Source organism: Notolepis coatsorum (genome assembly GCF_963971535.1).
Source record: "Notolepis coatsorum genome assembly, chromosome: 8".
NCBI classification, from domain to species: Eukaryota; Metazoa; Chordata; class Actinopteri; order Aulopiformes; family Paralepididae; genus Notolepis; species Notolepis coatsorum.
Genome location: NC_140172.1, coordinates 52,865,056 through 53,009,234, shown reverse-complemented (window position 1 = coordinate 53,009,234; position 144,179 = coordinate 52,865,056). Strand labels below are relative to the sequence as shown.

The 144,179-nt window shown below is 45.2% G+C and overlaps 2 protein-coding genes across 2 annotated transcripts; one reads left to right on the top strand and one right to left on the bottom strand.

Annotated features, from left to right (window-relative positions):
* Positions 1-38,006: 38,006 nt before the first annotated feature.
* Positions 38,007-41,969, top strand: LOC311233450 (putative transcription factor Ovo-like 1; the record flags this gene model as incomplete). The annotated part of the gene is made up of 4 exons (XM_084320417.1): positions 38,007-38,106; positions 38,564-38,853; positions 40,611-40,800; positions 41,647-41,969. 4 exons carry the CDS (start codon positions 38,007-38,009, stop codon positions 41,967-41,969), a joined length of 903 nt encoding a protein of 300 aa, XP_084176543.1.
* Positions 41,970-54,321: 12,352 nt separating this feature from the next.
* dmpk (DM1 protein kinase) lies at positions 54,322-118,742 on the bottom strand. The gene is made up of 16 exons (XM_084320820.1): positions 118,399-118,742; positions 86,395-86,486; positions 85,358-85,441; positions 84,807-84,902; positions 83,978-84,126; positions 80,021-80,114; positions 78,542-78,739; positions 78,127-78,375; positions 77,528-77,604; positions 76,878-76,974; positions 75,524-75,684; positions 62,432-62,529; positions 60,807-60,868; positions 58,949-59,020; positions 58,521-58,592; positions 54,322-57,445 (listed from the first exon to the last, which is right to left on the bottom strand). The coding sequence occupies exons 1-16, from the start codon at positions 118,568-118,570 to the stop codon at positions 57,344-57,346; spliced, it is 1,875 nt and encodes a 624-aa protein (XP_084176946.1). The 5' UTR covers positions 118,571-118,742; the 3' UTR covers positions 54,322-57,343.
* Positions 118,743-144,179: the final 25,437 nt, after the last annotated feature.

Here is a 144,179-nt window from a genome sequence, read left to right as displayed (position 1 = left end):
CTTGGATAACTTTTGTATTTGGGTCCAAGTCACCTCTCCTGTTCTCCTGCTCGTTCTACCTGCACCCTTGTTGACTCGCTCCCTCTCTCTCTCTCTCGGTCCCGCAACACCTCGGAGATTCTGCCGAGAGAAGTCTGCAGAGCGGCTCAGACGTCAGCATCTGCTACCCCCTACTACCACCACGGGAGAAGCTGCAGAGCAGCAGAACATTTGCCCCCCCTTGCTTGTGTACCTGTCTTGTTAGACTTGCCTATTTCTGTGCTCATTATTGCTTTTTCCAAGACCTGACCCCCTTTACTCTTTCCCAGTATGCAGCTCCTGCCCTCGCCCTGTTCCAAGGCCTTACCCTGTTTTTCCCTAGTCCTCCCAGTCCTCCCTGTCCCCAGCCCGCCTCCGCGGGCCTCTGTCCCTTTCTCCCCTATCTAGTCCTCCCAGTCCTCCCACTCCCCAGCCCGCCTCCGCGGGCCTTTGTCCCTGTTCTCCCCTCTCTAGTCCTCCTAGTCCTCCCCCTCCGGTCCTCCTAGTTCCGCCCTGTTTCCTTTAGCCTTCCCTTGCCTTCCCCTTAGCCAGCTCGCCTCTTAAAGGCACTGTACCTTCCCTTCTTGTTATTCCAGTATTTTGTGTTTCTCCCTTAAAGGGACAGTGCCGTTTTTTCCTTCTGTTCAATAAATGCCCTGTTCTTGGCTTACTCTCATACCTGTCTTGTGTTGTGCGATTGGGGTCGGTTACAAACCATAACACAAACTGGGCTAAACAAATATGTATGTCGCAGTGATGTCACATGGATGTATACATAGTTATATGATGATAAATACTAAATAAATGTAATACAAATTTTAATCGAATCTCTCAGAATTATATTGAAATCACCCATAGAACAATAATGCACTTTTGGCTTTTGAAATCTGTTCTTCTAGGTCAGTGGGGAAAAATATGTACATCGGCATAACACACATCATGAACTATTTACGATTTTTCAAGAAAAGTCCATATGCATTTCTTGTCCAAAAAGTTCGTTTTGCCATAGTTGTTATACTGTAGTTTTGCCAAAATCAGTGGCCCTCAAGGTCATGGTCAAGGTCAGTCGCCTTCCTGCTTGTCTTGGGTTGATTGTCAAATGGAAAGAAGGATCACAGAATGTTGCACCTTTATTGTCATGGTTTCTGTATGTGCCACCCAACCCCACCCAACCTTCTCCAATGTACAGTTTCTACGTCAAATGTATATGCTCTCTTTTCTGGAATTTTTTTGTATCACAAACAGTACTGTATTTGCAAATCTGGTATGTCATAAATGTATAGATGTAGCAGTACTGTCTATCTGTATGTCATGTATGTCATATATGTCATATATGTCCTGATGAATTGAAAATGGGGGACCCTGATGTAAACAAGACGAAAGTCTTTCTCTGGTCTGCATCCCCTTAACAATTGTGTGTATTGAGCTGTACTGTATTGTACCCATTCTGCAATCTGTTAATAAAGTTTTCAATCAATCAATCAATCAAACCAATAAAATGATATACAATATGTATATATATATATATATATACAGGTAGGATATGTAGTAATAATAATAGAACATAGAACAAAGTGCAAGTAGTAGTAGAGAACTGTAGTGAGTGGCAATATTCATTATTAATAATTATTAATAGGTCTGATTGACTGACTGATTGTAATATAATAACATTCAGACCTATTAATGATTAATAATTCATAATAGTTACCATCAAACTCAATGAAGAGTGGTATTGTTCATCTAGGGCCAAACTCAAGTGCTTTACTTAGAGTGCATAACAATTAATATGAGGAGTGCATAGATTTATACGCATAGATTTATTTGTCATTGTTTATTTGTCTCTATTGTGAACAGTGGGGAGAGTGAAATCTATGGTCAGAATTTGCACAATCCCTTGGCGCTTGACCTGAAAAGGCTAAAGCTTTACTCCTGGTGGTAAAAATGCAGTCCTTGGACACAGAGCTCGTCCTATTGTACTATGAGTAGGAGTAGTTACAGTCTTTCAATCCAGTAATTTTCAATGAGTCACAAGAAATCATGTGTGTGCAGTGAAGAGGGAGTTCCCAGTGTTTTCCATGCTGTAGCCCAGGCTGCTGTTTAGCATACAGTTAGATCTCCGGAGGGCAGCACCACACAGTACAGTCACGCTCTTGCTGGTCTGGATGAGGCGGCCATCATGAGCCTGCACCGGCACAATTGGAATGCTAACAGTATTGGGAGAATTTAGTAAAAACAAGCTTACGACCTGCAGTGTTTAAAATTGACTGCACTTACATAAGAGATTCACACAAAATATTATAGCCCCCACTGCCCACGACTCTCTCTCTCACACACACACACACGCACGCACGCACGCACGCACGCACGCACGCACGCACGCACGCACGCACGCACGCACGCACACACACACACACACACACACACACACACACACACACACACACACACACACACACACACACACACACACACACACACACACACACACACACACACACACACACACACACACACACACACACACACACATACAACGTCAGGAGAGCAGTAATAGAGGCAAAACGGCGTTACAGGGATAAAGTTGAACTTCAGTTTGAACAGGCTGACTCTAGAGGCATGTGGCAGGGCCTCAGAACAATGACAGACTACAAAGGCACCCCCCTCAAACTGAACAGTGACATCTCCTTAGCAAATGATCTCAATTCCTTCTATGCGAGGTTTGAGGCTGTGAATAACAACACCAGCCTACAAACCACGGCAATGGGGGGGGGGGGGGGGTCTGCTGATGGAGACTCAGTGTTCAGGGTAACAGAGCATGAGGTGAGACGGATCTTTAAAAAAGTGAATATCAGGAAGGCAGCAGGACCGGACGGCATCCCCGGCCGCGTCCTAAAAGTCTGTGCCGACCAACTGGCCCCGGTATTCACTGACATCTTCAACCTGTCCTTGGAACAGGCTGTCATCCCCACCTGTCTGAAGAAGTCCACCATCATCCCTGTACCCAAAAAATCGACGCCCGCTTGCCTCAACGACTACCGCCCTGTAGCCCTCACCTCCATAGCCATGAAGTGCTTTGAGAAGCTAGTGAAGGGCTACATCTGTTCCTCCCTCCCCATCAACCTGGACCCTCTGCAATTTGCATATCGCCCCAACAGGTCCACGGAGGACGCCATAGCCCATGTGCTGCACACAGCAGCATCACACCTGGACAAGAGGCAGGGGAACTATGTGAGAATGCTGTTCATCGACTACAGCTCAGCATTCAACACCATAGTCCCCTCCAAACTCATAGCCAAGCTCAGGGACCTGGGCTTGAACTATGACCTGTGCCAGTGGGTCTTGGACTTCCTGACGGGCAGACCCCAGGTGGTAAGAGCCGGCAACTGCACCTCCTCATCCATCACGCTCAACATAGGGGCCCCCCAGGGCTGTGTTCTGAGCCCCCTCCTCTACTCCCTGTACACACATGACTGCGTAGCACAGCGGAACAACAACACCATCATAAAATTTGCTGATGACACAGTAGTGGTGGGCCTGATCTCTGCCAACGACGAAAGGGCCTACCTGGAAGAGGTAGAGAACCTGTCACAGTGGTGTCAGGAGAACTGCCTCTCCCTGAACGTCAGCAAAACAAAAGAGATGATTGTGGGTGGACTTCAGGAGGTCGGGGGTCAAGGACTACAGCCCCCTCAGCATCGACGGGGCACCGGTTGAGAGAGTGAACAGTTTCAAGTACCTCGGAGCCCACATATCCGAGGACTTGACATGGACCACACACATTGACAGTGTTGTGAAGAAGGCACGACAACGCCTCTACTTCCTCAGGCGCCTAAGGAAGTTCCAAGTCAGTCAGAAGATCCTTAGGAACTTCTACTCATGTACAATAGAGAGCATCCTGACCGGCAACATCACCTCCTGGTTTGGGAATAGCACTGCACAAGACCGTAGCAGACTACAAAGAGTGACACGTTCAGCCGAACGCACAATTGGAGGGGGGCTTCCCACCCTCCAGAACATTTACAACAAGCGGTGCAAGGGGAAGGCTAAGATAATTATTAAGGACTCGAGCCACCCGAACAACTGCCTCTTTGAACTGCTGCGGTCAGGCAAGCGATACCGGAGTCTTAAGGCGAGCACAGAAAGACTCAGAAGAAGCTTCTATCCCCAGGCCATCAGGCTGCTAAACGAACAATAATCGCTAAACGAACAATAATCACTATGCAACAACCATCAAATGCACACAGCACACACACCCACACGCACACACTCACTCAAACAAACAACACACTGCAGCACCCACTCTCCACACTTTAGATCACACAAACACACTTACACTTTATATTTATTGATAAAGGATTTGCACTACAACTCGTACACCTACTGTGAATTGTACCTAAATTGCACCTCGTCCCATTTCTCCATTTCTGCCTTGCACTATATAGTATTGTATATTAGTACACTGCACAGTATTGTATATTGTATGGTAACTACGTCTATTCTGCATCGAACATTGTACATATGTCTAAACTGAACACTGTGACCTCATTTTTTTACTTCTAATTTTACTATGTTATTTTATTTCATACTTATCTTGTCTTGCACAGTCTCTGGAGCGCAACAGTAAGAAGCATTTTGTACAAAAGTATTCTGTACTTCTGTATGACAACTATTAAAGAAACTTGAACACACACACACACACACACACACACACAGCTAGGGATAAACATTTAAAAAACATTCTGCTTAACTATTTCCATATTTTCCACATTAAACATGTTACTGCTTAGTAATTTTAGTTTAGTAAACAAAAAAAAAAAAAAAAAAAAAAAAGACTTGGTGACATGATAGATAGATAGATAGATAGATAGATAGATAGATAGATAGATAGATAGATAGATAGATAGATAGATAGATAGATAGATAGATAGATAGATAGATAGATAGATAGATAGATAGATAGATAGATAGATAGATAGATAGATAGATAGATAGATAGATAGATAGATAGATAACAAGCAAATACAGTATAACAGTTGAAACTGAAACAGGAGGAAAACATACCTGTGCATGATTCTCTCTGTTGAGCTGAGGAGTTCTTGGAATGACCTCTATCAGTATTTGCATAGCAGGGTTTGGTCTCCGGCTGCAGCTGTAGTTGCCATGCAGAGTCCAGTGAAATAAGACTGTGTCAGCTCCTCTCACACACACGCTCTCTCTCTCTCACTAGTTCTGCAGGTCATTAGACATTTGACATTGATGACAGTCTGAACATGACTATTTTCACTCAAGTATAGGACAATGGTGCATAATTGCTGGAGAGCCTTCATAGTCCAGTTCAGTTCAGTTCAACTTTATTATCCAGCCAGATGGGAAACTTGACTTACAGTCAGGGGCACAAGATAAGATAAAAAAAAAAAGAAACACAAGTACATAACATTTATCTTGGACATACAGTATATATAGAACACAACAACACACAAAGCAATGTCTAAAGTGCAAATTGAGCAGGGTTATTGCACAGGGAATCACATTTAAAGTGCTAGATTAAATTGAGCAGGGTCATTACACAGAAAACGATATAAGTGCTAGATTATGTGTACAAATTGAGTAGGGTTATTGCACAGGGAACTGTCACACCCTATTCTTGCCTGTCTACTCTCTCTCTCTCTCTCTCTCTCTCTCTCTCTCTCTCTCTCTCTCTCTCTCTCTCTCTCTCTCTCTCTCTCTCTCTCTCTCTCTCTCTCTGATTATTACAGGCGTGGAGTCAGGTGTGTGAGATCCCAGGGAGCAGCTGATTGACATAATGTGTGCTGATTGCTTCACCTACATAGACCTCAAGATTCAAGAGTTTATTCATCACATACATACCAGGGCATACAGTGAAATGCGGTTGGCCATGCCCGCTATACGATTGTGCAATAAAACAATAGTAATTGTTGTAGCCAATTTAATGATTTTCTGCCGTTATATTATTGTATGAAGGCACCGTGTCATCATGAAAGTGTTGACCAATTAGCATGCAGTGGGCACAGGAGGCGGGGCTCATGTGCGCTTAGGTGCAGTCTATATGTATGTGTTCACAGGTGTGCAGCGGCAGGGAATTTGGGTAATTATCACAGGGAAGCCACACTATCTTTTTACCGTGCTCGTTTGTTTTGTTTTCAGTTATATTGAGTAACTTTTTGGGTTTACTTTGTAGCAACTATCCTGTGTTTAAAAGTCCAGTTTAAACACAGAGTTTACAGTACGCTTATATTTGTCCACACTGCAATTAAGAATAAAAACTCTCAACAGTACTCAAGGAGAAGACATCTTTTTATTATCAACAAGCATCACGCGTTGGAAAGAGCTTCAACCAGTATTCCCTCACTGGCATCTTTTCTTGTTAGGTTGCCCTTACACAAGTAAAAAGATAAGCTTCTAAACAAGATTGTTTTCGAAGACAGACAGATACGGAAGGAATCAAGGAACAGCGCCCCTTTCATTGACGTTTCTGCCGATTCAACCACGATATCAACATGCACGCAGCACAGCGCGGAACAACACATCAAAGAAGTTACGGTGAGACGGATTCATGAATGAATGGAATAAAGTTGTGGAAGGAGTGGCCTCGCGCAACTGGATAAAGGCAAATCCTACCAAGAATTCTAAATAAAACCTCCGCCTATGGCTTGACATTGTAGACATGAGTAGCGTGGGGAATCAGGAAATTAACGTTGAAATGGAGGCAGCTGTCAATCAAGATGAAACAGAAAATTAACTTGGCAAAAGGCTTTCTAGGCCCACATTTAAAGCTTTGGAAACAAAGATCATGTTGTTGCATAAAGAAAGGAACGTTGGACTGAAACAATTGTGTAAAATGGCTAAAGAATTGGATCAAATGATGTGCTCAAATGAAAATATTTCCGTCATGCAAATTAAGCACGACACATTGTGGAAGTTGTTTGGTGAAATTACACGGGTGCATGAATCACTAAAACCTCTATTGCCCGACGACGAAATGTCTAAACAAACAGAATGGTTTCAAGGTCACATGCACAATGTTAATCAAATCACTTGACAAAATGGAGAAATGGGTGCGTGCTAACAGGGAGCAGTGCATGCCCACACAAGTTGATGACAATGGTTACGAATTCAGTGGTGTGCCCAATGCAACTGAGGTTGTGGTTGACCCAAAGAACAATGCTGTGTCGAGTACAAATAAGGTTCTGAATAACAACGGTTCAAATAACAATGCTGTGTCATACACAAACGAGGGTCTTGATAATGATGGTTCAAATTTCAACTTTGTGTCAAATGGAAACGAGGAGGTGAATAGTATTGGGCCAGATGACAGTGTTTCCAATACGGTTAAATCAAGGGTGTCACGTGGTAGTTCTACCCGACACTCAATGTCATCAAACATTTCTGCATCCATCTTGGCACAGGCCGAGGTGGCGGCACTCGTGGTATTGGAAATGGTGTTAAAAGAAAGTCATGAAATGGAAGCTCAGGAGGTACAATTAAAGGCACAAATGGAAGCCCAGGAGGCACAAATAAGGAAAAAAAGACAATTGCTTCAAATACAAAGTCAAATTGCTGCTCAGACAGCTAAGGTGAATGTTCTCAGGAACAGAGGGTCTGACATTGAAAGCAGAGTTACAGATGGAATGAACTCTTATGCGTCAAAAGAAAAGGCTGCTCTCAACCCCTCTGCTGTACAATTCATTCCATCAATGTCAGATTGTCATGTCAGCTATCCACCAACAGGAGGGAGTGGACCTGCAATGGCAATTGATGCACAGCCAATGGATTCAACACAGCAATACAGGTTTCTACCAACAGGAGGCAGCAAACCTGCAAGACCAACTCAATCACACCAAAAGCCATACAAGCAGCTCAGTACTGTAGCCACCTGGCACAAGGAAATCATTTCTCAAGGAACCAAAACAAAACCAAGTGCTCTCACTGCAAGCATGCCACAACAATCTCAACACCTACGTCATGCTGTATATTCACCGCAGCAACCCATTCAAAGCAGTGAGGATCAAGGCAATATCTTCACGATCATGCAGAAGCAAAATGACATTACAGCATTACTTGTGCAACAGCAAGTTTCCTTATCACTACCCCCCAGGGATATACCAATCTTTGATGGAAACCCTTTTGAGTACAACACATTCATTAGAGCCTTTGAACATGGAGTGGAAGGAAAGGCTGCTAACAGTGTGGACTGCTTGTACTACCTGGAGCAGTACACTAGAGGGCAACCTAAAGAGCTGGTAAAGAGCTGTCAACATATGCCATCCGACAGGGGGTATCAAAAGGCTAGAACACTTCCGCATGAACGTTTTGGAAATGAGCAGAAAATAGCCACTGCATATATGGAGAGAGCGTTTGGATGGGTACCTGTAAAATCAGAAGATATCAAGGCCTTACAAGCATTTTCGTTATTTCTACGCATCTGCTGTAATGCCATGGAAGACATCAGCTACATGTCTGAAATGAACATGCCATCAAACCTACGGGCAATAATCAGGAAGCTACCTTACAAACTCAGAGACAGATGGAGAAACATTGCTTTTGAATACCAGGAGAGACACCATCATCAAGCAGGTTTCAGTGAAGTTGTCACCTTCATTGAAAGACAAGTGTCTATTGCATCTGACCCACTGTACGGGGACATTCTAGACACTGTTGTCTCAATGTCAAAGTTAAAGATTGGAAACAAAACTTCACAAGGATGCCTGCAGGAGAGAGGAAGCAGTTTTGCTACATTTGTGGCACCTGTTGAGTTTGACAATCAAGAGGAGAGAGACAAACCAATAAGAGAATCCTGCCTGCTATGTGAAGAGGACCACAGTTTGGAAACATGTTCTAAGATGGAGAAAAAGCGGCATGGTGAAAAAATAGACTTTCTAAAAAGAAAGGGCGCTTGTTTTGGATGTCTATGTCGGGCACATAAGTTCACAGTGCCATAATAGGCTGTTTTGTAAAATATGTAACCTAAGACATCCTACCATTCTACATATTTATGAAAGGGAATGGAAAGAACTAAGATCACGACAAGATGACACACAAGATGAAAACAGAATGAGTCAAGTCACCACTCCCAAAACTTGTGGTCACATAGGGGCCGGAGCACAGAATTGCGTCTTGTCTATTGTGCCTGTCAAGATCAAGGCAAAGAAAGGCAACACAGTCTTAGAAACGTATGCATTCTTAGATCCCGACAGTTCATCCACTTTCTGCTCTGAGCAACTCATGAGGAAGCTCAACGTGACAGGAAGGAGCACTAGATTCTTAATGAAAACATTAACCAAGAAAACTTCGTCAACAGTCACGTCATCTCGGGACTAGAGGTTGCGGCACTAAACAGTGACACCTACATTGAGTTGCCTGATGTGTACACTCAACACAAGATGCCTGTGACTCGCGATAACATCCCGCGACAAAAGGACTTGTATGCTTGGCCATATTTAAACACTGTGGAAATTCCTGCTATTGACGCTGACGTGGAGTTGTTAATTGGAACTAACACTCCAGACGCAATGGAGCCATGGGAGGTGATAAACAGCAGGGGTAAAGGACCTTACGCTGTTAAAACCCTGTTGGGATGGGTTGTTATCGGACCGTTGAAAGAAGGCGGTGACAGTGGGATCGGCTGCCCCACAGTCACAGCCAATCGCATTTCCATTGCTCAGATAGAGGAATTGTTGGTTGAACAATACAACCATGACTTTAATGAGAAATCAACAGCAGACCATCAGGCTGCTAAACGAACAATGAACACTACACAACAACAACCATCAAACGCACATAGCACACACATCCACACGCACACACTCACTTTAAACAAACACACTGTAGCACCCACTCCACACACTTTATAGCACACACTCACTTTAAACAAACACACTGTAGCACCCACTCCCCACACTTTATATTTATTGATGAAGGATTGCACTGCAACTCGTACACCTTACTGTAAATTGTACCTAAATTGTACCTCATCCCATTTCTGCTTTGCACTATATAGTATTGTACATTAGTACACTGCATAGTATTGTATATTATATGGTAACTCAGTTACGTCTATTCTGCATCGAACATTGTACATATGTCTATACTGAACACTGTGACCTCATTTTCTACTTCTAAATTACATGCTATACTATGTTATTTGATACTATCTTGTCTAGCACAGTCTCTGGAGCGTAACAGTAAGAAGCATTTTGTATGAAAGTATTCTGTACTTCTGTATGACAACTATTAAAGAAACTTGAAAACTTGAACTTGAAACTTGACAAGCCAGAAATGTCCATAGAAGACCTCAAGTTCATGCAGATTGTCAATACTTCAGCCGAACTAAAGAATGGACATTACTGCTTGCCATTGCCTTTTAGAGAGGACAACGTTGTCATGCCCAACAACCACCACCTTGCTGAGCAAAGAGTCCTCTGCCTAAAAAAGAAATTAAACAAAAACCCTATCTTCAAAGAAGAATACACTAACTTTCTCAATAACGTCATAAGCAACGGCTATGCAGAGAGAGTGCCAGAGCACCAGTTGGAAGGAAAAGAGGGAAAGGTGTGGTATATCCCTCACCACGGGGTACACCATCCTAAAAAGAAAGACTTGAGAGTGGTTTTCGACTGTACAGCAAGCTACAAGGGAGTGTCACTCAACACCAAGCTACTCCAGGGACCCGACTTGACAAATTCCCTGCTTGGAGTTCTCACAAGGTTTTGCCTAAACTCTATAGCAGTTATGGCTGATGTAAAGGCTATGTACCATCAAGTCCACGTGGCAAAACGGGACGTGGACTTCCTTCGCTTCCTCTGGTGGCCAGGAGGTGATCTAACACAGCCGCTCACTGAGTACAGAATGACTGTCCATCTGTTTGGTGCAGTATCATCACCCAGCTGTGCTAGCTTTGCCCTTAGGAAAACGGCTGAAGACAACAAAGCAGACTTCCCAGTCCACATAACAGACACCATCCAGCACAACTTCTACGTGGATGACTGCCTGAAATCTGTGTCCTCAGAGGCAGAAGCCATATCTCTGGTTACAGACCTTACAGCTGTATGCCAGTTGGGAGGTTTCCAATTGTTGAAGTGGATGAGCAACAGCAGATCTGTGTTGGAAACCATTGATGTAGAAAAAAGAGCCAAGAACGTAAAGGAACTGGACTTCGACAGGGACAGCCTTCCCGTCGAGAGAACCCTAGGACTGCAATGGTGTGCAGAAACTGACACCTTTAGGTTCAAAATGTCAGTTCAAGACAGACCATTCACAAGGCGAGGTCTTTTGTCTGTTGTCAGCTCAGTCTACGACCCTATTGGGTTTCTAGCACCCTTCACCTTACCTGCCAAGATGCTGCTGCAAACCCTATGTAAAATGGACTACAGTTGGGATGAGCGTATTCCTCAAAAGTATCAGTTGCAATGGGTGGGGTGGCTAGAGGACTTGAAAAGACTCAGCACCTTTAGTGTGCCAAGATGCTTTCAACCCAAAGATTTTGGACAACTCACAGGTGCCAGACTACACCACTTCTCTGACGCCAGCGAGAACGGCTACGGCACAGTTTCATACTTGAGGCTGCAAAACAATAATGAGAAGGTCCATCTGTCTTTTGTTCTAGGAAAAGCACGGGTTGCTCCTCTAAAGAGTGTGACAATTCCAAGGATGGAACTGACAGCTGGTGTACTGGCAGCAAGAGTTGACAAGCTCCTGATATCAGAGTTACTGTACAACTGGAGCTGGAAAACTCGACCTTCTGGACAGACAGCACAACGGTGTTAAAATACATCAGGAATGAAACAAAGCGCTTTCACACCTTTGTTGCTAATCGGATTGCTGCTATCAGAGAAGCTACAGATATATCACAATGGAGGTACGTTGACACAAAGCGGAACCCAGCAGACGAGGCCTCCCGCTGGGTGAAAGTTGAACACATTCTCACCTGCAGTAGATGGATCCACGGCCCGGAGTTCCTTTCCAAAAGTGAGGAAGAATGGCCTCTTACCATTATGGATTCAAGTTCCATCAACAGCGATGACCCAGAGGTCAGAGGAGAGGCCTCAGTTAATGCTGTCATCATCAACGACGCACCAGAAGCAACAAATCAGCTGATAACTTACTTCTCCTCATGGAACAGACTTAAGATCTCAGTTGCGTGGTTTCTCCAGCTGAGAAAGACGCTGCAGGTGCTGCATCAAAGGAGAAAATAACTACAAGCTGCTCTGTCCAGCACCGAGTTTGACATAACTCACAAGAACAAAGTGGAAGAGGACATGAAGAGTTTCAGAGCCACAATGGGTGGTCACACCTTGTGTCCTGAAGACATCGACACTGCGGAAAGAGCCATCATTCAATACTGTCAAATGGACAAGTTTAGTGACGAAATCACTGCTTTAAAAGAAGGAACATCTGGAGTAAAGAAAGGCAGCCACATTTGCAAACTTGATCCAGTACTGGATCACAGGCTTTTGAGAGTGGGAGGAAGACTTAGCAAAGGAGCAATGCCCGATGATATAAAACATCCAGTCATTCTTGCTAAAGGTCAACACATCACCACTCTCATCTTACGCCACGTGCATGAACAGCTGGGACATTGTGGAAGGAACCACCTGCTTTCAGGACTTCGCAGACGGTACTGGATCACCAAAGCAAATGCGGCTGCCAGAAAAGTACTCAACTCCTGCGTTGTCTGTCGACGAAACAGAGGAAAGCTGGGTGAGCAAAAGATGGCAGACTTACCAAAGGAAAGGTTGCAAGCTGACCTTCCACCGTTCACAAATGTCGGCATAGACTACTTTGGACCATTTGAGGTGAAGAGAGGCCGTAGCCTCATCAAACGATATGGAGTTATTTTTACATGCATGGCCAGCCGGGCAGTCCATTTGGAAATGGCCTACTCATTGGACACCAGTTCTTGCATTAACGCCATACGCAGATTCATTTCTAGAAGAGGCCAAGTGTCACACATTAAGTCCGACAACGGAACCAACTTTGTTGGGGCAGAACGTGAGCTGAGAGAAGCTCTAACTCACCTAAACCAGGAGAAAATATCAAACTCACTACTTCATCTTGGAGTAAAGTGGAGTTTCAACACTCCAGCTGCATCTCATCATGGAGGAGTGTGGGAAAGGGTCATTTGCATGGTCAGGAAGGTGCTGACTTCCGTTCTTCATCAACAACATCTAGACGACGAAGGATTGCAAACATTCCTGTGTGAAGTGGAGGCCATATTGAACGACCGTCCCATTACAAAAGCCTCTGAGGATCCAAATGACCTTGAACCTTTGACCCCGAATCACATTCTCCTGTTAAAGGGCAAACCTTCCCTACCACCAGGGCTCTTCAGCCAAATTGACTCTTATTCTAAACGTCGATGGAGGCAAGTTCAATTACTCTCCAACCTCTTTTGGCACAGGTGGATTCGAGAATATGTACCACTGTTGCAGGAGAGACAACGGTGGACAAAGGACAAGAGGAACTTTGCCACAGGGGACATCATCATGATTGCGGACTCTAATGCCCCTCGTGGATCCTGGCTGTTAGGCAAGGTACTGCAGACCTTTCCTGACAGACATGGACTTGTGCGATCTGTGAAAATTCAGACCAAGTATAACATTCTGGAGCGACCGATCACCAAGATCTGTCTTCTTTTGGAAGCTAATTAGACTAGTACCTGTTTTCCTTCGGACTACATGAACTTTGGACATTACGAATTAAATATCAACGCGGACTACGCACTTGGCTACAATCACTTGCATGCATTGAATTGTTACGTGTTTATATAGTATCAATTGGGGGCCGGGGTGTTGTAGCCAATTTAATGATTTTCTGCCGTTATATTATTGTATGAAGGCACCGTGTCATCATGAAAGTGTTGACCAATTAGCAGGCAGTGGGCACAGGAGGCGGGGCTCATGTGCGCTTAGGTGCAGTCTATATGTATGTGTTCACAGGTGTGCAGCGGCAGGGAATTTGGGTAATTATCACAGGGAAGCCACACTATCTTTTTACCATGCTCGTTTGTTTTGTTTTCAGTTATATTGAGTCACTTTTTGGGTTTACTTTGTAGCAACTATCCTGTGTTTAAAAGTCCAGTTTAAACACAGAGTTTACAGTACGCTTATATTTGTCCACACTGCAATTAAGAATAAAAACTCTCAACAGTACTCAAGGAGAAGACATATTTTTATTATCAACAAGCATCACGCGTTGGAAAGAGCTTCAACCAGTATTCCCTCACTGGCATCTTTTCTTGTTAGGTTGCCCTTACAGTAATAGTAGTAATAATAATAAGATAACATAAGGTTATGTATATAACCAAGTTCTGTGAGTTATGGTGCGCTCAGCACCAGTAGCACTGTACTTCACTTCGTGTACATACACCGAATAAAAAAATTCCACCATGTACCTTTACATCCCCATATTCGTCTGACCACACCCCCTTCCGCTTACCTTCATAAGCAGGTGTGTGGTCACCTACTCGCCTCCTTCCCAAACTTTCACCACAAGGCGAGATCAAGGGCAGCAGCGGCGTCCTGGTGCTGAGCGCACCATAACTCACAGAACTTGGTTATATACATAACCTTACGTTCTGTTTCGTTAAGGCTTCGCTCAGCACCAGTAGCACAACGGGGGCTGAGCGGGAGCCTTAGCCCGACAAATACACCCCGCTGAGGCCCCCCACAACCATCAGACCGGGGAGGACCGAGCCCCCCCGACCCTCCCTAATGGAGGATACCCTCCCTATTGGAGGCTTACGGGAGGGCGACGGATCCGACCAGGCGAAGAGGAACTCAAGCAACTCAACGCGCAGGGTGAGCAGACCGTGGCTTGACCCCATGACTACACACACGCACAACCTGCATGCCACCATGGAACGAACGGAAGGAACAACCTCGTTACTGCCCCCAAAATCACGGGGTCTAGAGCAACCCTAACCCCGTGGCAAGGCCGTAGCAGCGGAGCGCGAAGGAAGACCCAGTCCCACTGAAGGGACTGGATCCCCTGGAAAAAGGGGGCCTGGAGAGGTCAATGACGCCAGGCATCAAGACCCCACCAGGTGGTCACTTAGTGACACCGCCCCCCACATCACCAGCGTATTCGGATAGGGCCCCTCCAAGAGCGGGCCCTTTCCCCCCAATAGCACACTGCCTGGCACACTGACCCTGAAACACAGGCAGTCAGCATGGCCGTAAGCACTCAAAGGTTAACCAACGGAAGCAGGCAGCGCACCGGGGAAACCAGGCAGCAGGCTGTAACCTGAGCCTGGAGCACTGCGGACGAGACAGGCGCCAAAGGAGTCAGCTGAAAACAGCCCCCCCGGCGGAAGGGGCGTATACTGGCGTTGTTGATCACCATGACAAAGCCTCCATTAAAAAAAACCCACCCAGAGGGGTTGAGGCAGAGAAGGCTGACATGATTGGCAGACGTCATGAACGTGCAGGGGCACACTCAACCGGGTAACCCGGGAGTTGACTCTGCTCCAACACACCAGGGAATCAACCACCCCCTTGGTACCAATGCAGTGGTTGTTCCTATAACCCCTCAAGAAAAAGGGTTATCCCAGGTCTACGGTATCAACGAAACTTTACTTCGGACCGGGCCCGGCGGCTCGGGAAGCAAACAGGGTTACCAGAGGAGGTCCAGAAGACCACCCCAACAGCCCACTCTCCGCCATGCGTGAGAGAGGAGCGAAGAAAAGAGAACCAGCCCCTTAAGATAGTGCCAGGTACAAAAGAGTACCCAACAAGGGTCTCCATAACGCCTAACCTTGTGACACCCCGGGCCGACCCGGCATTTTTCCCCCGAAAAAAGCCTAAGTCCCTCAGGGTACCAGAACAGCAGATCTGCATCCCCGCCGGACAACGGGTTAACTGACCTGGACCAGCGTGACCAGAACCAGTCCCGTGCCCTAACCACGCCGACCTGCCTACTCCGTGAGAAGGGACAGATATGCGTGTCGATCAAAAAACATGAAAAGAGGGCGCCACCCAGACGGGCCGGTGTGAACCGTGCTCGGTGGCCCACCCCAAGGGCGTGAGACCCCTCTACCTATGTTCAGATCTTATTCCGTTAACATCCCCCAGACATGAACGAGAACCCGTCAAGAACCAGTAACAGGTTCTCGGAAGAGGACAAACCCTCCATCCCAGTTGCTTTATAAAAACGCTGTTTTAACCACAAGCAACCAAGGCGTACTAGCTACCCGCATGATTCCCATCAGAAACACCCCGAACTAGCACCATGCATGCGTCGGGACACAAACACATCAATGAATAGGCTAATGTAGACCCTTCATTGAATCCTCAAGGCGCCTGGGAGAAACGACAAGAAGGGTGTGGTGCTTCCTATACTCCACACTCTTTTATTAAAAAAGAAAAGAAGCACCCCGAAAAAAGAAAAGAAGCAACCCGATTTGACACAGCTGAGGATAAAACTGTTTACATTTTTATATCCAGTCACCCCCACCACAGAGGATTAGACGGAGCTCCTCAGGGAGACTTCCCACGTGAGTCATAGAGTGAAAAAGCCATGGCAATCTTGAGTCATGTGACCAACCGACTCAAGTTACACATATATCGAGCATAGTGGAACCCACGCTCTATCCCGACACTTTGACAACAACAGACCGTCACATACGGGTCTAACTCACGGAAGCCATCGTCAAATAGCAACGTGCGTAGTGACGTGTGCTATGACGGGGGGAAACCCAATACTCAACGCCTGTGTAATAGGAGCAGAGTTAGGGAACCCTTTACCCCCCCCCCTCCCTGCCAAGTCACCTAACGACTTGGCCCTAACTGGACCAACAAGAGATGAATAAACCCCCAGACCAATCAGAAGAGGGAAGGAGGGGTTTATCCGGTACCCCCTCACAAGCCCTTTCCTTGCACACAGCAACAACTTTAGCACACGATACCTTTAATAGCAATGCTAATGAATAGCGCAAGCTAATACAATGCATGCTAACCACAGTCAACTGTGAACAGGGTTTACAACAAAACCAAGTCGCGTGTGTGTGTGAATCCTACACCCGCATCCATGTTGAACATAGAAAAACACTGATAGAGAGAGCGAGAACGGCTGAGCCGTGGCACGTGTTCATATGAGCATTACTGCAACCAACACAACAGTGTTGTAGCTCAACATTACTCGTGCAAGCAACAGAACATACAAGAAACCTCTACCTTATGTGGAGACTCAGGCCGAGGTAGAAAAAACCCTTTTTCAACCGAGTGTAGGCTGCAGACCTTGCTTAAAGCTCTTAACATGAACGTAACCCTCCTATCAACCCATACTAGTGAAGATTCACACTTTGCAACCCCATCATATGTTTGGTGAAGAAACACACAGTTTGTTAACAAAAAATACAGTCCACCTTTAGAGGGAACTTTTTATTTTTCAAACAAATCATACGGCAAGGCCGGGAAGGGAAAAACAGAGGGGACCGCAGGGGAAAAAGTCACTGTGTCTAGCGGCACCTGCCGCCATGAGCCGCTCGGGATTTGCCACCCCGTTGAGCCCCGGAGGGACGGTAAGCAATCGGCGGCTGGTCTCGACGGTCCCTACCGTCACCTCCGGGCGTAGATGGGTCGGCTGTAGCGGTGGCGCTCTCTCTCCTCCTGGCCTTCTTCCTCGAAGGACCAGCAGTGGCGGTGGTGGCAGCAGCAGCCACGGCGGAAGACGCTCGACGACGTGGCAGCCGTCTGACCCCACCGGCAACATCGGGAGGGGGAAAATGAGGTTGAAGCACGGAGCGCTCCTCCTGCATCTCTCTACAGGTCGAGGTCATCAACTGTAGGGCCTTCCCGAACAGTCCAGCATCGGAGATGGGTGCCGTCAGAAGTGGAAGCCTCTTCTTCTCCGGCACACGCGCCTGCTCCAGCCAAAGGTGGCGCTGGTTCAGAGTCGCCAGGGCGCGCACTTTCCCAGCGGCTATGGCCTGCAGCTGAGTCAGATGCAGGACAGCTCCTGCCGCCTGGGAGAGCTGGTCATGTTGTACATCACTCTGCTCCATGCCGCCCGTCAATATCCCGGACATGAATCTTGCCAGCTGCGCGATGTTAGACGCGGCAGCTAGAGATTGGGTTCCGGCGATAAATGACTGGTCGCTCCAGTAAGCCAACCGCCTAGCCGATTTCCCTTGAGGAACCGGCTTCCGTAACGGCTCCCACACCACCTCCGGACAGAGTAGCGCGGCCATCGGCCTATCAAGCCGTGGCACGCCCTCTCTCATACCGTCGACCAAACCCGCCACCCGCGTAACTTGTACGTAGGCGGGGGTGAGGCCTATGATGTGGGACACCACCTGGCCCTGACGAACATAGGCCCCCATTGAGGGGAAGAATGGGTAGACAACGTCCACCCCTCTCACCGGGCGACGCTGCCATAAATGACCTATGAGATCATCAGGGACAGGAACAGGCAGTGGCTGCGGCAGCGGCACGCCGTTTGCGACTGCCGCCACCGCCATGAGCTCGGGAAACAAAGCCCGCAGCTCCCCCTGCAGACTTTCCTCCACCGAGCCCGCATCCCTCACATACAGCAGGCTGCTACTGGTCAAGGAGCCACACTCCGATGTGGCTGATAGCAGGGCATCCCGCAGACGAGTCAGAGGTTCTTCTCCAACGTCTTCAAACGAGGCGCCCCAAGGAGACATCTCACCCCCCTCCAGTGTTACCTGGATGGGCGGGATACCTGTCTCCACCGGGCCTTCAAATAAGAACCCGTCCGCCTCTACCATGTAATCCTCTGTTTCCATCGGGCATGTAGAGACCGACGCATCCTCACTGGGCTCCAGCAACTCACCAAACCCTGGCCGTTCGCGTCTGCAAGCCACCATCTTGCGACGGGAGCGAGCCGACGCAAAAAGTTTGCGTCTCAAATCCCCTGGAACCAAAGGAACCGGCCGCCCAACAGCGGACGATTCCTCGGAAACAGAGGAACCAGAGCCAGAACCAGGCCATCGCATAGGCGACGGCACCGGTGCACCAGCTCCTTGGAGAGGCGAACTACCCATCGGATGCCTACCGGGCGTGGCTGTCAACCACGAGAGAGGCAACAGCCCCGCTTCAGGACGTACGACGGAGGCGGAAATGGAGAATCGCTGGTGAAGAGTGGCGCTGCGAACACGACCCTCCGGAGTAGACATTATGACTTAGGTTTTTCTATCGAATATATATGAGAGAAGAAAAAAATAAGCACAATGTAAACACGTTTCAACTTTCTTCAGCTAACAACCTCGTCAAGTGGGGATCTACCGAGGCACTTCCTTGTGGTGAAAGTGAAGAAGGAGGCGAGTAGGTGACCACCAGTGATGCCACAGATTACTTGTAAAAGTAATCTGATTACTGATTACTGATTACTCATTCAAAAAGTAATCTAAGTTACTTTACTGATTACTTGATTATCAGAGTAACTTAGTTACTTTGAAAGTAACTAGGTTACGAAGTCGTCGTCGTTCCCCCAACAGTTTTTTTTAAACGCTTTATTGAAAGTGCATAAATTGTTTTTAACTTGTTTCTCTGCACATAACGTAAATTGTTAAACTAGTGCTTCAGCTTCTGTACCATCAAGTATGGTAAAGCAACAGTCTATGATGCTCACAGCATTAGAGCAGCCAGCCAGTGGTTTTACAAAACCAGTGTATCACATCTAACAAATGCAGGCTGAACTATTCAATTATATCAACTGTAACTATTAAATTGTTTTTATAAATGTCTCTCTATAAACATACAATCAGTCTCTCTTTAACATGTAAATTAACTGTAAATCTGGCAAATAAGAGCTTTTGCTCTGCCACCATCAAATATACATTAATCAAAAGGGAAAGAAACAATCTCTCTCTTTTGCTGTTTGGCTGGTGGTCCTCCTGTACCTAGTCGAAGCGTCGGCTAGTGTTGTGATTCCAGATGCTTTCAATGCAATTGGATGTGCTGTTTTTAGCGGTAGACAGTATTTTGTTTCCTCCGCATATTGAATGTTTTTTTCACCCGGCTTAGCTGACACAAACGTGAAGTAGTGACTGAGGCTACGTTTAGACGAGCGTTTTGGGATGGAAGTCTGAACAGAAACCGCAAAAGTCGTCTTGCGGTTTCACTTTTAATTTTGCGTTTAGACAAGCGTTTTGGGGTGGAATTCTCCTTGCAGACGAGGCTGTAACGACGGAGCCCTGCTGTCACACGATTGGCGCATATGTCACATGACGTGCTGTGAAGACCCGCCCTACTCTGCCTCTGATTCGCAGACTGTGGATGGGGAATGTGATTGGACCAAAGCAGAGTCACTCACAGACAGAGGGTCCAGTCACGCCGCGGGACACATTCTTGTGTTAACCCTTTCACTGCCACACGACGTCACTCCCAAATAAGAAAAACAGCTCAAAATGTATTTTTGACTGTCGAAAACGAAATAAAATACTGCATTCCGCCTGCATTAGGAATTTATGATGAGATAGTAACGAAATAGTAACGCACAGCCACTTGGACAAGTAACTGCAATCAGATTACTGGCTTTTAAAGATTAACGCGTTAGATTACTATTTTCGGGGAAAAGTAATCAGATTACAATAACGCGTTACTTAGTAACGCGTTACTGGCATCACTGGTGACCACACACCTGCTTATGAAGGTAAGGGGAAGGGGGTGTGGTCAGACGAATATGGGGATGTAAAGGTACATGGTGGAATTTTTTTATTCAGTGTATGTACACGAAGTGAAGTACAGTGCTACTGGTGCAGAGCGAAGCCTTAACGAAACAGAACTAGAATAGACATGATAAATAGACATGTTAATAAATCACTTAAAGGCACTGGATCATATGTACACTCCTATACAATGTGAAGTTTTACTTCTATGTCCCTATGCTATACTTAAGCATTACATCACGCGCATGAGTGTGTTATAGGAATTAGATCATGCCTAGGGGTGGTTGTTAGGCCCGACGCGCACACGACTACAAGTGGTGTAATGTCTTTTATACAATGGCCGAATTCACCCAACCTTAATGCTATAGAATAAACACACAGTAATTGAAGCATAATGGAGATGTATTCACAAAACCATCCGCAGAAAAAGTAGGTAAAAAAAATAATAAAAAAAGTTGCCTCCGTGTCTAGACGCAGAGGGAGGTGCGTGCGGTGCTTCAAAGCATGCCATCTAACAACATATTTCATATAAATCCTGCGATGTATTATTGTTTTGACAATGGGTTTACTTTACAGACATACATGACACATGTTATACGAAATACCCCCCACCTACCAATCTCCTACCTACCAACCTCCTCCAATGTACAGTTCTATTTCGTAATGGATCTCGCTCAGCATCACACTTGCACTGTACTTCACTTCGTGCACGTGCACTGAATAAAAAATTCCACCATGTACCTTTACATCCCAACATTCGTCTGACCACACCCCCATCCGCTTACCTTCATAAGCAGGTGTGTGGTCACCTACTCGCCTCCTTCTTCACTTTCACCACAAGGAAGTGCCTTCGGTAGATCCCCACTTGACGAGGTTGTTAGTAGAAGAAAGTTGGAAAACAAGAGATATACGTTGACATCATATCTTTATTTTCTCTCTCACTATTTTCGAGAAAATACGGCGATATTGTCTTCGTTACTGGAGTGTCTGGAAGATGATGATCATTCTAAAACTCCACCGGTTTTTTCGTATTAGGAGCTCACGCCGCTGACATGCTTCCCAACTACAATCCTCCTTGCTGCGGCTGGATGGGGTAATAAAGACCCTCCAGCAACACAGCTGGACTGTAGGACGCACCGACTGTTGTGAGAAGCGGTGGTTTCCAGGTTGGGTATGTACTGTTGGCTTGCGAGCTCTGGTTGTTGTTGATGCTATGGGGGTTAGCTAACAATTTACGAAACGCCGACCCCAGGCTAGGGTCCTCTGCTCGGCTTAAAACGGCGATCGGAGGATCTTGGCCTGACACCCATGATGGCTAATCTAGTGGCCCGCGCTAGGTTCTGGTGATCCCAGGATTCTAGAGCGGATGCTTCTCTGTCACCGTGTAGGCCCCATCTTTCATATACAAATGAGAGTATACCCTAACGAGGAAATGTGGGCATGGATGTTCGTTATCGGAAGATCCATGTTCAAGTCGGCTGCAGCCCAGATGGGACTTGTGCTGGCTCCGCCGGATGTCTGGTAAAATCACCGTTGTAAACTGTGTTGACATCTCTTTTTCTCTTCTCTCTTAAAGGATGAAGAGGGTTTCAGACGGCGGCCTGTCTGAAGTGTGGCTTGTTATGTCATTGTATACAGTTCAGGTGATAGCTGCTTAAGGCGAGACACTGCAGGTGAATAGTCAAATATACTTTTTTTGTTGATTTTGAGATTTTGTTATATTTTGCTTCCTAAACATGTCTTCTATGAAACTAGTGACAATAAAACGTCAATAACATACATTTAGTTGTTTATTTTACATCATTTTTCCTTATTGCATCCATAATTGTGCACATATTTAATGGGGAAGTGCCTCATTTGCATATATAAACATACATTTCAGAAAACTTGCAATATATTTTTTCTTAGTTTATATGTACATAACAAATTGGGAAAGTTTCATAGTGATATCTATTCAAATATTTTTTGCCTATTAGGGGGTACTACACTGTACTACACTGTTTGTAGCCTGTGTGTAGTTCTGTTCAGTTCAATAACATCATTATTATTATTATTCAGTTATCAGGCATGTGTTTAGGTTGTCTATTACTAATGGTTTGATTAGGTATTGTGTTTGTAAATATCTGTTTAAAAAAAAATATGAGTTTTAAGAGTTTTTCCTCATACTCTGAGCCAGAAATCTCCACTTCAGTAGCACTCACATACACCAACCCTTCCAGTTCTATTCATATCTATGTTCTGAAGGTATTTACAGAAGGGTTTGTTGATATCGCATTCATACCCTGATTTATATCACATTTTATTCCTAAAAACATGGCGAAATATGGAATTTTACCATAAAAATGGACTGAATGGAGTATTTTCTGATTTATGGAGTGATAAAAAGAGATATCCAAAATCCCCTCTGTAATAACCTTTGGCTCTAATATGTCAACAAAATGAAACTATAATTTTGAAAATTGCTTTATCCAATGTTCAGATTTCTGTCCTGGAATTATATGCAAATTAGTGCATATTTAAGTAGATCATGCCTCATTTGCATATTTAAACATACAATTTCAGAAAACGTGTAATACAAAAAAGTCTTGTCTTAATATAAGTAATCAACTGGGGAAGTTTCATTGTGATATCTATTAGTTAATTTTTTTACCCTATTCACCTGCAGTGTCTCCCCTTAAAGGGGAACTCCAACATTTTGGGAAATTAGCTTATTTAACATCTTCCCTGGAGTTAGACAAGAAGATACATACCTTTTTTGTCTCTGTGCGTGCATTTTAGCTTTGGGAATAGACGCTCCGTTAGCATAGCTTAGCTTCATCACTGGAAGTGAGGCAGGACAGTAGCCTTACAGTGCCTTACAGTGTATTGCAAGGTCTGACATTGACCAAACTTGATATGCATGACCTTGGTGGGCTCTAGGTCAACTCCTGAAAAGGGGGTCAATGTCAGACTTTGCAATCAAAAGTTAGGGGGCTAATAACCCTTGCCATAATTTCTGTGCGCCCCCTAACTTTTGATTGCAAGGTCTGACATTGACCCCCTTTTCAGGAGTTGACCTAGAGCCCACCAAGGTCATGCATATCAAATTTGGTCAATGTCAGACCTTGCAATACACTGTAAGGCACTGTAAGGCTACTGTCCTGCCTCACTTCCAGTGATGAAGCTAAGATATGCTAACGGAGCGTCTATTCCCAAAGCTAAAATGCATGCACAGAGACAAAAAAGGTATGTATCTTCTTGTCTAACTCCAGGGAAGATGTTAAATAAGCTAATTTCCCAAAATGTTGGAGTTCCCCTTTAAGCTTGCGTGCTAGTTGTGGACTACTGTTTTTAGCCAGTCAGCTGTTAGCTGCGCAGCTGTTAGCTGCGGCGTTAGCTCGCTGTGTTTACCAGGCTGGTATACGTTAGCTTGTTGCTATCAGCCGATCGGCTGTTAGCTTAATGCTACACTGTTGAACGTTCTGTGACTATAACAGGCCTTAAACACTCTGACTACGACGTCATCTTTGACAGAGGATGTTAGTCGAACCTACCGGGAGCCCGGCCGGCGAGGACTGCGTCAACATGGGGAACCGTAGTGGCCGGGTGGCGCAGCGACGCTGCACTTGTCGTCAACACAGGAACGCTGTGTTTACCGTCGGTGCCCCGTTAGCCAGACTGCAGTTCGCTTGGCCTGCGCTCACGGTAGGAAGGTCCCGACCAGACCTTAAACACGTCTTCTTCCTTCCCTTCTAAATGTTTTGTAATAACGATGTTTTCCAAAACGGGTGTTGCTGCAATAGATTGAGGATACGACGTGTGTTGTGTGTGAATTGTCTTGTCACTGGTATAGCTTCTCCATACAAATCGGGTTGTTGTTACATGTGTAAAAATGATCTGGTTAGTTGTGTTGAGAAACATCATGTGTGTTCATGTACCGTGTACTCACAACTAAGGGGGTTAATTAACCTATAAAGCTATGCTTAGTGACATATGAGCAGTGGCGGCTCGCCACCGGGGGCGCTAGGGCGCCGACCCACCTGTTAAATGAGAGAAGAAGAAAAAAAAACTTTTTTGTTTTTTGTTTTATAGCCCTATAAATAATATAAACATGTTTAAAATGAATAATATTTACTCCTTTTAAGTATGTTTGTGTTTCCAATGCACAATATAACTTAATTTTACAAAGATTAATAATAGTTTTCCTGAACAGGAAGTGACGATTCTGTCTGATATAGACCTTTTCATTACCGTAGCCGCAGGCATTTCTCCTCGCCGTATTTCTCCTCGCCGTATTTCTCTCTGGGCTAGGCGCAATTGCGCCTGGAGTGCGCGTGCCCGCCGTGCACTGGTTCATCGCTGTATCCGTCGCAGCCACGCACTTTGCGTTGAATATGATGTATTATGATGGAACTCGGGCGCTGGTTTGAAACGACCTAGCAAGCAGCTGAGCGTCTAAAAGCTCTCTGATTGGCCGACGCGGTACTTTCCGTAACCGCAGTTTGCAACATGAGTTTATGCTGTTGTTGTGTTGTGTGATGCAGATATTTGTCTTGGAGCGTGATGGCAAGTTCTTTCAACGGTTAGGCTTAGGCACTCTTTCAAAGTTGGTTAAGGTTAGAGTTTGTCTTAGAGCATGGCGATAGAACACCAAGTAGTTTGCAGGCTGTTCGAGGCGGACATGGACAAAGGCACTCACAGTACTTGTTGGCTATTAACAAGCTATATTATGGATGCAGTGTGGAGGGACATGCATGGACAATGGATGGACATCAACACAGGCTGGATGGACAATGCCATGGAGTGGATATACTTTATCAACAAGCCCTTCTTTCTGCCAACAACAAGGTAGATCAGCGATCTTCTCTCTCTCTCTCTCTCTCTCTCTCTCTCTCTCTCTCTCTCTCTCTCTCTCTCTCTCTCTCTCTCTCTCAGCCACTCAGATAACGCTTCTCTCTCTCTCTCTCTCTCTCTCTCTCTCTCTCTCTCTCTCTCTCTCTCTCTCTCTCTCTCTCTCTCTCTCTCTCTCTTTCTTTTGGATTGAAAATACGTGGATTATGGCTTGTTCAATATCGTCTATGTTTGAATGAATGAATGAATGAAAACTTTATTAACAGATTGCAGAATGGGTACAATACAGTACGGCTCAATACACACAATTGTTAAGGGGATGCAGACCAGAGAAAGACGTTTGTCTTGTTTACATCAGGGTCCCAGATTTTCGATTCATATCGATAGTTTAATAGCTAGCCTTGGCTCGTTTAACAATATGCAAAATATGTGTACAGCCCTGTACTCATACTGAAGTTATTCTTGGTATATAATACTACATATACTAGGTCTGATTGTGTAACGAATCGATTCCACGTCGCGCTGTGTGTGAGAGAGAGAAGGAGAGAGAGGGAGAGATCTGCGTGTGTTTGGAGACGGAGCGAGTTTTGTTTCTAACTTTTCTATTTATATATTGTGTTTCAAGTTGTGAATTAGACTATACTTTATTTGACTGGTTGTGTGTTGTTGTAGTAACAGCTGAGCGACTCGTTCATAAGAGCCGATTCATTGCCGTGAGCGTGAGTCGAATCGCTCACGTCGGTTGCGTGGTACTGTACATGTTTGCAAAATGTTTTGGTATAGCGCCCCTAGTGGAGAGAGAACCAGCAGCCGCTACTGCATATGAGTGAAGAGTGAATTCTTTTCTCAGCCTGTAATGACAATGAACAGTGTGTTCACATATTAACAGGTTTACCTGTTCAACTGGGCCGTATAAAGGGACTGTCTTCCGGCTTCAACATGGACGGTCGCATTTTACGCAGCTCCCGTAACCAACGCAACAGATCAACAACAAAAAAGTATTTTGCGCATTTTCTACTTTCCCTCCTGTGGATTATGGATTTGTACCTGAATTCACAACTCAAGCAGCAACTCCAGACAGAAGTGGAGGGTAGCGAAAACGCAAATCAGCAGTCCCATTGCGACTTCTACTTGTTAACGGGCATGGAGAGGAAACATCCAGCCTTCGGAGCCACGACCATCCACACAGTACTTACTGCAAATCCGGAACGAAAGAAATTACCCCCGACAGGCAAGTGTAATAAGAGATCAATGTTTTTATTATATCTGCTCATGTCGGGTGACATACATCAGAACCCTGGTCCCGTAATGACACGGAACCAGAGACTACAGTTAAATCTGCTGACCCAAGAAGCAGCAGCCAGCTTCGCCAGCACAACAGATCAAATGCTACCCACACAGACGGCCGCAACTGACGATTCAGCCAGCAGTTGCACCAGCCGACCAGCAAGCGGCGACACACCCTCACCGAAGCCCCAGCAAACTTGGCGAGAGGCTAGAGGGAGAGGCGGCGCGGGACATCAAGATCACCAAGAACCCGACGGTTAGCTTGGCTGGCCCCGCCATGCCAGCTAGTCTACCCGGGCCGGGGCCAGGACAAAAGGCACCCCCCCTCCCCCACAATGGAGTACGAACAGACACATCTGTAAACAACCAGCCCCCCCCCCCCCCCCCACATCGCGGGCTTTCACACAGAGGAATACAAACTCCAGCAAAGGACAAAGGATCACCCCCTCCCCCCCTCCCCACGCACGGCACAAACAACAACAACGCCCCCCCTCCCCCCACCACAGGACAGGACACAAATGAACAGAGTTACCTCCAGTGTGACAACATCGATCAGATTACCAGCAAAAATGGACTTCACATATTCCACATTAATACAAATAGCCTGAGACCTAAACTGGCTGAAATCAAACAGTTGTTTTTAAACGGTAAGGCTAACATATTGTGTTTCACAGAAACAAAATTAGACTCATCTGTACAAGATCCAGAGATTGAAATTGAAAACTACTCAATAGTCAGGAGGGATAGAAACCAGTATGGAGGTGGCGTCTGCGTGTATATACACAAGGATACCAAATACATCAACCGTACTGACCTTAACCATGATGAAATTGAAACTGTTTGGATTGAAATTTTATTAGACAGGGCGAAACCAGTACTAGTAGGCACAATATATAGACCGCCAGAACAGAGTGGCTTTTATGACACACTTGATGGGTGTTTAGCTGGGGTGGAGGGGGTAGAAAAAATTCTTATTGGGGACTGGAACATGGATATGCTGCGTAAAGCAGCACCCGTCTTCAAGGCCTTCAGTAGATTTTCTGATCTGCACGGTTTCAGCCAGCTAATCACCCAACCCACAAGGGTATGTGATTCGACACAAACCACCATTGACCTCATTTTGACCTCTGACAAGTCCATGATCTCCAATAAAGGGGTGATAGCATGCGGGTTAAGTGATCATTATATGATTTTCTGTACCCGCAAAAAGCTAAAACAGAAGGCCGGCTGTCACAAAACAGTCACATCTATAGACCTCAAAACTTACTCTAGAGAGGCCTTTAACCTAGAACTGGGGAGCTTGGACTGGTCAGATGAACTCAGTGGTACACAGGTTGAAGAAACATGGCTTGGATTCAAAACCAAATTCACAGCAATACTCAACAACATGGCACCCATAAGAACCACCAGGGTTAAAAATCGCGCTGAGCCATGGATGCACACTGAAATACTGGCCGCTATGAAAACCAGAGACAAAAAATGCTCTGAACTTCATAAAAGTCAGACAAAGCTTTCCAAAAGCTCAAACAGTGAACTCCAAGCCCACGTGCTTGAACTAAAAATTCAAAGAAACAGACTAAGAAATGATGTAAACACCATGATCAGAACCGCAAAAAGAAATTTCATCAACGACAAAACTGAGGAAAACAAAAACAAACCACGCAAACTTTGGAAATTACTTAATAATCAACTAGGCTGCAGTAAAAAACTTAAAACCAGATTCTCAAACATAAACATAAAGACGGACAACACGCTCATCACAGACAAGCTGGATGTAGCCAATTACTTAAACATCTTCTTCACAAACATAGCCACAACACTGGTAAACAAACTACCCTCCCACTCAGGGCATTATGGGGTAGAACACATAGTAGAATACTACAAAAACCTAGGGGTCCACAAAGATGACTTCAAACTTGAAATGGTAACAACTGATGAGGTACTCAAAAAATTGAGCGCCCTCCAACCTAACAAGGCCACTGGCCATGACAACATCCCCTCCAAATTCCTCAGAGACGCAGCAGCCGCCATCACCCCAGTCATCACACACATAATAAACCTCTCTATAAAACAGGGACACGTCCCCAAGGACTTCAAAATTGCGAGAGTGACCCCTCTGCACAAAAAGGGCAGCAAATTAGACCCAGGCAACTACCGCCCTGTTTCTATTCTTACCTCCATCTCGAAAGTCATGGAGAAAATAGTCTACGAACAGGTCGAAAAGTACCTGGCGGAAAAAAATCTAATCTACGAATTCCAATCTGGCTTCAGAACGTCCCACTCCACTGACACATGCCTCCTCTATTTGAACGACCACATCAAACAAGAGGTGGACGCGGGCAAATACTGCGGCATGGTCATGCTGGACCTACAAAAGGCCTTCGACACTGTCAATCACTCCATTCTGATGGACAAGCTAAAAGCAATTGGTTTTGATAGCTTATCAGTGAGCTGGATGCAATCCTACCTGGAGGGGAGAGAACAGATGGTAGAGGTAAACGGTACTCTATCCCCCCCCCCTCACAGTGAGCTGTGGTGTTCCACAAGGAAGCATACTAGGACCGCTACTCTTCCTAATTTATGCAAATGACATGTCGTCAGCCTGTGACTGCAACTTGTTCCTGTTTGCGGACAACTCAGCCCTGCTGGTCTCTGACAAGAACAAGTTGCAGGTTGAAAAAACCCTCAGCACGGAACTAGGCAAAATCTGAGAAGCCGACGGCTTCTCAGTTACAGTGGGTGACAATATTGTCACAAGGAAAGACGAAATTACCTACCTGGGTTCCATCCTAGAGGCAAATCTTTCCTGTGACAAAATGGCATCCAATGTAATAAAAAAAAGTCAACCAACGAACTAGATTCTTGTACCGGATCTCCTCTCTGGTAAACAAGAATACCCTGAGGACTCTGGCAGGAGCACTCATTCAAGGGTACTACGACTATGCGTGCACCTCATGGTACCAAAGCACCTCAAAGGCGCTTAAAACAAAATTACAAACATCACAAAACAAACTGGTCAGACTACTACTTGACCTGAACCCCAGAACCCACCTCACCCCTGCCCACTTTGACAACCTAGGATGGCTTAGAGTAGACGACAGAGTACAGCAACTTGCAATGGGCCTGGTCTACAAGATACACTATACGACCGGGGTACCCATGTACATATCAAAATACTTCCCAAAGGTCAGTGAATACCACAACCACTACACCAGAGGAAGCTCAACATATCATGTAAAACCCAGATTCGGCTCAAACAAGGGACTAAACACGTTTAGCAATTATGCCACAACAATGTGGAACGCCCTACCCAAAGCTGTAAAGGAATGTGAATCACTACCCACATTCAAAGCCGCTCTTAAAGAGCACCTACGGGAGGCTGCAATTCGAAACTGGCCACCGTAAATGCCCAAAACCCCCACCACCTCCTAATAGACAGTCTCCTCCCCACTGCATGTATATATTCCCTCCCCGCCGTATGTATATATCTCTCCCACCCACCCACCCCCTCCTAATGTACAGTCCCCTCCCCATCATATATACTCTGTCAGGATCTAGGGGTAACAGTACTGTATATTTGAATACCGTTTATGTCACAAATGTATCAGTACTAAATACCTATATGTCCCTATGCCATAAATGTCATGTATGTTGTGTATGTCATAAATGTCTATATGAATTGAAAATAGGGGACCCTGATGGAAACAAGACAAACGTCTTTCTCAGGTCTGCATCCCCTTAACAATTGTATGTATTGAGCCGTACTGTATTGTACCCATTCTGCAATCTGTTAAATAAAGTTTTCATTCATTCATTCATTCATTCAAGGTAGGAGGGGTGTTCCCCCCGGTTCCCTGGGGCTTCCCCACCCTCCTCTCAGACATGTTGTTTACAATATATTGTGTCACTGTGTTGTGGGGATACGATGTAGCCCTTAGCTTAGTTGCTGGGGTTGTGCTAAACCGCTTGAGAAACTATATTTTCCCAAAGAAAAGATTGTTTGGTCACTTTTCGTGTGTGCTTAGCAAGGCCTGTGGCCGATACTAATCGAGAATTATGTATTCTCTCATTATGAAAAACGGCGTTCCTCTGTAGCTGTAGAGTGTACTTGCCATTTTTTGTGGTGATAAAGGGTTGTGTGTGTCTTGTGATCTATAACTGGGTTAGGTTGGCCACAGAAGTCTGGTACCGGGGCTCTTAAGGGGGCCCTCTCTATTCTGTGTTTTTTTCCTTAGTAAAAATCAGATAGCAGGTTAGCACATGAGCTGTGTGAAGCTGTTAGACACTTCATGTAGCTGACTTTGACTGTGTCATGCTCTTTTTTGTCATTACATCGTATCATGGGTGTGGGGTCGTAAAGGGGTGAACTGGTAATCCTTTCCTCCCCTTTTGATGGGCAGGGGTTAAAACCTCCTGTCCTTCAAGGTTCCTGTCACGTTGCTGTTCGGCACGTTACAGGGTAAGAGGGGGGGGGGGGGGGGGGGGAGTTTCCTGGTCCCTCGCCCTGGAAGATTGGGCGTGTGCACCGCAGAAATTCCCCCACCATAGAGTACGTCAATGTGCGCGTCTCTGTTGGTAAGACTTCCGTGAGTTGTTCAGGTCCATATGATGGATCTGTTTCAGGGAGTGGTCAGGGCTCCTCCTCACGAAGCTCCATTTCTGGCCTTCTGTGAGTTAGGACTCTCCTTCCCTGTGAGGGAGCCTCCTCAGAGTTCAGAGCCTCCTCCTCAGATTGTCAAGGTGAGTAGAACTTCAAAAAGGAGTCCTGCTCTATTGTGTGTGTATTCGATTCAATTCGATTATTGAGTGTGTATTGGTCCAGTGCCTCCTCCTCGGAGAGCCCTAACCCAAATTTTACATGGCTCAATGTTGCAATATATTCTTTTCAATCTATACAGCTCGCGTGGGAAGTCTCTCTCGGGATTTCCGTCTCCTCCCTATGGGAGGGTGGTGGGATGTAAAAATGTAAAAAAAAATTACCCTCAGCGGCGTCACAAGGGATTCATGTCAGTCTGTGTTCTTTCTTTTTTGAATAAAAAGAGGAAGGTACATGAAGCACGACGGCTCCGTGTCGTTCTCCCAGGCGACTTGGAGGAACAATGTTTGGTGTCTTGCTAGACTATCCATTGATGTGTTTGGGTCTCGACGCATACATAGTGCTGGCTCAGGTGTGTTTCTGTGACAGAATCACACAGGGGCTAAGTGCGCCTTGGTTGCTTGTTAAAACAGCGTTTTTATAGGGCAACTGGGATGGAGTTTTGTCTCTTCCGAGCGCCAGTTTACTAGGTTGTCTCGATGAATTCTCGTTCATATCTGGGGGATGTTAACGGAATAGATCAGAACATAGGTAGAGGGGTCTCACGCCCTTGGGGTGGGCCACTGAGCACGGTCGAAATGGGACCGTCTGGGTGGCGCCCTCTTTTCATGTTTTAGATCGACACGCATACCTACCCCCTCTCCTGGAGTGGGCATGTCGGCGTGGTTAGGACACGGGACTGGTCTGGTCACGCTGGTCCAGGTCAGTTAACCCGTTGTCCGCCGGGGATGCAGATCTGCTGTTCTGGTAACCTGAGGGACTTGTGCTTTTTTCGGGGGGAAAAATGCCGGGTCGGTCCGGGTCTCACAGGGTTAGGCGTTATGGAGACCCTATGTTGGGTACATGTTGTACTCTGCACTATCGTAATGGCTTACGGCCATACCAACCTGTCCACGCCCGATCTCGTCCGATCTCGGTAGCTAGAGCAGGTTCGGTCCTGGTTAGTACTTGGTTGGGAGACCACCTGGGAATACCAAGTGCGTGTGCTTAGGACTGGTTCTCCATTATTTTCGCACCTCTCTCACGCGTGGCGAAGAGAGGGCTGTTGGGGTGGTCTTGGACCTCCTCTGGTAATCCTGTGCTTCCCGTGCCGCCGGGCCCGGTCCGAAGTAAAGTTTCGTTGATACCGGAGGCCTGGGATAACCCTTTTTTGAAAACTGAAACACTTGTACTGCGGTGTAGCCAGTGTATACCCGCAGGTGTGTTTTGGAGTTTTTTCTTGAGGGGTTATAGGAACAACCACCGCATCTGGTAACGACAGGGTGGTTGGTTCCCTGGTGTGTTGGAGCAGAGTCAACTCCCGGGTTACCCGGTTGAGTGTGCCCCTGCACGTTCATGACGTCTGCCAATCATGTCAGCCTTCTCTGCCTCAACCCCTCTGGGTGTTTTTTTTTTTATGGAAGCTTTGTCATGGTGATCAACAATGCCAGCATACGGCCCTTCCGCCGGGGCGGCTGTTTTCAGCTGACTCCTTTGGCGCCTGTCTCGTCCGCAGTGCTCCAGGCTCAGGTTACAGCCTGTTGCCTGGTTTCCCCGGTGCGCTGCCTGCTTCCGTTGGTGCTTTTGGGTCTGGGTTTTCCTTCGCGCTCCGCTGCTACGGCCTTGCCACGGGGTTGGGTTTGCTCTTGACCCCGTGATTCTGGGGGCAGTAACGAGGTTGTTCCTTCCGTTCGTTCCCGGGTGGCATGCGGGTTGTGCTTGTGTGTAGTCGTGGGGTCAATCCACGGTCTGGTCACCCTGTGCGTTGAGTTGCTTGAGTGCCTCTTCGCACGGTCGGATCCGTCTCCCTCCCGTAAGCCTCCAATAGGGAGGGTATCCTCCATTAGGGAGGGTCGTGGGGGCTCGGTCCTCCCCGATCTGATGGTTGTGGGGGGCCTCAGCGGGGTACATTTGTCGGGCTATGGCTCTCGCTCAGCCTCCCTTGTGCAAGTGTGATGCTAAGCGAGATCCATTACGAAATAGAACGTTAGGTTATGGCTATAACCAAGTTCTATGAGTAATGGTGACGCTCAGCATCAGACGCCGCTGCGGCCCTTGATCTCGCCTTGTGGTGAAAGCTTGGGAAGGAGGCGAGTAGGTGACCACACACCTGCTTATGAAGGTAAGCGGATGGGGGTGTGGTCAGACGAATGTTGGGATGTAAAGGTACATGGTGGAATTTTTTATTCAGTGCACGTGCACGAAGTGAAGTACAGTGCAAGTGTGATGCTGAGCGTCACCATTACTCATAGAACTTGGTTATAGCCATAACCTAACGTTTCTTCGTCAAATGTATATACTCTCTTTTTTAGACTCTTCTTGTATCACAAACAGTACTGTATTTGTAAATCTGGTAAGTTTCTCAAGTTCAAGTTTCTTTATTAGTTGACATGCAAAGATACAGAATACCTTCACATGGAATGCTTTTTTCTGTTATGCTCCTATGAGGATCATAGGACGCTTGTATCATACACATACAGCTCATTACAGTAATATTCCACAATTATTACATTTTAGATAGTAATAATGGTACAGAGCCTTGAGACAAACATATGCATATTCACCACCGCAAACAGACTGGCAGCCGTCATAGGCAGCGCCATTTACGGAAGGAGGGGGGAGTGGGTTGGGGTTGTTACAGGGCTGTAGGGGGGGGGGGAGTGATCCCTCACACGAGGCAGCCGACAGTGCAGCGCCAATGCAGAGGAAGGGGGGGGGGGGGACTGGAGGAGGGGGGGAGGTGGGGGGGAGTGCACAAGCCAAGTCCTGGGTGGGGGAGGTAGGGATTGTGGGTGTGGGAAGCCGCTCGCCACTCTTATCTCCCAGAGGGCCTTCGACTCCACAGCTCTCTGGTTCGACCTTGGTCCAGGAATTTGTTTTGGCTGACTGGCACAATTTATCCCAGCCACGTCACTTTAAATTTGATTTGAATAGAGTGGAATATAACTCTATTGATTTGAGTGGAGTGAGTTTTAACAACTCCGTCCAAATGACTGAATGCATTATTAGTCCAAGTGTCCAAGTGTCTTATCAGTTCATTTTGGTAGATCCTGTGCGCGGTAAACAGATCCAAAATCTTCTTATTGCAGTCCAAAAGCTTCGATAATCCAAAAATGACCACGTCTTCAAGTTGGTAGCCCGATTATGATGTCCCAATAGGCAGAGAGGGTTAGCCTTATTCTGCTTCTTGAAGAAAATATGCAATCCACTGATTAGATCCATTTAGAGTTGATTTGAGTATAGTCCGGCCACCGGCACGAAGCAGAGCATAGCAGCGTCGGGCTCCATGGAGCAGTAGAGGCGGCGGTAGGAACGGCCTTGAAGGCCTAGGGAGAGAGGAAAGAAATGCGACTTGTCTCTGCAAGAGGTGGGAAGGAAGTCATGTCATAAATGTATAGATGTAGCAGTACTGTCTATCTGTATGTCATGTATGTCATAGATGTTATGATGATGCATTGAAAATGGGGGACCCTGATGTAAACAAGACGAAAGTCTTTCTCTGGTCTGCATCCCCTTAATAATTGTGTGTATTGAGCTATACTGTATTGTACCCATTCTGCAATCTATTAATAAAATTGTCAATCAATCACTCAAATCTGAAAAAATATATATAAGAAAAACATCTGCCATTTTTATTTAATTTTTATCTCCGCTATTTTTCTTTTGTTTCACAATGAGTCATGACAAATTAATGACATAATCCATGTGTATGTAACTAACTAACATTCCAGTTGACTGTATCTTTTTTGGAGGATTCGTTCAAAAGCTATTCATAGGCCTACTTCCATTTTTCTATCTATGGCGGATTGATTCAGACAGAAAAAAACAAGTAATTCGAACTTGTGGGAGGGATCTGGGGTCACGTGGAGTGTGTTATACTAAATAACAACCGGCAACTTCACTGTTTCAGAATCAAGAAATGTGCATGCCATTGTATAATTGCTGTTACTAACTATACTATGCAACAATCACAACAAGTTATTTTCTTAAAGTGTCCTTTTACCCTTCCTTTAAAGTGTCCTTTTTCTTGTGTGTTTATGTTTGTGTGTGAGCGAGTGCAGAATGTTGTGTTGTGTGTGTGTATGTGTGTGTTCATGTGTGCTTGTGTGTGGAGAGATCAGTGTTCATTGTTCTGATGGCCTGAGGGAAGAAGCTGAGCCTTTTTAGTCTCTCTGTTCTTGCTGCGTATATACGGAGGCGCTTGCCTGACCGCAGCAGCTTGAACAGGCTGTTGTTGGGGTGGTGAGGGTCCTTCATTATTTTGCAGGCTCTGGATTTGCACCTCCTATTGTATAAGTCCTGCAGGGGTGGTAGTGCAATACCCGTAGTCCATTCTGCTGAGCGCACCACTCTCTGGAGTGCCTTCCTGTCCTGTGCCGTGCTGTTTCCAACCAGGAAGTGATGTTCCCAGTCAGAATGCTCTATACAGCCCCGGAATAGAAGGATCGGAGTATCTTCCCTGATACTCTGAACTTCCTTAATTGTCTCAGGTGGTAGAGGCACTTTTTCGCCTTTTTTACCACAGTGTCTATGTGAGTTGTCCATGTCAGGTCCTCTATGATGTGGACTCCCAGGTACTTAAACTGCTCACCCTGTCTACGATATCCACAGTGGTTTGTGTGTCCCCTGCTGTATTCTTCTAAAATCCAGGATCAGCTCCTTGGTTTTACCAATGTTCAGGAGTAGGCTGTTATCCCGGCACCAACGTGCCAGTACATCAACCTCTAGATTGAGACCTGGCTCAGATGTCATCATGCTGCCAGATCGTAGCAGTATTCTTCGGTCGTAGTCTTTTGCACCTTATAGTATTCCGTACCCGTGTCTCGTGTCTAACCCTGTCTGTCTTTCTTTTCCTGCAGTCCATCATCTGGCGTCACGTCCTGTTCTCTACTCCTGGATCCCGTGTATGACATCCGCCTGCCTGACCATTCTCCTTGCCCACGCCCCGGACCGTCTGAGTATCTGATTCCGTGTATGACCCCTCGCCTGTGTGACTACCCTGCTCCTTGCTTACTCCTCGGACCGCCTGAGTATCTGATCCCTCGTTTACGACCCCACGCCAATCTACTACCCTGTTACACATATGCCCCTGGACTGTACGAATATCTCCTCTGTTTATGACCTACCTCTGCCTGGACTACCGATCATTCTTATAATAAAATACCCGTATTTTGGGTTATACCAAGACCTGTCTGCATTGTCTCTGTGTCTGCATATTGGGTTCAACAGGTTCAGCCGTGACAGGAACGGTATAAATGCTAGATTATATGTACAAATTGAGCAGGGTTATTGTTTGCACAGGGAATGATAAATGCTAGATTATATATGTACAAATTGAGCAGGGTTATTGCACAGGGAATGATATATGTGCTAGATTACATGTGCAAATTGAGCAGGGTTATTGCACAGGGAGTGCAATAGAGTTTTTAGTCCTATTGCACTTAAACCAGGGTGCTCTAAAAGAGTCTCAAACTCAGTCAAAAAGAGTGGAGAAGGTGGTCTAAACTGTTGTAGACTTGGCCTTGTGGAGAAATTGCTGGTTTGAGGGACACCTATCACCTTACCAGCCACCTTTACAAATGGTGCACAGGTGTTTTTATTTTTATTTTCAGGTTACCATACCAAGCAATCATAGAGAGATCATATGCAGTTATTTTTTTGGAAAATAGACTTACACTGTTAAAACAGGATGTCACCATCAATATTGTCTAAGGACAATTATTCAACATTGTTTGTAAAAGTGGAGAGAGGACACCAGGACATTAGGATGGTTAGAGTGTCATCACTTCTACACACAGTCAACGGACAGCAAACAGTGAAGGCTAAAAACCTTTTCATGACATTTAAACAGCCTTTGTCTGTACATACAGACACTCCGTAATCCCACCAGACAATTGAAAGTGAAAGAGGTCGGAAAAAAGAGAAGGGGCTGATTTACCTAGCAGTTAAGGTTGTGGCTCCTCTGTGCATGCTCCTGTTACTCAGACCGTGCCCTTCGTCTGGGGCCAGGGCTTGGCCCAGGGCCCGTATTTGCATGCTGTAGGCCTCTTGAAAGCGAAGGGCCCCGGATTCTCACTGCCTGCCATGCAAAACCAGTGGGGGGCCAGTTAAAAGAGGCGCAAGCGCACAGTCAACACAGGTGTGCGCCAGTCAAAACCCCCCCCAGTGCTCAAAATGCTCTCCTCTCATCATGGAAATGACAGCAGTGATTTGCTCGGGCTACCTGAGGGGCAGGTGAATTGCACACTCAGTGAGTACGGGATGTTGAGGGTGAGGTAGGGTGATATGTAGGTTTGCTGGCCCTTTAGCCAAACAAAAAAAGTTGTACGCCGCTTCAGTAGGTTGAGAGTCGCTGCACACAGTGGGCAGATCGGACAAAGTAAACGAGGAGCTGGAGGTGACCAGGGGAGGAAGTAAATAAGGAGAATCATGCCGAGGTCTTTTCTTATCAAGAAGAAACAGGTGGCGTGCAGAGGATGGCGATGGATAGAGCCGGAGCAGACCGAATGGAACAAAGATGACACAATAGGTCAGATTTACAGGATGAGGATGTTTTTTGTTTGTTTTTTGTATTCATTCACTCATTCACTGTTTTGACAATGTCTAGCCATAACAAATACCAAACAAAGTCAAGGTGCATAAGTGCTTAGGACTGACCTCTCTTAGTTGATTTGTTGAGTAATAATAATAAACATTATATATTATGTCGATTTTAAAGGAATTTCTTAATGCTAGTAAACATAAGACGATCTTTCAGCACAGTAATACTGTATGTAGAGAAACTCAGTTTTACAGATTTTGTTGATCAAATTGTAAAGATATTTACGACAGCCCTACATGCTATTTGCTTTAAACATTTGCGTTGACATTGATGACCGATTGTCTATGATAGTTCCATATGAACAAATCAATTCAGATGTTACATTGTACTGCTTAATTTAGTTTTTTGAGAGGCAATTCAAATAATTTAATGTGCTCATTTTCAGAGATGGAGAGGGCTGTGGGACAGATTCCCATTTGCTCTGATGACCCTACGCCTGCGATTGACCCCCAGCAGACCGCGACCCACTCAGGCCCTGGGGCAGTAGTTGGAGCGGGAGCGGGAGTCGGAGCGGGAGTCGGAGCGGGAGCAGGAGCGGGAGTCGGAGCGGGAGTGCCAGTGCCGTTGGCAGGATCAGGGGGTTCAGGGCCAGGAACAGGCCAGGACTGGCCCAGTCTTCTGTCCCAAGGCGCCTTCTACCACACCGATGCACTGGCACTGGCCACCCGGGCTAAGGTAAAGTCCTGTTTGCAGGCCCGTTTCTTGCCATATGCGGACTATGCGGTTGCATAGGGCCCCCGAAGCCACCAAATATATATTTTTTATTCACTCAATACACTCTATACTGTATATATAACTACATACATATCTATATACTATAGATCTTAACCGACTGTTGCACCTGCTGACTGCCTCCCAATCGCACGTGTAACCCTCAGACTATTCTCTCCTCCCCCTAAGCCCCCTCACCTACCTCCCTCCCTCTCCCCCTTTCTTCTCTCTCTCTCCCTCTGGTTATATTATCATACTGGCCAATCGCGTCTCGCTCTTCGCCATTATGAGATAAGAGATATCTCATAATGGCGAAGAGCGAGACGCTCAGCCAGTATTCATATAACTAGGTTATAGGATAACCTTTCGTTCTCACTCTCCCTCTCTCTCCCCCTGGTTCTCACTCTTCCTTTCTCTTTTTCCCTTTCTCTTTTTCCCTTTCTCTTTTTCTCTTTCTCTTTTTCCCTCTCTTCCTTTCCTTCTCTCTCCCTTATTTATTGTTGTCCTTGTATACTATTGCTACTGTCATTTTGTATTTTATTTACTTGTATGCATGTACATAACCTTGTTTTTGTTACAGCCTCCCACCCCCCCTTCCCACAAAAGGCCTTTGCTTTTTGGACAGGCTGCTTTTGTATATAAGAATTTGTTCTTAATTGCTTGCCTGGATAAATAAAGGTTAAATAAATCAATTTACAAAAATATATATATATCCTGTAGGGATGTAACAAATCATGAGCTTACAAAATGTAACCGATGGCTACTGCTTATGACCGCAAGTGGGCGTTTCTTTAAAAAAGAAATGTTTATACATATTAGCTTACTGACAAAAATGTAGTTGCATTTTCAAACTTTATTAACTTTTACTTTATCTTAAAGTTCTATTTAATTTTCAATATTGTAAGTTAGAAATGTAAGGAAAATGCAGAATCTGTCTCATTTATGTGCATTTGGGAGATGTTATAATGCAGATTCGGTAAATCTGGTAAAATGTTTTCAGGAGTTTCTTGATGTAGGGGAGCTCCAGTGTTTCCTATTTATTATCATTTTCTGTCATTGCTGGGGTCAACTTGAGATGTTTGATTTGAATTTGTGAGAAAAAAGATATATGTTTTTTTCACGGATCTAGCCTCTTTTCCTCTTAAAGTGCACCAGATTGATGCATTTAAATGTTAAATGCATGCCCACCTTAAAGGGTTTGTTTAGTTTCACAAAATAGGGGCCCCCAAACAACATTTTGCATAGGGCCCTCAAAATGCTAGAACCGGCCCTGCCTGTTTGTGAATCATATTATCTCCTCTTTAGAAGGCTTTTAGACCAAACACAGTCAAGACCAATTACTTGCTCATGTTGAATTACTAATTATTATTAGTAATGTAATGTCATTCATGATTGATTAATAAATTATTTTACAAACTGAAAAGGCAAATGAAAACAGAATTTGATTGATTGATTGAAAAGTTTATTAACAGATTGCAGAATGGGTACAGTACAGTACAGCTCAATACATACAATTGTTAAGGGGATGCAGACCAGAGAAAGGCTTTCGTCTTGTTTACATCAGGGTAAATGTAACTCTTCCAGGTAAAAAAAAGAAGCTCAACCTTTCTCCTGGAATAGTGGCTACGGTACTTTTTCTTTTCTGGACTCTCCTGAACAGTAAAATGTAATTATTTGCATGTCAGCATTGTTGTGACGGCCGCTACCTCTCCCTCCACTAGCCCCGCCCCCGCATGTCCCCCAGCTCAGGGGACTTCCTGTGTACGGTGTGCAACAAGCTGTTCCCTCTGCAGCGCATGTTGACGCGCCACCTCAAGTGTCACAGCCTTGTGAAGAGACACCCCTGTAGGTACTGTGGCAAGGGCTTCAACGATACGTTCGACCTCAAGAGGCACATGCGCACACATACAGGTGAGGGACAACACACATACTGCGTGAAGACGTTTTTATATTTCACAGTTCAGTTTCACAATGACAGCCACAGACAATGCTGGCAACCTGGAATTACAGCATATGATTGCCTTTAAAGGGTTTTAAGCACCACAGTTAAACCTGCGTAGTATCTCTCCTCTCCCAGACACCCAGACACAGAAGCAATATAAGTCTGGCTTTTGAGTTCTAGGTCAGTAGTCATGGGGAGAGGGATGGACACAGACAGACAGACAGACAGACAGACAGACAGACAGACAGACAGACAGACAGACCGAGCGACCGACCGACAGACAGACAGACAGACAGACAGACAGACAGACAGACAGACAGACAGACAGACAGACAGACAGACAGACAGACAGACAGACAGACCGAGCGCAGACAGACAGACAGACAGACAGACAGACAGACAGACAGACAGACAGACAGACAGACAGACGGACAGACTGTCAGAATTACAGAAGTACTGTCATTCCAGGATTAGCCACGTATTAAGAGGGTGAAAATGTAGGCAGTTTAGTGCACACACGCACACGCACCCTTGGGGAAATTCAGGTGTTGTAGCAGCATGGGGGGGGGGGGGGGGGGGGGGGGGGGGGGGGTAATAATAAAATAGTAATATAACATAGTAATAATAGTGGAATGGCAGAATTCAATCAATAATAATAATAATAATAATATCACACTCACTCACTCACTCACTCACTCACTCACTCACTCACTCACTCACTCACTCACTCACTCACTCACTCACTCACTCACTCACTCACTCACTCACTCACTCACTCACTCAACACAAACCCACTCCTTCCCCCCTTGTGGCAGGTATCCGACCTTACAGGTGTAAGCTATGTGAGAAGGCCTTCACGCAGCGCTGTTCTTTAGAGTCTCACATGAGGAAGATCCACAGCGTCCATCAGCAGTACGCCTACCGCCAGCGACGCTCCAAGATCTTCGTCTGCGAGGACTGTGGCTACACTAACAATCGACCCGACGAGTACTTCCTCCACGTGCGGCAGTGCCACCCAGGCAGCCCCACCTTGCGCCGCTACTACCGACGCCAGGCCCAGGAGAATGCCAGCTTTGTGCCAGCTGAATGTAAGCTCAGTCCATATCTAGTGTACCCGACGCCTGGATATTTTATGTGAAACTGATTCTAACGCTGTGCCAGAGCCGCCCCAATTTTCTTTTATTTAAAATAAAAGTGTATTTAATACACATGTGTGTAATGTAAGTCAATTAAATGGATAATCAAGAATTCTTTATTTGTCTTAATTTATTTATTTGTTTATTTAGACGGGACAGAGCATATTACTGGACACTACAAATAAATGCAGTGTAAATACACCGGATTTAGCAAGGATGCTAATTTTCATCCGCAGTCCCCACACAAATCATAAAAACGAAACATGCAGGCAGTGAAACATAACATGCTACGAGACAAGGCATAAAAACAAGTACAAGGTATAAAGGGTGCACTACAATACTATTTGACTATACATGGTCACAGGTTTGGTTGTCGAGTAACAATTTTTTTTAGATTGAATTTAAAAGATGGAAATTATGTACAATCTCGTATGGTCAGTGGTAGATCATTCCAGATTAAACAGCCCTGGACTGAGAGGGTGTTTTTAGCAAAGGCGGTTTGCCGGACGGGCACTTCGCAATCCCCTCTAGTGGTTGCTCTAGTGCTGATTCCTCTATCAGGCTTCCTTTCTATGAATTCCCTCAGAGGGGGTGGGCACAGACCATGTAGGGTCTTGTAAATAACAATAGCCTGTTTAAAAAAAAAATTATTCGCAATTTTTTTTAGTTTATTTTACCTCTGAAGAATGTGACAGTGGTGATATGAGTGAGGTTCCTTATTGAATACTTTAAGTGCACTCTTGTATAGCTGTTCTATGGGTTTGAGGATCGTCACGCCTGTGCAAGACCAGTTTGTGAAGCAGTACTCAATGTGTGATAGAATCATGCATTGCAGATAGGATCTAACCGCACTGACTCTCAGGAAGGGTCTAATATGTTTGAAGTTTTGAAGGTTGAATTTGATTGTGTTTGTAACTTTCTTCACATGTTTTTTGAGGTTAAGGTTGAGTCTAGCATGACCCCGAGGTACTTGAACTCTGACACAAGTTCAAGTTCCTCCCCGCCCAGAAACACAAACATTTTGAGGACTCTAACACAACAGATTTTTTTTGAAAAAGCCATGCAGACTGTCTTTTTTGCGTTCAGGAGCAGACAAAAGTCTATGAGCCAGTCCTGAACACTGGTCAAGACAGAGGTTAAGACCGTTGATACCTCTGCATAGCTTTTGCCATGGGTAAATATAACAGCATCATCTGCATACATCTGGACATGTACATTGTTACACACATCAGGTAGATAATTTATAAACAGTGAGAACAGAATTGGTCCTATTATTGATCCCTGGGGGACACCAACCGAGCACGTGTAGTAAGGAGACTTGATACCGTTAACACTTACACACTGTTCCCTGTTGGATAAATATGAGCGAAACCACTGGATAGCCTCTGGGGGAAAATTGAAATGTGATAATTTGGATAGGAGGACCTGGTGACTGACGGAGTCAAAGGCTTTTTTGAAGTCCAGAAACACCGCCATTGCGCAGGGGGCTTTGTCCAAAGCACACTTCACCCTTTCAGTGAAAAGGCAGTTTGCCGACTCAGTGGAGTGGAAGGCCCAGAACCCAAACTGCATAGGATGTATAGTGGGGTGTGACCTTTGTCTAGATGTTTAATAATGGACTTAACAATCCACTTTTCAGCCACTTTTGAGATCATTGGTAAGATGCTTATTGGTCTATAATTTGATATGTCCGTTTTGGTGCCAGATTTGAAGATTGGTGTTATTACTGCAACCTTCCACTGAGATGGGACAGTTCATTGTCTAATGGACAAATTAACCAGGTGTGTAATAGGTGTCACCAGGGAGTCAACATTTGTTTTTAGAAAGTTTGTATCAAGCCCATGAGCATCCTTGGCCTTGGATGCTTTCAGTGATATAATAGTATTTGCCACCTCGGTTTCAGTGATTTCCTCCAAATTAAAGATGGGGAGGTCATTTTGGACAGGGCATTGTACAAACTTGGAGAATTTAAACAGCTGTGTGATTTCATTAACAGAGTCTAGAAAGAACGTACTTAGGTTACTAGCAAGAGTGCAGGGATCTTTCACCAGGACATTGTCTATATTTAGTTCTAAATTGTTGTTATTCTGCTTATGGTATTTTCCTGTTATTTTGTTTATGTACTCCCAGACTTTTTTTGCCGTTTCCTTTAGCACTCTCTATGATGTAGACGTAATATTTGGCTTCAGCCTTCCTTAAGAAGTGGGTGACTAGGTTTCGTGCATGGGAGAACTTTTGCCTGTCTTCTGTTAGGCCAGACTTTAATGCTTGTTTAAGCAATATATCTATTTTTTTCATTAGACCTCTGCATTCGTTATCTATCCAGGGAAGAGTGATTTTTTGCCCTTTCCCCTGGCTCCTATTTCTGGTGAAAGATTCCATCGGTGTTATGCTATTGTCCATTGTCTCTGGAGGTGTGGTGTTAGCAGCTGTATTATCCATTTTTTGGTGAGATGTGGTAAAACGGAGACCAGGGATGTTTTTGACACTATTATTAGGTGATCTTAATAACTGGACTAGGCCTGGTGGTGGAGCTGCTGCTGCTGAATTTGTTGATAGCCTACTGTAAGGGTTGGGTTAAAAATCACAGGATTGAACATTCGGTATAAGAGAGAGAGGCAGAAAGAAAGAGAGAGAGAGAATGTTGCACATCCGTGTCAGTAGGCCGTTATGTAGATGGTCATGTTTGTGGAATGTTTTCTGTTTGTCTATAGCACATGTGTCAAACTCATGGCTCAGGGGCCAAACACGGCCTGCCTTTCATTTTCATCCGGCCCGCAGACTGAATTCTTTTATCAATTAATATTAGCTTGCTGCCTCGCGTATGTGCAATTAAACTGTACACTGGCAATACAACTTAATTTAGCTTTTAAAAGCTTGTCAGTCATTTGTTTTCACTTGACTCAAGCCGTAGTATTATTTAATAGCATCCAAATTGACTTTTTCTAGTGAATTATTGCTAATTCAGCAAACCTACTAAAATCTGTGGAATTGATTGGTTTTGCACAAGATGAGTGAAAGCTACGGTAAGAGATGCTGAGATGTGGTTTATGACCTAGAGTAAGGGCATGATGCAGAAAGCCTATCTCCTCTGTCTGTGTACCGAAGATCATAATTTCAAATCAAATCAAATCAAATGTATGTGTAGAGCCCGAGATCACATGGAATTGCCCCCATGGGCTGTACAAGTCAAGAAGAAACATCACAATAGATCAAGAACAAAAACCACACGGACATATGGAGCCCATTCATTGACTATCTGAAAGACAAATAACTGCATTCTGCAGAGACTCACCCCTGTATATCATGTTTGACCTGCACCTTGTAACACCTGGCTAAACAACACACTTTAATGCTTTGAGTTAAGTCACACTGTTTTGATTGATTGATTGATTGATTGATTGAAAACTTTATTAACAGATTGCAGAATGGGTACAGTACAGTACAGCTCAATACATACAATTGTTAAGGGGATGCAGACCAGAGAAAGACTTTCGTCTTGTTTACATCAGGGTCCCCCGTTTTCAATTAATCGTAACATATATGACATACATGATATACAGATAGACAGTACTGCTACATCTATACATTTATGACATACCAGATTTGAAAATACAGTACTGTTTGTGATACAAAAAGAGTCCAGAAAAAAGAGTATATACATTTGACGTAGAAACTGTACATTGGATTGGGTAGGTGGGGGGGGACTGTACATTGGAGGTGGTTGGGTGGGTGGGGGGGGTTGGGTAGGAGTGGGGGGGGGGGGGTTGGGTAGGAGGGGTGGGTGGGGGACACTGTACAACTGTACAAACAAAACTGTACATTGGAATATTGACAAGACCATACTTGGTAATTTACTGTACATTGGAGGGGGTTGTGTTAGGACATTTACAGTGACCAGTTTCGAATTGCAGTCTCCCGTAGGTGTTTTTTGAGAGTGTTTTTGAAAGTGGGTAGTGATTCACATTCCTTTACAGCTTTGGGTAGGGCGTTCCACATTGATGTGGCATAATTGCGAAACGTGTTTAGTCCCTTGTTTGAGCCGAATCTGGGTTTAACATGATTTGTGGAGCTCCCTCTGGTGTTGTGATCATGGTATTCACTGACCTTTGGGAAGTATTTTGACATGTACATGGGTACCTTGGTCGTGTAGTGTATCTTGTAGACCAGGCCCATTGCAAGTTGCTGTACTCTGTCGTCTACTCTAAGCCATCCTAGGTTGTCAAAGTGGGCAGGGGTGAGGTGGGTTTTAGGAGTAAGGTCAAGCAGTAGTCTGACCAGTTTGTTTTGAGATGTTTGTAATTTTGTTTTTAGCGCCTTTGAGGTGCTTTGGTACCATGAGGTGCAAGCATAGTCGTAGTACCCTTGAATGAGTGCTCCTGCCAGAGTCTTCAGGGTATTCTTGTTTACCAGTGAGGAGATCCGGTACAAGAATCGAGTTCGTTGGTTGACTTTTTTTATTACATTGGATGCCATTTTGTCACAGGAAAGATTTGCCTCTAGGATGGAACCCAGGTAGATAATATCTTCTTTCCTTGTTACAATATTGTCACCCACTGTAACTGAGAAGCCGTCGGTCTTGCTGAGTTTGTTATTTGAACCGAAGAGAATGGACTCTGTTTTGCCCATGTGTAATGATAGTTTGTTATCAGCGAGCCATATGCAGATTTTGCCTAGTTCTGAGCTGAGGGTTTTTTCAACCTGTAACTTGTTCTTGTCAGAGACCAGCAGGGCTGAGTCGTCCGCAAACAGGAACAAGTTGCAGTCACAAGCTGACGACATGTCATTTGCATAAATTAGGAACAGTAGCGGACCTAGTATGCTTCCTTGTGGAACACCACAGCTTACTGTGAGGGGGGGGGGATAGGGTACCGTTTACCTCCACCATCTGCTCTCTCCCCTCCAGGTAGGATTGCATCCAGCTCACTGATAAGACTATCAAAACACTGTTATTTTATTTTCCTGTCTGGCAGTCTTTTTAGTTTTTCTTTTTTGTTTTGTTATGTCTGTTTATTTTTGTTCTGTCTCCTCCTTTTTGTTTGTCTGTTCTTGTCTAGTAAACTGAGAAATAAAGTATTTAAAAAAAAAAAAGAACAAAAACCACCATTAAATCCAAATATGCAACACTCCCAGACTTTCCCCAATGAAGATAAGGAACGACTCACTAAAAACCTAGCAATAGGGGGAAAAAGCACCACAGGCGACGTGGATGAGAGAAACCTCAGATGGGCTGTTCAAAGAGGATCCCCCAACTGGATGTCGGTGATAATATAGTGTTGCTATGGATGATAGAACAGGTGAATAATTTATATGTATGTATATGTAATGAAACACATATATACATACATGGTAGCAATAGTATCTAAGGTACATAAGAATTTTTCTTTAAATTACAATGAATAGAGCTAAGAACAACAACAAAAAAAGCATAGGAAAATTAGCGCTGGTATGAAAATAAGATAAAGGCTAAAAGTCAAGGCTCGGAGCCCAAAGTATCAGAGTCATATTCCCCAGGGGGTAGGAGAACCGCTCTGATCCAGTTGAAGTAGAGCGGGCATGGTTAGATGCCGCTCAACTGAGGGCGACGTAGGGTGGATCCATCACACCTGTGGTAGTCGGAATCGGTTTGAGGAAGAATAGCCGCTGCAGTCGATGCTGTTAAGGAAGAAGGCGCAGGGAAGATCACACCACCTTGACCATCACCTCGAGACATCCACTCACAGAGAGACAGGGAGACAGGGACAGGGGTTCCAGTGTTCGCAGTGGGCAGACAGAGAAGCAATAAATACATGTAATAAGAATATATATATCATATATATATTGTTATCTTGGGCCATCCCTGTCTGTGTGTGATGTCGTCTCCCTGTCTGGTTGCTATGTGTGATTATGTCTTCTGTGTTTAGGTTGGGTTATGCATAGTGTGTGTTGATTTTGTATTCTGGGTTTGCCTGGGTTCTACCAGGTGTTGCTCGTCACAATTAGTCAGTGTATTTAAGTGTGGATTTGTCATCACCTCCTCGTGGCGTCATTGTCTCCTCTACCCTCACTCTTGCTTGTACAGTACCTTGCCCGTCGTGCCTTCTTGTTCCTTGTGTCTTGTGAGTAGCTTATGTATTCCGTTTTCGTTCATCTTTGTTTTCCCGTGTCCTTCAGTGTTTTGTATTGTTTCGTCGTCCCAGTAAAGTCTGTATATATTTCCACGTATCCTGCTGTCTCTGCCTCCTCTCTTCCCTGTCTGCAAATTGCGTTCTCACCCTCACAGCACCCAAATCGTAACATAAAAGCCATTACACCATGTGCAGTCGTGGGTTGTGAGAATTAGACCATGCCTAGGAGGGTCTAACGACCACCTGGTCTAATTCTCACAACCCACTCTTGCGTGTGATGTAATGCTTTAATACATCCAACAAACTAACACATCCAACTGTCTCTCAACTAATACATCCAACAAACTAACACATCCAACTTTTCTTTGTTTTTGAACCTACTTTCTATAGAACTTCATTCTTAGATGCTTCTATAGAAAGTAGGTTAAAAAAAGTTTTCTTTGCCCTATAGGAGGGAATTTCTTTTTTAACCTACTTTCTATAGAAGCAGCTGGGAGGTGCACTGTTTTAAGTGAGCGTGGATTATTGAATTGATTGATTGATTGCAATTTTTATTACTGTCCGCCTTGTTTCCAACTGGTTAAGCTTGGCGACTCTTTCGGAGTCGCCATCTTTCGAAGTTAGTTATGCTTAGAGTTTGGAATCAGGGCTGTTGGTGGTCTAACGCCCTGCTCTAAAGACAAACTCTAAGCATAACCAACTTCGAAAGAGGGCGACTTCGAAAGAGTCGCCAAGCTTAACCAGTTGGAAACAAGGCAGACACTGACAGTAATAAAATTTGCAATCAATCAATCAATCAATTCAATAATCCACGCTCACTTAAAACAGCGCACCTCCCAGCTGCTTATAGAAAGTAGGTTAAAAAAAAAGAAAGAAAATGTGCAATTAATCAATCAATCAATCAATTTGCACGGTTTTTATTTTGTTCCACAATGACCCACTAATTACATAATCCAACATTGTGTAAGAAACGAACACATTCGCCGTGACAGAATCGTTTTTCATTTAGTCGTTATGACACTGTCAACATATACATTCGTAACGTTTATTGCCCGCCATCTTGCTTTCACTTCTAAAAACTCGCACGGCAGAGTGAGCGGAATTCGGTTGTGGGCGGGTCCTGGGACCAAGAGCGTGGGGTTATGACAAATACCCATGTGTAACTTGACTGTTTCAGCCAATCAGAATCGAGAAATTTGCATGCCATTGTATAAAAATGGAGAATAGCAAAGGGCCGAGGACAGAGCCTTGTGGGACACCGCATTGCACTGTGAAGGTCTCAGATGTTAAATCATTATAGGTGTGTTCTATCGGTTAAATAAGATTTAAACCAAGTGTAGCAACCTGAACATATGCCGATTATTCAGATGTGCTGACTTGCCTTTTATCTCCCCTTTGTGCACCAAGACATTCTAATTAGTTTCCACTGATATTCTCACGAATAATGACGCAAGCTCCTCCTCCTTCTATCGCTGGAATATGGGTAAAACTGGATCATATTCGATCCACCCAGTTCTCTTTATGTGGGGCTAGGTGGTGGGGCCAGCAGGGTGCGGCAGGTGGCAGGCGGAGCGTGGAGAGAAGCAAGCAACAAGGAAGAGGGAATCTCCTGGAGGTGAGGGGAGCAGGAAGGCCCTCTTCGGTGTGGGATGTAGCCATGAACAGTCGCAGCTACAACGGGAGGTGCTTTGGAATAGCCCCGTGAGAGAAGTGAGCCAGAGAGCCCCGCCGGAGCGAGTGACGGGTGACGAGACATACTTGCTAGTGACGGGTTATTCTAGAAGCATCCGTGATAGTGCGTGAGTAAGAGAAACTGACCCAAGGACTAACGTCCATAGATAGCGTGGTATAGTAGCAGTGTGGCCGGTATAGTTAGCATGCTGCTAACGGCTATATGGACTCCAGTATACCCCGGGCGCGAGGCGCTGAAGAGACCGGTGGTGTAGTCAGCCACATTGCGTGGCAGTATAACCGTATAGCAGAAGGGTGGGCAAGAGTATTGCTGCGCGCCAACCCAGCACCGGCTGTCAGCAGCCGTCTTCACCGGCGTTCTGCATCTGCTCTGCACCGGCTGTGTTCAGCCAGCACGGGAGTCGTCCCATCCAGCAGAGGTCGCCATCACACAGCACGCGCTCTCAGGCCACCACTGCCCCTGCTCCAGCCCCGCTTGCGGGCGCCCATGACGAGAGCGTTCGACGCCATCTTACTACCTGGACGGTGGTGACGCGGCGAGGCCGCCATTATGGTTGAGTACAAGAGGGCTTCGATGCTCTGGATCTATTACACAGTGTGCTGCGGCCTACGGGTGAAGCTAATGGTTGCTAACCATAGTCCACAGGGGTACCCCATACACATTACATGCCGGCATTAGCATAGGACTTTTGTTCGGGTACAGTGGGCCCACATTTTTTAGTTCTTTTGAGTGTGATAAAGTGTATGGTTTGATTGACTGTCATGCCTCTTAACTTCCCGTCTTGTTCCAACTGTTTCTCCCTGGGGTCGAAGGTATTATTGTATAAGTGCTATATATGTTATTATTCTAATTATTAGTAATTAGGAATAATGATAGTGTATGCCATTTGACTCATTGCAGTAATACTTGTCACGGCCCAGTATAATTAATACTAAACAACTAAGACAGGAATTGTTGTGTGTGCGTGTCCATTCCTGTGCCCAGTATTAACTCTTTTGGTGTGGGTAACGTATATATGATTGACCCCTTCCTACCCAACTCTCCCCTTTTCATTGTAAGGTTTCTAGTGGTCATCAAGGGAGGGTACTGCTTGCGGGAGGGACGAATCCATTTAGGCATATCAGTCACTAGGTGTGGGAGGGCCCACTGAGGTAATCAGGGAGGTGAGAGCGAGTTGGGGAGTACTGCTGACCGCCCCGGAGAGGCGAGGAGGACCAGAGTACCAAACCAGGTTGGTAAATCCCGGGCCCCATTCACTCCCACTACCGGGTCCCGGTTTGACGCTCCAGGCCCAAAGACGAGGGTGCAGTCAGACGGAGCTCTACTGTGTCCAGCTACCTTGTGACTGCCAGCAACCGTTCCCACGAAGCAGGGATAATCCACCCTGCTACACAAGCAAGTGCGTGACCCTGAATAATTTTTAATATTTAAATTTAAATTTAAATAGCATGTAACTCGAGTCTAGGACCATTTTAACCTATAATTGCTAATCTTACAAACTCTTGTGGCTGAATAATTAATTGAAACCTAATAGGTATTATTAGTTTGCAAATTGATCATAATTTTAATTAATTTCACGTTGTGGAAATAATATATATTTGCGCTAGAACACTGAAAGCGCAGGAGAGAGATGTTTTGTGTGCATGTGTTCTACTTCATTCTCCAATAGTCCAGGACCAGTGTAGCCTACAATTGCTAATCACAAACACTTGTGGGTGAATAATTAATTCAATCCTAATATATATGTGATTTAAATAAATCTATAATAAGCCAATTATTCATAAATGATTCCTCCTTACCCACCTTTTTAACAGCCCTCCTGTCATGATCCCAGACAGACTCCTGTTTGGGACAGTTGGAACAATGTGAACAGTGGCCTTCTGCTGCCCTCTGGCGGGCACCGTCAGATAGTGCACTCTATTATATATTTATGGCTAAATATGATTAATGTTATGTCCTTGTTCATGTTGTCTTGGCTCTCCCTTCCCTTGTTTGATGTCGGCGCGCTCTGAAGTCGGACTCTCTGTGTCTGGCCAGGCGCGCGATCCCGCTAGGAACCCGTGCGTGAAATTCGTGCGCGTTCTATGTGCCCGAGCCGTTAGCCTCTGCAGCTAACCAGGACCCTATTGCCAGCGTAGCTCCAGCAGTTATTACCCTAGCTTCCCCTACTGCTGGTTCAGGTCCTATAGCCAGCGTAGCACTTGCGGCTAGCAAGTCACAGAAGGCTAGCAAGTCTAAGAAGACTGGCACAACCCAGACAGCTAGCGTAGCTCCTACTGCTAGTTTGGTCCCTGCCACTAGTGTAGCCCCGGTAGCTACTCCCTTAGCCCCGGCTAGCATAGCCCCTGCAGCTAGCAGAAACTCAACTAACATGGGCCCCGCAGCTAGCACAACCCAGACAGCTAGAATCGCCCCTACAGCTAGTTTGGCCCCTGCCACTAGTGTAGCCCCGGTAGCTACTCCCTTAGTCCCGGCTAGCATAGCCACTGCAGCTAGCAGAAACTCAACTAACATGGGCCCCGCAGCTAGCACAACTCAGACAGCTAGCGTCGCCCCTACAGCTAGTTTGGCCCCTGCCACTAGTGTAGTTCCGGTAGCTACTCCCTTAGCCCCGGCTAGCGTATCTCTTGCAGTTAGCACAGTTCCGGCACCTAGCACTGCACAGGCAGCTAACCTAGCCTTCACCGTCAGCCTGGTTCCTGCTAGTGTAGCCCAGGCTGTCACTGTTCCTTCTCCGGCTCTTACGCCACGCCTCGCCACTAAGTCCGGCCCGGTCTCCATGTCCAGCCCAGCCTCTACGCCTGGTCCGGCTGCAACACCCGGTTCCGGCTCCTCGACTGGTCCTGGCTTCTCGACTGGTCCTGGCTCCTCGTCTGGTCCAGCCCTACGCTGTGGGTTGCGCCGTGGTCTACGACGTGGTCTGCGCCGTGGTATAAGTCGGGGTCCGCATCGAGGTCTACGCCGGAAGAAACCCCCGTCCGGGGTCCTGCACCCGGTTCCGAGGTCTGCACCTGGAGTGGTCCCCATCCGGGATCCTACTCCGGGGTCGTCGCCTTCGCACCTCCGTTCTGGTTCCCCTGGTCCGGTCCCGAGTCCTGCGCCTGGAGGGTCCCCCGTCCGGGGTCCGGCTCCGGATCTGTTACCCTCACCCCTTTGCTCCAGGTCCCCTGACCGGCCCTCTGTCCCCGTCCCCACCCCCCCTCACCGGGCCTCTGTCCCCGTCCCCACCCCCCCTCATCGGGCCTCTGTCCCTGTGTCCAGCCCCCCTCACCGGGCCTCTGTCCCCATCTTCGGGCCCCCTGGCCCTGTGCCCCGTTCACCTTTCTCCGGGCCACCCTTTGGTCCAGTTCCCCGGTCTCCCTGCTGCTATGCCCCTCCTGGGTTATTTTCTCGGGCTCCCGGACCCAGTTCTCCGGGTCCTCACCCTCAGTTCATTCCGGGCTCTCGGCCTCCCGCCTCGCCCGTTCCCGGACGATATTATCGGGCGTCTCGAAGCCGCCCATTCGGGGGGGGGGGGGGGGATATTGTCATGATCCCAGACAGTCCTGGGATCTGGGACAGTCCTGGGACAGTTGGAACAATGTGAACAGTGGCCTTCTGCTGCCATCTGGCAGGCACCGTCAGATAGTGCACTCTATTATATATTTATGGCTAAATATGATTAATGTTATGTCCTCGTTCATGTTGTCTTTGGCTCTCCCTTCCCTTGTTTGATGTCATCCTCCTGTCTGGTTGTTGTATTATGGTTATGCCTTTTGTGTCTAGTTTGGTGTATTCCTAGTGTGTTTCAGATTTAGCCTTTTTTTGTATTATTGCCTGGCCTCGCCAGATGTTAGTCATTTCAATCAGGGTTAGTATTTATACCTGCTTGTTTCTGACTTCCTTGTGGCGTGATTGTCTCCGTTCTACCCCGGTATCCTGTCGTGTCTCTGTTTATCATTTGTGAAGCTCCCTGTCTGCCGTTTACCCTGTATTTCCCTGTGAGTTTGTTCCTGTCTATTCTAGTCCTGTTTTCCAGCTCTGCTGGGGTTTGTTTACCCTTCACTATATCCTACTCCTTCGTCTCTGCCTCCTTTCTCTCGTTATCATTGTTCCGCATATTGGGTTCTCCTCACCTTCCCTCGCCACCCTTCGTAACACCTCCTTGTATTCATTGAAATGCCGAATGAACAGTACATAACATATTGCACAACATAGTGCATAACATATGAACATATTGCATAACATATGATTATATATTTAATAATAATAATCATTATACATATAGAGATATTTATGTTCAGTCACATCTGTGCAGTCCCACAGGGTTCTGTTTTGACCACTGCCGTACCAAATTAATTTGCACATCATATGAAATGATTCCAATGTGTTGCATGTGGAGATATAGCTGCATACACCACAGAGATCTCACAGGACAGAGTCACACATTGTGCTGCAGTAAATCTCCACCTACTGCAAAATGCACTCTACATTATTCCAAGATCTTCATGAGAACAAAATGAGTGCAGTCTACATTTCTGATATCTTTAATCAACATGAAATGCCATGTCCATATAGTAATATAAAATTAATCAAAATAACATGTGAAAAAGGCACTCAACCCCCCCAAAAACATTAAAACATTACAAACATTTGCAAACTAATTATAATCACTGTTTGCTTTGTAATTGCAAGATATAAGTTATTATTATACAAATTGTACACATTTATAAAATGATCTTATTATAAATAAAACAAACTTGAAATGCAGTCTAGACAAATCAGAACTGTTCAAATTGAGGTCCCCAAAAATCATCTCAAACAAGTCTATTGTTTTTCTTCCCCTTGATTTCTGGAGGAAAGGTTTGTGAGAATGTGAGTGACATCAACATCTTGGTTCTATACAGTAATGCTCTTTGAGACCAAGAGTACACATGATGTAGCAGTAGTGTACTGTGTTCAGTCTCCCTCAGTTCACTTCCCACTTTCTCACTTGCCTTGTTCACTGATTTGTTTAACAGTAATGTGAATTGCAGACAATAATCAGTATGTTTGCTATAAATTGTGTTTCTATTTTAGTGGACAAATTTAGGCCACATTTCTTGAGGCAATTCCTGCAGGCCAATTATTACTTCTGGTCCTATGGATGATACTACTGTGTTCTTGATATTTCAAGAAGCACCCAAGTTGGAATTCCGAGTAGGCGATTTCTCTGATTATGTCAAGTAAATTTCCCACATACAAATACCTGTGTGGTAATTCAACTTCATATATTTTGAGTGCTCAGAAACCAGACACACAAATGCCTCTTGCGTTTGTCTTGCTGGTCAGTAATGCCAGGTACATATATGCTAGCTATACATATCACAGACGGTCAAATTAACGTTCATTGAGATGAAATTGGGTCTTCCTTGGTAACATTATACCATAATTTCCTTTTACTCCTTTACAAAGTTTCAACAGTCTGCTGTATGGACACTGACATGTTGAATCTTAACATTCATATAATTATTTTATGATTTTATATTAAATTTAACATTACTTTGAATGAAATAAGATTTGAGCATCCAGAGAGCAGACAAGACTCTCCATTGACAAATTGTTTAAGAGCTATAGAATGCATCTGAGTAAGAAACATTTGATTATATAGCTAAGTGAACACCCCTCTAAAACCGACAATGTCACATGCTGTAACTCACTCACATAGTAACTCGCGGTTTGGCGCTGTGCCCCCTTGTGGTGGTCCACACAAGCATCCGCCTCACGTCACGTGCCGTCAAGACAACAGCAACACACAGCCAGCGGCGAGGCCAACACAACAAGTACCAATAGATGGAAATAAATCGGATCAAAATGTGTCAATAATTTTGTATGCCAAGCCACCAAGCTGAATGAACCAGCAACACACAGAAGCCTTGTGGAAAACGGCAATAGATATACATTAGCGCATGGCACAAATAACTTTTAACTATATCTATATAGATGTTATTATATATTTATGTTTACATTTAGTCAGATACCTGTAGTTGTCCAATAAAAAATAAAATAAAATACATAAAATTAAATTAAATGTTAAAGCATCTTTGTAACAGTCTTGAGTAATTGTATACAAGTGTTCTCAGTTGTACTAAATGTGCCAATATACTGTTTGTGAGGGCAATACTGTTGTTGTAACACTGTGGGGCACTCAAGCGCAAGGTGGAGGCACACGTTTGTGTCGTCACGGTAAACTGATAAAAAGGGTGTGTCCACCTGTTCAGTTCTCTACCTCTCTTATAGTAGCAGGTGCACGCTTCAGGTGTCTATGTCTAACTGAAAATAAACCAAGCCAAGAGGCTAAAGAGTTCATCGTCTCTCATCGACTCCTTTCCTGCGAATGCAACGTAGGAGAAGCTGCTATCCTTATCCTAACAAGTCTAATTGAATACATATTGAATTAAGTTAAAATATGTTGTCTCTTAGACGGCCTCCCTATGATAGTGTCCATGATATTGAGTAAAGCATGCTTCACCTCATGCACAATATAATTAGGTTGTTATAGTGCAAAATCTCTCTTGTACATTCTCTCCAAATCCAGCATATCACACCTACACATGTCTTTCACCCAACTGGTCTGACTACATGGTTACACAACAAAGTGATCCAGCATTCTGACATCAAAATCTTTAATTTGAAAATGAATGTTTTCACCACACTGCAGTTAAGTAAGCTATTAGAAACAATAACCCAATAACAAAAAGACGAAAGTCTTTCTCTGGTCTGCATCCCCTTAACAATTGTATGTATTGAGCTGTACTGTACTGTACCCATTCTGCAATCTGTTAATAAACTTTTCAATCAATCAATCAATTGTTGTCACTCTTTATCTACGACTATTCAGTTATAACCGTGACTTCCTGTAATACTGCCAAACACCTTTAACCAATAGCCCATATAAGGGTGCCCTAAGTACTTATGTATACTTAAAAATACTCCCAAAAGCTGAATAGATGTGATTGATCTCTTGTATACAGGCACAACAAAAACATGCCTATATAATGCAACACAACAAGTACAAACCAATCCTAGGTGCAAACACAGGATACAAAAGAGAAACCATATTCATTGTAACAGCTAAAATGCACCTCACTGAGGGTTCTCATTGGCCCCTCCCTGTGTCACTCCAATCTGCATCTTAATCGTTGTCAAATATCACTTTTAAGTAGGCCGTCATTCACTCAGTTTACTTCATTGCAAACTCTCCGATGACAGGTAAACTTGGTAATCCGTGAAACGTCCTTCACAAATGTTCCCGTCTTTATAGTCCTATAGGTTTGAACATTCCACAACTCTTAAGTGCATCAGATCTGCCTTTCCCACTCTACCTGCTGGAAAACATATTACTGTATTTAGAGGTTGAATGATGAACAGTCACCAATACGCATCGCCCACTGGTCCCATTATAATTTGGGAGAAAATTCCCACTTCCTTGAGGCTTGTTTTTCTCCCCCTTCACCTGTGTGGCCCTGTTGTGTTGTTATCTAGCACACAGGGAGCGACAAAAGAGTCCTTCACCCCGTTCTCATGAGGGAGGTAGCCAAGTGAGTTCTAGAGGACATCAGGAGAGCTCAGTATTACAGTATCTCTCCCAAGCTGGGAGCTCTCCCCCCTCTGCGCACACCAGCAGGTATGACTCATTCCTCACCTGGGGCAGTCGCACCTGGGCAGGGAAATTGAGAGAGAGAGATGAGATGAGAAGGAGAGGAAGTGATAGGCAATGAAGGTGCTCACACTAAAACGTAGCCTCTATAGGCAGCTCATTCTTCAACAGTGGTGGAAGAAGTACACAGTTCCTTTACTTAAGTCTTCCATTCAAAATTATACTAAGTAAAAGTAGAGAAGTATTTGATATTGAATGTACTAAGTATCAAAAGTAAAAGCACTCATTCTACATGATGTTTGTGTATTCCAGTGCTTGGTAGCGTTCAAGCCTTGATCCATTGAACTCTAAAGGTTATGTTAAGCGGTAACATAACATAACTGTCCAGATATGCTGCTCTGATTAAAGGTTATATTAAAGTGGTATGTGGTCCAGTTATGCTGCTCTGTTACTTTCCACCACTGTTCTTTAATGTATGGCTGTGTTGTGTATAAATATATACTGATCTTGATAAAAAAGAATACATTTAAAAGATATAACAGAAATGGCGGCTGATTGGCGCAGTGGGCAAGGCGCTCGCCTCTAACGCAGGATACGCTGGGTTCGAGCCCAGCTATCGGCGTTGCTACCGGCTGGCCGGTTGTTCATACTAACACAATTGGCAAGTGTTAGAGGGTGGGAAAGCCGGTGGGTGTGGATTGGACGTTGTGGACAGCGACTCCTACAGGTCGGTTTGGTGACGCCGGTGCGACGGAAGCAGGAAGTGACGGGGGCAGCGTGAGCCTCCCATGCGTTACTCCTCGCCACTGAGAGTTCGAGCTGCTGCGGTGAAAAGATGCGACATGCTGCCTCCTCGTGTACCGGAGGGGACACGTGATGCAAGGCTTCTGTCCTCACTACAGCCGACCAGTGGGAGGCATAGTCTAGCAACGATCAAGACAGGGGAGGGAAGAATTGGATATACGAAATTGGGATGGGAGAAAAATAGAAAATGGGGAGAAAAGGTGGATAAAAAAAATAAAGATATAACAGAATTTTACAGTGTGCTCCATGTTTGTTTATGGTAAGTAGAGGAAGTGAACATTAAGGATTGAGACAGTCAAGAAGAAGACAACACAATGAAGATACTCCATACCCGGTGAAACAGGAGCAGGTGGCGGTGTCGAGGGATCACTAGCGGGTAATGACAGGCAGGGGGAGCTCTTTCCTGTAAGAGAGTTCAGTCGGGCTGGTGAACATCCTGAGGCTGGTACCTCATCACCTCTCAGAAGCCTAATCCATTTAGCCATAGAGGTCCTTTTCAGTATAAAAGTATTTTGCACTTATATTTAAGTATGCATTCTACATGATGTTTGCATATTCCAGTGCTTGGGAGTGTTCAACCCTTGATCCATTGACCTATAAAGGTTATGTTAAAGTGGTATGTGGTCCAGTTATGCTACAGTTAGCATAAGTCAAGACGTCAAGAAGAAGACAATAACAGAGCACAATGAAGATACTTCTCTGGATCCAACAAATACATATAATAGTGAATACTGTATATGAGTAAATATTCCTCCATACCTGGTGAAACAGGAGCAGGTGGCGTTGTTGAGGGATCACTAGCGGGTACTGACAGGCAGGGGGAGCTCTTTCCTGTAAGACATTTCAGTCGGGCGGTCAACATTCATAGTGAAGTGGACACCACCCCATCCTGATGCTGGTAGTGGTACCATAGATATATATCACTAGATGACTCACCCGTGCTGCTGGCCAACGGAGACCGACATTGCCACATGGCGGCCATCTTGCGTGGGTGGAGCACGCCCACTCATAATATGCATGTACTATTGAAATAACCATAGCTTGCAAAATTTTCAATCGTTTGGTTTGTTAAAAACGTCAGAGATGGGGCGGTCAGGTGGCGTAGCAGAGATTGTGTTCGTCACCAAACGCCGGAGACGCTGGATTCGCCTGTTCGAATCCAGCTCACAGCTCCGGCGTTGTAACGAGCTTGGCTGGCCGTTCACACTAATACAATTGGCAGTATTAGAGGGTGGGAAAGCTGGAGGGGTGGGTCCGGGTCGTTGTAAACAGCGACTCCTACAGTTCGGTCGGGGCGCCTGCTCAGCGCGGATAGGATCTAAGGGGGGTAGTGTGATCCTTCCACACGTTACACCCTCTCAGTGAGAGTCCGCGCTGCCAGGTGAAAAGAAGCGGTTGATTGGCTAGACGTGTGTCGGAGGAAGCACGTGGTAGCCTCCACTCTCCCAGACCGACTGTGGGGGGTAAGTGCGCAGCGACCAGGAAGGGGATTGGGAATTGGCATAACGACTAACATTGGGATGGGAGAAAATCGGAGGAAAAAGGAGGGGGAAAAAGATAATAAAAATAAAAAAAAAAACGTCAGAGATGTAGTTATCATACTGCATACTTATAATGGACTTTGATATAAAAAATGCTTCCAAGCAAGAATCATAGCCACCCTAATAACATTTGTAATAAACCAAACCGTCAAGATTTCAGCGAGTTAAGAGTATTTTTGTTTGTGCAGATCATCACATTAAAGCAGTCGTCCACTCAAGCAAGATGACCACCGGTTAACTACGCGCGAGACTCTGCCTTGAGCCATCTAGTGTATATATCTATGGCTGGTACCACATCACCTCTCAGAAGCCTAATCCATTTAGCCATAGAGGACTGTTCAGTATAAAAGTATTCTGCACTAATATTTTCACAAATATGTCACATGAGGGCCAAAATACCTTTTTTGTCTGTTAAAAATAAAACATAAAGCACAATTATGGAAATGATTATTTTATTATTATTATTTGTATTATTATTATTATTATTATTATTATTATTATTTTCTATTACATAACTACTCATGAGGTCTCATCTGGGACATAATACATCACACTGAGGCTTTACTTTTATATGCGGCTGTAATTTAGGTTCGATTAGTGTCAATGTTGATGGTAAACAACGTCATTTCTGGTAGTTTTGTACCTCACACATTCAATTGGCGCAGCTACAAGAATACTGAAAAAAGGATATGATCAACTAAAAATGGTATATTTCAACTGTAAATATTAACTCAACTCTGTCTGATCACCCCCCCCCCCCCCCCCCCCCCCCACCAAAAAGGAAAGAAGAAAAGTGGCACCAGTATGAACAAGGCAGGCAGGACTTCACCTCTATTTACAGTAGGTTGGCAATGGGCGTCATAAGACATATTATATTTGCCCCTCTGTTTTCATAACATACACATCCATCCTCCGTAAGGCTTAGCAAGCCTGACACTAATGCTACTAACACATGACAAGAAAATTTATTTCCACAAATGAATTCAGTCAGTCATCATGTTACATGCGCTCTTAAGTGCCTTTTCTCATCTCAAGCAGACAGGGAGAGTATGAAAGTGGAGTAAAGATAGGCTTACATTCCCTGGAGAGTCCACACAGTGGGCAGGCAGAGAAAGAGACGATGGGCAGATACTCAGCTCTGTGATTGGAGGAGAAAGAGGTACATCAGAGCCAGCGACATTGCGGTGGCACTGCTGCTGTTGCAGGCATTCAGCCTGGTGGTGCACAGCTGACCGGCCAAGTTTGTAAATACACAAGGAAAAGGACAGAACCAAAACAACACACATTTTCAGTGATGAAAGGAGCGTTTTTGCGTGAGTGAATAGGAATGAGAGGAGAGTGAGAGACAGAGAGCGAGAGAGAAAGGGTGATGATGAAGATTAGGCGATTGAAGTAAGCCATAGACTTTTGTGTTGAGGAGCAACATCTTTGCGTTTCCACATGCTGTTGCACTAATAATAGGAGTTGTGTTCCTCAAATAATATACTGCGGTGATCCATCCGGCAACGTGCCTCCCGAGCAACAGGGAACACCTCTTAACACTGTATATTTTAACAGCTCATGACACCGTATTGATTTATGGAAATGGACGTTCAGTGCTCCTGCATACCACAGCTATTCTTAGCGTGGATATTTATCACCAGGTTCTGGCCGAGGCCTCCAACATAAACAGATGCTGCTGTGGACTGTGCCGCTGCTCTGTTTACTCAGAGGGGCTAATATTGTCTGGAACTCCTTCCATCTCACATTTATGTTGTTTTTATGAAGCAGAGCTGTAAAGTAGTCCTGGGCTTGTAGGCGATGGGACGGATGCCTACGTGATTAGGTAATATTGTGCAAATACCTGGCATTCTGAAAACAGCCCAAGCATGTTAAAGGTATCTGACCAAGTGGGCCAATTTGGTAATAGCAACATGTTTCAAAGAAGCCACATGCTGTACCTATGGCCCTGACTTCAGATGAACATGGTTTCCTGTGTAGTCAACACTTTTCCCCATCAATTCAGACGTTTGGCAATTGCCTCTGTGGTAGACTACAAAACACTTCTCTAATTGTTTTTTGTCATGTCATAGCAGTATTTATGGATGATACAATGATCTAACGATGTACTGTTTTATGCTATAGTCCATGCTCTAGAAGCCCAACTGTTATTGCACAGAGAACTTTGACATCGAGAGTGTTTTATAGCGTTATTGTTGTACTGTGTTACGATACTTAGTCATCTCTCTGACTTGCAAGGACTGTACATGCAACATGAAAGGCAAGTCTATTCAACTTGATGTCTGAAGCTGTTGGATTATGGTCACTGCCAATGCATGTTAGTGCAATTGACCTGCCCCAACCCCGGTTTGAGATAAATTCTTGATAGGTTTGATCAATCAACTAATCAATCAATCACATTCACTGCTCCTCAGCCCAAATCGTCTCAGGTGCTCCTACATTGGACGGGCGCAGGTATGTGTCGAGCGATTTTGCAGGTCAAAGTTGAACAAATTTGAACTCTTGACTAAGCAAGTGAGGCAGCATTTCTTTGGAATGGAAGGTGAACGGTGTTCCACACTTTTGTGTGGTTTTGAATGGTGGTGAATGAGAGAAAAAACATTTGTTCATATTTGACCACAGCCTTAGGCTGGTGGAGTGGATGATTATGAGAGGGTTGGTGATAATGGGATGGAGGAAGCACAATTGTTGCATCTCTTGCCTGTCTCCTTGGGGACTTTCAAGTCCTGAAGTTCTGTCCTTAGTCTCTCCATCTCCTTTTCCAGATCACAGTATCTCCTCTCTGATTCCTCTAACCGTCTGGTGATTAGAGAAGATAATGTAATTTATACAACAGTTAGTTACAACCAAGTAATTTGATTGGACAAGAGGCATTCCATGATATTCAGTGTAAGAGAGTGGGACTTTTATCTATATGTATCCGCCACACAGGTGTTCTATTAATAGCCATTAATTAGTCATCAGAATCACACATGACACCCAAGCGACAGTCAGTGTCACCAAACTCTTATTTCACTGGTTGCACAACAAATGGAAGTATCCAGATGAATGTACGTGATTAAACAGCTAGCCAGTGGTAATTGTGTAAACCTAGCGCTAACTATACAAAGTAGCTAGCCGGTGGTAAAGTGTGTAGACCTATTGTTAACTATACAAAGTAGCTAGCCAGTGGTAACGTGTGTAAACCTAACGTTAACTATACATAGTAGCTACTAGCTAGCCAGTGGTAACATGTGTAGACCTAACGTTAACTATACAAAGTAGCTAGCCAGTTAACTGTGGGAACATGTGTAAACCTAACGTTAACTATACAAAGTAGCTAGCCAGTGGTAACGTGTGTAGACTTAACGTTAACTATACAAAGTAGCTAGCCAGTGGTAACGTGTGTAGACCTAACGTTAACTATACAAAGTAGCTAGCCAGTGGTAACGTGTGGAGACCTACCATTAACATAAGGTTATGTATATAACCAAGTTCTATGAATTCTGGTGACGCTCAGCATCAGTCTGCACTGACTTCACTTCGTGCACGTGCACTGAATAAAAAACTCCACAATGTACCTTTACATACCAACATTCGTCTGGCCACACCCCTATCCGCTTACCTTCATAAGCAGGTGTGTGGTCACCTACTCGCCTCCTTCCCAAACTTTCACCACAAGGCGAGATCAAGGGCCGCAGCGCCGTCCTGACGCTGAGCGTCACCAGCATTCATAGAACTTGGTTATATACATAACCTTACGTTCTATTTCATTCTGGCCTCCGCTCAGCGTCAGTCTGCACAAGAGGAGCTGAGCGGAAGCCAGAAGCTCGACAAATGTACCCCGCTGAGGCCCCCCACAACCATCAGACCGGGGAGGACTGAGCCCCCCGACCCTCCCTAATGGAGGGATACCCTCCCTATTGGAGGACGGGAGGGAGACGGATCTGACCGTGCGAAGAGGAACTCAAGCAACTCAACGCACAGGGTGAGCAGATCGTGGCTTGACCCCACGAATACGCACACGCACAACCCGCATGCCACCAGGGAACGAACGGAAGGAACAACCCTCGTTACTGCCCCCAAAATCCCGGGGTCAAGAGCAAACTCAACCCCGTGGCAAGGCTGTAGCAGCGGAGCACGAAGGAAGACCCAGACCCACTGAAGGGACTGGATCCCCTGGAAAAAGGGGGGGCCTGAAGAGGTCAATGACGCCAGGCATCAAGACCCCACCAGGCGGTCACTTAGTGACACCGCCCCCCACATCGCCAGCGTATTCGGACAGGGCCCCTCCAAGAGCGGGCCCTTTCCCCCCAATAGTACACCGCCTGGCACACTGACCCTGCAACACAGGCAGCCAGCATGGCCGTAAAGCATTCAAAAGGTTAACCAACGGAAGCAGGCAGCGCACCGGGGAAACCAGGCAGCAGGCTGTAGACCCGAGCCTGGAGCACTGCGGACGAGACAGGTGCCAAAGGGGTCAACTGAAAACAGCCCCGCTGGCGGAAGGGGCGTATGCTGGCGGTGTTGCGCACCATGACAAAGCCTCCATAAAAAAAAACCCACCCAGAGGGGTCGAGGCAGAGAAGGCTGACACGATTGGCAGACATCATGAACGTGCAGGGGCACACTCAACCGGGTAACCCGGGAGTTGACTCTGTTCCAACACACCAGGGAATCAACCACCCTCTTGGTACCACATACGGTGGTTGTTCCTATAACCCCTCAAGAAAAAAGTGGTTATCCCAGGCCTACGGTTTCAACGAAACATTACTTCGGACCGGGCCCGGCGGCTCGGGAAGCACACAGGGTTACCAGAGGAGGTCCAGAAGACCACCCCAACAGCCCCCTCTTCGCCATGCGTGAGAGAGGAGCGAAAGAAAGGAGAACCAGCCCCTTATAATAGTGCCAGGTACAACGTGTACCCAACAAAGGGTCTCCATAACCAGGGCCGCCTGGGAGAAATGCGAGGCCCTGTGCGAGATTTAAACGCGAACCCCCCCCCCCCCCCCCCCCTAAAAGGTAAAAAAAAATATATATATATATATAATTTTTTTTTTTTTTTCCCATACAGTCAACATATTCTTAAATAATAGCGCTGCCCGAGGCTGGGCATGATACAGTCAACATATAGCAAGAGAGAGAGCGAGAGAGAGCTCCCGTTCTACAGTCAATATACAGTGTTATCGCTGCACAGACCCGGCAATGCCCCTGACCCTCCACCAGAGCAAGGCCAGAGAGAGAGAGATAGAGAGAGAGCATGTCTGTTTGTGTGTGTGTTAGAGAGAGAGCATGTATATGTGTGTTAGAAAGAGAGAGAAATATATAGAGAGAGAGCTTGTCATTTTGCGTGTTAGAGAGAGATATAGAGCATGTCTGTGTGTTAGAAAGAGAGAGAGAGAGAGAGAGCATGTGTGTTTGTGTGTTAGAGAGAGAGCATGTCTGTGTGTGTGTGTGTGTTAGAGAGAGAGCATGTGTGTTTGTGTGTTAGAGAGAGAGAGCATGTCTGTGTGTGTGTGTTAGAGAGAGAGCATGTATGAGAGAGATAAGCAAAGATGAGCCCCTAAAGGATATTCAACTTTTAATGGAAGAACAAAACAGAAGGAAAAGATAACTTCACAAAGGCAACATGAATATACATAGATCCAAAAGGACAAAGATCAACACTTAAATCCAAAGAGAAGAGGGTCTATACCAGAGAAAACAAAGTAGCAAGGAGCCAATGGCCGACATCAGCTAAATAGGCTAACTGCAAATAGAGTAGCCAGGTACTGACACCAGGCCACACACAGCTTTGGCCAACGCTACCCAAGCTACACAAACGACCAAGACAATTCACACACAGCACATGTCGTATCTCCAAATGTTGTGAAGTAACATATGTTTTGCCTAGAAAAAAACATCGTTATTAACAAAACATTCGGGAGGGGAAGGAAGGAAGAGTGGGGTAATGTCCAATGGACATCTTACCTGCACCAAGGAACGCAGGGCGAAAGGCCGCAACACAGGTCTCCACGTTGACGAAAGGCCTCTCGCTGGCGGGACAAAAAGAAGCTATGGCCGGGGCCTTGTCATGGTGCAGGCCCGACTACATCTTCTGTCAAAGATGATGTCGTAGTCAGAGTGCCAGGGCCTGCTATTCTCACGGCTAATGTCAATGGTCGTAGCACAAGCTAACAGCTAACTCTAGGCTAACTGATAGCATCAAGCTAACGTTCCCAGCCGAGCGAAAACGAGCAGCTAACGTCGTAGCTAAACAGCTAACTGGCTAACAGTTAGCTCAACCCGGCTATCGCTAACCACTGGCTAACGCAGAAGCAAGCTATGCGGCTACCACTGAAAAACTGTACAACGTGAGAAAAGCAATACAGGCCAATACTTCAGACAGCCGCTGTGTTTTCCTCTTCTCATCCGAAGAGGGAAGGGAAAAAGAAGGCAATACACGTCCCACTACAGAGTGGTGTTTACCATAGCGGTGCCGGCAACAAGTCCCTCGCGGACTATAGCCGACTTGAGCATGGAGATATTCTCATAATGAAACATCAAGCTCACCTCCCTCGCACCAGGTGCTGACACCAGGCCACACACCGTTAGCTACTACAACAGCTAGCCGGCCCGTTTGGCTCCCGAGAGAGAGAGAGAGATATATCCACGGCGGGAATAGAATAGAGTGCATTAGAAACTCACCAAACGTCCAAGAGGATGGAGACAACCGCGTGGAGTTGACGAAGTTCATCTGCCGAATGACCGTCCTCTTCATCTTGGCATAACAATGCTGCACACGCTCTCTCTAGGTTAGCTAACGCTAGTTAGCCTTTAGCTAAGCTAGCTACTAGCCGACATCATCATGGCTATCCCGACTGAACCACACGTTAGCACTCAATATTATAACGTAGCTAAAGCTAACTAGCTGTCCCTGCCTTTAGCCGGGATGGCTAGCCTGACTGAACTGTCTAACATGCAACAACTTTCATCTTCAGTCCATCTGCCGAATGACCGTCCTCTTCGTTTTGGCTGGCATAACTAAGCATAACCTCCAAAGCTGCACGCGCGAAATAGTCAAACGCAGCTGACGCACGCCGGCGTACACATGATGTAACCCCTCCCTTCTTGAAACCAATAGTATGTCTGCTGCAGCCTGCAGAGCCCCAGAGCTCCAATAGAGAATAGTGCAGAGCCGCAGAGCCAGGAACATTCTACAAACGTGTCTAATGTGAAATATATAAGCATATAAGCAAAACTAGATTTTAGGTCTGTGATGAAAAAGGGCCTCGCGGGAAGGGGGGCCTCACAATTTTTTTTTTTTTAATTTTAAATTTTTTTTTGCGAGGCCCCCCTTCCCGCGAGGCCCTGTGCGACCGCACTGCTCGCACACCCCCTGTGGCGGCCCTGTCCATAACGCCTAACCCTGTGACACCCGGGCCGACCCGGCATTTTTCCCCCCGAAAAAAGCACAAGTCCCTCAGGGTACCAGAACAGCAGATCTGCATCCCCAGCGGACAACGGGTTAACTGACCTGGACCAGCGCGACCAGAACCAGTCCCGTGCCCTAACCACACCGACATGCCCACTCCAGGAGAGGGGGCAGGTATGCGTGTTGATCTAAAACATGAAAAGAGGGCTCCACCCAGACGGTCCTATTTATACCGCGCTCAGTGGCCCACCCCAAGGGCATGAGACCCCTCTACCTATGTTCTGATCTATTCCGTTAACATCCCCCAGATATGAACGAGAATCCGTCGAGACCCAGTAACAGGCTCTCGGAAGAAGAAAAAATCCCCCATCCCAGTTGCCCTATAAAAACGCTGTTTTAATAACTAGAGATGTTCCGATACCATTTTTTCCTTTCCGATCCGATTCCGATACCTAAGCTTTGGGTATCGGCCGATACCGATACTTATCCGATACCAGTGCATACATAAAAAAAAAAAAAAACAATATTATATAATTTTTTTATAAATATAATTATTTTTTTTTTTTAACAAATACTGTTTTATATATACTGTTTTTTAGTCATAACTAGAAAGTAATGGTATTTATTCAACAACAGGTGATTGTATAGATTTGTATTAGTATCATTAATCAATGAGTATGGGGCTTCAGCACTGCAGATATACCCTACTCCAATGATCCACACGGACATTATACGTTGCTGCACTCGCTACCCACTGGCTCTGCAGATATACCCTACTCAGTCTGTCTACAAGGCTCCGTTCAGTAGCAGTCGTATCTGTTGTGATTTTTGCACAATAAATATTCAACATTCTCTTTTGAGACTCCGCCTCAGACTCTTATCATTTGGCACTAAAAGCTAAACATTGTCGCCGATATGGCTGTCCGCAACATGTCATTAATTGTGTACGCGACGTGCAATTGTGCAATGACGACGTTACCGTTAGCTAGCATGAGCTACCGGTATATGGGAAGACCATAGAAGACTGTAACGTTACTGGTGACATTGTGATTTAACTTGGAATACTCCTTTGCCAACTTGCTGTACTTTGCTTGCAGGTCTGCAGCCATTATTGCTGGATTATATGAATAGCCCCAACTTTAGCCAAGGTAATGTTAAAGCTAGCTTTCGGTTAGCTGACGCTAATAACACCAGCCACCAAGCGAACCCATGAGCTCTCCGTCAACACCGCTCTGTCGGGACGATGACATTTAAGAAAGTATCTGCTGTTAAAATGACAAATGGCATTGACACTTTAATCGATTAAGCACACGTTTGTTTTATAATGCTTACTCAACAGACCACAGTGTTGTTGATAAATTACGTCATATGGTATCGGAGCGCAGCATTAGAGGGTACTCGCCGATACCGATACCAGCATTTTAGCCAGTATCGGCGGCTTTTCCGATACCAGTATCGGTATCGGAACAACTCTGAGCAACCAAGGCGTACTAGCCTCCTGCATAATTCTTAACAGAAACACCCCGAGCCAGTACTATCTATGCGTCGGGACCCAAAACATATCAATGGACAGTCTAACCAGACCCCACATTGATCCTTCAAGGCGCCTGGGAGAACGACAAGAAGGTTGTCGTGCTTCATATTCTCCACTCTTTTTTATTAAAAAAGAAAGAAACACCGACTGACATGAATCCCACGTGACGCAGCCGAGGGTAATTTTTTTTTACATTTTTACATCCCGCCACCCTCACCACAGAGGAGAGACGGAACTCCTCAGAGAGACTGCCCACGTGAGCCATAGAGTGAAATGTCACGGTAACATTGAGTCATGTGACCAACCGACTCAAGTTACACGTATATCGAGCGTAGTAGAACAGTAAGTTCCTACGCTCTGCCCCGACAACTTGACAACAACAGACCCTACATACGGGTCTAAACTCACAGAAGCCGTCGTCCAATAGATACGTGCCTAGTGACGTTTGCTATGACGGGGGGAAACCCAAGACTCAATCGCCTGTGATAGGTGCGGAGTCTGGGAAACCCTTCCCCCCCCCCCCCGTGTCAAGCTGCCTAACAGCTTGACCCTGACCGAATGAAAAGAGAGTCCCAGAAACCCCCTGACCAATCAGAAGAGGGAAGGAGGGGTTTATCCGGTACCCCCTCGCAAGCCCAACCCTCGCATATGACAACAACAACAGCCATATGATACCTTCAGTAGCAATGTCAATGAATAGCGCAAGCTAATTCAATGCACGCTAGCCACAGACACATCTGTGAACAGGGTTTATAGCAAGGTCAAGTTGTGTATGTGTGAACCCGACACCCTATGTTGTATATTAGTACACTGCACAGTATTGTATATTGTATGGTAACTACGTCTACGAACATTGTACATATGTCTAAACTGAACACTGTGACCTCTTTTTTACTTCTAATTTTTACTATGTTTTTATTTCATACTTATCTTGTCATGCACAGTCTCTGGAGCGCAACAGTAAGAAGCATTTTGTACAAAAGTATTCTGTACTTCTGTATGACAACTATTAAAGAAACTTGAAACTTGAAACTTGAAGACACAGAAAATCTGATAGAGAGAGAGAGCGGCTGAGCCGTGATACGTTTTCATACGAGCATTACTGCAAACCAACACAATAGTGTTGCAGCTCAATATCACTGTTTAAGCAACAGAGCACACAACTAACCTCTACCTTTATGTGAAGATTCAGGTCGAGGCAGAAAAAACCCTTTTTCAACCGAGTGTAGGCTGCAGGCCTTGCTTAAGCTCTAACATGAAAGTAAAGTCTAGCCCTCCTATCAAACCCATACTAGCGAGAGATTCACACGTTGCATCCCCATCATATGTTTGGTGAATAAACACACAGTTTGTTAACAAAAAATAGGAGGGACTCTTTATTTTTCAACAAAATCATAGTGGGGCCGGGAAGGGAACAGGGGGGGACCACAGAAGGAAAAAGTCAATGAACTTAGCGACGCCTGCCACGAGCCGCTCTGGGTTTTCCACCCCGTGGAGCTCCGGAGGGACGGTAAACGATCGGCGGCTGGTCTCGACGATCCCTACCGTCACCTCCGGGCGTAGATGGGCCGGCTGCAGTGGCAGAGGCGCCCTCTCTCCTCCTGCCCTTCTTCGCCGAAAGTCCAGCAGTGGCGGTGGTAGCAGCGGCGGCCACGGCGGAGGAACCTCGACGACGCGGCGGCCGTCTGACTCCACCGGCAACATCGGGAGGGGGGAAATGAGGCTGGAGCACGGAGCGCTCCTCCTGCATCTCCCTGCAGGTTGAGGTCATCAGCTGCAGTGCCGACCCGAATAGTCCAGCCTCGGAGAGGGGTGCCGTCAGAAGTGGAGTCCTCTTCTTCTCCGGCACACGCGCCTGCTCCAGCCAAAGGTGGCGCTGGATCAGAGTGGCCAGGGCGCGCACTTTCCCAGTGGCTATAGCCTGCGGCTGAATCAGATGCAGGATGGCTCCTGCCGACTGGGCGAGCTGATCATGTTGTAAATCAGTCAGCTCCGTGCCGCCCGTCAATATCCCGGACATGAATCTCGCCAGCTGTGCGATGTTGGAAGTGGCAGCTAGAGATTGTGTCCCGGAGATAAATGACTGGTCACTCCAAAACGCCAACCGCCTCGCCGATTTCCCTTGGGGAACCAGCTTCCGTAACGGCTCCCACACCACCTCAGGACAAAGGAGCGCCGCCATCGGCCTATCAAGCCGTGGCACGCCCTCCTTCATGCCGTCTACCAAACCCACCACCCGCGTGACTTGCACGGAGGCGGGAGTAAGGCCCATGATGTGGGAGACCACCTGTCCCTGACGGACGTAGGCCGCCATTGAAGGGAAAAATGGGTAGACAACGTCCACTCTTCTCACCGGGCGACGTTGCCATAGATGACCTATGAGATCAGGGACAGGAACAGGCAGTGGCTGCGGCAGCGGCACGCCGTTTGCGACTGCCGCCGCCGCCATGAGCTCGGGGAACAAAGCTCGCAGTTCCCCCTGCATACTTTCCCCCTCCGAGCCCGCGTCCCTCACATGCAGCAGACTACTGGTTAAGGAGCCACATTCTGATGTGGCTGATAGCAGGGCATCCGCCGCAGAGTCGGAGGTTCTAACCCAACATCTGCGGACGAGGAACCCCAAGGAGACATCTCACCCCCCTCCAGTTTTACCTGGACGGGCGGGAGACATGTCTCCACCGGGCCTTCAAACAAGAACCCGTCCGCCTCTATCATGTAGTCCTCTGTTTCCATCGGCCATGTAGAGACAGACGCATCCTCATCCGGCTCCAGCAACTCACCAAAACCAGGCTGTTCGCGTCTGCAAGCCACCATCTTGCAACGGGAGCGAGCTGACACTAAAAGTTTGCATCTCAAATCCCCCGCAACCAAATGCGCCGGCCGCCCAACAGCGGACGACTCCCCGGAACCAGGCCATCGCACAGGAGACGGCACTGGTGCACCAGCTCCTTGGAGAGGCAAACTACCCATCGGACGCCTACCGGGCATGGCTGCCGACCACGAGAGAGGCCTCAACCCCGCTCCTAGACGCACGACAGAGGCGGCAATGGAGAACCGCTGGTGAAGAGTGGCGTTTGCGAGCGCGACCCTCCGAGGTAGACATTATGACTTAGCTTTTTTCTTTTGAAATATATGAGAGAAGAAAAAAGCAAGAAAAAATGTAAACACGTATCAACTTTCTTCAACTAACAACCTTGTCAAGTGTGGGTATCTACCGAAGGCACTTCCTTGTGGTGAAAGTGAAGAAGGAGGCGAGTAGGTGACCACACACCTGCTTATGAAGGTAAGCGGATAGGGGTGTGGCCAGACGAATGTTGGTATGTAAAGGTACATTGTGGAATTTTTTATTCAGTGCACGTGCACGAAGTGAAGTCAGTGCAGACTGACGCTGAGCGGAGGCCAGAATGAAATAGAACTATACAAAATAGCTAGCTAGTGGTAATGTGTGTAGACCTAACGTTAACTATACAAAGTAGCTAGCCAGTGGTAACGTGTGTAGACCTAACATTAAGTATACAAAGTAGCAAACTGTGCAGGAAGATGTTTGTGTTCAGGTTGCCTGGCAATGGCAGAAGTTCAATAGCAAAGTTGTGGAACTATTAGTTGGCGCCGGTGGAGCTAAATAAATGATTAAATAAACAAACAAATCATAATCTGTTATCTCTTATTTATTATTTCTGATAGAACTGTTTTATAAAAGCAAAATCACCAGCACAGCGGAGGACTGCGGACTGTAGGACCGAAGCACAGTATAACAGGACTCAGTGATATTGGACCAAGTAAAACGATATAGAAAAGAATGAGGAAAACCAAAAGGAAAATCAACCCTACGATAAAGATCAAGTTCTTCCTGTGACCTTGGACTGTTTAGTGCTGTCTCCAAATCTAGAAACAACACACACAAGTGTACAGTAGTTAGAGTTATTGATGTCATTATGGGGGTAGAGCTGGAGTATTGAAATTACTTCCTACACACCTCCTGTTGAGTCAAGCTGCCTATATCAGCTTATATTCATTCTACTTCTGACTACAGCCAATCACTGCTTTACCTTTCTCTCACTCTCTGCAAAACAATGTCTGACACTGTGTCCAAGTTGTCTTCTTGCATTCCACTGCCACCCTATTCTCCTCCTTAGATTTTGGATTCATTAGTGCTCTTTAACAAATAATGATAATACTACCATTGTGGTGGGAAGTATCATTTCAACTTAGGTCTCTACAGTCTGGGGTTGATATCACCCCCTGTACTGGGGTGGCAAGTCTAGTGACAGTGTTGTAGTACTCGAGTCAGAGTCCTGGACTAACTTTCAGGACTTGTGACTTTACTTGGACTTGTGCACTGATGATTCGGACTTAGACTTGAGCATTGACTGACTCGGAAGGTGCAGAAGAGGACTCTGACTTGTTCATTGATAAAAGTGTAATAGGCCCCAATCATTTGGCATAAGATATTGGTGGCTTTGTGTCACAAAGTAAATAAACGCCCTTTGAAATGGTGACCGCTGTGTCATTTATGTTTAATGTAGACCTTTTTTTTGTATTTTTGTATGTCATCTCTTTGACTGCCAGAGTGGAGTGGACTCAATTAACCTTGATGACTTGGACTCAGACTCGGACTAGGGTAATGCGGACTCGACTCGGACTCAACTCGAGCTCTTCTTTGGTGACTCGGACTTGGACTCGGACTCGAACACTGTGGACTTGAGACTCGGACTTGAGATTTAGTGACTCGACACTACAACACTGACCTCTGGGTGTGTCAATCTTGGTCCACAACCTTGGGTTGATGCCCAACGGCCTCATACAGACATTTGATATTTAAAGCATAAAGCATCACCCCTTTAGATTTCTCCTCATTAACAATACCTCATAAAATGATGTGTTGACCCAGCAGTCTCTTGTCTTTCTGTGGTGTTCTTTGTGCTCTTGCCAATAACATGACTTTTAAGGGCTCCAAGTAGCGAAGCTATACCTATTGTATTTGTAAGGATTATTATATTTCTCCGCTAAAAGCGTGTGCATCTCATAAACCGCCAACCGATCAACCATGTTTGGCACGTGGGTTCCTATGGCCCCCACTACTCAGGCAAGGCCATGCACTCATGTCAGCCAGATGGTGGCGCTATAATAACAAATCACACTTGAAAGGCCATAACTCCCACACCTTAGGTCTCACTGACACAAAACGTAATACACATATGCTGATGAACGTGCTCTACAAATGTCTGCCACACTGAATTGCTACCATCAGGTCAACCGTTTTTATTTATTTTTTTATCCTGACCCATTAGTTGTAAGCACAAAATCTGCTGTGAACATGATCCCTAGAGGAACAACCCTAATGATGTTGGCCATTGCCGTTACCATTTCTCTAGCGCTACCATCAGGCCAAACTGACGACAAGATATATTGACCTTTCCTCTAGTGGCAGAATATTTCCATCATGCCCAATGACATAGTGCTTAATGCCTAAATGCATAATGTCATAATGCACAATGCCATATTGCTTATGCTGCAGTGCTTCACCTCTCACCCTCTTTATTTTATACATGATATACATCGTGTTCTAACTTGCCACAAGGACAAGTTTATATCTTCAACATTTTGTTTTTAAGCAGCGTGGGAGCAGTGGTGCAGTCGTAATATGGGAACTGGTAACACGCCACGCCACGTGCACGCGCACGCTCGCGGGTACGTGCATGCGCACAGAACTGATTTATACACACACACACACGCACGCACACACACACACGCACACACACACACACACAAGCGCATATACGCAAGTGCAATCTTTCTATCATACAAGCTCTTCTTGCTCTCTATTTGTGTGAATGTGCGCGTGGAAAGCTGGCGCGCAGCACAGGCGCTTGATTCAATATCATAAGCAGGTAGACCCCCATCACGAATTCCGAGCCACATTAGTATTCACCTCCACTGCCTGTGTCACACAGAATGAAGGGGGAGATGCATTCAGATAGCCAACACCCAGACACTTAGTCTACCTGCGCTTTTTGTTATGTAAAACGGTGGCCGGGTACTTAGTCACAACGAATGGATACAGCGCATTTTTGTGTGCGCGTACACGCGAGTACACATCCGTGCGCGATCGCGCGTACTTCTGCCTCAGTGATCTGGTAACACGCCGTGTAACCGCGTGTGACCACGACTGCACCACTGCGTGGGAGCATTCCATTCCCCTTTGCTTCAGTGATGCAAAGGAAGGGCTGAGAGGGAGACAGAGTAAGTGAGTCACAGGTAAATATAGGCTCCAGTGGGATAAAAGCAACGTGCATAAAAAAAAAAATAATAATAAAACGTTTTATTAATTAATCAAGTTCTGGAGCGTTACTCACCTTCGCTGCTCTAGCCTCAAATGGTCTGGTGAGACACGGCTGCATGTGCACGTTATGTACATGTTATGTACATCCCCTCCCTACTTCCCTTTTCCTTGCGTGGAATGCACCCGATTGGATAAACACACTGCTAATTGATTGGTCCATATGGTTCTATGCTCCAGTTTTCTAAATGAAAATGAAAATTGTGGCTTGTTCGCTTGTCAACTTTCTCTTTTTCTACCTAAAGTTAAAATCGTTTTCTGACAAATCATGTTTGATATGCAACACCTAGTTTGACAGTTTGATCTGAACTTAGTTTGATCCCTATGTAATCCTATGTAAGCACCCAGTAGTGAGACATCTAGTGGCTAAGGAAATGCCCATTAATGCTTTAAATCTCAGGCCAGGGGCAGGTGTCTTAACCACTACACCACCCTCTGGGCACCAAGTGGACCCCCTGTATAATGTTGTAATGAAGCACCTGTATGGGTTTCTATATAACTAATGTTGCAACCTTTACAGCATTACCTGTGCAAGTCTTCATCAAGTCCTGAAATTCTATCTGTTTCATCTTCCTCCTCTGTTGTGGTGTGAGTAGATGTTGTAGTACCCTGCTCCAGTGCTAGAGGGAGCTCCAGAGGGGCAGATAGGTCATCTGGTATGGTGTCCATGAGCTGCCACACTTGACTCTGAAACCAATGCCACAATCGGATATGAGGAACAGCCTTGATCCACGTAACGTTGCAGAAATTGGCATAATTATACCTAGTTGATTTATGCTAGGCTGCACATCAATGTTTAAGATAGCCTCGCCTCAGGAAGTGGTTAGCATCTTGCATTGTCAGATCTATTTCCACACTACTTTTTTCAGGGCTGTGCTGACGCAGGAGAAAGGTCTGACAGAACCCAGTATCATGATGCGCACTTAGGGGTTTCTCAAAATGAACCTTGCAAACCCATATGGAAAAGGATTATACACACAAACATAGAGTTCTGCCTTAAAGGGGAACTATCTTATAAATGGCCTTTTTGAGTGTTTAGCATTGTTTCCTAGCTATGTGAACTTATATTAATATGATCTATGTCTCAAAATTCTCATATTGGCGCATTCTTCCAATTCTCCTCTCACAATATTCACCCTCACTGAACTGAGTCGTTTGAAAATGTGCCTATATGTGATGTCATATAGTCACTGCTGCATGTTAATGTGGCTCCTCAGGCACCAGCACCTGCACCCCAGTCCACATCAGCTCAAAACGGCTCGAGATCTTGAGGTAGAAAAATGCTGTTTTTGAGGACTTGATTAGAAATACAAAACAATGAATAAAAAAAAAATATATATTACAGAGGTGTTCCATAGACTCACAGGAATTGTGTAAAAGTGCCCAAATAGTGAAAGAAATAGTAAAATAGTTCCCCTTTAAGAAAATTTGACAAGAAATCTATGTGTCTATAGTAGGCTATTTGTTAGATTACTGGTTGTCCAGGTATATACAACAGATTCTCTAAATTCCTTGTAGGAATAGTATATGTGAGTTTCCTGCCATGTTTTACTTTAACCTTTTTGGTAGACCATATACAAATCTGATTTGTATACATCTTTTCCACAAGGGAAATAGCATTGAGGGAGAAATCTTTCCATCATGGCAGTGTAGCTTACTAGCTCGAATGCTTGTTGTTGTTGATCCTAGAAACAGAAGGGGAAGAGGATTCTGAATTAAATTGTCAGCCAATAGGAGACTCATGAAATAGGGTCCTATGGTGGTCCAGTGGAAGGAGAAGGACTTCGCCTCTCTATACGCAAGGCCAACATCCTGTGAGTCAGACTAGGGATGAGGTAATGGAGCAGCTGGTGTAACCTCTACTATGAAGAATCTCCTACCAGTGTCTCTGGGGAATGGAGACCTTCATAGTCCCTAAGCCTCCTGGGGTCAATCTGCATCATGATGTCTCGACTGCGGTCAATGGCACCAGTCTGCCTGTGAGTGATAGACCAATAAAGAATGACCCTCAATAGATCCATATAACTTTAACGGAACACGTCAACATCATGGGAAAAGCACTTTACCATCTTCTCCAGCATCGGACAAGAAGATAGATACCAATTTCCTCTGTGCTTTCAGTAGAAAGCTATCCGGCTGCAAGCTAGCCTAGCTTAGCACAAATGAATGAAAGCAGGTTTCAGAAATCGTATTGATCATTAAACATGCAGGCATTGACCATATTCACACAGCGGCCATTTTGCTCTTATGTCAGGCTCAGGCTAGGTTCCTGAAACAGGGTGGAAAGGAACCGAACCGGAGCATGACATAAGAGCCAAATGGCTGCCATGTGAATAATTGTCAGTGGCTTGCATGCAATGTTGAGATAAATGGTTTCATACCCCATTGACTTGCACTAGCATTGTTAACAAACGCTGAAATGAGGGAGGTGCAAATTTCTATGATGGTGTTTGGTGAGTGATCACTAGCATCAGACTTTAATGTCAGCTTCACTGGTTTGAGGTGAAAAGGGACCTGAATCTGAGATCACCTTGTCGCTGTGTAGGAGTAACCAACAAAAGCCAAGTGTGCCCCGACTGGAACCCTGTCCATGATAGACTGCGTCTCCTGAAATACACAACACAACACAACACTGAGAATGTAAGCAGCACCCAAATCTAATAATCTACATTCAAATAATGTACAGCAGTTAAAGGTGCTATAGATAACATTCAGCGACTAGATGTCGCACTAGAACACCAGCATGTTATTTATTCAATCAGGTGCATTCCACATGGGCACATGGGAAGCAGGGAGGGGATATATGCACACAATATCCATGCATGTAAACAACAACATTCAACATTCATTTTGAATATTTTAATATTTTGATCAATCAAATGTATTTTGGGGGGAAAACAATACTTTTATTCCGTACCTTTCTAAAAGCTATGTGAATGTATTCTTAAAATAAAAATACTCTACATAAAAATGTTATCTATAGCACCTTTAACCATTGTTATAACGGAGTCAGACATGCCATACACAGTAACTATGTACATATGTATTTCTGTCGCTGTCCCTTGAGACACAAGCCTGTCTGTAGTGTCTGTGTGTAATGCATATGATTGGGCTACTATCAAACAATACCATTTCACTGAGACCGTCGTCCAATACGTCAAAGTTAGAAGTGTCAGTGGCGTGAGACGCTTCAGGCTGGAAGGGGCCGGGGAATTCATGGAGGGACCCCCAGTCTAGTCGGCAGAAGAAGGGATGGCTCCTGAAGTCATTGGAGCCCTTCCTGCCCAGACGCTCTTCTCTCTCACAGATGAGCCCCGTGATGAAAGAGCGAGCCTCATCTGAAACCTCACGGCCAGATGGAGGGAACTCAAAATACTCCTAGGGACAAAACATTTATTCTTTTTTTTGTGGCCGATTTTTTTCTTTAGATTCTTATAAAATACAATATAATGTGCAGTGCTGTATGTAATTCATTGTATTACTGCATCATATACACTTTTATATCTAACTAACTATCTATCTCTGTGTCGGCATGTTCCCAGACCTGGAAGTGGATGATCTTGGCGTAGGTTTCAGAGATAGACTCTGCATAGAAGGGTGTGGTGCCCAGCAGCATTTCGTAAGCGCAGATACCCAGAGCCCACCAATCACACTCAGGACCATAGCCTCCCCCTCCATCTATTGCCTTCAGAATCTCTGGAGACAAGTAGTCCGGGGTGCCCACCGCTAGGGAAGAGTGCACCTGCAAGGACAAACATGCATGGTGTGGGCTGTCCGGGGACTGGGGGGGGGGGTATGAATGACCTATGGGAACCAACAACTATCGACCACCTCCTGATATCTGATAGAGGCCCCTAGAAGTCTTAACCCTTTCACTACCACACTACCAAAGGGTTAACCCTTTCACTGCGACAATACAGAAGGTTAACCCTTTCACTGCCACACGACAAAGGGTTAACCCTTTCACTACCACACTACGTAAGGGATAATGTATAGCTACGAGGTCATTGTCGCAAAATAATTGACCGACACAGAGTTTAGAACACTGAGGCGCCGCGCCGAGGTGTTCTAAGCGCAGTGAAGGTCAATTATTTTGCGACAATGACAGAGTATAGCTATACATTATCCCGCTTATTACATGGCTAACTTACTAACAATATACCTAATTCATTTTACACCATCGACAAGACGAGATCAAATGCAGACGCAGTTGTTCTGTGGCTCCTCTGTCATCGCCGGCAGCCGGCAGGTGTGTGGTCTGATTACCTGATGAGTGCAGCTGTGCATATGCTGAGCTTAGCTTTAGTGACTGTCTGCGACCAAAATGCTTGATTGTGATTGGTCAATAGCGCTGTGTTACCCGTATCAGCGGTCATTATTGCGCGTTGCCCATAGCAGCGGTCCGTTATCGAGAAATAACTGAACGCTGTCAGGGGCAACCGAGCGCTATTGACCAATCACAATCAAGCATTTTGGCGAATGTTAAAACGCCATGTAATAAAGAAGGTTAATAACCCTTTCACTGCCACACGACAAAGGGTTAACCCTTTCACTACCACACTATGGAAGGTTAACCCTTTCACTACCACACTAGAGACGGTTAGTGAAAGGTTAACCATCTGTAGTGTGGTAGTGAAAGGACTAAGATCAGAATCGACAACACAATCACTTTATTTGCAGAGCACTTAACATGCATCAAATATAACTGCTGGACCTTTTTATATACAGTAGTTCTATGGCTTGGACACACATGAGCAGGTACCATAGTGACACAGTACTAATGAGCGAGCATGGTAGACCTTCAAGAATATGTAGTATACAGGACGTGACACATAGTGTAAATTTGACCGAATGAGTAAAAAAAAAGAACAGCAGTGAATCACTCCTTTAACAAATACACCATTTGTGAGCTCAGACATGCGTTTTCAACATTAGAATCATATTATTCCATATATGTAACACTTTCTCAATGTGTCTGGCACTTGAATGCATGTTTGTGATGTGGCCCTCAGGGGCCCCTCACCATGCCGTCGTCCGAGAGCTTCAGGCAGGAGCCAAAGTCACCCAGTCTGATGTGTCCCTCTGCTGTCAGCAGGATGTTGTCAGGCTTGATGTCTCTGTGGAGGACACAGACGATATTTGCTTTAGCAGATTTTACTAGTTAAGAAGAACATAACATCAGTCATTTGGGAGGGTACTTTTATCCAATTGAATCCTTCCGATGAAGAGTTTGTTTTTGAAATGTCGAACGGTCAAGATAATTGCAGTTACAGTCGATCCAGTGTTTTATCAATGATCATGTGCCAATCATGTTCCCTAGTTACCTGCACACAGATCAGTGTACATGTTTGTTACATAATGCATATCTATCTAAGACGTATCTGTCTGCAGGCTTCAATCTGTTTTCTTGGAAAGTAACAGCTGTGATTGGAGGATCAAGAAAAGAGGGCGGGGCTTGATATAGGTCAATAGAGTGACAAAGTCTGCACTTGGCATTTTCACTATTTTTGGGGTAGTCATCGATAATGGGATTTGTGACATTTACATTATATAAGGTCTGTGCTGAACAGAGGATCAAGCTCAATACTATATTTTCTTTTCTACAAGCTAATATCAACTTTGTGAAAACATCCACCTTTTGACCATACCCCTAATACAAGCTGTTGAAGAGTAGTTCATGTTTTTAGTTTTATGAGAATGGCGCCACCATGAGGCAAGATGACTCAGAACTTCACAGGCCGCCTTGCTATTGTAAGGCAAACATATTTGTCAAGTCTGGTGGAAATCGGACAGTGTAACAAATAATTTCCAGTTTTTCAGAAATTTGATTTGATCTGGCAGTCATATGTTTTTTCAAAATCACCCATTTGAAGAAGTTAATCCCAAGATTCCAATATGGCCTGAGGGGGAAGACTCTGAGCTGCAGCACTGGTTTCAACCAACGGACTGGAGTATGTTTGACACACAATCCACCCTGGACATCAACAGTGTCATCATCAAGCGGGCCAAGCACAGCCACAAGCTAAGATTCGAAGACTTAAATAACTCTGACCCTCGACACATGCGGCATGGCATCCAGGCCATTATGGACTACAACAACTCTCCCTCAACCACTGACCCCTGATAAGCTCAATAATTTGTACACCTGCTTTGACAGGGACAACCAGGAGGCGCCCACCAAGGCTGCTCTCCCTGCTGACCACCAACCCCTCACTCCCTCCCCCACTGACACGTGTGCCACACTGAGCAGGACTAATGCACGTAAGGCAGCTGGTCCTGATGGCATCCCCGGTCGTGTGCTCAGGAACTGCTCTGAGCAGCTGACCAAGGTCTTAGCTGACATCTTCAATCTGTCACTAGCCTGGGCAGTTGTCCCAGCATGCTTCAAAACCACCTCCACTGTGCCGGTGCCGAACGTTGCACTCACCCCCATCATCATGAAGTGCTTCAAGAGGCTGGTCCTGGCTCCCCTCAAATCTGGCTTTTTACCCTCACTGACACTCATTTGCCTACAGGAGCCTAGAGGACACTATCTCCTCAGTGCTACACTCCGCCCTCTCCCACCTGGATGACTCTTGTGTATACGCAGGCTCTCCCCATTTGCTTGCACCCCAAAGTTTGAGAATCACTGGTTTAGCCGGTGTGTGTGTGTGTGTGTGTGTGTGTGTGTGTGTGTGTGTGTGTGTGTGTGTGTGTGCATGTGTGTGTGTGTGTGTTTGAGAGAGAGAGAGAGAGAGAGAGAGAGAGAGAGAGAGAGAGAGAGAGAGAGAGAGAGAGAGAGAGAGAGAGAGAGAGAGAGAGAGAGAGAGAGAGAGAGAGAGAGAGAGAGAGAGAGAGAGAGAGAGAGAGAGAGAATTTCCTGGGGGCAGTTACACATTTAAGTAAGTCAGAGAGAGATAATCTGTTGTGTCAGAGGCATGTTTCAGTTCATGTCCAATGTCTGCTTTACATTCCCCTGTAAATATGCATGGCGGGGGGGGGGGGGGGGGGGGGGGGTTAAAAGATAAGGGACCTATGCTTACGTAAATCATCCAGCACCTCATCCTCAGTGATGTAGCATAAAACTGAGAGAATGCACAGGAGAAAAGGTGGAACTGTGTAAAGACACAGCGTCAGACAGGTTAACAGAATTTGGGTGTTCAGGTTGGTTGGTAGAATCAAATAAGAAGAAGGATGAAATGGAGTGGTGGTTGAAGACCTTTGCCATGAGCACCTTGTCTGAAACAATTGTCCCATCAGAGTTAAGGCACATAGGAAACTGGGAGACATGGGTTCCTATCCTCCATAACCATAACACTGTTTTCCAGATTTGGATCTAAGATACTAGAGAACTCAAGCAAATTATACATATAAACCAGTTCACACATTTATTTTTAGGTACAGGGATGAGGAATGAAGAAGGGGCATTGTTTCCCTCAGGACTGAGATGCTCATTGTTGATTATGTTGTCGTTGTTGTTGTTTATTTCTCTGTGATTGTTGGGACATGCTGGATGATGTGTAAAGTTGATGAACAGTAAGGTAGTTATTTAAAGTTATATTTGATAGAATGTAGGGTAAATATTTAAGTTGTATGATGAACCTGAAGATAATTATTTATGTGTATATATTAGGGCTGTCAAAATGTATGCTTTAACTTTGGAGATTAATTCAAATGAATTAAAGCATTAAATAAATTAAGCATAAATTAATCTAGATTAATCTATGGAGTGAAAAATCTTCAACGTTCTGAACTTTCAGCAATATATTTGCTTGTTCTTTTTTTGCATCCACTCATGCACCTTTTTGAAAATCATCTGACATTTAACAAATTTTTGTAATAGTATTTGAATCTAAATATACTTTCTTTGTGTTGATTTTACATTAATTCCATGATTTTACTCAAGTAAATATCTGTTACAAGCTTCGGTCTTAAATAGAAAAATGCAATTTCTTTTAATCTAGATGAATCTAGATTAATTACAGAAAATTGTGAGATTAATCAGTTAATTTTTTTTATCTATTGACAGCACTAGTATGATAAACATGAAGTTAATTATTTATCTATTTATTTTGTTTGTTTATTGGGAGTTTGCATTATGTGTCATTTTATTCGTTATTCTTTTTGTGTGTTTTCTTTTTTCTTTTTTATTATTTGTTACATTTTAAATCAAATCAATTCAATTCAATTCAATATTTTCTAAAGGGATTCAGTACTACACCCCACAATGGCAGCAATGCTAATTTAAGGCATATAAAGTGGTGACAAGACTAACTCTATTCACCTATAACTACATATTTTCAGTAGGACTTGTTCCGGTGGGAATAAGCTCCTGAGTAGTACCTGTACTGTAAGAGAGGAAGCCTTGAGGCCACGCCCCTGTGCAGTGGTTCTACCTGTGTACTGTAAGAGAGGAAGCCTTGAGGCCACGCCCCTGTGCAGTGGTTCTACCTGTGCACTGTAAGAGAGGAAGCCTTGAGGCCACGCCCCTGTGCAGTGGTTCTACCTGTGTACTGTAAGAGAAGAAGCCTTGAGGCCACGCCCCTGTGCAGTGGTTCTACCTGTGCACTGTAAGAGAAGATGCCCTGAGGCCACGCCCCTGTGCAGTGGTTCTACCTGTGTACTGTAAGAGAGGAAGCCTTGAGGCCACGCCCCTGTGCAGTGGTTCTACCTGTGTACTGTAAGAGAAGAAGCCTTGAGGCCACGCCCCTGTGCAGTGGTTCTACCTGTGCACTGTAAGAGAAGATGCCCTGAGGCCACGCCCCTGTGCAGTGGTTCTACCTGTGTACTGTAAGAGAGGAAGCCTTGAGGCCACGCCCCTGTGCAGTGGTTCTACCTGTGCACTGTAAGAGAAGAAGCCTTGAGGCCACGCCCCTGTGCAGTGGTTCTACCTGTGTACTGTAAGAGAGGAAGCCTTGAGGCCACGCCCCTGTGCAGTGGTTCTACCTGTGTACTGTAAGAGAAGAAGCCTTGAGGCCACGCCCCTGTGCAGTGGTTCTACCTGTGCACGTAACCCAGCCTATGGATGGAGTCAATAGCCATGATCATCTCAGCCAGGTAGAACTGAGCCATGTCCTCGGGGATCTGGTCTCCAAACTTACTGAGCAGGGTCAGCAGGTCACCGCCCACATAGTAGTCCATCACCAAGTACTGAGGGAGGGAGGGGGGAGGGGGGGGGGGGTTGGTGGAGATGCATGGATGGAAGAGGGGATTTTAAATTGGGAGAGAACTACAACATATATCATAGACATGTCATATAGTTTCAGGGTATAATTCTTACAGTGACAGAACAGCCAAAGTAGACATGGTTGATGCTGTGATCCAACAGGTGTTTTAGTTTAGTTTATTGTTTAGTTTATCAGGGACCATGTACAGCATGCATTCATCTCGAGTAAGGAGAGGAGATGCACTGCCCCAGGTTTAGCTATCAGCTAATTTCCATCTGCAGTCCCTGGGCAGGTAGACATACAAGATACAGACAAAATACATGATACAATTAAGCAATACAAAATACAATAAAGAGATAATAAAATCGCATAACAACATCATAGCCACATTCCCATTCTCCCTCTATACCCACAAGAAGCACACACACACACACACACACACACACACACACACGCATGCACGCACGCATGCATGCACACACACACACACTAAGAAGAAATCATGACAATGAGAAATAGATACCCACAAATATCAATCAAAATGAATGCAGGCAGGACTGATTACTCAGGATCCATGTTTTCACTTTGTGAGAAAAAGTTGTGTCTGTGGGGAGCTTGTCGGTGTAAAACTGACAGTATGTTGTTGATGTTGGTGATTCATACCAGATAGTTGTCATCCTGAAAAGCATAGTGCAACTCAGTGATCCAGCGTCTATCACCCTTCAACAGGACCTCTCGCTCCTCCTGGTAGCAGGCTGCCTGCACACACAACACACACAGACATAACTATCACCCTTCAGCAGGACCTCTCGCTCCTCCTGGTAGCAGGCTGCCTGCACACACAACACAGACAGACAGACAGACAGACAGACAGACAGACAGACAGACAGACAGACAGACAGACAGACAGACAGACAGACAGACAGACAGACAGACAGACAGACAGACAGACAGACAGACAGACAGACAGACAGACAGACAGACAGACAGACAGACTTCTTTTACAAAGCATAGTAGTAGAACATTAAAAAAACTAATACAATGACCGAAAAGGTGTAGGCTGAAGCCGAGGCTTATAATTGCCTACCCTTTTTTTTTTTACATTATTTACACACACAAAAAAATACAAAAAAGAAACATAATTCAGTACATTTAGCAATGGTTACAAACGTTTCATAGTTTTATCTACAAAACGTATACACATGTGTGTGTACCTCTCCTTGCTTTAGCATATTCAATTTGTTCATTATCTTCAGGGCGTAGACGTGTCCTGTACTACGCATCCTCGCCACAGCGACCTGCAATGAAATGGAACCATGGTGACAAGATAAAATACCACAAAGAGATGGAACCATGGTGAAAAGATAAAATACCACAAAGAGATGGAACCATGGTGACAAGATAAAATACCACAAAGTAACCCCAGCTTGCTACCTGTGGCCACATGGCTAAAATACACACATGTAAACATGATGTGTACACCTTCCCGTACACTCACTTTGCACAGACTTTATAACGCAAACAACTTGACGTGTGAAAATGTGTTTACCTGCTAAACTATACACCATGTGTAGTGCACACAGACTTTGAAGTCGATTAGATAAGACAAGGACCAAACCAAGTTTAATATGATTGGACAAATGTTTGATGACATCCATTTTTGTTTTAGGGGAGGAGCACATCTTGTAGCATGTCCTATGGATCGATTTAAAAATACTTTCATGGATTTTATGATTTTTATTCTGTCAACTGTATGCTGATTTTATGCCTATGTTAATTTTATACTATTTGCTGTGGAGCGCTTTGGGCTGCGGCCCATGTGTGAAAGGTGCTATATATTAGATAGAGCTATTAATATTTATTATTATATTGTAAAAAAAAATGATGCATTGAAATGTCTGTAAGTCTCGACGACATTGAAAATGAGGGTGACCTCAATTGTCCTTTTCAAGAATAAATAAAGGTTTGAAAATAGTTACCTCTACTCAAAACACTGTATGCTGGGTTTAATGACGATTTTACAAGTGGCCGATGCGGATGTTGGCCATTTGTGTACGTAGGTCCCCTAAGGCCCTGTATTAGATTAGACTTTTATAAAGCAAACATTTAAAAACTGTATTTCCCCCAAAAAATATTCAATACAATACAATGAAACCGTGCGATGGTTGTAGAGCCAGGATACAGTGTAAGAAGTTGTGTTTCACAATTTCAGAAAGCTTTTTTTTTACGCATCTGGCCTGAATCTGCTCACCTCACTGAAGGTCCCTCGGCCAATCACCTTCAAGACGTGAAAGTCATCCCTCTTGATGCGAGTGTTCTTCACTTGTCTCACCAGGGGCTCCGCTGTGATTGGAGAGAAGAAAAAGACTGTGACTGGAAATTAAAAAAAATAGGAGGGTGAACATTGTTGGTCACAAACCCATAATCCGTCAGTTTTATTTATTTATTTATTTATTTATTTATTTATTTATTTATTTATTTATTTATTTATTTATTTATTTATTTATTTATTTATTTATTTATTTATTTATTTATTTATTTATTTATTTATTTATTTATTTATTTATTTATTTATTTATTTATTTATTTATTTATTTATTTATTTATTTATTTATTTATTTATTTATTTATTTATTTATTTATTTATTTATTTATTTATTTATTTATTTATTTTGAGCTTTGTTTATTGTTTATTTGTTTATTGTTATTTGGACTTACAAACATACATTCTGGAATAAAAGAAGTAAAAGAAGAACAGTTAAAATGTGCAGGAAAGGTAAAAAAAAAAAACCAAGGGCTCTTGGATCTGTAGTTCTTTTTTAAGCTTACTTTTAAATATATTTAAAGTGGAACATGTTTCTGTTAGATTTTGTATATCATTCCACATCACTGCACCTTATAAACAAATGGGAATTTGGCAACAGAGGTCCTACAGAAAGGAATGCGTAAGTCTTTATTTCTTCTTGTGAGATGTGCATGATAATGAGAATTAAACTCAAAATAAGTTTGAAAAAAATTGGCAAAGATAAAGGAAGACCAATTACTTTGTACATAAGAACCCCTGTTTGATACTCGTTGACCTCATAAATTGTGAGTAGTTGCAGTTGTTTAAATAATGGTTTGGTTGGGGCTAAATAAGAAGAGTTGGTTGCAATTCTTACAACGGATTTCTGAGCTCTATGGCTTGTTTGTAAGTAAGATGGGTAAGTGCTGGCCCAAATTATATTGCAGTAAGAGATGTAAGGATAAATTAAACTGTAATACAAAGTTAGTAATGTGCTCCTTTTTAATTGTTTTTTAACCCTTTTTATAATGCCCAACGATTTTGAAACCTTCTTGCAAACAATTTCACAATGATTCTTAAAGCAGAGTTTCTCATCGATATTGACACCTACGAATTTCACTGATGAAACTTGTGCAAGTTGATTGTTATTGATACAAATCTTGGTTCCGTCTGAAATGTTTTTGTTCTTATTTCTACAAATAATGAAGTTAGATTTTTTTTACATTGAGTGATAACTTGTTTAACTGAAACCAATAGGAAAAATTAATTTGCTTTATCAATAAGGGAATCAAAATTATTGTCAGTGACGAAGAGATTTGTGTCATCAGCAAATAATATAGGTGACAATAAACTGGATGCAAGAATGCTAGAATGGACCCTTGTGGAACACCACATTTTAGTACAGCCAGCTGTAATTTTCATCTAAGATAAGATACTATAACATATTCCTTTATTGATCCCCTTGGGGAAATTCAGGAACTGCAGAAATTCAGTGGGGACCTCCTCTACTTGACTCATAGACAGGGCAATATACAAGTGAATCAAAATTAATCTCATTTGTATGACAGATGGTGTGCGAAACCATTAGGTTGTCACTTGTCATAATGAAGACTGTCACACACACTGCCAACAAAACAGTCTGGAGCAACATACACACATCTCCATCATAGCCCCCATACTGTATGTTTATGGCCTTCACTGAGGCCCATAAGCTTGTGATGCTTCCAGTCAGATTGACCTATCTCAAACTCCACCCTATTTTCCTCAAGCCTCCAATCACAACCTTTGCTTGAGGAAAGCAAGAGTTGTGATTGGAGCAGCAAGAAAAGACAGGCAAGGTTTGAGATAGGTCAATTACGTAAATACCTTGGATGGAATTCTGAGTCAGAAAATCAATTGCTTTGCTTCCTCTCTCAAAACGTGGATCATCTATTGTCTTTTGACAGGTGGAAAAGGTCACCAGCCTCCCATGAAAAACTAGAGCAAAATCCACTAACAAGCTTACGTGTCTATGTGCTGTATGTCCTGTAGATCAACACAGAGGATACTATTTGTAACAAAGAGAGAGATGGTTAGAATTAGCGGCTCTAGGTACATCTAAAAATAGCAGCCATCATTTACAACAAGTTAAGGCAGGTTCTTTATTCCTTTCTCCCCCACCTCCTTTAACAGTGGGAGGAATGTGACAGAGGTAACAGTGTAAACCGCTTTTAGAGGGAGTGAGAGAGAGAGTGAGAGAGGGAGAGAGAGAGAGAGAGAGAGAGTGAGAGTGAGGGAGAGAGCGATGGAGATAGAGAGATGGAGAGAGAGAGAGAGAGAGAAAGAGCGAGAGAGCAACTTTCAGAGACACCCTCAAAAAGTAGCAATAGTGTCCTGTGTATTCCTTTCCTTCACTTATTTCATAGACTCTTGGTACAGACTGTAGTGACAGATCCTTCAGAACACTCCAAACTGAGTGGCTCCAAAAACACACACATCTAAATGTTTTACTCAAATGTCAAATCTGTCCTACTCTATGGCTGTGAAACCTGGAAAACCACAAATGTTTATCAACAACTGCCTCTGATACAGACTGAGGATATATGGTGGCCCAGCAAAATAACACATGTAGATCTGTGGACAAGGAAAGAGGAAGCCAGGGAGACCAATAATCAACTGGAGGTTTGTTGAGCTAAATAAGACCGGGACCTCCTGGCAGGAAGCAGAGACCACTGCTCAGAAGTGAGTGAGGTGGATCCATGGTGGGCGCCCCGCTCTATGCTCCCAAGGGGGCCAAGAGGATTAAGGCAAGTAAGTCATAGAGACAGAGCGCAATGAGTCATACTCTGAGAAACTTGCCCACTGGAGGGGAAACAAGCAGCGCTGCAACATGCAACCAGTGGCTGAAATACATAACAAAATGTTCCTGTATCAAAAACATGAAATATCAGCATGTCAAATGACCGTGTGTCAACCAGAGAGCAAGGTATATTGATAAACACTATACTGTCAATATCTCCATGCAGGTAAGACACATCACAGGAGGGAGGAAAAGTAAGGTATTATGGCAAAAATAGTTCAGAAAAAAAATTGCAATGAGGCAAGTTAGCTGTTAACATGCTAATGTTAGTCATGTGTTGTTGGCAAGCGTATTAGCTTGCAAACAGAATACTGTGGGCTACTGTATGTTTATCTTTGAATGCTTATTGTGCCACTAAGCCTCTTCAACTCATTCAGAACGCAGCGGCCCGCCTGATCTCAAACCTACCGAAGTCGGCCCATGTCACCCCACTTCTTAGGGACCTGCACTGGCTCCCCATTGCTGCACGAATCCGCTTCAAGGCCCTCGACCTAGCATACCGTGCGGCAAAGGGAACCGCTCCCGCCTACCTCCGGTCAATGGTCTCTAACTACACACCCTCAAGACCCCTACGCTCTGCATCTTCTGGCCGCCTCAGACCTACTCCTATCCAAGCTCCGGGAGGGTCATCAAAGAGAAGTCGCCTATTCTCAGTCCTTGCCCCACAATGGTGGAATGAACTACCCACCCCAGTTAGGACAGCCGAATCACGTCCAATCTAACCCTAACTAACCGTACTGTCATGCACTTGTCCTAATAAACTAACCTACACTGTAGCACTCAACACTTTGATGAACATTGTTGCTCAGCTGATAGAGTTGTGCCCTTCCTGATGGCTTGTCGTACAGAACTTGTAAGTCGCTTTGGATAAAAGCGTCAGCTAAATGACTAAATGTAAATGTAAATGTGCCTTGCTGCACACGTTGGCACACAGTAGGCTATTGAATGTCAGGGTCCCACAGTTTTCCCATTCTTGCTACTGATGCCTCACATCTTATTGCCTATATCTACTTTTCTCTTCTTAAAGGCTCAGTTTTGGTTCTGAACTTAGTTCTGGGCTATTTGCCTGTTGGTGATGCATCCCACCACACAGCAGTCGGGTGTCAGGAGGATTACAGGGTTCAAGCAGCAAGACGTGGCTGTGGAGGACCCCTCAGAGCGCACATGTGCTGAACTTGTTTTTCAATAGGTTTGACCAGATGAGCCTTTCCAAACCCCTCCCCCATCCATCAACACCGGCGCCCCTACCCATCCCCCATGCACCCCAGCAGTCTGTCCCCCACCACCACCCACAAACACCAAACCCCCCACCACCCCAGCCCACTACCTCTGTAGACCGCAGCTACCCCACCCTTGATCATCACTAACAGCCAGGTGAGGAGGCAGTGTAAATGAGGCCTGAGGACCAGACAACACCAACCCCAGGGTGCTCAAGGCGTGCACCGGGCAGCTAGCAGCACCATTTCAGCACCTCTTCAACCTCTCCCTGAGGCTGGAGAGGGTGCCCCAGCTCTGGAAGACCTCCTGCATTGCCCCAGACGCCCTAGCGCCCTCAACGATTACAGGCCAGTCGCTCTGACGCCACCCACACGCCATGACCTTTGAGAGGCTGGTCCTGCAACACCTCAAGCTCCTGGTGCGTGACTCCCTAGACCCCCTGCAGTTTGCATACCAGGCAAACATTGGTGTGGAGGATGCCATCATCTACATGCTCCACAGAGCCTACACGCACCTGGAGAGGCCGCGCAGCTTAGAATCATGTTCTTCGACTTCCCCAGCGCCTTCAATTACCATCCAGCCTTTGCGGATGGTGCAGCTAGTGCCTATGTGTTTCTGAGCAGGATAGAGACAGCATTAGATAAATTTGATTTTTCACCTTAGAAACATAACTAAAGTGGGAACATTTATAAATCTAAAAGTTGATTACTGTAACGCACAGACAGGCTCCAGCGCATCCCAAACTCTGCAGCTAGACTATTAACAAGAACCAAAACAAGAGAACACAATAGTCCAGTACCGGCCACTCTGCACTGGCTTCCGGTAACTTTTATATATCCTCCTGATATACAAAGCCCTAAATGGAACAGGACCCAGATATATTGCCAATTCTTTTGTGAACTACTTGCCCTCCAGAATAAGCCTCCATACCAATTTACATCCGCAATATTGAAACACACAATCTCAAAACATGGTTAAGAAATAACTACACATGGGCGGCTGAGTGGCGCAGTGGGCGCTCGCCACTAACGCAGGAGATGCTGGTATCGAGCCCAGCTCTCGGCGTTGCTACCGGCTTGGCCGGTCGTTCATACTAACCGGTGGGTGGGGATTGGATGTTGTGGACAGCGACTCCTACAGGTCGGTTGGTGCGCCTGTACAGCAGAATCAGGAAGTATCGGGGGCAGCGTGAGCCTCCCACGCGTTACTCCTCGCCACTGAGAGATCACTTACTGTTCAGGTGAAAAGATGCGACAGCTGCCTCCTCGTGTACCGGAGGGGACACGTGATGCAAGGCTTGGGCCTCACTGCAGCCGACCAGTGGGAGGCATAGTCTAGCAACGTTCGAGACAGGGGAGGGGAGAATTGAAGGGAGAATTGGCGAGGGAGAAACATTGAAAATAAGGAGAAAAGGTGGATAAAAAATTTATAAAAAATAACTACACGTGACCACAACAGCCCTTCAGAACCCCAACCCTGTCTGCTTGCTTGCCCACATGTACATGTATGATCGTATGTACCTAATATGTTGTATTATTGTTTGTACATTGTCTGTACATGTCTGCTGTACATATTTAGCATGCTGTGTTTTTAATCTGTTCTTAATTAACTTTATGCCATATATATTATGCTTTCTTTTTAGCTGCTTTTTAACACCAGGCCCAGGGACAACAGTTGAAAATTAGCTTTGGCTAACACTGTCTCACACATTTACATTTATGTTCATTAATGTGTGCTGACCCTGTTCAAATAAAGTTTCAACTGAAACTGAAATTGAAACTGAAAAACTATGTGACTTAATGTTCTATGCCTTACCTTGACTTTGTCTATTTTGCTTCTATCTATTGTATGCTTATTTTGTGTCTGCACTTTATGCATTGCTGTTGATCTGCCAATTCTGTGCTGTGAAGCACTTTGAACTGCAATTATTGTATGAAAGGTGCTATACAAATAAAATGTATTAGTATTATATTATTAGTGCGTATGTGTCTCTGATTGATTGAAAACTTTATTAACAGATTGCAGAATGGGTACAATACAGTACGGCTCAATACACACAATTGTTAACACATTAATTGCCAAAAACGTTATTGCCCGCCAATCGAATATGGCCAAAAACGAGTTAACTATTTATAATTCATGGCTGCAGCCTCTGCAGACCCTGGTGAATGTGTCTGAGCTGGCAGACGGTCAACACCGCCCTCTATTGCCTTGCGGAGCTATTGCACTCCATTGGAAACGGTCTGGTGTGTTTTCTGAGCCGATCTGAGCCGTGGGGGCGGGGTTTAAATACTCAGGCGAGTCAGGCCTTTACAACAATGGCATGGAACACTAACCCGCCCGCCCGTTCATGTGTAACGCTCGGTAATGTCTGGGACAGGATCGCTGTGGATAACTGGAATGGCGATCAGATAATTGGATTATTTTTTTTTGCATTACATTAGAGACAAGGTAAGAACACTATATATAAAATCTTGCGTTGATTTGATATTTCTTTCTTCCTCGATCAAAGCTATTGATTTCAGGATGATTATATAATCAGCCGAAAAATTACAACTTGATAACTGGATTACACTAAAATGCCCTTTTCTCGTCTTTTCCTGGAATTACTCAGAATCACTCAAACTATACTCATATTCAAAATGGTATAAAACAGAAATGTACAGATGAAAAAACAATCTGTTTTTTGCATGTTGACCAAAAGCAACTCACTGACAGTCGACGACGTTATTAGATCCATAGCTATAATATAAAATATAGTTTTAGGACTCGCAAGTTTGGCATTCTAAAACTAGATCCATTGAATAAAGACCTGGCGCTGAAGGGGGATCAGCGCCCCCTGCTGATGGCAGGCATTGTGTTAAGGGAATGCAGACCAGAGAAAGACTTTCGTCTTGTTTACATCAGGATCCCCCATTTTCAATTCATCATGATATTTATGACATACACAACATACATACAGTACTGTTACATCCAGACATTTATGACATACAAGATATACAAATATACAGTACTGTTTAAGAGACAGAGATCATAAAACAATATATACATTCGAAGGGGAAGAAGCTGTACATTGGAGGGGGTTTGGTGGGTGGGTGGGCTGTGGTTTGGAAAATTTTTCCCGGGCCAGTTTCTAATTGCAGCCTCCCGTAGGTGCTCTTTGAGAGCGGTTTTGAAGGAGGGTAGGGATTCACGTTTTTTTACGGCTGTGGGTAGGGCGTTCCACATTGTTGTGGCATAGTTGCGAAACGTGTTTAGTCCCTTTTTAGAGCAAATCTGGGTTGAACATGATTTGTTCTGAGCAGGATAGGACAGCATTAGTGCGTATGTGTCTCTGAGCAGGATAGGACAGCATTTACTACTTGCCTATCCTGTTCCCTATCCTGCAGCTGTATCCTCCCAGAAAGACCTGTGACAAGTTGTGTGTATGTGTGTGTTGAGAGTTAGACACTCTCCTGTACCCAATACCCATATGTCTGTGTTTATCGAAGGCTATCACAACTAGCAACCTGCTGACCTCCTCACCAGCCTGCAGCTCCATAATAAATAAATAATAAATAAATGTTTCCTCTGAATGGGCCGATGGGACAGAGAGAGGAGCAGGAGCTGGTCTGGGCTTTGTCTCAGTAATAGATTAGAAAATACGTAACACCAGCAAACTGCTCAATGGGTTATTCCACACAAACAAATTAAGGCTGGATACTACGCCTGTCCCCGACTAAGGATTTGTATAGTCGACTTTGATGATATGATATAATGATATTATTATTATTTTTTTTCATTCGACTAAGAGGTTGGCAGTTGACTACGGCTCCTTTTGATCGATTAGTCAACTATTCGACTAGTCGAGATCAGCCCTACTGGATACAAAAACAAAACAAATAGTCAGAGGTAATCTTTATAGTAAAGAAAAGCTTTTGTATACATTCATGGCACCTAAATAAGTGTTAGGCACTCAGCCCCTAGGGGTGGCTCATAGGCACTTTGCTGTGAAAGACCAGTTCAACTCTATAATGTCATAATCAGACTCTTGTATTCATATTAAGAGTCTATAGGTTAAGCTACATATATAAAAGCTGTGCCCAGGAGGCATTTCAATTGACCTATCTCAAACCCGCCCTCTTTTCTGGGGGATCAAGAAAAGAGGGCAGGGTTTGAGATAAATCAATTTCATGACATTTGAAAATCATTACAGATTTGGACTTGTTGCATTGTATTCAACATGTGGGCATATACTGCCATTATTATCATCTGTGTCGTTTGTTGTCACCCATGAGTCACCATCAGTCACCCATCAGTCACCATCAGTCACGCATCAGTCACCTGTGGCAGAGTAGTGTTTTAACACCGAGCTAAGGAATTCCTATCTGTGATTCACTGCAACATTACAGGAAATGGAGCCTAAGACATTTCGACTTCCTGTGCACAAACTTCATATCCTGCCCCCAGAAGCTCTTGTGCAACAATACAGTTTCCAGCAAGAACTTCTGGGATTCTCAAATTATTTCAATCCATGCAATCCATCCAATCCTTTTTTTTTTTTTTTTCCACTTTTTCTCTTTTTCTCCCATCCCAATTCCATTGTGCCAATTCTCCCCTCCCCTGTCTTGAACATTGCTCACATATGGCCCCCACTGGCCGGTTGTAGGGATGATAGAAGCCTTGCATCACGTGTCCCCTCCGATACATGAGGAGGCAGCCTGTCACATCTTTTCACCTGCCAGCGCGGACTCTCATTGGCGAGGTGTAACGTGTGGGAGGCTAACACTACCCCCGCCATTTCCTGACTCTGCTGTGCAGGCGTCCCCAACCGACCTGTAGGAGTCGCTGTCCACAACGTCCAGATTACCACCCATCAACTTCCACCCGCTAACTCTGCCAATTGAGTTAGTATGGCGGCTGGCCCAAGCCGGAGGCAACGCCGACAGCCGGAGTCGAACCCGGTGTCTCTTGCGTTGGTGATGAGCGCAATGTCCGCTGCGCCACCCAGCCGCCCCGCAATCCATCCAATCCTTGTTATCAGCGATGACATACAGTAGTATATTAATATAATAATAATATAATATTATTATCAGGATTAAATGGCATATGCCTGTAGATAAATCACAGGAATTTAAAACCCTCACGGGTAAGACTGTGTATGTAAAGGTTCACACAGTATGGACATGGTTTCATGCTGAGCATGGCATGTATTTATACACCAAGCATAATTTAACTGAACTAGTTTGATACACACACACCCCCAAATAGGCTTCTGAGTCATGATGACCCAAATTAGATTATGTTACTATCGCCAGCCCTCACAAACTATCACGCCAGCCCTCACAAACTATCAACACCATTGGCACTACTATTACTAATGATATTTATTTTTGCCCAAAAGATGGCAAAGTAAAAAAAGAAATTGGGATATTTTAGTGAGTTATGGCTTTGTTCCTGTGAGTGTTGATTCTGGCCTTGTCCCTACCGACTTCTTGTCATACTTGGAACGCCTCGTAGAGTAACCAGAACATACCCACCCACCTCCATACAGAGAGAGGCATTGTCCATATTCACACAGTGGCAATTTTGCTCTTATGTCATACTCAGGTTGGTATTCCTTTCCATCCCGAGCCCCACTGCGCTTTGTTGTACATGTCTAATTCAGATGTATTCTACTCAGATTTTTTAAAGGTAGAATCTGTAATGGCGTCAAACAAAGAGCCCCACTTGTGTAACGTTTGGGCTTTCTATCCTCTCACAGGAGTGGAAGCCCTACTGCCATCCTGGAGTACTTCACCCTGTTCTGCAATTATCTCTGATTGATTGTCACCTGTTGTATGATGTCACTAATTACTGTGTGTTGTATGCTGGTGTAGCACTCGTGTCACTAACAGTAACAGCTGTTTGCCACGGACCAGTTCTAGGTTCGAATGAGGAGAGGAGTAATATACACAGTTAAAGGAGTAGTAGACCAGAGACAAGGTTATAACAGTGACCGTAGTTTATTCTCAACAAGCGCGCTAGCTAGACAATTACAATTGCAATACATACAGTGACAGTGAGTTGAAGTGAAGTATCCCTTTTAGGTTCTTTCATTAACCACTCCTTCTTTCAGGAGGGTTAGTTCGATATCAGATTCTAGGTTGATTGGATCAACACATTTGGTTCAGTTCAGACGTCTCTGAGGTTATCACTAGCTAAAAGCTAGGTTTAAAGTTGGACATTGTATCCCTTTTTCATGAGTAACTCATTATCTTTCTTCTGCAATTGCAGATCAGTAAACTCTATAACAGTTTATCATTCAGTAAACTATCAGTTTATCATTTCAATAGGTAAGTGTTTAAACATATTAATTTAAACCTTTAAGTGTGCAGGGAATGCAAGTACATTATTAGGTGAAATGACCCTTTAAACTCTTCCTTTGCAGGTGTAATACGAACAAAGTACCTGTGAGGTTTTGTCCGCTGCTCACCAACTTTCTCTGTTTTCTTTAAGCCTACTGTTAGAAATTCCCTTCTCACTCACTCTCTCTAGCCCCCACCCTCTCGTTCTTTACTCTCGTTTACTCTCAGTGGCCACACCTGGACTATTATCAATTACCTCTCGCACCTGTGGTGGCAGGCTAATTAGTTCCCCTGTGGGCTTTAAATACCAGGGCTCTTCCCCTCGTTTCGGCGTGGGGTCGTGTTGTATTCATGCTGAGTCATATTCTCTAACATCTAGACTCTTTCGGGAGATCCTCTGGTCTACCAATGCTGTATATGGATTTCTCCAGCCTTGAGATGTTTTGCTCCAGCCTTCGTCTGCTGTCGCCGTAGCCTGTGGAGGAGACTGTTCTGCGCTCCCTGTACTTCCACGGGAGGCACCCCAGCGCTCCACTGCAGACCCCAGCGCAGCTGTTCGTCCTGACGCACATCTAGACCAACGCGCATCTCCCGGACCCTCGGGCTTGGCACGCTCTCCAGTCACCAGCGCGCAACGCGCATCTGCAAGGGCTTGGCACGCTCTCCAGTCACCAGCGTGCAACGCGCATCTTCAAGGGCTTGGCACGCTCTCCAGTCTCCAGCGCGCAACGCGCATCTTCCAAGGATCCTCGGGCTTGGCACGCTCTCCAGTCACCAGCGCGCAACGCGCATCTGCAAGGGCTTGGCACGCTCTCCAGTCACCAGCGCGCAACGCGCATCTTCAAGGGCTTGGCACGCTCTCCAGTCTCCAGCGCGCAACGTGCATCTTCCAAGGATCCTCGTGCTTGGCACGCTCTCCAGTCACCAGCGCGCAACGCGCATCTGCAAGGGCTTGGCACGCTCTCCAGTCACCAGCGCGCAACGCGCATCTTCAAGGGCTTGGCACGCTCTCCAGTCTCCAGCGCGCAATACGCATCTTCCAAGGATCCTCGTGCTTGGCACGCTCTCCAGTCACCAGCGCGCAACGCGCATCTGCAAGGGCTTGGCACGCTCTCCAGTCACCAGCGCGCAACGCGCATCTTCAAGGGCTTGGCACGCTCTCCAGTCTCCAGCGCGCAACGCGCATCTTCCAAGGATCCTCGTGCTTGGCACACTCCTCCTCGCAGACGCACCCCGAGGCGTCTCTCGGTTCCGGCGTGCACACCAAGGTGTGGCGCGCCACTCTGTTCCTCGGCTCCGACAGCGGCTAACCGGTGGACGACACCCTCGCCACCGCCGCTGTTCCAGCACCCTGTTCCTCGGCTCCGACAGCGGCTACCCGGTGGACGACACCCTCGCCACCGCCGCTGTTCCAGCACTCTGTTCCTCGGCTCCGACAGCGGCTACCCGGTTGACGACACCCTCGCCACCGCCGCTGTTCCAGCACTCTGTTCCTCGGCTCGGACAGCCAGCTACCCGGTGGCGACACCCTCGCCGCCGCTGCTTTTCCTGTACCATTACGCATACGCCTGGGTGAGTTTTGATTGTGATGTCACTCACCCAGCGTAATGCCTCTTGCCCTCGTCCCGCTGCGTTTCCTGTACCATTACGCATACGCCTGGGTGAGTTTTGATTGTGATGTCACTCACCCAGCGTAATGCCTCTTGCCCTCGTCCCGCTGCTGTTCCTGTACCATTACGCATACGCCTGGGTGAGTTTTGATTGTGATGTCACTCACCCAGCGTAATGCCTCCTTTTTTGTTCTCACTTAGTTAGTAGTTTGGACATTTCATCTCCCACTCTGTTTTTGTTCTCACTTAGATAGTATTTTTGGACATTACATCTCCCCCTGTGTGTTTGTCACACGAAGATATTATTACTTTGTTACTTTGTTTATTTGGACTGTTCTGCATCTGCTCTGTTTGTTCCCTTTTGAATATTAACCCTCTCCTCTGTTCTGCAGAGCGGCCCAGATGTTTTCCCACCAGTCCCCAGTTCCTCCCTGTCCCCAGCCCGCCTCCGCGGGCCTCAGTCCCCTCTGTCCCTAGTTCTCCCCTTTCTAGTTCCACCTAGTTCCTGGTCCCAAGTTCTCCCCTTCTAGTTCCACCTAGTTCCTTGTCCCTAGTTCTCCTAGTCCCCAGTTCTCCTGTTCCCTAGCTCTCCTTGTCCCGACATCTCCTAGTCTCTAGTTAACCTTCCCCTAGCGTTTCCTTTAATGTTTCCCCTAGCGTTCATTAACCTTCCCTTAGTGTTCCCTTTTCCTGCCCGCCTCTTAAAGGCACCTAGTTTTTCCCCTCTTGTTATATTCCTGTATTTGTGTTCTCCCTTAAAGGGACAGTGCCCTTTTTTCCCTGTCTCTCAATAAATATCTGTTTCTTGGCAAACCATCATACCTGTCTTGTGTTGTGCGATTGGGGTCGGTTACAAACCATAACAGTACGACCCCACCAAATCGACGACCCCAGCCAGCACAGACGGTGTATGTTGAGTTTGCCTTTTTTTTTTCTTGTTCCCTCTAGCTTCCTTGTTAGTCCTGTTTAGCTCCCTTGTTTAGCTTGTTAGTCTCCCCGGTTAGCTCCCCTGTTTGCTTCCCGTTTAGCCCTGTTTGACCCCCCTGTAGCTAGCCATGCCCTGGCAGCTAACCCAGTCCCTCAGCAGAGCCCCTGTCTGCTAGCTTAGCCCCGAGCCTCTATGTTGATGCAGCCCTTGCTGCTGGCATAGGCCCTGTAGCTAGCCATGCCCTGGCGGCTAACCCAGTCCCTCAGCAGAGCCCCTGTCTGCTAGCTTTGCCCCGGCTGCTAGCACAGCCTCTATGTTTATGCAGCCCTTGCTGCTGGCATGGGCCCTGTAGCTAGCCATGCCCTGGCAGCTAACCCAGTTTCCCTCTGCATGGTCCCAGTCTGCTAGCTTGGCCCCGGCTGTTAGCACAGCCTCTATGTTAATGCAGCCTTGCAGCTGACATAGGCCCTGTAGCTAGCCAGGCCCAAGCAGCTAACCCGGTCCCTCTGCATGGCCTCCACTTTTTTGTGTACCATCCCCACTGCTAGGACTGCCCTTTCAGCTAGCAAGGTCAGTTTCTCTCCCCACTGCTAGGACTGCCCTTTCAGCTAGCAAGGTCAGCTTATCTCCCACTGCTAGGACTGCCTTTTCAGCTAGCAAGGTCAGTTTATCTCACGCTGCTAGGACTGCCCTTCAGCTAGCAAGGTCAGTATTCCCACTGCTAGGACTGCCCCTTCAGCTAGCATGTTCAGTTTCTCTCACACAGCTAGGACTGTCCTTCCAGCTAGCTTGTTCTCTCATGCTGGTCCAGCCCTGTCTGCCAGCCTAGCTCCGGCAGCTAGCGCAGCCTCTATGTTAGTGTAACAGTACAGCTAGCATAGGCCCTGTAGCTATCAGTGCCTTGGCAGCTACCCTTTCCCCCTGCTAGCCTGGCTCGGCAGCTAGCGCAGCCTCTATGTTGATGTAGCAGTACAGCTAGGATAGGCCCTGTAGCTATCAGTGCCCTGGCAGCTACCCTTTCCCTCTGCTAGCCTGGCTCCGGCAGCTTGCGCAGCCTCTATGTTGATGTAGCAGTACAGCTAGCATAGGCCCTGTAGCTATCAGTGCCCTGGCAGCTAACCTTCCCTCTGCTAGCCCTTTTCCCGGTGCTCCTCTTGGTTACCCCTCAGCTCCTCTAGTTGCCCCTCAGCTCCTCTGGTTGCCCCTTAGCTACCCTGCTTGCCCCTCTTCTCCTCTGGTTACCCCTCAGCTCCTCTGGTTACCCCTCAGCTCCTCCTGTTGCCCCTCTGCTACCCTAGTTACCCCTCGGCGACCCTGTCTCTTTTGCTAGCCCCACTCTTGTGGTGGCTTCCCCTGCTGGCTTGGCCAGTACCTTTTGTTTTTGTCTTGTTTTGCCCCCTGCCACTCTGTCTGTATTTGTTTTGGGTCGCCGGGTGGCTCCCGTTGAGGGGGGGGTACTGTGAGGTTTTGTCCGCTGCTCACCAACTTTCTCTGTTTTCTTTAAGCCTACTGTTAGAAATTCCCTTCTCACTCACTCTCTCTAGCCCCCACCCTCTCGTTCTTTACTCTCGTTTACTCTCAGTGGCCACACCTGGACTATTATCAATTACCTCTCGCACCTGTGGTGGCAGGCTAATTAGTTCCCCTGTGGGCTTTAAATACCAGGGCTCTTCCCCTCGTTTCGGCGTGGGGTCGTGTTGTATTCATGCTGAGTCATATTCTCTAACATCTAGACTCTTTCGGGAGATCCTCTGGTCTACCAATGCTGTATATGGATTTCTCCAGCCTTGAGATGTTTTGCTCCAGCCTTCGTCTGCTGTCGCCGTAGCCTGTGGAGGAGACTGTTCTGCGCTCCCTGTACTTCCACGGGAGGCACCCCAGCGCTCCACTGCAGACCCCAGCGCAGCTGTTCGTCCTGACGCACATCTAGACCAACGCGCATCTCCCGGACCCTCGGGCTTGGCACGCTCTCCAGTCACCAGCGCGCAACGCGCATCTGCAAGGGCTTGGCACGCTCTCCAGTCACCAGCGTGCAACGCGCATCTTCAAGGGCTTGGCACGCTCTCCAGTCTCCAGCGCGCAACGCGCATCTTCCAAGGATCCTCGGGCTTGGCACGCTCTCCAGTCACCAGCGCGCAACGCGCATCTGCAAGGGCTTGGCACGCTCTCCAGTCACCAGCGCGCAACGCGCATCTTCAAGGGCTTGGCACGCTCTCCAGTCTCCAGCGCGCAACGTGCATCTTCCAAGGATCCTCGTGCTTGGCACGCTCTCCAGTCACCAGCGCGCAACGCGCATCTGCAAGGGCTTGGCACGCTCTCCAGTCACCAGCGCGCAACGCGCATCTTCAAGGGCTTGGCACGCTCTCCAGTCTCCAGCGCGCAACACGCATCTTCCAAGGATCCTCGTGCTTGGCACGCTCTCCAGTCACCAGCGCGCAACGCGCATCTGCAAGGGCTTGGCACGCTCTCCAGTCACCAGCGCGCAACGCGCATCTTCAAGGGCTTGGCACGCTCTCCAGTCTCCAGCGCGCAACGCGCATCTTCCAAGGATCCTCGTGCTTGGCACACTCCTCCTCGCAGACGCACCCCGAGGCGTCTCTCGGTTCCGACGTGCACACCAAGGTGTGGCGCGCCACTCTGTTCCTCGGCTCCGACAGCAGCTAACCGGTGGACGACACCCTCGCCACCGCCGCTGTTCCAGCACCCTGTTCCTCGGCTCCGACAGCGGCTACCCGGTGGACGACACCCTCGCCACCGCCGCTGTTCCAGCACTCTGTTCCTCGGCTCCGACAGCGGCTACCCGGTTGACGACACCCTCGCCACCGCCGCTGTTCCAGCACTCTGTTCCTCGGCTCGGACAGCCAGCTACCCGGTGGCGACACCCTCGCCGCCGCTGCTTTTCCTGTACCATTACGCATACGCCTGGGTGAGTTTTGATTGTGATGTCACTCACCCAGCGTAATGCTTCTTGCCCTCGTCCCGCTGCGTTTCCTGTACCATTACGCATACGCCTGGGTGAGTTTTGATTGTGATGTCACTCACCCAGCGTAATGCCTCTTGCCCTCGTCCCGCTGCTGTTCCTGTACCATTACGCATACGCCTGGGTGAGTTTTGATTGTGATGTCACTCACCCAGCGTAATGCCTCCTTTTTTGTTCTCACTTAGTTAGTAGTTTGGACATTTCATCTCCCACTCTGTTTTTGTTCTCACTTAGATAGTATTTTTGGACATTACATCTCCCCCTGTGTGTTTGTCACACGAAGATATTATTACTTTGTTACTTTGTTTATTTGGACTGTTCTGCATCTGCTCTGTTTGTTCCCTTTTGAATATTAACCCTCTCCTCTGTTCTGCAGAGCGGCCCAGATGTTTTCCCACCAGTCCCCAGTTCCTCCCTGTCCCCAGCCCGCCTCCGCGGGCCTCAGTCCCCTCTGTCCCTAGTTCTCCCCTTTCTAGTTCCACCTAGTTCCTGGTCCCAAGTTCTCCCCTTCTAGTTCCACCTAGTTCCTTGTCCCTAGTTCTCCTAGTCCCCAGTTCTCCTGTTCCCTAGCTCTCCTTGTCCCGACATCTCCTAGTCTCTAGTTCCTCTGTTCCTTTAACCTTCCCCTAGCATTTCCTTTAATGTTTCCCCTAGCGTTCATTAACCTTCCCTTAGTGTTCCCTTTTCCTGCCCGCCTCTTAAAGGCACCTAGTTTTTCCCCTCTTGTTATATTCCTGTATTTGTGTTCTCCCTTAAAGGGACAGTGCCCTTTTTTCCCTGTCTCTCAATAAATATCTGTTTCTTGGCAAACCATCATACCTGTCTTGTGTTGTGCGATTGGGGTCGGTTACAAACCATAACAGTACCAGTAGAAATATTCAAGGTTATAGGAATGCAAATACCTTATCAGGTGAAATGACCTTTAAACCATCTTTCTTTACAGGAGAACCATCAGCGATTCAACTATAATCAATATGTTATCAGTGAGATTCAAGTATCTTACTGGGTGCATTGACCCTTTAACTCGTCCTCTTTACAGGAGAACATCAGTGGTTCAGGTATCTTATTGGGTGAATTTACCCTTTAACTCTCCTTTCTTACAGGAGAAATATCAGTGGTTCAAGTATCTTACTGGGTGCATTTACCCTTTAACTCTCCTTTCTTACAGGAGAAATATCAGTGGTTCAAGTATCTTACTGGGTGCATTTACCCTTTAACTCTCCTTTCTTACAGGAGAAATGTCAGTACCCATATATACAATGTGCATCAATCAAATACAAAATACAATATCAAGATACAAAATGTGAAACGGGGTCAAAAGCCCTTGGAAGTCCTTGTGCTCTCGTTCAATCAGTTCGTATCATAGAAAAGGATATGATGGAAGTTCTTGTGACTCAAGTTCAATTAGTTCGTTAATTCCTGATCCACTTCCTCACTGGGAATGAGGAAGGTAATTTCACAATCCTACCAGGCTGTTGAGGCAACAGGGTGTTGAGGCAACACGGGTAATCAGATCAGGCCGGGGATAGCCTTGATCTAGATATGAGGTTCAGTGGGTTGGCTCGCCATCTTGTGTCGGTCCGGCACACTGCCTCGTCCCGCGTGGGCACACGTGATGAGTGGTGGTCGGTCGGGACTCCTGGGAACTCTTCCCGGGGGTGGAACGGGGTGCTAGAAAAACCTGGCCAAAACCGCTTCCGGAAGTGGTATGCTCTTTAACTGCAACAACTTCTTCGGTTTTGTAACTGGGGGAATCTTTTATGACTGTTTGATAACTATTTCGTGGCGCTAGTTCATTTCAGTATCCAGCAGCATTCAGCTGCGTCAGTCTCCGACTCTCCGTCAATCTATAATCTCATCTGCCGTAAGGCAAGGCTCACCTGCCGTAAAGCAAGGCGTGGCTGTTGTGGCACCCATAGATATATATAGAACACTCTATGTTCTATAGATATCTATGGTGGCACCTATCTCGCGTCATGAGGTAATTTAAAGGGGCAGTGAGGCAATTCAAAGGATTTGGTCAAAACATTGCTAATCTCATATGAATATACATATGACCCAATAACATTAACTATTTATGTTCTTACACAATAGCATTAACTATTTATGTTCTTATTCAATGGCATTAACTATTTATGTTCCTATAACTAAATAGTTATGAATCTGAAACCTGGGTTACACTGTGTATTTTGCCCTTTATAGTAACCCTCTGTTCTCCTGTCTGTTGTCGGTTCTTCAACAGTGTTACTGGGAGCAGTTGTCCATGGGCAGAAGTGGAACATCTGGCCGGTGTTGTTATTATGTTTTGCTAATTTGCATCTTTCTTGAGAACTTGTCTTTCCTAAATTACCTCTCAGTTGTAGCCTGGCTACATTTATGCTTTTCTGTACCATTATCTTTTGCTCTAGTGTTTCTAATAATAAACGAACACGGTATTTGAGAAGAGCAACACCATCGAGCAACACTCAAGCAACACTCCTTCTTCCATTCTACAATTGGACTCAACATTCTTACCTTGAATCGTAACACACTTGGTACTGCGCTTTGTTTACATTTCTTTGTTTTGTTTTGATGTGTGGATTGAATTCGAGTGGGTATACATGAGGGGTTGCTATTGCTGGCTACTTCAGGCTCTAAGGTGTGGCCAGCAGTACAAACACCTCCCCTAGCACCCACTGAAATCCAACCCGCATGTTGAACCAAAACAAAGAAATGTAAACAAAGCACGGTACAGTACCCAAGTGGGGCTCTTTGTTTGATGCCAATACAGATTCTACCTTTAAGACATCTGAGTAGAATCTGAACTAGATGTATTGGGACTGATTTTCACAACACAAACTAGAGCCATTCTTGTTGGAAAACATGAATCCTACAATCTACAAACTAACAACCTCTGATAGATAATAAGGTTCCCCTGCAGACATGTTGTTGTTGTTGTTCAACCCTACTGTTTTATAGAAAATCTATGACTGCATTATGGCACCCTCTCTTGAAACACTTCCATCGCACTACTGTCTTTGTTAACATCGAGATTTATTGGGTTGATAATATTTTTTGATGCAAGCATCTCTTAAGCTGAGGTTACACCTTTCGTATCATCTTCGTATTGTTTTCTTATACGCATCGCCGCGTATCGCCGCGACGTCATGCGCCTCGAGTCACACTTTCGTTTTTTTTTCGTTTTTGTCACCAGAGCACACTGATGAAGTACACTGCCAAAGCAGTAGGTGGCAGTAGGTGGCAAACATGAAGGCAATTTCAACCAATCAGAACGAATGTGCCAATACACTTCCTGGAAGCTCCAGCAAAGAAAATGTCAACAAGGCAGGCGCCTATGCCGCGCCACCATCTTGCTCAATGCAGCAATTCTTTTTTCAGCAAAGCCTAATAAAAGTGCAATAAACAAAACGGATACATTCACTGTGTGTTCTGCCTGTCATTTGTTGATGAAACAAAACTAACATCAACACAAGTGACCACCAAGAGCGGATAGTTTAGGCTAAAAAACGATCGGTATCATTGTAGCATTGTTAGCTGCATGCTAACGTCAATGGAGTATGCCATTATAACATATAGCATTGTGGCTAGAAGCTAACGTTAGCTCACGCTACTTAGCCAGCATCAAAACTGATGATATCGCGAGCTATCAGTAGTTAGATAACATTAGAGACAACGCTGTGTGTATTAAACAAAGGTGAATAGATGACTGGGCCATTTTGTTTAATGCTTGTTAAGTTGAAAGAGGAACTCTGAGCTAACAGGGTCTGAATCCTGATAGCTCACGTTAGCCAGCTGCTCATGCCATCGGTAATGCTAGCAGAATGAATGGATGTAAACTTTATTTAACATATTGCATATGGGTACAATACAATATGGCTCAATACAAACAATTGTTAAGGGAATGCAGACTGTTGTAGCTTGGACTGGGGTCCTTATAACAATAACTTGACAACACATGGTAGCTGAAGCTATTTGGGACACGGAGCTCTGTCCCAAACACACACACACACACACTCTGCTGTCACCGGAAGGGCACGCAGATGGTATCTACTGCGCATGGGCGTTTTCGCAACAACGGCTAGCGTGCTGACTACACGCTGTTTGTCGACTCGTTTTTTTGCGTATCTCCAAACGCAAACACAATTTTGCGTTTCAGCCGTATCCACAAAAAAACGCCAAAAAACGCGTTTCTGTGTAGATAGGACATGATACGTCGTCAAAAACGTATAAAAAAACGCCAGGAATACACTAGTCTAACCTCAGCCTTAGACCGGCAGTCACTCACTCACTCACTCACTCACTCACTCACTCACTCACTCACTCACTCACTCACTCACTCACTCACTCACTCACTCACTCACTCACTCACTCACTCACTCACTCACTCACTCACCACTTATGTCATCTTGACTATTGCTCTGCGATGTGGTCATCTGCTGCCAGTGGTGACCTCAGGAAGCTATGCATGCCCGCCTCTCTTGGCTTAATGTTGAAAATAGATTGTCTTAACCTGCGCCCCCAAAAATGGCCATTTTAGTTTTCATTTTTGAGGACTGCATACTTATTTTGCAAACCAAAATACTATACTTTATACTTATAGCACATGCATGCGCCTGGTCTCTTTTAAAAGATAACATTCTGAAGTTTATGATACAATAAAGAAAGATCACTTTAAGTGCTAATGAAATAGAGTAACATAGGTCTGAACTTGAGTTGTAGAAAAACTTGTTACTCAAGTTGTTCTGTAGTAGTTAGTATTCCAGAAGTAGTATTTCCCCAGAAATGTGTATGGCTTAAAAGATCCATAGCCTGAAGCCTTGTGTAGTACATGTCCAGATTTCATTAAGATCCGTTCAGAAATTAGTGATTAGCAGTGATTTTGGTCAACTGTATACAAAAGAAAAGCTCAGTTTTCTCAGACTTCAATTCATTCAGCGTTTTTCCTCTTCCTGTTTTCGCTCGTTAGTTCTTCACCTAGATTCCTGATTCGTACATCCTCAGTTGGGGTATCGTTGGAAAGCCACACTCATTGGCTACAACCCTCCACAATAATTTTCGAGACCGCCAAATCATTGACGGAACTAGAGCCCCAAGAGTCGGGAGTGGTATTCTGCACAATACCGTGTACTTTGCACAAACCTCAAATATCGGCATGTAACTCGAGAACCGCTGAACGGATTTTGTCACCTGAAAGGGCTGTCGACAGGCAACAAATGGGGCTTCAATTCGATATATATTGTATACAAAATATGCACACCCGAGCCACTAGTGGTCGCCAAAGTGCCGGTGGGCAAATCATCACATGTGGGCCCTTGCATGTTAAGTTTTAATATACTTGTGCTGTTCAAGTTGGTCATGAGCAGTAAAACTCCTGTTTTTATACATAAACAGATTGTTTTTAGTAATACTGTGCATGAGCATTACACTAGAGGTTCCAGTAGTGGGCAGCTTGATTTGCCAGGTCCAAAAACCAACGCTTTACGGAGATCTTTTATTTTTAGAGCATCAACTCTTTGGAATAACCTGCCTCAAAACCTCTGCTGCATTTACAGTAGATTCACTTTTTAAAATAATCTTAAATTATTATTTAAATTATTATTTAACACTGTTAACACTTAAGTATTTTTTTGTTTTGTTTCTGTGCTTGCATGTCATTTTAGCCATCTTAATTGTTAGTTTAATTATGCATGTGTTGAGTACTGACTTTTAATAATTTTGTTTTGCAATAATAATTGTTTTTGTATGTTTTTTTTGTGTGGACCCCAGGAAGACTAGCTGGTTGCTATGGCACCAGTTAATGGGGATCCGTAGTAAAATCAAAAAACAAAATCACTCACTCACTCACTCACTCACTCACTCACTCACTCACTCACTCACTCACTCACTCACTCACTCACTCACTCACTCACTCACTCACTCACTCATTCACTCATTCACTGTTTGCCATTCTGCCCCTAGAGGCGGCCCACAGGCAATGCGCTTTGTGTAAGACAAGTCAGCTGCACACACTGTGTCCTTGTTTTCAGTCTGACATTCATTGTCTGTGCCTTTGGTACAACGACTGAGAACATGTGACTGCTGCTAAACACGAGTCTCAAAGGACATTCAAGGATGTAAAATGTTAGTTTACATTTGTAATATTTGTAAACATTGCAGCAAAACAAATCTGTATTTTGAGTGATGATGAGTTAAGAAATTTCAAAAAAATATATACAAGTCGAAACCTTACTGATCTGGTGATCCAAATATAAACAAATGGGTAGCCCCACCACCAAAAATAAGAATGGAGATATGTCTTCATTATTTAGTTGGTTGACTGAGCTCTTGACACAATAATATTAGACAATGGGTAAATATTTAAAGTTTGTAAAAAAGTTTGTTTATATTGGTAATATTTGTAAACACTGGACTAACAGACCAATATTCTGATGGGCTAAGAAAGTTACATATTTCATATTTCTGTATTTCCTCACAGACACGGACCACTAGCCTATATATCTTAAAACTCAGGGAGAGGTGTTTTTGGCTAACAGCTAGGCTAGCTGGTCCATATCCACTCATTAGTGCTAAGCTAGGCTAGCTTGCAACCAGATAGCTTTCTATTGAATGCACAGAGAGGAAATTGGCATGATCCATCTTTTTGTTTGACTCTGTAGAAGACGGTAAGTGCATTTCTCATAATGTTGCTGTGTCGCTTTAAGCAAATTTACTACATATCTCAGTGTCTAAAATCCGATTATACCCAGGAACCTGCTTTATCACTGGTCAGCTGTCCATTTCTCACATTGGATCCTCTCATACTGGACACATGCTGAAGTTAAAATAGGAAACGCCAGTCACTGAAGACATACGATACCCCCCTTACTGGACAATGCATGTGCACACCCACGGGCACACACACACACACAAAGACAGTGCGAGGGCAAAAGTTGAGGGGGTGAGAAGTGATGACAATTGTACACAGAGCGATGGCAGTCAGCCAGTTATCCATTGAGGTGCATCACTTCTGGGCCCTTGTGTGTCTGTGAACACATGTGTCACTCTGTGTGAGCATGCATGTGTATATCTGCCCATACATGGTGGACTTAGCAGGACACACCAACAGAAATACCCACAGGGAAGCTATGTGCAATGTGTGTGTATGTTTGGATGTGTTGTGTCTGGGTTACCTTCTGTCTGCTTATGGATAATACAATATGGAGTACACATGTACATGTATTCGTGTGTGTGCTTGTGTGCAATGCAGTGAGCCTGGTAGGACGACACCATGCAGCTAACACCCCCTGGGCATATCAGGAGGGGTTGGCATAAAGTTAGTTGAGTCCTGGCTTAGCATTACCTTGTCTCGCATTACTTGTACTGTAAGGACACTGTATTCTTGGCCATATCACCTAGATTATTAAAACCGATTGCCCAACTAAATAGTTTAAACCCTGGTTTACAAACCATTTGAGAAACCAGATTTGTCACAAATTGGGAGTCATTTCAATCCATCCAAAAAGCAACGTCACAGTGTCAAAAGGGTTTATGAGATATCAGAAGTATTGATTAGCATTTGTTTTCAGTGCTGGAGGAAGTCAATTGACCTATCTCAAACTCCACCCTCTTTTCCTGATCCTCCAATCACAACTGTCGCTTGCCTCGGACAAACTTAAAAATGAGTTGGTTCACCCCTAGGACAACATTTTAGTGCTAGGAAGCTTTGTGAAGCTTTGTGAAGCTTTGTGAACTGAATATTCTATCGTTGATGAATGTTTACTGAGATGTGTGAATTGAAGGTCACCAGTGAGGGACTAAGAGAGGGAGGCTGACGACCAGGATACTAGCCAGCTTGCTCATGATTTGGATTTTTGGACAAAGACAGAGGACATGAAAGGGACAGGGACATGTGTAAGATAACATATGCGAGTCGTAGTGATCTCGAGGCATCTCTACAGTATATAATATCTTATATTGTATCAGTTGATTCATGAATTGCAGGCCATGGAGAATGTTATTGCATCTGTTTGGCCTGTCGGTGTTACAGTAAGATGTTGTATGTTAATGTCCTGTATCCATTTCTCCGTTGGTATTATCGACACAGTTTTGCCTTAATAGTTTTGTGACAGTACTTTTCTTCTTATTAGACAAGATTTCGTTTTTGATAAAGAGGAAAGAATATAGCTGGGAGTTGTCAATACCCAATTTCATCTTTATGGTTTCTTTTATTTGGATACATTGGAAGTAGCAGTGGTCAGGTATATGTATTTGTATTTATCTTGTAGAAGGTCCAAGGTCATAAGCAATCTGTAACCGGATACATGTTCAAAGCTGATTACTCCTCTCTGTTTCCATTTTGGGAATATAAAGGCTCTTCTGTTGATTTGGAACATTGTGCCAGATTGGAGTGAGATCGGTAGGGGAAGGATTGTAGTGGAAAATGTCATTTGCTTTTGAGCAGGCGGTTAGAGCTGTAACAGTGGTATAATTTTTGAAGCAATTGTGATTTAGTTTTTCTGGTCTGCCAGTGAAGAGTACATGTATGATGAATAGGTCTTGTGTTATTGATTGTTCTATAGCCATGATGGCTTGGTAGTTGGTACCATGGTAGTTGGTACCACTAACTCACTTTATATTTATTGGCATCAATCTCATGCACATCACCACCACAAGGTGGCACCACAAGCTAAGCTATACCTCACCATTTCTACACTGTACTGTATCTGCATTGTATAGACTGTATATACTGTATATATGTATATTGAACATTTTTGTTTTGTTTACACTTGTTTACGTACTTGACTTTCTATTTTATACTTATATTACTATTTTACACTATCTTGTTATTTTATCTAGCACACTCTCAGGAGAAAAACAGAAAGAAGCATTTCATGCAAAAGTATTCTGTATTTCTGTATGACAACTAATATAGAAACTTGAAACTTGAACTTGAAACTTGATTTGTACCGTTTTGAATGTACTGTAATTGGTTAGAGAGGAAATAATTGCTGAATAGATTTGGGTTTCTGGAGGGTGGATAATTTATTGCAGTTTTCTTTGTTTGCTTTCTCAGTAAAATGTTGACGAGAGAGTACAAGCCTGGAGGCCCGGAGGTGGTGGGAGGACAGAGGTCATGCGGAGGAAATAGAGCTTTGTGGAGCTCCAGCCTACAGATACAGAGTTTTGGACTCTTTCCAAGTCTTCTTTTATGGTCTGAAGTAGGGGTAGGCTGAGTTGAAATAGTTCATTTTGATGTGATATGGATTACAATATATTAAATAAACTAAGTAGTGTAGATCCCTGGCCTTAGCCCCCTAGTTGAGTTTGGTTTGAGGCAAAATCTCAGATTTAAACACCCTGATACATTTACATTTACATTTAGTCATTTAGCTGATGCTTTTATCCAAAGCGACTTACAAGTTCTGTACGACAAGTCATCAGGAAGGGTACAATTTTTTTTTTTTTTTTTTTTTTACTTACATTTTTATTTTCAGTTTCTTGATTTACAAACAAACATCCACATACAACAATACAATTGGCGGTCAAAATTATAAAAGACAGTACAATACAATTCGACAGATAAGAACTAAAAGATATAGCTGATAGTAGAAAATAATATCAAAATCAAATGAAGAGTTGACCTAAAATAAATTAACTAAAGGGAAAAGGGAAAACAAAAAAAACTAAAAACAAAGAAAAGAGATAAAAGAATAAAGTGACATGGGTTCTTTGGTACCTAGTTTATTTTCATTTCGATTTCTATTTCTCTTCTTGTCTCCTTTTCACTCTCCTGTGATGTCGTTTCTTTTCTTCCTATATACTCTTCCCTTCTCCCATTTTGACTCAAACTTCTCGTCTTGTAGCCTCAGCCTATGTGTGATTCTCTCCATTTCCTGTATCCCCCCCACTATCTCTGTCCATTGTTCCCTCGTCGGTGCTTCTACTCTATACCACATTTTCGTCAATGCTTTCTTGGCTGCTACTAGTAATATCTTAATCAAGTATTTGTCTTCCTCCTGAATTCCTTCCTGTGTTAAAGGACGACTCCACTTTTTTTGGAAATTAGCTTATTTAACATCTTCCCTGGAGTTAGACAAGAAGATGCATACCTTTTTTGTCTCTGTGCGTGCATTTTAGCTTTGGGAATAGACGCTCCGTTAGCATAGCTTAGCTTCATCACTGGAAGTGGGGGAGGACAGTAGCCTTACAGTGCCTTACAGTGTATTGCAAGGTCTGACATTGACCAAACTTGATATGCATGACCTTGGTGGGCTCTAGGTCAACTCCTGAAAAGGGGGTCAATGTCAGACCTTGCAATCAAAAGTTAGGGGGCGCACTGAAATTATGGCAAGGGTTATTAGCCCCCTAACTTTGATTGCAAAGTCTGACATTGACCCCCTTTTCAGGAGTTGACCTAGAGCCCACCAAGGTCATGCATATCAAGTTTGGTCAATGTCAGACCTTGCAATACACTGTAAGGCACTGTAAGGCTACTGTCCTCCCCCACTTCCAGTGATGAAGCTAAGCTATGCTAACGGAGCGTCTATTCCCAAAGCTAAAATGCACGCACAGAGACAAAAAAGGTATGCATCTTCTTGTCTAACTCCAGGGAAGATGTTAAATAAGCTAATTTCCAAAAAAAGTGGAGTCGTCCTTTAAGTTCCCTAAATACAATACTTGGCCTGTCTGGGGTATTTCATATCCTACTATTTCATTTATTATCTCTCCTATCTCTTCCCAATAGTTCTTTATTATCTGACATCCCCAGAATATGTGAGTGATTTGCTATTTCCTGTCCACATTTTCTCCAGCATGGTTTCTGTGTTGGTGTATAGTTGCCCTGTATTTCTGGTGTTATAAAGAATCTAATTATGTTTTTCCACCCAAACTCCCTCCATATCCTTGACCCCGTGGTTGTGTGTTGTATGTTGGAAAGAAACAACCCAAAACCAGAGCAAATTGAAATGCTATTTGGCCCTAAACACCATTCTTCTTCTGTTATCTCCGTTTCTAATTCTTTCTCCCACTTTTCCTTTATATATATGGTTGTGATGTCCTTGCTGTCCATTATTGCCTGATATAGTGCTGATACCCCCCCCACCTTCCTTCCTTCGTATGCTTTTACCATTATCCTAATTATCCCATTCTGATCTTTGTCTTTGTCTAGTTTTATTTCCTTGTTGTAGTAGTCTCTAATCTGTAAATATCTAAAGTGGTCTCTATTCTCTAGTCCGAATCTGTCTTTAAATTTTTGTAGAGTCTGGATCTCCCCTCCTTCTATCATTGTACATATTGCTGTTATGCCCCCCCCTCTCCCATCTTTTGAACCCATGATCTTCTATCCCTGATTTAAATTTGTTGTCGTGCGTTATCCATCTCAGTATCTTGGTTTCTTTTTCTAGCTTGTATTTCTTTACTATCTTGTTCCATATATTTATAGTGAATTTGGTAATTGGGTCTATTAGTTGTTCCTTTCTTCTGTATAGCTCCCTGTCTCCTATTAGTGCCTGCACTTTGAGTCCCTCATTTTTTGTTTCTATGTCTTTCCATTTGGCTTCATAATTCTTGTTGCACCAACATGCTACTATTATCAGCTGTGCTGCGTAGTAGTAATCTTCTAAGTGCATGACAGTAAGGTTAGTTAGGGTTAGATACAAATTTAATTATTTCAGATAATGGTTGAAGAAGTGCGTCTTTAGTCGACGGCGAAAGATTGGACGGGTTTCGGCTGTCCTAACTGGGGTGGGTAGTTCATTCCACCATTGTGGGGCAAGGACTGAGAATAGGCGACTTCTCTTTGATGACCCTCCCGCCGGGCTTGGATAGGAGTAGGTCTGAGGCGGCCAGAAGATGCAGAGCGTAGGGGTCTTGAGGGTGTGTAGTTAGAGACCATTGACCGGAGGTAGGCGGGAGCGGTTCCCTTTGCCGCACGGTATGCTAGGTCGAGGGCCTTGAAGCGGATACGTGCAGCAATGGGGAGCCAGTGCAGGTCCCTAAGAAGTGGGGTGACATGGGCCGACTTCGGTAGATTTGAGATCAGGCGGGCCGCTGCGTTCTGAATGAGTTGAAGAGGCTTGGTGGCAGTGGCCGGGAGGCCAGCGAGCAGTGCGTTGCAGTAGTCGAGGCGGGAACGGGTTATAGCGCCGTTATATTTATTTCACAATGGTAAGTCAATTAGGATTTGTTAAGAATGATATATTTCAATGTAGGGCTGGGTGATATGGCCAAAATATGATAGTTTTCTTAATTTTGATGGTATTTCGTTTTCCAGTACAAATGTGCAGTACAGATGACTTGTGCAGTGCCAACGTGCAGTACAGAGAGAAACAAAAAAAGGTCTTGAAACTTTTGTACTTCTTCATTGCATTGTATCTTCTAAACTCAGCCCATTCCCCTGTGCAAACCTATAGCGAAGGGTCAAAATTGCAATAAGTGCTATTAACTATAAATTCAGCGACTAGATGTCGTACGAGAGCACCAGTATATCCAATCAGGTGCATTCCACGTGGGGAAATGGGAAGTAGGAAAGGGATACATGAACAACAACATACATTTTTTTAGGGGAAAAGCAATACTTTTATTGTGCACCCTGTAGTTATTTTGTTTTTTATAATTACTATTTAATTATTATAATTAATTAATTATAATTATTATAATATTATAATAATGTCAATGTATTGATGTTGCATAAAAACAACACATTTAGATTTTTGAAAGAGTAAGAAAAAATCCAACGGATGTTTGTAGGCCTACACTTTCACACCTGCCTTGTTGAGTTTTGCTGAATTGAACCCTGGTTCGTTTACCTTCTTGGTGCGGTTCATTTCGGCAAAACAACCGGGCTGAGCTAAAAAGTTGTGCATTTAATGAAGCTGATTGGGCAGTCTTTGTTGACATTTCCCCTATATTTCCAATATTTTTATTATCATAACCTTTGAATTTTTGCAGCTGGTAAGTTCAAAATATGTTGCGATATTAAACAAATACCAAATTATTTACTTCCGAAGTGCGGTACAACCTAGCTGCAGGCTCCTTGTGATACCCAAATAACAACAATACATACAGTATTATCGTAATGTCAACCCATTGGTTTCAAAATCTGGCCTTCCCATTCTTTTCTATAGACCTCCAGTGGCGTCGCGTGGGTAAAATAACTGGGGATGCACATTTTTCTTTAATTAAAAATGTGTTTTTTTTCTTATATTTTTTTTAAATATATATATATAGCACATATATATATATATATTTAAGCCAAATAATATTGTGACAAAATAAAAATGCTCACTAAATAAAAATACACATTTCAAGTGTAAACATACAGCTATAGGCCTATTATTCCATGGGCTAGATTTAATAAGATTCGAGCTGAGTAAAGCTCTTCTCACACCTCCAGGGCGGCAAATGTGCAGAGGCCAGAGTACTTAGTTTGCTGACGGACCCGTTTTAAGGTGTGGGAATGGCTTTAGTCAGCTTGAATCTGATTGGCTAGTATTGGTTTTGGACTCCACATACATGAATCACATGGTGGAAGCTGGAGAAAGACACCTCCCCTCTGCCTCCTCTCCTCTGCTGCAGTGACTGCCTCAGTGACTGCACTGTGTCTCAGTGTGTTAGAGAGAGTGAGAAGGAGAAGAGGGAGAAATTTCAACAACAAAAAATTATAACACAGAGATGAAAAATTATGATTTTTTGTTATTATTGTAAACTATATATTTTTTTTCATATTTCATATTTCATATTAATTCATATTTTAATAATGGGGAAGCCTGGCTTCCGTTGGCTTCCAGGAGGATTCGCCACTGTAGACCTCTCACGGGTGACATAATTCCGGCTGCTCCTGTCTCTCCACGATCTCCTGCAGCTATAGGAAAATTAATGGACTATTAATAGATCAGTCCTGCTGTAGTGTCTGTGGTTCATTCGGCTGTGGTCCCTGTGAACAAGGCTAGTGTCTGTGGTTCATTCGGCTGTGGTCCCTGTGAACAAGGCTAGTGTCTGTGGTTCATTCGGCTGTGGTCCCTGTGAACAAGGCTGCTGTAGTGTCTGTGGTTCATTCGGCTGTGGTCCCTGTGAACAAGGCTGCTGTAGTGTCTGTGGTTCATTCGGCTGTGGTCCCATGTGAACAAGGCTAGTGTCTGTGGTTCATTCGGCTGTGGTCCCTGTGAACAAGGCTAGTGTCTGTGGTTCATTCGGCTGTGGTCCCTGTGAACAAGGCTAGTGTCTGTGGTTCATTCGGCTGTGGTCCCTGTGAACAAGGCTGCTGTAGTGTCCGTGGTTCATTCGGCTGTGGTCCCTGTGAACAAGGCCTTCTAATAGACATTTCTCTCTCTGATAAGGCAGGGGATTTTGAATTTCAAAGCGGCAGTTAAAATCGTTGGCCAAAAATAGCCTAGCATTGCTGACCATGGTCACCCGACGTCACCAGCGTCAGTGCAATCTCTGCACACTCTGGTCATTTGGGGTCGGCAATTTGGCTTTTAAAATATTATGTTATATCAAATATATAAATAATATATATACAGTATATGTTTGAATTATTATCTTATGTTACAAAAACCTAAAAGCCAATTTCCCCATGAACCCCACATGCAGTATCAAGGACAAATAAAAAGGACAACATGTAAAAAGGAAAAAAACAATTGAGTCTATTGATCCCATTTAATCACACAGTTAGAAAGCCAAGAAGAGATTCTAACATTTGTGATGATATCAAATGTGCCATAGGGAAGCAGGGACATGTGTATAATAAAGATAATGAGACAGTGTAGCTTTTATAGTAACAATGTGTACTATTTCTATGAATTAATGAATTAACAAGTTAAGTTCTGGAACAAATGTACAGAACAGAGACCACCGACGCTTCAACACATCACTCACTTTCACTGCTCTAGTTTCAAATGGTCTGGTGTGACCAGCTTGTTCAGCCTTCTCCCGGTACCAGATATGCCTAGAATGAACCAGATGTGATAGTTTCATTGTGCTCTATTCAACAATGTAAAACAAATGTGCTGCCACCTCGACCACACAAGAAAGCAAGGAAGACTACATGCGCAAAAAATTATAAAAGCACAGACAAAGATGTTCATGGGAAATTAATTGGAAACACTGAGACAGTACTGCTCACAGCCAGCAGGCGCCACAATTAGGCTACACATCACTTTAATATAATGTAATGACACTTGCATGAAGTATGAATATGGCACTCATTACAGATGAGCTCATGTGAATTATTAAAATCAGCAGATGAAGAATATATGCATGGCATTGACTTGACAGACAGAAACGGTTGCTCACCTTTGAATCTGCTTAAGGGGAAATTAGGTTGAGCAAGAGATTAACTAAATGCTTCCTGTCTGTGAGATTGTGAGTAAGAGCACACCTCCTTCTGACAAGATTTCACCACCAATGCTAGTGCAAAGACTGACTAGCCAGATGGGAAATCGTCCTTTGAAACATTTTGGAACAGGGCTGGGACTTTAATAAAAAATAATACTGTTGTTACAATTAAACCATGCCCGTAGCCGCCAGTAGTTCCTCAAAGGACGCTAATTGGTCCAAACCACTGTGGCATCGGGCGCAAGCGCGTAACTTGAAACCTGACAAGGTGAATTCTCACTTGGTCTCGCGAAGCCAGCTGCCGTGCAAGGTTAAGTGCAAGACAGAATTGGCAATGACTCGCCTGTTCCTTTGCATTGTGTTTACATTCCAGTTTTCAGTTTCTTCCAGCCTATTATTAACAGAGTAACAAAACAGATCATCTAAATAAACTAGTGGGGCTGAGGTTGTTGCGCCCGTTGAATTGCTATTAGATGAAACAGCAACAGTCACAATAGAATAGAGGTCCTACCAGTAGCCTATGTCTTTTGGTGTAAACATAGGGTCATGGCAGTTACTGACACACACACACACACACACACACACACACACACACACACACACACACACACACACACACACACACACACACACACACACACACACACACACACACACACACACACACACACACACACACACACACACACACACACACACACACACACACACACACACACATGAGGGTGAGGTGAGGAGGAAGCAGAAGCACTCACCCCATTGCAGGAAACCGGAGACATACTTCTCCCTGGAGAGCGGCGAGGAGCAGAACTCCTGGTACACTCCCACTAACAGGTCCAACAGCGTCTGGAGCCCCACCGGTCCCGGGCCTGGCTGGGGGCCTCCTTCCGCTAGACCCGGCTCCCCGAGCCCAGAGCCTGCCGACATGGTGCCCAGATGACGCGGGCCCTCCTCCCTTACATTCGGTGCGGTGTGGGCTGCCTGGTGGTGTCCATGAGGGGCCTGGTTCTGGAGGTCAAGCCTGGGATCTACAGGCAGGTTGAAGCTACTGGAGCTGCAGCGGCTATGGTGCTACTTTTACTTTACAGTTGCTCCGGTTGTTCAAGTCACACTCTATTCACTCTCTCACTCCCACCAGCCCTACCTCCCTATCTTTTTTTTGACTCCCCCTCCCTCCCTCTCTCTCTCTCTCTCTCTCTCTCTCTCTCTCTCTCTCTCTCTCTCTCTCTCTCTCTCTCTCTCTCTCTCTCTCTCTCTCTCTCTCTCTCTCCCTCTCCCTCTTTCTCCCTCTCTGGGCAACCCCTGCCCTCACTCAGTTCTCTGCTCCTTTCTCTCCACTCTGCTTGATACACAGAATGGGAGTGTGTCTGCACATTCTGTATTTACATTTGTCCCCAAATGTTTCTTTCACAAACCACTTTTTACCTTTTTTGCTCTATTTGTTTTCACGTCTGTCCTCTCTCTCTCTTGCTCTCTCTTTCTCTTTCTCTCTCTCTCTTGTTCTCTCTCTTTCTCTCTCTCTCTCTCTTGCTCTCTCTCTCTCTCTCCTTATTCTTCTCTTCCCATGGTTGTGCAGCATCTGTCAAGCCTGCAGTTTCTCCAGCCCTGACTCCAGACCTTTTTTGGACTGTCTCTCTCACCCCTTCTCCCTCTCTTCCCACTCTCTCTATTCACGGTGCTCCAAACTTTGTACAAAAACAGCTGATGGAAAACGAGTGTTTGTGCGTGTGCGTGTGTGTGTGTGTGTGTGTGTGAGTGTGTGTGTGTTAACAAAATGGTTCCTAGTTTTAGTCACTATCCCCTTGTCCCGCTGCATGGCTTTCATTTAGTTAAAAGATGATTTCAGTCACCCTTTTAACTACATACACATTGACCTGGGGTTTTAGTAACTCCTACACTGTCATGTTTTCAGTTCAGAAGTCACTCTCTCTTTTATCTTTTTTATTAATCTTTTGACACACCCATTGTCTCACATCTTTCTCACATTTGTCACCCACAGCCCTCCTTATGTCTCCCTCTCGCTCTCCCTCTTTCTCTCTCTCCCTCCAGTGTTGCGTTGCTCATATCAACACTGGTTGCACGCACGCTAATGACGCCCGGGCGCGTGTGCGCGCTCCCGCGCATGCGCATAAATGTTCCCTCGCATAAGGACAGACTAAAGACAGTGCCTTATTGCCTCTATGAATGGAATGTAACACACCTGACGACCGGCGCTATTGACATAGGCGGCGCGTATATAAGGCTAGGAGGGGCTATGCCTACCCAGAATATTATGCTCGGAATCTTGAAATGTATATAATATATGCGCAGGCTGCTGGCTATTGTGTGTGTCTTGTGCTGCAGCCGGCTGGCCGAGGTGTCAACGACGAAGGTGTCAATCGGTGGCAGCGTTTAACATTCCAGGTACAGGCAGTAACCAATCACGCATAGGCTCAGGTTAAATAATGTGGCCAATCACATCATTCACATGATCATCCTGATCCCGCAGGCAGAGTAAAGCAAACATCTGTGTTCTGAATTTCAGCCCGCCGATCGCTTTGTAGAGAAGCGAGGAGAGGCATAACTACCGATCACCTGAGGCTGTATGTTGTTTTATCTTGGCAAACAAGGGCTTGCTCTAAGAGGACATGATGAGAGTCCGAGTTCATCAAATCGTGGAAACTTTTTAGAGCTACTGTATGTACATTGTTTTCAAAGCATGATGAGATCTAAATTACGAAAAACTTTCACTTCATTGCAACTTGTGATTCAAGTTGTGAATGGTCTTTCTCACCAAGACGAAACGTCGCATTTATCTGCATTAAGGTAAGACAATGGTTCATATATTATTGGATGCCTTCATTTGAACACTTAATTTGCACTATATATAAATGAGTGGGGCTCGCTGTAGTATAGCCTAGTAGTGTGTGTGTGTATATGAAATCAGAACCTGGACAGTTTGCGTGCAACCAAAAATAAAAGGTCACATTTTTTGCGCCTATGGCTATTGATATGCAAAGTAGCCAGGTGGGTACTGCGAGTTGGCGCATCAGTCGAGTGCAGCGCATTCCTGTGTGCACGTGCTTCTGCTGTGCAACGCATCATGAGTCCCTCCCACACTCTCAGGGGCCACTTAGACTAGTGTTTTTGTGGTCGTTTTTTGAATACGTTTCATGTCCCTTTTACACAACAGTCGTGTAGCCTTCACGGAGCCGTTGTTGCGAAAACGCCCATGCGCAGTAGATACCATCTGCGTGCCCTTCCGGTGACAGCAGAGCTGTCCCAAATAGCTGCAGCTACCATGTGTTGTCAAGTTATTGTTATAAGGACCCCAGTCCAAGCTACAACAGTCTGCATTCCCTTAACAATTGTTTGTATTGAGCCGTATTGTATTGTACCCATATGCAATATGTTAAATAAAGTTTACATCCATTCATTCTGCTAGCATTACCGATTGGTTGGCTAACATGAGCTAGCGTTAGCTATCAGACCCTGTTAGCTCAAAGCTCCTCTTTCAACTTAACAAGCATTAAACAAAATGGCCCAGTCATCTATTCACCTTTGTTTAATACACACAGCGTTGTCTCTAATGTTATCTAACTACTGATAGCTCCCGATATCATCAGTTTGGTGCTGGCTAACTAGCGTGAGCTAACGTTAACTTCTAGCCACAATGCTATACTGTTATAATGGCATTTTCCATTGACGTTAGCATGCAGCTAACAATGTAGCTACCGATCTTTTTTTAGACTAAACTATCCGCTCTTGGTGGTCACTTGTGTTGATGTTAGTTTTGTTTCATCAACAAATGACAGGCAGAACACACAGTGAATGTATCCGTTTTGTTTATTGCACTTTTATTAGACTTTGCTGAAAAATAATTGCTGCATTGGGTAAATAGGCAAAAGATGGTGGCGCCCATAGGCGCCCGCCTTGTTGACATATTCTTTGCAGGAAGTGTATTGGCACATTCAAGTTCTGATTGGTTGAAATTGCCTTCATGTTCGCCACCTACTGCCACCTACTGCTTTGGCAGTGTACTACATCACTGTGCTCAGGTGACAAAAACGAAAGTGTGACTGTGTCCTGCTACGTTGCGGCGAAAACTCATCTGACAATGAAATGAAAACGAAACTAAGGTGTAACCGGCGCCTCACTCTTTTCAGCAGTGATCTCCTCCTATCTCCCCCAGTTCACTGGTTTTGAAAATCCTCCTCTCTCTCTCTTCATCCGTTCATTCTCTCTGTCCCTCTGTCCTCTTCTCCTGTGGCGTCTGTCAATCAACGCATGTCTGCTCTCTCTCTCTCTCTCCTAAACTTTCTGTTTTGACTTTCTCCAAGGAACTGCCTCCGTTCTTTGTTGATAAATACACCACAGCTGTCACAAAACGCCTAAACATTTTGTTCTCACCCCCCCCCCCCCAAGACTCTATTTCATTATTACTCTCAAACTAATGAAGTAACATTTATTCATTCAGTTCATATGGCCAATAGATTTGATATTATAGTGTGTTTTTGATTGATTATGAATGGTTATTTAACATTATTATAGCATTATTCAGAATGGCTAGTTGGGAACAGACCACAGTTTGGCTTGACCTGTGTAACCTGATTAAGTTGACACACTCACCCCCCACCCAGGAACCAGTTTTGTTGTAAACCTGATTAAGTTGGCAGACACACACACACACAAAACTAAAACTAATTGAGGACCCACATACCGGTGGAACAAGATTACCCTCCACACAGGAGCCAGTAGATCATGTCACGTTACAAACAGTGATTTGCATGATTGAGTCTTTGGTTGGCAAGTGGAGGTGTAGGGCATGTGCTCACATGCACCAAAACATGTTCTTGAGTGATGAACGTGAGGTATGTTTTTGTTTTTGTTTTGTTTTGTAGAGCTGGGTAATTGATCATATAAAAAGACAAGACAGTTGTAATCCGATTGCTGTACCTTGTTCCAGGTACTGTAGAGAAAATTGGTGATTTTTATTGGTTTGGGCTTTTGGATTTTGGTGGCAAATTAATCTAGAAGTGACAGAATGTAATTGGATTGCATACTGATTCAGAGGATTCCAAAGGATTAAGCTAGTGATTGCATTGTTAAAGGCCCAATCTGTGATTATTTTCCTTTGGCCATCAAGATGGGGTATATTCACATCGAAGAGATTAAAGCTAGAGTGAGCATTCATTTGCACAATACAGCCAAAGCATTCCCACAGCTACCATGCCATTAGAGGCAAATTCAGAAACCCAGAAGACAACACTGCCTCTTCCTCATTTGAGATTCAGTGGTGGTTGGAACACAGAATGTTCCACTTTACTGCCACTTTGTGGAAAGAGTGATGGAGTGATACCCCATTTGCCATTTGGAACTTTCATAATAAGGAGGTAGAGCAGTCGTCTGGTAATCTGGAGGTTCCCGGTTCGATTCCCGCTCCTCCTGGGCAGCATGTCGAAGTGTCCTTGAGCAAGACACTTAACCCCTAATTGCTCCCGATGTGCAGGTTGGCACCTTACATGGTTGCCTCTGCCATCAGTGTGTGAATGTGTGAGTGAATGGAAAATGTGAGGAACAATTGTACTAATTGTAAAGTGCTTTGGATAAAAGCGCTATATAAATGCAGCTATTTACCATTTAATAAAGTATATAGATCTATTTTACCACACGTGTTTACAAACATTACCAACAAGAGCTAACCTTTTACAGCCACATAATGCAGCGAATAAAAACACATTTCCAGCTGTCTAGTGTTAGTCTTTAGTCATGCCCCTTTTCCACTGCATGGTACTGTACCTACTCGACTCTACTCTGCATTTTCGGTTTTCCATTACCAAAGTACCTGGTACCAGGTACTTTTTGGGTACTTTTTGGGTACTTTTTTAGTCCCTGCTCTGTCGAGGTTCCAAGCGGGTAGAAGTGGCACCAGAAAAGTCACGTGAAACACTGCAGACCACTAATTGGTCAGAAGAGAGACGCGTCACTCGTTGGAGCGTCTCCACAAAAACAGAAAGCCGCCATCTTTAATGTCTCGCGTAGGATTTCATTATGTTTGCAGCAGGCACAAGTGCAATAAACAAAAAAGGATACAGTCACTGTGTATTCTGCCTCATTTATTGACAAAACAAAACCGACTTCAACACAATTTGCCACCGAGCGGAGAGTTTAGTCTCACAAAAAGATTGCTGACTTGTTAAGCTTGTTGTTAGGTTAGGTGCTAATGTTGTGCTAGCGTCTTAGCATGGCTATCGTACATAGCGTGATCAATATAACTCGCTATTGATTGTTTGTACTAGTAACATTAATGCTAGTAGAATAGACACAACGTGAGGTAATCACCATCCATTTTAAACCGGTTATTACTTAATGCTAACGTTAGCAGATAGACGCGAGACTGGTAACGTTACAGCTTGTTGTTAGCCTAATGCTAATGCTAACGTTAACGTTAGCAGATAGACACGAGAGCCTAGGTAACATTAAAGCTTGTAGAATAGACACAATGAGAGGTAACGTTAGCGTTAGCAGAATAGACACAACGAGAGTCTCGTTAATGTTGTTATTGATTGATTGAAAACTGTGTTTTACTCTGGCTTGCGCCTAGCTCACGGACATAGCTATGCTGGAGCGCTCATGCTGTACACCAGCGGCCCGCCTCCCCACACGGAGACAAACTGAGTACTTAGTACCTGCAATGGAAAAAGAACGAAGTACCAGGTACCTAAAGCGAGTAGAGTAGAGTAGGGTAGAGTCGAGTAGGTACCATGCAGTGGAAAAGGGGCATTAGAGCCGAGTCAGTCAAATAGAGAATGAAAACATGTTGAAATGAAAACCAACAACATTAGTTTTGGATCACTGATTGTGCCTTTAAATGTGTCCGATCCTGATCTTGATCACTGTGGGTGCCGTCTTCCATGAATATTGATGCAACCCTATACACTTTGGGTATGTGCACAGTGCACACACACACACACACACACACACACACACACACACACACACACACACACACACACACACACACACACGCACACATGCACACGCACACACACACACACACACACACACACACACACACACACACACACACACACACACACACACACACACACACACACACACACACACACACACACGCTGGCCCCATGATGATGAGTGTGTGTCTATGTTTGTGTTGGGGAGGCAGCAGCATAGCAATGTGGTACAGACCGCACATAACACTGGATACCTAAGCCCTGCCAACACTCAGCACATGCCAGGAGAATGTTGTGGCTAAATAGTGGGAGAAAATTATTAGACATTGAAATAATATCAACTGTGTATTTGTGGCTCGCTATTTTTAGGTGTTTCTATGCATATTTTCCACTGCTTTTCTTTCTTCGCTTGTTTGAATAAAAACAGTTCAGCTGTTCACAGCAAATATGATTCTGGCACCAGTACAGGTCCTATGTGGTACATTTCCTGTGGCTCAATGGGTAGAGCATGACACTAACACTGGGTAGAGCATGACACTAACACTGGGTAGAGCATGACACTAACACTGGGTAGAGCATGACACTAACACTGGGTAGAGCATGACACTAACACTGGGTAGAGCATGACACTAACACTGGGGTAGAGCATGACACTAACACTGGGTAGAGCATGACACTAACACTGGGGTAGAGCATGACACTAACACTGGGTAGAGCATGACACTAACACTGGGTAGAGCATGACACTAACACTGGGTAGAGCATGACACTAACACTGGGGTAGAGCATGACACTAACACTGGGTAGAGCATGACACTAACACTGGGTAGAGCATGACACTAACACTGGGGTAGAGCATGACACTAACACTGGGGTAGAGCATGACACTAACACTGGGGTAGAGCATGACACTAACACTGGGTAGAGCATGACACTAACACTGGGGTAGAGCATGACACTAACACTGGGTAGAGCATGACACTAACACTGGGTAGATCATGACACTAACACTGGGTAGAGCATGACACTAACACTGGGTAGAGCATGACACTAACACTGGGTAGATCATGACACTAACACTGGGTAGAGCATGACACTAACACTGGGTAGAGCATGACACTAACACTGGGTAGATCATGACACTAACACTGGGTAGAGCATGACACTAACACTGGGTAGAGCATGACACTAACACAGCCAGAGTTTGGAGTTCAATTCCCACTGGGCAAAAAAAGGACTGTATGCTCATAGTACTGTGAATGGCTCATGTTATGTTATGTTATGTTATATTATGTTAACTTATGTTATATACTATTATGTTATGTTATATTTATGTTATGTTGTGTTATTAAAGATTTGCTATGCTATGTTAAGTTTCTAGTGAAAAGCCAACTTCAATTCAGGCCCTATGAAATGAACATAATTGTCACTGACTGTTAATGCCACCCACCCAGTGATACATGACACAGAACAGTAGGCCTAAATGAGAGTTTTGAAAACAATACTGCCCCATTGTGCTACTGCCTCCCTGTGGTTGTGACAGGTAATGACTGGGCTGTGGAGTGAACGCTCAACCTAAGCTTCCAACCATGAGATCAACTCACTTACAGTGTCAGTTTGGGTCCATGAACTAAAATAGTTTTTAATCTCTAAGTCGCAGAATACAATTTATATTGTCTCTCTGACTCAGCATAGAATGTTTGACAGCTTGTATGCAGCTCTGATCAAAGACTATAACACAATACCGGTGTTTACTATAGTGTTGATTAGAAAACCTACTTCCCCCACAATCCTCTTTGATCCCCTATTGGATGCCTCTTTTTAGAGCATTAAGCTAGTCTGGTATACAACGTGGCCTCAATGACTGTGTAATCGTGGACCATTTTAGTCAGAAGTATTTTTGGGGAGACCATCTGGCATGGCTTTAATGTAGAAAATATAACCAGTAAAATGTGAAATCACTGTCTCACCCTGACCCATACTGTACCGTGGTCCGTGGCCGCTAGGCCCCGCGTCGCTGTACATTCACTGTGTCAAGGCTTTGTTTATAATTGGAAGTGACGCTAAGCCTGTCAGTTGGTAAAGCTGGCTATCAGAGCTTGTCTATGTGGAATTGTGTGCGTCACTAAATGAGACAGAGGGAACAGTAGGGAGGGGAGAAGAGTCCAGAAATAAATGATGTGATGACAAGAGAGAAGCTCCACCTATGAGAGAGTAAACAAACAAAAAAGCTTTTATCCTGGCTTTTATTTTGAAAAGAAAGTACACTACTCTTTTTGAAGGCACAGGGTTGGACTACCCTCTGGTTTTGGTCCCAGTGAAGATGAGCTGTGTCCCTGCCTCACACAGGTAAGACCCTTTCATAGGTAGAATAGCCTTGCATACTGAAGGTGGCACATCATAGTAGGTGAGCACAGATTACAACTAGATCATCCAACTCTACAGAGGTGAAAAAACAAGAGTGTGTCTAATTAATTCACATTTTATTTGTATCATTACGTACTCTAGCTTGAGCTATTACAATATATCACTTGGGATGTTCTGCCAATGGTTAGGCTTCGGTTTAGCAGTACATATAGCCTACATTTAGAATGTGAGATGCCGCTCCAGGGAAAAGGGTAAATGTAACTTCACCCATAAGAGCACACGCTCGACGAGGTAAATGTCCCAAGATCTTTCACACCTCAAAGTCAACTTACCGTAAAACCTAAATGAATAACCCAGCCTTTTATTTGCTTCAGTCACTGAACTCAACCGGCCTATATTTAGGACACGTGTCTATATGGGACAGGCCTTTAATTCCTTTTGCACAAAGCTCTTGCTCAGCAAAGATAGGGAATACTATTGTTTAAACCGGTATGAATATTACTTGTATAAAAATGAGGCTATCGAATAACATATAAATTACGAATCATTCATTTGATCTTGCCCTGAGAGACAGTGCATCTAGGCCAACCTCATGCACAGAGAGAGAGAGAGAGAGAGAGAGAGAGAGAGAGAGAGAGAGAGAGAGAGAGACTGTAACATTGTTGGTATGACCTAGCTACCTAGCCAACAGCTACACTATAACATTGTTGGTTTGATTGATTGATTGAAAACTTTATTAACAGATTGGAGAATGGGTACAATACAGTACGGCTCAATACACACAATTGTTAAGGGGATGCAGACTAGAGAAAGACTTTCGTCTTGTTTACATCAGGGTCCCCCATTTTTAATTCATAATGTATGAATGGTATGATCTAGCTACCTATCCAACAGCTATAGTGTAACAATGTTGGTATGACCTAGCTACCTATCCAACAGCTACTGTAACATTGTTGGTATGACCTAGCTACCTAGCCAACAGCTACACTGTAACATTGTTGGTATGACCTAGCTACCTAGCCAACAGCTACACTGTAACATTGTTGGTATGACCTAGCTACCTATCCAACAGCTACACTGTAACATTGTTGGTATGACCTAGCTACCTAGCCAACAGCTACACTGTAACATTGTTGGTATGACCTAGCTACCTATCCAACAGCTACACTGTAACATTATTGGTATGACTTAGCCACCTATCCAACAGCTACACTGTAACATTGTTGGTATGACCTAGCACCTAGCTACCTAGCCAACAGTTACACTGTAACATTCTTGGTATGACCTAGCACCTAGCTACCTAGCCAACAGTTACACTGTAACATTCTTGGTATGACCTAGCACCTAGCTACCTAGCCAACAGTTACACTGTAACATTGTTGGTATGACCTAGCACCTAGCTACCTAGCCAACAGTTACACTGTAACATTGTTGGTATGACCTAGCACCTAGCTACCTAGCCAACAGTTACACTGTAACATAGTTTTGCTCTGCTGCCTGGTTTTAGCTAGCTAGCGAACTCAACTCATGGCTTGGTAGATAACTAAAATCTCTCCTCTTTTGAGAAATATATTAACCACCTAAACTGTCCATTTAAAGTTAATCCTTGATCAAAGTTTAAATTGGAGTTTAAAGTTTTGGAGCAACATAATTAAGATGAATTCAAGTTTGGAGTCAAAACTAAACTGAGATGTAAAGAGAGGTTTAGATATAATGCTGCTTAATTTGAAACAAACCTTTAAATTTGGTGCAACATAATTAAATTAACCACTTTTGAATCCAGTTTAAAAGATAATCGTTGGTGCAACCCACACCCAAGCTGACACCTCACAAATGCAAATCACCACCATCACCATTATGGGATATATAATTATGCTTGTATGGATATGTTGTCAAACCTACAGACAGTATAGCCTCAATTTCAACAGAGCAGTACATACTCATTCATACCAGTTCATGTATTCCAGATTGGGGAGCATGTCTATGTTCCCCGGGTCCTATGTTCCCCGATTGATTGATTGATTGATTGGTTGAACATTTTATACCACCATCCCTGATTCCAAACTCTAACCTTAACCAACTTCGAAAGAGGGCCTAAGCTTAACCAGTTCGAAACAAGGCGGACATTAATAATTAATAAAATTATAAAGATTAATACAATTTTCAATCAATTAATCAATCAATCGGGGAACATAGGACCCGGGGAACATAGGGATGATCCCCCAGATTGTACCAATTCACCAATTCTCTCATCACCATCCAATATACCCCCACCCTCTCTTTCCCTCCGTCCATAAGAGTTGAGGCATCAATGATCAATGCCGGCTGTTGTGGAGGGGGGGGGCATCCGCGGGGGGGGGGGGGGGGGGCGGGGGGGCTCTCTCATTGACGGTACATAGTGTGAGAAGAGCATTTATGCAGGTGAACACCAGAAAGGCTGCTGGCCCAGATGGAATAACAGGATGCATACTTAAGTCCTGTGCTAACCAGCTAGCCCCTGTGTTCACCACCATATTTAATCGATCCCTGAAGGAGTCATTGGTCCCTGCCTGCTTCAAGATGTCCACCATTATCCCGGTACCAAAGAAACCCTCCCCAGCAGGTCTCAATGACTACAGACCGGTGGCACTCACCTCTGTGGCCATGAAATGTTTCGAGAGGCTGGTCAAGGATCACATTTGTGCCTCCCTCCCCAGTGATATGGACCCTATGCAATTTGCATACAGGCCAAACAGGTCCACTGACGATGCGGTCTCCCAAGTACTGCACAGCACCCTCTCTCACCTGGACCGTCAGAAGGGGGGCTATGTGAGACTGTTGTTCATTGACTACAGCTCAGCGTTCAACACCATAGTCCCCACCAGACTGGTGGACAAGCTGATCGAGCTGGGTCTCAAGTTTCTTTATTAGTTGACATGCAAAAATACAGAATACCTTCACATGGAATGCTTTTTTCTGTTATGCTCCTATGAGGATCGTAGGACGCTTGGATCATACACACACAGCTCATTACAGTAATATTCCACAATTATTACATTTTAGATAGTAATAATGGTACAGAGCCTTGAGACAAACATATGCGTATTCACCACCGCAAACTGACTGGCAGCCGCCATAGGCAGCGCCATGTACGGAAGGAGGGGGGAGTGGGTTGGGGTTGTTACAGGGCTGTAGGGGGTGGGTGGGAGTGATCCCTCACACGAGGCAGCCGACAGTGCAGCGCCAATGCAGAGGAAGGGGGGGGGGGGGGATGGGACTGGGGGGGAGGGGGGTGGGGGGGCTGGGGGTTGGGGGTTGACGAGACAGCCTTGGCTCCCCCCTCCAGCACGCATACGAGTTAGCTGCCATCACCAACGTGAGGCGCTGGGCCATACACGTAGGAGGGGGGGTGAGGGGGAGGGGGCTGGGGGTGGGGAAGCCGCTTGCCACTCTTATCTCCCGGAGGGCCTTCGACTCCAGCAGCTCCCTGTTTCGACCTTGGTCCAGGAATTTGTTTTGGCTGACTGACTGGCACATTTATCCCAGCCACGTCACTTTAAATTTGATTTGAATAGAGTAAAATATAACTATTGATTTGAGTGGAGTGAGTTTTAACAACTCCGTCCAAATGACTGAATGCATTATTAGTCCAAGTGTCCAAGTGTCTTAATCAGTTCATTTTGGTAGGTCCTGTGCGTGGTAAACAGATCCAAAATCTTCTTATTGCAGTCCAAAAGCTTTGATAATCCAAAAATGACCACGTCTTCAAGTTGGTAGCCTGATTATGATGTCCCAATAGGCAGAGAGGGTTAGCCTTATTCTGCTTCTTGAAGAAAATATGCAATCCACTCTCCGCTCTGAGCGCCTGGATACTGGACTTTCTGAGTGAAAGGCCCCAGGCGGTCAGGGTGGGGGGTCAGACCTCCAAAACCATCACCCTGAACATCGGGTCCCCCCAGGGCTATGTTCTGAGCCCCCTGCTGTACTCACTATACACACATGACTGTGTGGCCAAGTTTAGCTCCAACTCCATAGTGAAGTTTGTGGACGACACAGTGGTGGTGGGGCTGATCTCGGACAACGACGAGAAGGCCTACCGGGAGGAGGTTGAGGTACTGGAACGCTGGTGCCAGGACAACAGCCTGCTCCTGAACATTGGTAAAACCAAGGAGCTGATCGTGGATTATAGGAGAGGACAGCAGGAGACACACACACCACTGAGGATAAACGGGGCTACCGTGGACAGGGTGAGCAGCTTTAAGTACCTGGGGGTCCACATCGCAGAGGATCTGACATGGACAACACACATAGACTCAGTCGTAAAAAAGGTGAAGCAACGCCTCTACCACCTGAGACAGTTAAGGAAGTTCAGGGTATCTGGGAAGATACTCCAGTCCTTCTACTCCGGAGCTGTAGAGAGCATCTTGACTGGAAACATCACTGCCTGGTATGGAAACAGCACGGCACAGGACAAGAAGGCCCTACAGAGAGTTGTGCGCTCAGCCGAGCGTACCACGGGTATTGCACTACCACCCCTGCAGGTTCTATACAACAAGAGGTGCAAATCCAGAGCCTGCAGAATAATTAAAGACCCACACCACCCCAACAACAGTCTGTTTATGCTGCTGAGGTCAGGCAAACACCTGCGAACACCAGCTACTAGAACAGAGAGACTTCGGCTCAGCTTCTTCCCCCAGGCCATCAGAGCCCTGAACACTGAACTCTCCACACACAAGCACACATGAGCACACACATGACACACACACTGTACACGCTCACACACTAGCAGCCACTTTAACATGAGCAAGCACACACTCATGCTGCACACGCCCACACTTATGGCCACTAAGGAAAGGTCACTTTAAAAATAGTATAGTATAACCGGAGATTGTATAAATTAGCATGTACAGAAAGACCCAGTGCCTAGCTAACAGTGTATTGCACTACCAAAGGACCTAGCATGTCCTCCATGCTTTGTAAATAACTTATGTACATATACCGATATGCCCTACTTTGTTACTTGTTTATTGCACAATGTTACTTGTTTATTGCACAATGTTGTTCTATTGGATTCTATTATATGTTATTGCACATCGTTGCGGGTAAGACCACCCGCATTTCATTGTATACTTGTATGCCGTGACAAATAAAACTCTTGACTTGACTTGACTTGACTTGATTGTTCAAGCCTGTGATCTCATTACGTTCTTACCTGTAGATTAGTTCCTCCTCCCTGTCCTCTTATCCCATTTAGTCAATGCTGCCCACTCGCCATATACTTTAATTGGAACGTGTCTTGGCTAAAACATTTTCTATCCCCGGGGGATTTGACCTGAGTTGGTAATCCCTCTGAGATCTGACCTGAGGGGACATGCAATATTAAATCTGTAAAGCTCAGTAGCTTGCAATAACTGTAGGGTTGTGTGGTACATAGATATAACTAGATGGTGCAAGGTGGAGTCTCCAGCGTAGTTCACCTGCGGCCATCTTGTCACAGGCAGCACGCCCACTCATAACATGAATGTCTATGGTACATGTACTATTGAAATAACCATAGCTTGCTCAACTTTCAACTGATTTACAAACAGTTTAGTTGATAACAAACATTATTAACGTGGCTATGATTCAGGATGCTTGGACATGAAATTATTTTCATATGAAAGTCCATTCTAAGTATGCAGTATGATAACCAAATCTCTGACGTTTATAACAAACCAAACTTGGAGATACTAAGACAAAGGCCTGAAGTCAAAGGGACTTCACATTCTTGTGAACTGAACTTTAAATTTGAAATAAAGAAGCTTTGGAATTACGAAGTATCTTGAGACTCCTACAACGGTAAGTCATATACTCTATATGACCATTGTCTGCGTGAAGAATTATACCATAAACGTTATAACGTGAAACATTTTATGTTAAAACAATAAGTTATCACGTTATAACGTGATACTGATCTTTTTGTCTGTTTCTGGTGTGGCAGCAATCAGGGCCGTAGCCAGGGTTTAGAAATTATGGAGGTAAATTCTTTTTTGGCCCAGACCGGCCCACTATAATCGGTCGGACACCACCCACCAGTACACCATCCTTGCGGTCTCCTTAAATATGCGTACCTACTGTACTATTCCCCCAACCCACTACAAAGCTGGGTAGTAAGTGCCATGGACAAGTGGACCAGTGTACTCCCTCGCTCTTGGCTGAATCTTGTTTTGGGTGGTGATGTAAAAACACCTGCATCATAGCAGGCTCAGGATGGGCAAAGTAGTCTATAGCCTGTTCATCCCTGTCTCTCTCCTCCACAACCTGGCTTGACTAGACATAAGGAGAGAGAGATGATTACAATTAACTGGTACATTCAGGTCCAGAATGGTTGGAATTCCCTGACAAAGATGTGCAAAAAGCTGTACAATTTAAACAATACCATACTGGTAATGAGCAAATAGTTGTTTATTCAATGAATGCATGAGCTGTTCCTTCTTAGTTCATTTGATATTAACTACTCAGTTCATACAGATTTCAAGTATTGAAATATCAATGATGAATATTGCATAAGGTTTACACAGTTAATAGATCACCTTCTTGTTTTATATTCATGTTCAGAGAGGAGTAATAGTTAGATCTTTGTATGTGATTTATATGGCAATTAAATCAATGGTGTGTTTGTTTGGGGAGTTTGACCTACAGTTAATGTGCCTACCAGAAGGTGCATGATCAATGGACAGCACAAAAACAATTTATGTAGGTGGAGACTAGAGCTACCACAGATAGTAATAAGTTATTAAGAGTAAGTAATCCATATTATATATATCCTAATAGTTACCTTATTACCATACTTGGCTGAAAATAAACTTTGCTGCCTGTTGTGAATGTGTTTTTCCCTGTAGGCTAATACATAAGTAGGCATACATTTTTGCAGTTGAGGAAAAATTTGCAGTTGAGTATAGGCTATATGAGGCTACATCGAGGACCACCTTGGAAATAAGTGTTTTAATGAATGTTTTTAGGTGATATCCTCAGGAATACAAATTGGTCAAGATAATTTGTTTTTATGATGTTTTTTTATTTCCAAATAAATCTAATCAAATCAAAAAAGCTGTTTTTGCAGTTGAGCTACAGGTGTTGTATATTATACAGCCTTTTCATGCATCTTTATCAAGGGAACCCTTATCCTAATGATTTAAAAAATTATATTATGATGATACGATATGAACCTAGTAGTTGGGTCATCTGTGGCACTTCGTTTCTCAATGGATTTGTCATCTAGGAGAGTTGATAAACTAATTTAGCCGGGGTGTATTTTTTAAAAAGGCGGGGGAAATCTGTGAGAGACCAAAATCCAAAATGGCTGCCGTGGAAATTAAGTTTTTAATGGTTTGACCTACAATGATGCACAATACATGGTACCAGCCCCCTCTCAGTCATGTACCAGCCCCCTCTCAGTCATGTACCACAGCCCCATCTGAGTCATGTACCAGCCCCCTCTCAGTCATGTACCAGCCCCCTCTCAGTCATGTACCAGCCTCATCTCAGTCATGTATACCAGCCCCCTCTCAGTCCTGTATACCAGCCCCCTCTCAGTCATGTACCAGCCCCCTCTCAGTCATATACCAGCCTCCTCTCAGTCATGTATACCAGCCCCCTCTCAGTCATGTACCAGCCCCCCTCTCAGTCCTGTATACCAGCCCCCTCTCAGTCATGTACCAGCCCCCTCTCAGTCATGTACCAGCCCCCCTCTCAGTCATGTATACCAGCCCCCTCTCAGTCATGTACCAGCCCTCTCTCAGTCATGTACCAGCCCCCTCTCAGTCATGTACCAGCCAGCCCCCTCTCAGTCATGTACCAGCCCCCTCTCAGTCATATACCAGCCTCCTCTCAGTCCTGTATACCAGCCCCCTCTCAGTCATGTACCAGCCCCCTCTCAGTCATGTACCACAGCCCCCTCTCAGTCATATACCACAGCCCCCTCTCAGTCATGTACCACAGCCCCCTCTCAGCCATGTACCACAGCTCCCTCTCAGTCATGTACCACAGCCCCATCTCAGTCATGTACCAGCCCCCATCTCAGTCATGTACCAGCCCCCCTCTCAGTCATGTACCCTATCACGACTGGCGGGGGGTGCTTAGTAAGAGATGTGATTGGGCCAGCCCAGTGTCAGTCAGTACCAATGGGCCGCTGTCCCAGCCTAGTAGTGGGCTGTGTATAATTAATAGTTACAAATAGTTATCGAGGTCCGGACCTCAGTGACCTCATAGCTGGCTACGGCCATGGCAGCAATACGCTTCCATACACGAGAGTTCAGCTACTAGCTACCCAATGTTTCAACTGGGGCTTCCGATTACGTTAATGTTAAGTATTTTTTTATCTACTTTTTCGCCCCATTTTTCGATTTTTCTCCCATCCCCAATTTCGTATTGTGCAAATCTACGTTGTTAGGCCATGCCTCCCACAAGCCGGCTGCAATGTGGACGAAGCCTTGCATCACGTGTCCCCTCCGGTACTCGAGGAGGCAGCCGTCGCATCTTTTCACCTGCACACCGCGATCTCTCAGCGGTGAGGGTCTGCGTGGGAGGGACACGCCGCCCTCGTCGCTTCCTGATTCTACTGCGCAGGCGCACCAACCGACCTGTAGGAGTCGCTGTCCACAACATCCGATCCCCACCCACCAGCTTCCCACCCCTAATACTGCCAATTGTATTAGTATGAACGACCAGCCAAGCTGGTAGCAACGCCGAGAGCTGGGCTCAAACCTAGCATCTCCTGCGTTGGTGGCGAGCGCCTTGCCCACTGCGCCACCTAGCCGCCTCGTTAATGTTAAGTTTAAAGACCTACTAGGGGAGGTCTTATTTAGTTATAAGGATGGCCTAAAGATGTGTTTCCTGTTTATGTTCATGTATTATGTATTTGTCAACTTGTCAATGCAATTAAACTTTCAAATTGTGTTCTGCCTTCTTTTTAAGATTTTTCCCATTAAAACACATGGTGACAACCAACCCCATAGTGTGTGACAACCATCCCCATGATGGGGTTGGTTGTCACAATGTGTCAGAGTGTCTTTGATAGGTAATTAACTCTTTGTTACAATATGTTGGAAAATGAGAGGGATATACATTTCAAGCCAACATCTTAAGCTTCAATTTAATGTAGGAATGACTATTGAAAGATGTTTTGATGATGAGCAATTCACACTAGAGTAAAAAGTGTGACAACTATCCCCGTTCTCCCATACTATGGGTAGGACCAAATCCGTTTCACTTGCAAAATGTATTCAGATCTACTTCCGGGTTGAAACTAAAGTGATAAATATAAGTTATACATATTAGATTCACAATCACAATTATATGTATTGCCAAGTATGTTGCACGTACAAGGAATTTGGCTTGGTGCATGCTCATACGACATATAAATATAAAAAGTTGTATTATTCTTTTTTAATTCAAAGTAAAAATAAATATTAAACAAGTGGAAGTACATACAGTGTTGAGGTATTGTGCAAATGCAGTGGGGAGTCAGGGGGCGACAGTGGCTCAGGAGGTAAAAAATAAATATTAAACAAGTGGAAGTACATACAGTGTTGAGGTATTGTGCAAATGCAGTGGGGACAGTGGCTCAGGAGGTAGAGCAGTTGTCTGGTAATCCGGAAGTTCCCAGTTCGATTCCCGCTCCTCCCGGGCAGCGTGTCAAAGTGTCCTTGAGCAAGACACTTAACCCTTAATGACTCCTGATGAGCAGGTTGGCACCTTGCATGGTTGCCTCCGCCGTCGGTGTGTGAATATACTGTAGCCTAATGTCTGTCATCGCATGTATAATCAATTCCCACTGTATTTAGAAACATAAATGGAACTTTTATAGAGAAGTTACCAATAGCTAACTATTTAACAGTTTGCCAGCGCATGCGGCCAGATCTAGAGAAACAACATGGGCACAACATGCTTTAGAGTCCCCCTTTATCTCCGAACAGCAATTATAGTTCAAAGTTTCCTTTTTTTTTTGCTTCAGAGTTGAGCAATGCCCAAAATAATAAACAAAAAGGTACTAATTCCAACCATAATATTCCCTAACAAAACCAAAACTGAAATAAAACCTAACCTATAACTCATAACTGTTCCATTAATTTGTACTAAGCTAGGCCAGCTTGCAGCTGGATAGCTTTCTACTGAACGCACAGAGAGGAAATTGGTATATATCTTCTTGTCTGACTCTGGAGAATGTTGGCATGTTCCTTTAACTGTTACATTGTAACAACCATGACATACTGGACAGTACACTGTGGCCCCCTTCTAACCATTTGCATGAATCACTCCTGTTTTGTAAATGCAACATAGGTACTAAGTTCTATGACTGAGCCAATGGTTTTTTGGGTTTAAGTGGCTATAGACATCTCACACGTTCACTTCAATATGACAGGCCTCTGTGCCTTTTTCCTTTCAGGTTTACCAGTAATTTTGTCCTTGATACTGCATGTGGGGTTAATGGGGAACATTTAGTTTCACTAAAGGAAAAAGCCAAATTGCTAACACTAAACACTGACGGTGGTGACGTTGTGTGACCTGATCGGAAATGCTATAGGCTAGTTTTGAGACTTAGGAGCAGCCGGAAAATACGTCACCCGTGAGAGTGGGAGGTCTATTACTGTCTACTCTCTCACATGCTTTATATTTGCTAAATATCATAAGATATCAAATAACTTTCAACAAGGGCTTGTTCCAATAGGCGCCTGACCAGATTTGGTCATGAGCAACGATGTAGGAGGAGATGCCAGCATGTTTTTTTTGTGACACACCCCATAAAAACTCTTTACTAACCTTTATTCAACATCAGATTCTACAGTGATTGGACAAGCATGGAGGTATGGGTGTCTTTCAGCCAAACCATTCCCTTGTTTGTTATACAGTGTAGCAGCCAAAATCTTTATTGAACAAGAAGAAGTCTTTAATTGTCATGCAGATTAACACACACACATGCGAGATGGGCGACCCACAAGAACAGACACACACATGTACTGAGTCGCAGATGAAATGTCTCTCTGCACTTTTCCCATCCCGTCGTCCTTCCCCCCAAGGGCAGCCGGGAGCAGACAAGGGCCGTGGCGTGGGCCCCTCCCGGGGACCAATCCAAGTGCTCCTGTCCGTCTTCCTCAGGGACACGACAGCATTAGCGATCTGTTCTGCATGTTTTTCCATTGGGTTTATCTTATCGGGATTCAAGATTTTTTTTTCAAGATTCAAGAGGTTTATTTATCACATACATACCAGGGTATACAGTGAAATGCGGTTGGCCATTCCTGCTACGATTGTGCAAGAATACAATAGTAATAGTAAATGTGACCTCTTTTTTTTCTTCTAATTTTTACTATGTTTTTATTTCATACTTATCTTGTCATGCACAGTCTCTGGAGCGCAACAGTAAGAAGCATTTTGTACAAAAGTATTCTGTACTTCTGTATGACAACTATTAAAGAAACTTGAAACTTGAAACTTGAAATAAAATAAGTAGAATAGACATGATAAAATAGACATGTTAATAAATCCTGAGATAATTGCAATACAATGTTGAGCTACGACTTAAAGGCACTGGGTCCTATGTACACTACTATACAATATTGTAAGGGTCCACCTGTCCCAGGACTTTCCCCTCCTGTCTGTACTCCTCAACAACCCCCAACTTTATCTTCCATGGACTTCCTCCACCTGCTGGACAATTCCCAACATGGCACCTTGTTCAGTTATGTCTGCTCAATACCTTTGTCACCTTGTTTAACTCATTAGTGTATTTGCCTGTAATTCTGTTGTCTGCCTTGTTTCCCCTGCCTTAGTCTTGTGTTCCTCCTGTCTGTGTTTATAAGTGTGATCTAGTCTAGTGTTGTTCAATGTGGGTATTTGTATTTCGGCCTAGTCAGGTTAGGTATTGTGTTAGTTCTACCTTCCACCCCAGCTGTCACTCGTTATTAATCAGCCTCTGTATATATGCCTGTTTGTCCCTTGTATTCCCTGTGGCGTCATTTCGTTTCCTGCTTAGCTCTAGGTGTTTGTTTCTCCCCGATGGTGTGTTCCTGCCGTGTTCTTGTTTATCGTGACGCTCCCTATGTATCCGTTCACTCGCCTGGTAACGGTTTGCACTATGTTCCTTTTCCAGCTTATAGCTGTGTTTTTGTTTTTGTTTGTTTTCTAGCTTTCTCAGTTTAGTGTCGCTATTGTTTGTTTTTGCCTTCTTTAATTCTAGTGTCTCTACTGCAAGTATTTCTGCAGAGCCGTCTAGTGACGTGGTTTTTGTTTTGTATTTTGTGGGAGACTTGCTCTCTCTTTTCTTTGCATTTACCAGTGACTCGAATTAAAGGAGCAGTGCTCAGAATTCAACATTCTACATCTACCTCTCCTCGTCTCTGTTTGCGTTTGGGTCAACTGCCAACACAATCCTTAACAGAATGACACCACCATGTTTGAACCCAGCGAACAGAACGAGGCCTTGAGCACCCTGGCTACCCTAGCCATGAGTGATGTTCGATCCTTCTCCTTTAAGGAGAAGGGGGCCGCCCAGCAGCTAATCCACTCTGTCATGGATTGGAACCCTGAGCCGGTCCCACAGCTGGACAAGTAAGGACCTGGTTGGAGTGCCTATTCCCAGTTCCAGTCTCCAGCCAGGCCTCTACTGCCAGTGCCAGCACAGCCTCCAGCCAAGCCTCTACTGCTGGTAAGGCCTCCACCACCAGCATGGCCTCAACTGTTAGCATAGCTTCTACTAGTTCATTCCCTACTGCTAGCATAGCTTCCACAGTTAGCATGGCCTCCTCTGCTGGTGAAGCCTCTACTGCCAGCGTGGCCCCAGTTGTTAGCATAGCTACTGCCAGCACCTTAGCCCCGTCTGCTAGTGTAGCTCGTACTGCTAACAAGTCTCGGAGAGCTAGAAAGTCTAGGAAAGCTAGCATAGCCTCACCTGCCAGAGTACCTACTGCTAACAGCTCAGCTCTGCCTGCTAGCCCCACTGTGTGTGTAGCTCATTCAGCTAGCTTGTCTCCCACTGCTAGGACTGCCCCTTCAGCTAGCAAGGTCAGTTTCCCTGGAGCCGCCCCGTCGGCTAACCCCATGGTTCCTACAGCTAGCCCCACTGTGTGTGTAGCTCATTCAGCTAGCTTGTCTCCCACTGCTAGGACTGCCCCTTCAGCTAGCAAGGTCAGTTTCCCCACTGCTAGGACTGCCCCTTCAGCTAGCAAGGTCAGTTTCCCTGGAACCGCCCGTCGGCTAACCCCATGGTCTCAACAGCTAGTACAGCCCCGTCTGCTAGCTTAGCCCCTGCAGCTAACCAGGCTTCCACAGCTAGTCCAGCCCCGTCTGATAGCTTAGCCCCTGCAGCTAACCAGGCTTCCACAGCTAGTCCAGCCCTGTCTGCTAGCTTAGCCCCTGCAGCTAACCAGGCCTCAACAGCTAGTACAGCCCTGTCTGCTAGCTTAGCCCCTGCAGCTAACCAGGCTTCCACAGCTAGTCCAGCCCTGTCTGCTAGCTTAGCCCCTGCAGCTAACCAGGCCTCAACAGCTAGTACAGCCCTGTCTGCTAGCTTAGCCCCTGCAGCAAACCAGGCTTCCACAGCTAGTCCAGCCCCGTCTGCTAGCTTAGCCCCTGCAGCTAACCAGGCCTCAACAGCTAGTACAGCCCTGTCTGCTAGCTTAGCCCCTGTAGCTAACCAGGCCTCAACAGCTAGTACAGCCCCGTCTGATAGCTTAGCCCCTGCAGCTAACCAGGCTTCCACAGCTAGTCCAGCCCCGTCTGCTAGCTTAGCCCCTGCAGCTAACCAGGCCTCAACAGCTAGTACAGCTCCGTCTGCTAGCTCAGCCCCTGCAGTTTGCCAGGCTCCCACAGCTAGGACTGCCCCGTCAGCTAGCTCGTTCCCTATGGCCCCTGTTTCTCTGGTCTCGGTTCCTTGGACTGGCCCTCCAGCCAGTATTAACTATCCTGCTAGGACTGCCCCTTCAGCTTTCAGGATAGGTTATGTCCATGTTACTACAAATACTAACACTTTAGCCCTGCCTGTTAGCAGTGCTCCTGCAGCTAGCAGATCTCAGAGAGCTAGCAAGGCTCGAAGGACTAGTTTAGCCCCTGTAGCTAGCCAGGCCTCCACAGCTAACCCTGCCTCTACTGCCAGCCTAGCCCCTGCTAGTGTAGCCCCAGCTGCTACACCCGGTCCAGCTTCTAGGCCCGGCCCAGCCTCCACGCCCAGTCCGGCTCCCACGCCTGGCCCGGCCGCTATGCCTGGTCCGGCTTCTACACCCGGCCTCTACTTCCGGGTCTGCTTCCTCGTCTGGTCCCGGCTCCTCGTCTGGTCCCGGCTCTTCGTCTGGTCCCGGCTCCTCGTCTGGTCCCGGCTCCTCGTCTAGTCCCGGCTCCTCGTCTAGTCCCGGCTCCTCGTCTGGTCCTGGCTCCTCGTCTGGCCCCGGCTCCTCGACTGGTCCCAGCTCCTCGACTGGTCCCGGCTCCTCGTCTGGTCCCGGCTCCTCGTCTGGTCCAGCCCTACGCCGTGGTCTTTGCCGTGGTCTTCGCCGTGGTCTTTGCCGTGGTCTTGCCGTGGTCTACACCGTGGTCTACGCCGTGGTCTATGTCTGCAGAAACCCCCGTCTGGGGTTCTGCGCCTGACTCCGAGGTCGTCGCCTTCGCACCTCCGCTCCGGCTCGTCTGGTCCGGTTCCGAGCACTGCGCCTGGAGGATCCCCCGTCCGGGGTCCTGCTCCGGGCCTGTCATCCTCACCCCTTTGCTCCAGACCCCCTCATCGGCCCTCTGTCCCTGTTTCCAGTCCCCCTCGACCCCCTCATCGGCCCTCTGTCCTTGTTTCCAGCCCTCCTCTCTGGGCCTCTGTCCCCGTCTCGAGCCCCCCTCACCGAGCCTCTGTTTCTGCCTCTAACCCCCCTCCCCGGGCCTCTGTTCCTGTTTCCAGTCCCCCTCATCGGCCCCCCTTCTCCTATGCCCCTCCTGGGTTTCTGTCGCCGCCCCCCTGCCCCAGTGTCCCTCGTCCCGGCCTTGTCCGTCCTGATTTTTCCCCCCGGACTCTCCCAGTGTTCGCCTTACCAGTTCCCAGATGGTTTTTTTTGCCGTCTGGATGCCGTCCTTGGAGGGGGGAGTACTGTAAGGGTCCACCTGTCCCAGGACTTTTCCCTCCTGTCTGTACTCCTCAACAACCCCCACCTTTGAACTTTCTCTTCCATGGACTTCCTCCACCTGCTGGACAATTCCCAACATGGCACCTTGTTCAGTTATGTCTGCTCAATACCTTTGTCACCTTGTTTACCTCATTAGTGTCTTTGCCTGTAATTCTGTTGTCTGCCTTGTTCTAGTCTAGTGTTGTTCAATTTGTATTTCGGCCTAGTCAGATATTGTTAGTTCTACCTTACACCCCAGCTGTCACTCGTTATTAATCAGCCTCTGTATATATATGCCTGTTTGTCCCTTGTATTCCCTGTGGCGTCATTTCGTTTCCTGCTTAGCTCTAGGTGTTTGTTTCTCCCTATGTATCCGTTCACTTGCCTGGTAATGTTTTGCACTATGTTCCTTTTCCAGCTTAGCTGTGTTTTTGTTTGTTTTCTAGCTTTCTCAGTTTAGTGTCGCTATTGTTTGTTTTTGCCTTCTTTAATTCTAGTGTCTCTACTGCGAGTATTTCTGCAGCACCGTCTCGTGACGTGGTTTTTGTTTTGTATTTTGTGGGAGACTTGCTCTCTTTTTTTTTTTTTTTATCTTTTTCCCCCTCCTTTTTCCTCCGTTTTTCTCCCATCCCAATGTTAGTCATTATGCCAATTCCCAATCCCCTTCCTGGTCGCTGCGCACCTACCCCCTACGGTCGGTCTGGGAGAGTGGAGGCTATCACATGCTTCCTCCGACACATGTGTAGCCACATGTGTAGCCAATCAACCGCTTCTTTTCACCTGGCAGTGCAGACTCTCACTGAGAGGATGTAACGTGTTGAAGGATCACACTACCCCCCTTAGCTCCTTTCCTCGCTGAGCAGGCGCCCCGACTGAACTGTAGGAGTCGCGTTTACAACGACCAGGACCCACCCACCAGCTTTCCCACCCCTAACACTGCCAATTGTGTTAGTATGAACGACCAGCCAAGCTGGTAGCAATGCAGAGAGCTGGGCTCGAACCCAGCATCTCCTGCACTAGTGGCGAGCGCCTTGCCCACTGTGCCACTTAGCCGCCCATGACTTGCTCTCTTTTCTTTGCATTTACCAGTGACTCGAATTAAAGGAGCAGTGCTCAGAATTCGACATTCTACATCTACCTCTCCTCGTCTCTGTTTGCGTTTGGGTCCTCTGCCAACACAATCCTTAACACAGTATTATTTCTATGTCCCTATGCTATACTTGCTATTTCTAACTATAGAATAGAACTATTTTCTTAAAGTGTCCTTTTTTTCCTTCCTTTAAAGTGTCCTTTTCTTGTGTGTTTAAAGTGACCTATGGTGTGTTTGTGTGTGAACAAGTGCAGAATGTGAGTTGTGTGCTTGTGTGTGGAGTGATCAGTGTTCTGATGGCCTGAGGGAAGAAGCTGAGCTTTAGTTTCTCTGTTCTTGCTGCGTATATGTGGAGGCGCTTGCCTGACCGCAGCAGCTTGAACAGGCTGTTGTTGGGGTGGTGAGGGTATTTGATTATTCTGCAGGCTCTGGATTCGCACCTCCTGTTGTATAAGTCCTGCAGGGGTGGTAGTGCAATACCCGTAGTACGCTCTGCTGAGCACACCACTCTCTGTAGGGCCTTCCTGTCCTGGGCCGTGCTGTTTCCAAACCAGGCTGTGATGCTCCCAGTCAGAATGCTCTCTACAGCCCCGGAATAGAAGGAGTGGAGTATCTTCCCTGATACTCTGAACTTCCTTAATTGGGGTTAATTCCTTAATTCTGCTTGGGGAGGGGAAACCCTTGTGAGCACGGTGAGAACATGCAAACTCCACACAGAAAGGCCCGGGAGATACCCCACCTGGGTAACTGGCAACGCGGCAACCTGCTCCCCAAGCGGGAATCGAACCCAGGACTAGCTGTGAGGTGACAGTGTTAACCACTACACCACCAAGTTGTTGAGCAAAGACAGCTTGATGTATACTCCGCCCCGGCGATTAAACCCCACCTAGACCCACTCCAGTTTGCCTACCAGCCCCGACTGGGGGTAGAGGATGCTGTCATCTACCTGCTGAACCGAGCCTATACTCACCTAGACAAGCCGGCGAGCACTGTGAGTCATGTTTTTTGATACCATACGGCCTGGGCTG

Coding starts and splice junctions, on each gene's coding strand:
- dmpk (XM_084320820.1), bottom strand. CDS start 118,570: ATGTCGGCAGGCTCTGGGCTCGGGGAGCCGGGTCTAGCGGAAGGAGGC. Junction 84,127..84,806: donor TTCAGGATGACAACTATCTG/GTATGAATCACC, acceptor TCCCTCCCTCAG/TACTTGGTGATGGACTACTA. Junction 57,446..58,520: donor ACCTGCTCCTGTTTCACCGG/GTATGGAGTATC, acceptor TTCCCTGCCCAG/GTGCGACTGCCCCAGGTGAG.